The 144,179-nt window shown below is 42.6% G+C and overlaps 1 protein-coding gene across 7 annotated transcripts; it reads right to left on the bottom strand.

Moving 5' to 3' along the window:
- Window positions 1-32,143: 32,143 nt before the first annotated feature.
- On the bottom strand, window positions 32,144-117,111 carry COL6A3 (collagen type VI alpha 3 chain). Of its 7 annotated transcripts, XM_023503808.2 has the most exons (44): window positions 116,784-117,111; window positions 102,172-102,284; window positions 100,343-100,963; window positions 93,383-93,985; window positions 87,542-88,126; window positions 84,701-85,300; window positions 82,122-82,694; window positions 80,804-81,412; window positions 77,067-77,672; window positions 75,646-76,254; window positions 73,552-74,151; window positions 71,889-72,226; window positions 70,655-70,733; window positions 69,626-69,771; window positions 68,738-68,830; window positions 67,965-68,018; window positions 66,724-66,795; window positions 66,042-66,068; window positions 65,876-65,920; window positions 65,680-65,733; window positions 64,994-65,056; window positions 64,125-64,190; window positions 63,676-63,729; window positions 60,830-60,865; window positions 60,033-60,095; window positions 59,398-59,460; window positions 58,342-58,404; window positions 57,726-57,788; window positions 56,537-56,587; window positions 55,991-56,026; window positions 55,024-55,086; window positions 53,457-53,519; window positions 51,650-51,682; window positions 51,518-51,554; window positions 51,401-51,412; window positions 50,600-51,093; window positions 48,377-48,473; window positions 47,054-47,752; window positions 46,107-46,209; window positions 43,561-44,201; window positions 42,707-42,970; window positions 40,763-40,861; window positions 34,421-34,585; window positions 32,144-32,961 (listed from the first exon to the last, which is right to left on the bottom strand). In XM_023503808.2, exons 2-44 carry the CDS (start codon window positions 102,251-102,253, stop codon window positions 32,921-32,923), a joined length of 9,765 nt encoding a protein of 3,254 aa, XP_023359576.2. In that variant the 5' UTR covers window positions 102,254-102,284; window positions 116,784-117,111; the 3' UTR covers window positions 32,144-32,920. The 7 variants fall into 7 exon arrangements, with proteins under 7 accessions (XP_023359576.2, XP_031824102.1, XP_031824103.1 ...); XM_031968242.1 differs by lacking the exon at window positions 84,701-85,300; XM_031968243.1 differs by lacking the exon at window positions 100,343-100,963.
- Between the last annotated feature and the right edge of the window lie 27,068 nt (window positions 117,112-144,179).

Raw genomic sequence — 144,179 nt, 5'->3', positions numbered from 1 at the left:
CTCATAAAATAAGACATCAGCAGGGAAGTTCCGGACTTGCAAGAGCTATATGTTCTAATGGGGGTTCCCATGGAAACCATTCTGAAATAAAAGTCCAGAAATGTACTAGGGAATAGTGATTTATTAGTGAATTAGTGGCTACCAGAAGACTCCTGGGAGGAGGAGGCCTTTGAGTCAAGACTTGAAGTGATCTAAGCATTCTCAGGGTGGAGAGGAGGAGGGAGTGAATTGAGACATAGGAACAAAGCTGAGCAGAGGCATAGAAATGGGAGGTGTACACACAAATTCACATGCCATACATATGCAAGATGAACACATATGGCACATACACATACCCAACATACACAGCATTTACACCCAATGCATACACCCAGAGAAATCCCAGGGTGATCTGGGCAAACATTGCTGCTTTCTCAGCACAAGGATATTTTTCAGCCTCTGTGCTCCGACTCCATTTCAAAGGATGACAAAGAGCAGGTTTGCATGTGGTGTTCAAAAGACCTTCTCCCAGACTGACTTTAATCCCTTCTTCCGGTCAGGCTCAGTCAGTGAGTGTGGGAACACAGGTGTGAACTTCACATCCCGTGTGCTTGTTTTTGTGTATCTCACTGCTGCATTCAATGGCACTTCCCAAATCATTTCTAAGAATCAGGGCTTGTTCCATGCAGAGAAAAGATCTTAGCTCTCCTCCCATATACTAATTTTCCCGTGCCGACAACTCAGCTAATGGTGGGATCAGAACCTGAGAGCTGGATGGGGGCCTCAGCAGCCATCCAGAACAACCTCCTCATTACACTGATGAGGGACCTGGGGCCAGGGAGGTAAAAATGCCCAGCCCATGAGAACTCTGCCAGGATTGGAACTCATGATCTCTAAAAGCAGCATCTTTCCTCCTATGCTGCATTGGCCATTACTTTCCGTGACTTAAAAATCAGCATCAGATACAAAGTTTGATGGAAAATCCCCCATATCTCATGGTACAAAGGTGGGACTTTCTGGTCATTAGGTCTGTGTGGTTTCCTTTGCTCTGAGTCACTGGCCTTGGTTGGGGAGGAGGGTGTATTTTCATCACATAGTTCTATCTTTGCACAATGTGAAAATAGAGAGATGGAGAGAGAAAAGAAATGAGACAAGGACAGGGACAGAAATAGAGGGAGAGACAGAGAAACACAGACAAAGAGAGAGGCAGAGATAAGACAGAGACAGAGAGAAAAGGAAAGAGAAAAAAGAGAGGAGAGACAGAGACAGAGAAAAGAGAGGGAAGAGACAGGGACACAGTCAGAGAGCAGAGACAGAAGCAGAGACAGAGAGACAGAGACAGAGCAAAAAGAAAGGAAGAGAATATGTAGCCAATTTATAATACAGAAATTTTTCTCTTTTCCTAAAGATGTATTATCTGCCTGTTTTTTAATTAAATTTTTAAAAAGATTTAATTAGAGAGAAGAAAAAAGTGTCCCATCAAAATGTGTTTATGTTTAATGCATTTTGAATGTTATACATTTGATTCCTAAGTAGTATGAGGTCACTAATAAATTCCTGGACTTTTATTTCAGAGGGGTTTCCATGGAAACTAAATTCAAACTGAACATATAGCCCTTGCAAGTTCTGAACTTCCTGGCTAATGTCTTATTTTATGAGTTGACTTTGGAAGATGTTTCATTTCCATTAGCTTCCCCCTTTTCGAGCGTCTGACCCTTTTCTCTTCTTTTTCCTGTCCCTTTTTTCTCTCTCTCCCTCATCTCCCTCCACTCCCACTTACTTCCCACCCTCTCCTCTTTCTTCATCCTTCCCAACATTTGCTCTGTAAATCTCTCCATGTCTGGTTTTTCTCCTTCTCTCCTCCCCCTCCCTCTCTTTTCACTCTTTTTTTTTAATGCCTCCCAGATAAAAGCCGGCATCTGGTTTGGATCTCCCCTCACTGTTTAAGGGAAGCTGATGCAGCCCAGTTTTCCCCGAGCATAAATCATTACTCATCTGGCACACCCTCAAGACCAGTTGTTGGGGCTGTTTACTCAGGATGTCTACTTTTTAACAACCATTTGGATGCCCTGGTCTTTGGAATCGGCCGCCATCTTCCAATTTTTCTCCATTTCTCCGTTTTTGAAAAAAAGAAAATTTGCCTCAGATTGAAACTGGTATTTATGTGAAAGAAAAAAATCAAGAACCAAGTCATTTCAACTCAGCAAGCATTGATTAAGCACTTACTATGTGCCAAACATTTGCAAGGATCTAGGGCTATAGTGACACCAACAAAAAACCACTCCCTATTTTTTATCAATAAAACAATTAAAATATATTGATTAAGCACCTACTATGTGCCAGACATTTGCTAGAATCTAGAGATACCATGACACAAACAAAAAACAGCCCCTGTTCTTTATTCATAAAGCAATTTAAGTACATTTATAAGCACCTACTATATGCCAGATAATGACCTGGGGATATGGTGGGTAAAACAAATCCTTGCCCTCATGGGGTTTATATTTTATAAATAGAGATAGCATGTCCATATATATATACCAAGAAAAAAAATACAAGGCAAGAGAGGCAAGGGGATGAGGGGAGGGTGAGTATCTGGATGAGGGTATCTGAAGAAGCTTCGTGTAGGTGACAGTGTTTGAAATGAACTTTAAAGGAAGGAAGAGAGAGATTTTAAGAGACAGCAATAAGAAGGGAATATCTGAGGGAAAGCCAGGGCAAAAGCAGGGAGGAAGGAAATGTAATGTCATTTTAAGCTCTAATGTGAAATATCAGGAAGCTCAATGGTTTGGCTCAGGACTTGGGACTGCACATTCAGTACTGGCCTGATGGCAGTGGATCTGTGGGGGGTCCATGGGTAGTGAAGTAGCTGACCCTGAGGTAGTCAACAGAATTTAAGAGGGAAAATCCATGTAACAGAGAAGCCTCAGCACCAGATTTTCAAAACTGGACTCAGAAAGAATAATAGAGTTTGAATCTAGATCATGTGAGGGAATATAATACGTAATAAATAAGAAAGAGAAGTTGGAGTCAGATTGTGAGGAGCTTTAAATGGCAAAAACAGCACTTTGTATTTTTCTTGGTTGGTTGTTATCCTTCCTTTTGGAAGAGGACGGCGGTATTTTTTAAGAGGCAAGAGGGATCCCTTTGTGCTTGTTGAGCAGGTGAGTGATGCAATCATACTTGCACATGAGGTAAGTCCCTTTGGCAGCCATGTAAACGATGAATTACATAAAGGAAAGGGGGGAAGGCAGGGAGACCAAGTAGGAAGCTCTTCCAGTAGAGGATGAGGTGTTGAGCTAGAGTGATGATAGGATGAGGGAAGAGAAGGGGAGATGTTGCAGAGGTAGAATCCATAATTCCCAGCCTGTGGAGGGGAGATTTCAGGGAGAAAGGAGAGTCTAAAGATTTGAACCAAAATAGTAAAAAAAGAAATGGGAGATGACTGGAGACAGAAAGCCATGAGAGGAGCTCCAGGCTTTATTATTGACCTAAAACTAAAGGCCAACCACTTTTGTAAGAAAAAAAGAGACGTTCAAACCCATCCATATACCAGATATTGTCTCTCTCCTTTGCTGTTTCTGTAATAAATCCCAACGTCGCTCTATTGAGTCTATTCAAAAATGTGCAAGCAACATGCATCCAAATTTAAGAAATGCCTTTTTTGAGTCTAAGTGTATGTTATGAGTAAACTTGGGTGATGGAGCCAAGAAAACTGATTCACCAAAAGTCTGAGTCACCTCAAAAGTGGTCACAGAATTCAACCAGATATAATTATTTTTTCCCTTTGAGAGCAGAGTCTTCCTACGCAAACGCCAACCAAGAAATTGATTAATCAATGAATAGGCATTTTTAAAACACCAACTCTGTGCCAGCCACCAAGGATAGGAAGAGGAGCATAGTGAATTGATGAATTGATTAGAGAGGTAATCAACAGTGGCTCCAGAATTATAGTGGCCAGTTCTTTTATTGCCTGCTCCTAGAAACCTGAGCTGATCAAGAACAGTAAAGGCTTTCTCACTCTTACCTTGGCTATCTTTTGGGTCTCTTCTCTGGCTCTCTGTTTCTGGCTCTGTCTGTCTGTCTCTATCTCTCTCTGTCTCTTTCTGTGCTTCTATCTCTGTCTTTGTCTCTCTTTTTCTGTTTCTCTCCCTCCTTCCCCCTTCCCTCCTCCTCTTCCTCCTCTTCCTCCTCTTCCTCCTCTTCCTCCTCTTCCTCCTCCTCCTCCTCCTCCTCCTCCTCCTCCTCCTCCTCCTCCTCCTCCTCCTCCTCCTCCTCCTCCTCCTCCTCCTCCTCCTCCTCCTCCTCCTCCTCCTCCTCCTCCTCCTCCTCCTCCTCCTCCTCTTCTTCTTCTTCTTCTTCTTCTTCTTCTTCTTCTTCTTCTTCTTCTTCTTCTTCATCTTCTTTCCTTCCTTTCTTTTTAGACTTTTTTATTGGAAGCTTAAATCCTCTGTGGAATCTAAGTTCTTAAAATAATGCCAGTTGGGTTCTAGCATTTATTACTACATACTTTTATTTGTTAGGAGATGCCTACTAGAGAGAGAAGGAGGGAGGTAAGGAGGGAGAGAGGAAGGGGGAAGGAAGGAAGGAAGGGAGGGAGGGAGGGAGAGAGGGAAGGAGGGAAGGAGGGAGGGAGGGAGAGAGGGAGGGAGGGAGGGAGGGAGGAAGGGAGGAAGGAAGTTATCAGTCCAGATAGTTGCATAAAGCACTTAGAAGTTAACTTGCCCAGGGTCACACATTAAAGGCAGTACTTGAATCCAGCTCTTCCTAACTCAGAGGTTGCTTCTGGACAAGGCCTTTCCAGGAAGCTGGGATTGATGGTTTGAGGGTGATTACACTGCTTCAGCAGATTTATGAATCTGCTCCAACCAGTGACCATCACCATCAGTCATAGGATCCCAGATATGAGCCTAGAAGGGATCCCAGAAGACAACTATCTAAATCTTCTCATTTTACAGATAATGAAACTTCACCAAGAGGTATCCAAAGTCCCACATCATACCACATCTCTAGAGCTAGGAGAGATCTCAGGCTCAAATTCCTTGCTTTACAGATGAGGAAACAGAGGTTTAGAGGAAAGTATCTGATCCAGAAAAGACACAGGATTTTAGCTCTGGGCCCATAGACCCCAGATGTATCAATGGATAGATTTTAAAAGACCCATGATCTTGGATAGGAAAACAATTAGTTATTTTCACTAGTGAAATTTACATATCCTTCAGTTATTTCATGATTCTGAGAAAGGATCCATAGACTTCACCAGATGTCCTGGGATAGACCCAGAAGGAAGCCACTCGGTCAGATTCCACAGTTTAGAGGAGGAAACTGAGGCACCAAGAGATTAATTTGCCTAATGTCATACAAATAATAAGACTTAGGATTTGAACCCAAGTCCTTTGGTGCCAAATCTTTTCATGTTGCCTCTCTGAAGATATGAATAGATAGAAGGGGAAGATGCAGTTTTCTGGGAATTTGGAACCTAAATATGGAAAACACATGGCTGGGGCAGTGGCAGAAATCTCTCCTTTCAGGACTAAAAGAAAAGCACCAGGAGTTTGAACCAAGTCATATATTCCTGGCTGCCAGGGCTCGCCCTCCCTCAGTGACTAAGCCAGCCCCCTGTTCGTCTCCCAAGAATTTCTTAAAGCTATGGTGTGTACATTTCTGTTTCTAATGAACTCCATTTGAAAGCTCCTCCCTCAAAAGGGAAAAAGAGGAGAGGCGTCTAGTACAGGGGACTGGTGCCAAAATGCCCCGAGTCTTGGATGTGCTGGGTGCCCTATTCTTGGAAGAGAGATGGAGAAAAGGAGAAGAGGAAAGGGGAAAGAGAGAAAGAGAGGGGGGGCAGAGAGACAGAGAGAGAGAGAGAGGCAGAGAGACAGAGACAGAGAGAGACAGAAACAGAAACAGACATGGAGACAGAGACAGAGAGCCAGAGGGGAAAGCGGGAAAGAGAGAGATAAGGGAAAAGGGAGAAGGGAGAAGGGGAAGGGAGAAGGGAAGGAAGGGAGGAAGGAGGAAAGGAGGGAGAGAAAAAAGAAAAAGAGGAAAGAGGTACTGAGAAGGAGGAGGGAGGAAGAGAACAGAGACACAGAAAACATAGACAGAGACAAAGAGAGAAAAACAGGACAGGCAAAGAGATGGAGGTCTATAAAGACAGAAAGAATAGGGCTACCAAGGCAATGTCTGAAAGCCCTCCATAGTACTACTTCCTCATTATGACTCTGGAAGATTACAGGGTCAGAAACACAGAGGGAGAAGTCATTTTGGAGGGGAGCTAGTCCCACCCTCACACTTGACAAATGAGTTGTGTATATATTTTCTATCCCCTTGCCTTTGTAAAGTTTATATCATTCACAGAAGCCCCAGCTGAATATAAGCCCCTTAGGGGCAGAAACTACTTCCTTTTTTATCTTTCCATCCCCAGTACCTGGCACAGGGCTTGGCACATAATAGGTGGCTCTTAAAGGCTTGCTGTAGATTAGAAGTGATTAGAAGTAATGACACTCTGTTCAGAGTCAGCATAGCAAAGGGCAGAATTTTTTTGAGCTTCTCCTAGTGGGACTCTTCCAAGTATAATGATGTCCAGGCAGAAAGGCACGTAACTAAGTCCTTTTATGTACTTCCTTCCCCCATTAAATTGGAAGCTCCTTAAGGGCAGGGACTGTCTTTTTCTCATTTGTGTTTTCTGCACTTAGCACAGAGCCTGGCACACAGTAGGTGCTTAATAAAGGTTTATCGAATCCAAGCTAAAACGTCACTATGCAGCAATTCAAGATTTGCCAAGAATTTTGCGTATTTATTTGATTTGAGATTCACAATAACTTTATGAAATAGATGCTAACAGCATCATCCCCATTTTATAGGTAAAGAAATTGGGTGGAGAAAAGTTAAATGAGTTACCCAGGAGCACACAACTCATAAGTGTCTGGACCTGGATTTGAACCAGGGTTTCTCTGACTTCAAATCCGTCTCTATCCATTGTACCATCCAAAAGAATCGAGAATCAAGAAACTGGCCTAATTAAAGCCCAGAAGAAACCTATCAAAGAAAGTCCCAGGATTCCATATCAATTCTGAACCTTTTGATCTCAGGAGGGAAAAGGAAGGAGAAGACTGATTCCATTTTAAAAGAAATTTCAAAATAAAAGGTAAATGTGATTAGCCCAGTAAGTATTGGTGCTTGATGGGAGACAACTTGTTGGACCAGAGCCTAGGAGGAAGCCTTTGGTCCTGACAAATCGAATATGTTTTTATGATCAGCAAGCACGAAACACTGTGGAATCCTCTGTAATCCACACACTTCCAGCCATTAGGAAATGGTCCAGATGTGGTTCCCTCTTCAGAAGCTCTTCCTAACCTGTCCTCAATTTTTCAGGATGAATTGGAGAGTGCTCACTCTCCCACCCTCAGCAGTCAAGCTAAATTGACCACTTCTTTGTCCTCTGTCTCCCTGGCACTGAACTGTGGTGGCAAAAAGACTGCTTGCCCCATCTTCAGTGGCCAGAATGCTAAGAAAATTAAAATTTAAAATGAACACCTCATTATTTCTGTCATTACTAGCATTTATTGAAGCAAACTAAGATTGTAGAGCTCAAATAATCAGTCAATCACTAAGCCTTTGTGAAGGACCGGCCATGGGCTAGGTAAAAAGGAAACAGTCTTTTCCCTCTGGGGGCTTACATTGTGTAACATAGGGAAGCAACATAGACACAGAAACATTTCAAAAGAAGTATATAATATGTATGTATGTATATTCCCAATAGGTGTTTTCTATAGACACATACATACATGCACGCACACTGAATATAAGGAAATTTTATAAGGCACTAACACCTGGAAAGATAAGGGAAGCTACAGAGGGTCTCAGATAATGGGGAATCCTGGGCGAAGTATAAGACCCTTTAGTCTTAAGGAACTCTGCTGAAGGTCTGGTTTGGCTCCCAACACTCCTGGGGGCATCTCTGCCTTCCTGAAAAGTGAGGGGATGTGACAACCTGTGTTGTAATTAAAGCAGAGTTATACTAAAGTGGCAAGGAGACATCTGCACACAATAGCAAGTTGTTTATGTGATCCTGAATGTACGGTATATAGTTAGCACATAAACAATGTGCTATAGTTATGTAAGGGTATTAAAGTACATAAGGCCGAGAGAATTTTGAATAAATAAACTCCTGTTTTGACCATCCTTGAGAGTTCTTCTCCTTCACTCCTCATGCATTATCAGGATTTGGGCTGGTACTGAAACTCTCCAATGAAAAGATCCAGACAGGAAGGTATCACTAGGGATTCTTAGAAGTGGAGAGAGTAGCAAGTACATATAGGGATGGGGAAGAGGCAGCCTTGACTGAATATGAAGGATGCCTAATACACCAGCTTGGCTCAAGAACAGAATATATGAAAGGGAATAATGCATGTGGAAGACATTTGAGAAGGATTTTCAATGCTCAAAAGAAGAATTGAGATTTAACCCTGGGAGTAATAGGGAGCCAGGAGAATTTTATTTGGCAGAAAAGTTACATGGTTAGCCCTTTCTTTATGCAGATAATTTTCACAGCCAAGAGAAGGATAGATTGGAGTGGGGCAAACATGAGAAAGGGAGGACCAGGCAACTGATTATTGCAATGTCCTGAGTGACGGATGATAAGCACTTGCACCAGGGTCAGACTGAATGTGGGAAGAAGAGGGCAGATGTTTGATCATGTTTCACATACACAAAGTAGAGAAAGAACTCTTCACTGTTATGGGCCACTGTTATGGATTCTTACCAGGTGCTAACTCAGTGGAATTGATAAAGACAATGGTTATTTAGTTTAGCCTGGTGATTAATAGTTCTCTAGTTCAGTACATGTACTTAGTATTTAATATAGTTCTACAAGATTCACACCTACAATGATGTATTATAATAGAATATATAACAGCCAGCAGGAACCCAGAGACACATTCATTCCATCATCCATCTTTGTGGTGGCTGGAGGCTGAAGCATAAGCCTTCAGACCCAGAGAGATTCACTTCATCTCACACCAGGTCTGGCCTCCTGCACTTCCACCACTGAGACCAAGACCTGTCTGAAACGTTCTCCAGAAAGCTGGTCCAGGCCCCAGACAAGGAAACTAGATTGTGGAAATAATAAAGGATTTGGACTTTAATACCTGGCTATTCTTGTGGGATTACTGAAAAGAAGGCTGCCCCAGACCTCCAGAAAACCAACAAGAACACTACACTTCACATTTCTGAAGAGGAGATTTTACCCACAATCATTCTGTTGGAGAAAATCATTCAGGGACCAAAGTGGGGTTAGCACAGCCTCCAAGTGCTCTCACTGGCCATTCTCATAGAATGGAGACTTTAAGAGTCTCTTGACCAAGTGGAAAGACTGATAAACCCAGAATCCAAGGTCCCGAGTCTGTTAGAGTATTTACTACTTTTGTGTCTTTGGACAACTCAAGAAGCTGTCCAAGCCGTGGTTTCCTCATCGAAAAAACAAGATGGTTGGATCTAAAGATCTCTAAGCTCTCTCCCAGCTCCACTCTGTGAGCTTTTGATCCTTATCCTAGGTCACATAAATCAAGCGACAGTCAGGCTTATAACCCCATTTTTTTTGACTGACAGTGCAGTGTGGAGAGTTTTGTTGTTTTGTTTTTTACAGTGACAAACTACTATGTTAGCCATCTTGGAGCAATCGCTCCCAATATTTTATTTTTTATTTATTTTATTTACATCAACTAAGATTGATGTAAATAATTGCAAAATTAAATATAGCCCTTGAGCACATGAATCTCTGATCATGAATCACTCTTGAAAAAGCTGCTCTCTGGATAGATCCTTATCTCATTCCTCTCCCCTCCACTGATGGCAAAAGTTGGCTGGTAATTTCATGTGTTTGATCAGATTTGGCACTATTTCCTTAGCTAATATTTTGCATATCCATAAAATGTACCTTTGGGGCTCAGAAGTCATAAATGGGATTATTGATTCCATTTACATCCTAAAGGCTGCCAGAGCTGACAGGGGACTTGGAAGGATATGGCCCAATGTATAGAAGGAATAGGAAGTCATCAACATGGTGTGATATGCACACACCTGGTGAGAGCCTTTGCCAAAAAAAAAAAAAAATACTTCCCTATAACAATTCTGATAGAGATTCAAGGGAAAGACACAAGCATTGCTCCCAAGGTACTTATCCAGCTGCGATTTATTGACATCGTGAAAAACATAATAAAGATCCACGTACATACCCACAAACTCAGCACCCCATGGTCCCTGTTTGTCTTGATCCAGAGGTATCCAGATGGGAGGAGACGGTCATCTTGGCCCAGATCTGCAACCTGGGCACATTTCTTTATTCATGAGGGTAATCAATCTACTGAAGCATCCTTTAATAAGTCCCTACTCATAAGGAATCCAAAAAATAATGGGATAGCTCAATGAGTACTCTTCCTTTCTGCCTCAGGGTTATATCTTGTGGATTCACTAGATCCTCAATTGAATTCATAAGACAATGGGAATCTCAAAAAAGGTCTAAAGGAGCCTCAAAGTAGCCTCAATCTGTCTCTTCCTTTGATTGAGGACCCCCACCGACACAGCTAGTAAATGATGGAGAGAGTATCCAAGCCCAAGTGCACCATCTCTAATTAAACTCAGTGTTTTTTTCAATTCATCTAAGATGAATTAAATACTACCTGTGTGTCCGGCTCCATGCTGGGGATACAACATGATCACAGAGAAGTAGATACACAGTTAGATATAAAATGAATACATGATATCGTTGATATAGAATTAATATATGGTATCATTGTCTCCATTCTATTGATTGGAAACTGAGTCTCCAAGAGAGTTAAGTGGCTACTGGCAGTCACAGTTTGAGACAGAAGTGACTCTCTTCCTGACACAGTCCAACCCTGTGGCCACCACTGAAGGCTTCTTCCTGATCAAAGCAGGGGAAAGGTGTCGATTGTATTTTGGGTGAGTGGGATAGCCATGAGGGGAGGGAAGGGGCTCATGATGAAGGGGACCCCTTGATAGAGTATAATGAGATGATATTAGGGGCCCAGAGGCTGGGGCTGCTCCTAATTCTAATTCTAATTCATTTCTTCAGACTTTTCAGTGACCTGTCATGGTATCATCTCTGCCCCTAAGGAGCTCACAAGTCTTCTGTGATTTAACACAATGACTTTTGGCAATACCGACCCCACCAGGACCCTCCCAAGCCTTGGGGGAGACAGAAATCCCCTTCCTCTGAGATAAAGGCATTATCTCCTTTGCACCTCGGTTAAATCCAGAACCCCAAGAACCAGATGATAACCACTGGGACTCTTGACTGTGAAGCTCATGTCCATCAAATGCATCAATAACTTTAGGATTAAACTGGGCATTTGGGCAGCAACTGAGCCCCCACCCTACTTTACAGATGACAAAAGCACAAGCTTCAAGAGGTTAGGTCACAGAAGGGAGAAGTACCAGAGACTGCATTTGAATTCAGGTCCTGGGATTCTAAGTCAAGTTCTCCTCTCACTGGAAGACAGCTTTCCGCCATCAGTGTTGTCTCTTCAGGAATCTAGGCAGCCTTCCAAGCCCGTGGGACCAACTTTGGTGGGCTATCGTGTTCCAGGAGCCTTCCGTGCCAGACGCAGAGGGTGGCGCCTCTCACAGCAGAGTGAGAATGAGACTTGATGAGATGCATTAAAGCTTGGGCGCCAGTTCAAGGGTGCTGGCTGGGCATAAAAGAGATGAGCCAATCAATGAAGATCCAACCTTCCTCCAATTGTGTGCATCTGTGCACATCCTGATTGGGAAAGGTCCCAGGCTCCTCAGGGATTTGGAGGTTTTCCCAGAGAACCAGATTGGTCAATGATCCCTAAAGAAATAGATCTGGATTGTATTTTACACTGGCAATGAAACACTCCAGAGCCGGGGTCTGAAGAAATGTGAACAAGGGAAGGGAAATTCAAGGCAAAGAAGAGCACCAAGTCTCAAGTCAAGGGCAGGGAGGATACGACTGATCTCCCTCCCTAGACAAGGTCACTCAACACTTCTCCAGGAGTGATGTACTTCAGTACTGCCCACTGTATTTAGAACTAGGAGACCGGGGTTCAGATCTTGAATTAGACACCAGCTATATAACCTCAGAATCTCAGTTTCCTCATTTGTAAAAATAAGGGTAACTACTTACCTCACAGGTAAGGGAAGTAGGATTGTGTGTTTCAAATACTTTGCAGACTTTCAAGTCCTACATAAAGCTGACATCATCGTGATTATTATTCAAGTGAGAGTGGAAGAGCCAGGGAGGGAATCAGTGAAGGTCCTTAGGAGAGGCTTCCCAGGAGCTCACCATGGTCTCCATCACTCCTCCCAGTCAAGGTGTGGGACACCGAGGTTCCCTCACCTTCATCCTTATCCCACTGTTCTTGGCTTCCTTGATAGAGATGGAGAGAATCCATCTGACCTCCAGCCCAGTCTCAAACCTTCCCTCTCGATTTGAAGAGGTTCACTAGATTCAAAGGGCCTACCTCCTGTGTGTGTGTGTGTGTGTGTGTGTGTGTGTGTGTGAGTGTGTGTGTTAGTCCTCACTCTCCCTTCATGACTTTTTTTTTTAATTATAGCTTTTTATTTACAAGTTCTATGCATGGGTAATTTTACAGCATTGACAATTGCCAAACCTTTTGTTCCAATTTTCCCTGCATGACTTTTGCTGATACCTATTGTTGATTTAGAATTAGAAGAGCTTTAGAGGCCATCTAGTCTAACCTCATTTTAAAGAGCAGGAAACAGAGGGCCAGAAAGGGGCAGTGACTTCAGATCAGATTTAGAGTTGAAAAAGATCTTCATGATCATTGAGTCTAATCCTTTCATTGACAGATGAAGAAACTGAGTCCCTGAAAGGGGTCTATCAGATTTTCAGATGTAAAGTTGGATGAGATCTCATCAAATTTAACCCTTAATTTTATAGAAGAGGAAATTAAGGTCCCCAATGAGGAAGTGACTCGGCAAAAGTTAGGCTCCCCAACCCCACATCCAGAGGGCTTTCCCCTAAACACCAAGCTGCCTCCCGACAGCTGCTGCTTTTCTAACTTGTCATCCATCTTATCTTCCCTTGAACTTTATGTTATATTTAGGATGGCGTAATTTCTTTTTAATGAAAAACACTCCACATTTTTGGAAAGAGATAAAAACAAGACTTCCATCAAGATTCTCCTCTGCTGCTCACTGGGGGGGAAAGTGACCATGCACTCCAGAAGCCTCCTCCAGAGAATCCCATATTTCAGGCAGGAAGGAGAAGCACAGGGATGAAGGGGACGGGGGCTATATTCCAAGGACCAACCTCACCACGCCAGGAAGGGCTTGTCACCAGAATTGCCAGAGAGACACGGATCCGTGCTAGTCAGGGGAATTGGGAAAGTCAGTGGACAGACCCCCACTGACAAAATCAGGGAGCTTTGGAGTGGGAGATTAAGTAGGAAGCTAAGTTGGACCCGGACGTAGACACGAGTGCACAAATGCACCACACTCACTCGCACACAACTTCAAAAGCTTTAACACAACCCAACAGCTGGTTCTCTTTGAATCTAACAATCAGTTTGAATGTAATCAAACAACTTGGTGGATTAAATCGGGCCCTTCTCTCCCCAAAGCTCCCGCCATCATGTCAACATTCCCAGAGGAGGCTCACTCCCCTCTCTGCAGCCATTTTCTTCTTCCCAATGGTGAGAAAACATGATTTTTTCTCCTGAAAGGCCGGCTGCCTCGTAAAGCCATCACCAAGAGCTCCAGATATATGAGAGGCCCGAGAGTTCCCAGAGACACCCCCCTCTCTGGCTCTGCACGACCAACAGGGCAGCAACTGTTCCCCTGGATGAATCCCGGTTCATTCACACAAGATGTTCACTCCCATGTGACCAGACTTTGCCTTTGATCTCTGGAAGGCTCAAAATTTGTCTTTCATTGTTTTCATTACAGCATAACCTCAGATCGGCTGTTTAATGGGGAAAAAATTATATATTCTATATTATTAATTATTATTGATTATATTATGTATTAATTATTATTAATATACTGTTCATATATTTATTAACAATATAATATATAATGATTTCTATAATATAAATATTTATATTCATAGTATTAATTAGCTATAAATAAGTCATTTATATACTACTTTAAATTTTTCAAAACATATTATTATATTACAACTTCATGAGGTGTCATTACTATTTTCAGATGAGGAAACTGAGTCACAGAGAAGTGATGTGACTTATCCACAGTCATACCATCACGCAGCGATAAGTGTCAGCCATGGCCTTCACACCAAGGTCTCCCCTGAGCCCAGGGCTTTTTCCCTGTAATAGCTTGGAAGTGCCAAAGAAAATGGCATGACATTTCTAGTTTACCTTCATTAAAAATACATGAGAGAGATAATATTTAATTTTTATTTTTAAATACACAATTCTGCCAGGTACAACAGAGAGTAACGTGAAGGGGTTAGTCTCAGGGGTCTCTGAGGTCCCTTCCAGCTCCAGATGTAGGATCCCATGACCCTCCAAAAGCTCTTTTTTTAAACATTGATGTCACTTCCCAATCATTCACACACACTCACACTCACACACACACACTCACACAATGCACACAATACAAACATACACACACACCACAAAGAACATGTAAGTGGGCTTAAATTAGGAAGGCCCAGATTCAAGTCCTTCTTCTGACAAACACTGACTGTGGCAACCTGGGTATTTTATTCAGACTCGTGGCTCCCCAGAAAACTGTAAGATTTTATCTTGCAAAGCAAATGCTGATTATTTTTGAATGAGGCAAAAAAGGGCATAAACATTAATATAGCACCTAATATGTACCAGGTACTGAGCTAAGGACTTAAAAAGTATTATCTCATTTAATTCTCTCAGCAACCCTGCAAAGAGGTGCTATTATTATCCCATTTTACAGTGGTGGGAACTGAGGCAAACAGACATTTAATGACTGCCCAAGGTCACATGATAATTCTCTGAAGCCAGACTTGGTACTCTAGACATCTGGTTCTCTCTTCAGAGAATTTCCTGACCTGAGTGTCCTATATTAATTACAAGGGCAGCCGGGTGGCACAGTGGATAGTGTGCTGGCCTGGACTCAAGAAGACATATTCCTGAGTTCAAACCTAGCCTCAGTTACTTACTTAACTGTGTGATCTTGAGCAAGTCACTTAACCCAGTTTCCCTCAGTTTCCTTATCTGCAAAAATGAGTTAGAGAAGGAAATGGAAAATCACTCCAGTATTTTTGCCAAGAAAATCCCAAACTGGGTCATAGAGCATTGGACATGACTAGAAAAAGACTGACCAATGCTAATAATATCACAGGTCTGCCCCGTATCTAAGTCTATGAAATAAATTCAGGGCAATATCTCTTAAAGCTGAGTACGATCAAATAAATATTATCAAGTCAAACATTTTCAAGCTCTTTGTGTTAGAAACAGGAAGTCCCCACAATCACAAAGAGTTCTCCGGTGTCATGGAGAAGACAACAGGCACACAAGATACATTCAGGATAAATAGGAAGTTATCAATAGAGACAAGGTGTTAGCACTAAAGGACACTGGGAAAGGCTTCTTGTGGAAGGTGGGACTTTAGCTGAGACCTCAAGGAAACCAGGAGATGGAAATATGGAGGAGGAGCATTCTGGGAGACAGGGGGACAGCTAGTGAAAATGTAAACCAACGGAGGATATGGAGCATCTTGTCCAAGGAATAGCCAGGAGGCCGGTGTCACTGAAGAGCAGAGTATGTTGGGGGCAGGGTGTTAAATTCACTGGATTGTCTCATGAATCATTGTTTAGTTTACCCTATTTTCTATCTGCTTTCAGTCCATCTAACATACTCTGAGTCTTAACTGGATTGTCGGTGTCTTATCACATGCAGTTTGTTAGATCAGTGAAAAATCTCTTGAGCTGCTGATAACCATGGAGGAAAAAACAACTTTCACCAGGTTCTCCCACAGATGCACATCAGTCCCTCTGTTTGCTTGTCTATCTATCTGTCTGTCTGTCTGTCTGTCTATCTATCTACCTATCTATCCTAGTAATCCATCCATCCATCCATATTTCTAATTATTTATCCTGTCTACATGTCTGCCTCTCTATCCATCCTCTCTCCCCATCCATCCATTCATCCATCCATCCATCTTGTCTACATGTTTATCTCCCTTTCTCTTTTCCTCTTTCTGGCAAAGGGAGTAGGAAAGCACCTCATCCAGCCCCATGTTCCAAGGAATCATACTGAGTAAAACCAGATCTAAATCCAGATTCTTTATCTCTGGAGGAGACAGTGACGCCGGGGACCTTGCCCGGCCCTCCCCTCACTTCAATCCAATTCACTTGCGCGTCATCACACCATTTCCCGAACGAAGGACAAACAAACAAACCACAAAGCGATTCTCCACTGGAGAAATTTCCTCACTTGGTGTGAGAGGGAGATGGAGAGCAGAGTTATTCCCACCAACAGTAGGGTGAGATCTCCACGACAGCCTTGAGAGCAGCTTTGCTGTTCTTCCTAAGCTTTCTCTCCTCTGCATCCCACCTCTCACACTCCTCAAACCTGCTCAGTTACCGGACAGTGATCCCCAGTAACTTTCTGTAGCATTAGCAAACAAGGATTATATTTCCCACACGTACACTGGGAAAAATGACCTCCCCATGACTGCTAAGGGCATTCCCATTCTCCCAGTCAGTCAGGACAGCCACCAAAGCATTACCCTTGCTCCTCCTGTCTCTCCCCCCTTATCCAACCTATTGCCTAGGTCTCCAGATATCAGCTCTGGACCAACTCTTGAATACACACTCTCATTTCAGGCTTTCTTCACCTGTCACCTGGACTCTTTTTTTGTGAGGCAATTGAGGTTCAGTGACTTGCCCAGGGTCTAATAGCCAGGAAGTATTAAGTATCTGAGGCTAGATTTGAACTCAGGTCCTCCTAACTTCAGGACTGGTACTCTAGCCACTGTACTATCTATCTGCCCTACCTGGAGTCTTAATATAGCCCCATAACAGGTCCCATTTCTGCCCCAAGAAAATCACTAAGCTATGTATATAATTCTGAGCATGTCACTCTCCTCCCCAGTAAACATCCATGGCTCCCTATCACCATCATGATCAAACATGAAATGATCCATTTGGTATCGAAAGCCTTCCCTAAACTGCACCATCTGACCTTTCCAGCTTCCGGGCCCGAGGGCCACGTTGTTGCTGCCCTAACACTAGATTGTGTCTCCTCCTGCTATCTGTCTCTTGCCTTCTGCAGGAAATCTCCCAATCCTCCCAACTGCTAGTGCCCTCCGCCTTTGAGACCGCCTCCCAAACACTATGCCACTTAAATGTGTGTAGTCTGATACAGCAGACATGTATGTGTGTGCCATGTACAGGGTTCTTTGCAGGTCATCTCCTCCATTACAGGTGACCAGCTTCTTGGGAACAGAAATCTTTTTTGCCCCATTTTGTATCCCCAGGACTTAGCACAGAGCCAAGAAAAAAGGAGGCATTTAATAAATGCTCGTTGACTGACTCATGAGCCCAGATCTGGCTCCTCTACACATACTATCTGTATGACCCTTAACTTCTCATTCTCCAGGAAAGTTCTCTAAAGGCCTGAATTGCAGAGCAACACTGATCCTAACTGATAAAGAGAATTTCCCCTTGGGAAATTCGTTATCCCGGTGATTTCCCGGATCAGGATAAATGCCAATAAGATCTTTAGGCGTGGGCTAACTCACTAATATCCCTGCTAACACCTTAAAGAATGGGGGCCTAGATCAGCCTGGATCCCCTACACACTCACTGATTTGGGGCTGGCCAGGACCTGAGACTTAGGATTTAGGGCCTCTTATTTATAGAAGAAGAAACTGAGGTTCAAAGAGCTTGTGCCCTTTTCAAGGTCACACAAAGGGTTAGAGGTCAAATTCAAACCCAGCTCCTGCGGGCACACAGCCAGCAGTCTCTCCTCACCTTGATACCCAACAAAAAACATGACACTGCTGGTGACGTGTGCCCCAGGCGCATGAGTCATCTCAGTCTGAATGGAAAATAGCTGAGGCAGGCACACAGAGCAGTTTGCAAGGAGGAGGGGGCTTCTGGTCACCGCCTGAGCTGATTACAGCCGCTTTCTGTGCCAGGAAAATCCAGGGGAGGTGGGGAGCCAGGCCGGCCAGCCTCGGAGGAATGCGATTTTCCCCAGAGCGGGCCTGGGAAGGTGGATTTTTTCTCTTCCATCAGGTCCTCGAGAGCTGATTGTTGCAATTTGTAGCTTGGAATCAGGGTTTCTGGTTTTCAACAAATCACTTATAATTTACCTCTGAAGCTTTTTAATAAGCTCTGCAAGGCTGAGTTCTATTTTTGTACTCATTGGCAATGATGAAACTCTTTGTCAAGCAGTACATTTTCTTATTAAGAAAAAAAAAAGGACCCACGAAGAGGGACTTTTGCAATCAGAACAACGGTAACAAAAGACAGTATGTTTTGACACAGGACTCGAATCCAGGTTTTCCTGAATCACGGACAAATTCACTCTGACTCATGAATGAGTTTGTTCTCTTAGACTAGTGGTCCTCAAACTTTTGTTCTCAATATCTTTATCCTATTAAAAATGATTGAGGATCTGTTCAAAGAGTTTTTGTTTATGTGGTTTATAGTTATTGATATTGATCACATTAAAAATAAAAACTAATTATGAATTTGTAGACTCTCTGAAAGGATTTCAGAGATTCCCAGGATGCTCTGGACCAGACTTTGAGAACCACTGTCTTAGACAATGTAAAATAATACATTCCTTCTGGGACTACCCTTCCAAACATAGAGTTGCACTGAAAAGTTGGGATTCCCAGATAATGCTGTTGCTATTACTCTTGCGATTCTATGTATCTAATCTGAGTGCTCCTGAGCCCCCATCAGTGATTTCTCCACTAACAATCAGCCAACTAGTTAATTTGCTTTTAGAAATGTTTTTTTTTTTGCTAAGATGACATAGCAAAAAGGGTTAGTACAAAACATTTCCTCCAAAATCTAGGTTTCATCCTCTCATAAATATACATAACATTAATAAGAAAAGCAGACATAAACTTAAAATACAATGGTAGGAAGGTACACATAAAGAAAAGACAAGTGACAAAAGTGTAACATTTCTGTAATTCCTGGAGTGGGAGTCCTTTTCTCCATTTATGGAGTTATCATCAAGTTCCCCAGAGGTGCAATTCTCTTAAGATTTGCTCAGGTAGACCCCCCAAGGTCTATTCCATTCTTTAATTCTTAGTCAGAAAGTTATTTAATATTTTATTTTCTTCAATGATATATAAAAACAATCTTTAACATTCATTTTTTATTTTAAGTTCCAAATTGTTCTCCTCTCCCCCTTTATTGCAAAGACAAGGAATTTGATATAGGATATATATATATATATATATATATATATATATATACCCACACATATATGACCTATTTATATACACACATACATATATAACCTATATATATGCAATCATGTGAAATATATTTCTATATTAATCATGAGCAGAGAAAGAAAGCACAGACAAAAAAAGAAAGATAAAGTTTAAAAAGATCTGCTTAGAACTACATGATCTTCATCAGTCAACTGTCTTTGCTATTGCACATACTTTCTGTCTCCCACCTTCCTGACTTTCCATAGGCTATTCCCATACCTGGAATACACTGCCTCTTCAGCTTCACTTTTTAGAATCTCTCCTTTCCTTAAAAGCTCAGCTCAGCTATCATCAGTTACCTTAGGCCTTTACTGATGCACTCCCTTCAAGTTACTAATACCTTCACTGAAAATTTATTTATTTTGCCTAAATTTTATTACTTATTTTGCACATAATTTTATTTATATCTTCTTTATTATTATGAACTTCAAAAACTTCAAAAAAATCAATAAGCATAAATATCTCTCCATAAAAAGAGAAAAGAAATACTAAAATAGAAAGTCAGTCCTCAACATTCACATGATTTTATAAGTAATCTAATTTTCACTTTCATGTTGGTAACCACGAAGATTCATGGCTATATAGAATCGATAAAATGATGAGAGACATTATCCCCATGAAACCTGAGGATTAAATAGATAGATAGATAGATAGATAGAATAGATAGATATTATGGATATATGGAGAAAGGGATAGACACACAAGAAGGCAGATGAATGGATGGCTGTATGCTATAGATATACAGAGAGATGAATAGACAGATAAACAGAAAGACAGACAGGTAGATAGATAGATAGATATAGATACAGATATAAATATAGATATACATGTAGATATAGATATAGATGTAGATGTAGATGTAGATATAGATATAGATATTCTCTTTGTGTATGTGTGTGTATATGTACCATAGCAGTATATATTGTCTACCCCTGTAGAATGCAAATGCCTTGAGACCAGGAACTTTAGTTTTTGTCTTGGTATAAACCCAGTGCTAAGAACAGGTCCTGGCCTATATTGAATATGAAAAGAAAACTGAGATCTAGGAAGGTTCATCACTTAGCCAAAGATCCAAAGATCACTAGCTGAGAAGCCATCGGGTTGTGAGATGGGGAACTTGAAGGTAAGACAATGAGTCTATTATGTTGTTTTCTGCCTCTGGGACATCCAGCTTGACCATTTCAGTGGGTGTCTATTGATTTGGGACTGGAGCTGAGGAGAGAGATGAGGGCTAAATATATGGTTCTGAGAATCATCTCCATAAAGATGATAACTGAGCTCTGGAGAGCTAATGAGATAACGGACAAAGAGATTCTATCTGTTCAGCCTGGAGCAAATAAAGCACTTGATAAAAGGGTGCACTCACAGCTAGGCAATGGGGGAGGAGTACGTGCACTTGACAGAGATAAGGGAGAGAAGGAAAAGGTTTGGGTTTAGAAGACAGAAGGAATTCTGTTCTGTGATCCCCAGGATGAACGATGAGAGCGCAGGAGTTACCTCATTTTGTCTAGGTATCACTTGCCCCCTCAACACTTAGCACTCCCATTACTGTGCATTTATTTGGGAATATTTCAAATCAATTCATCAATATTTATTGCCTATCTGCCTCCCCCACCCTAATAGGTTATAAGCTCCTTAAAGGACAGTACTGGTTCATTTGTTTTTGTGTTCTAAGTGCCAAACACAGAAGAGATATTTAATAATTGCTTTGATTCTAGAGGCTCACTTTAGAATATTCTGAGGTTTAATCCACTGTGTTCTCCAGAGGTGGGAGCAGAGGGTTAATTTTTCCAAAGCGAGGGGCCAAAGACAACCTGACTCCAGGAATGGCTGTCCAAGTGTCTGGCAGATGCCGCTTCTCCCTTCCATTCCCAGTGACTTTCTCTAAAAAGAACCACAGCATTTGGCTTAGAGTTTGAAGAATGAACTCTGCCGAGCAGGACCATCAACACTGCCCAGCGAAGTTTAGGACAGCTTGAACAGCACAATATCCCAACAAAACCTACTGGGCTGCAGAGTTATTGTTGGTCTCCATCTTAGCCATGCTGGGGGATTATCTCCCTTTGTCTCTGTCTCTCTCTGTTTCTATCTCTCTATCTCTATGTCTCTCTGTTTCTGCCTCTCTTCTTTGTGTCTCTGTATCTCTGTTTCTCTCTGTCTCTGTGTGCCTCTGTGTGTCTCTCTATCTCTTTGTATTTGTCTCTGTCTTTGTCTTTTGTCTCCTCTGTCTCTGTTTCTTTCTCTTTGTCTCTGTGTCTCTGCCTCTCTTATCTATCTTTCTCTATCTCTTCTCTCTGTCTCTCTGTCTCTGTGAGTGTACCTCTATGGGTCTCTCTGTCTCTTTGTATCTGTCTCTGTCTCTGTCTCACTCTGTCTCTGACTCTTTCTGTTTCTCTGCCTCTCCTCAATCTGTGTGTCTCTGTTTTGGTCTCTGTTTCTATCTGTGTGTGTGGGGGGGGTGTCTGTCTGTCTCTCTATGTCTGTTTCTGTCTGTCTCTGATTCTGTATCTTTGTGTCTGTCTGTCTCTCTGTCTCTGTCATCTCTGACTCTTTGTATCTGTCTATCTCTCTGTGTCTCTCTGTCTCTGTCATCTCTGACTCTGTCTTTGTGTCTATCTCTCTGTGTCTCTGTGTCTCTGTCATCTCTGACTCTGTGTCTTTGTGTCTGTCTCTGTATCTCTGTGTCTCTGTCTCTGTCTCTGTCTCTCCATCTCTGTCTGTCTCTGTCTCTTTCTCCCCCCCTCCTCTCTCCCTGGCAGATGGACTCTCCGGCTTCCACGCTCACACGCTGGAATGCAGCCTGTGAACGGCTTCCAAGGCCCCGGCCGGATTCCTTATAAGGAATTAGCCAGCTCAGGAATACAGTTGATGGGCTGGGGCAGGAGACCAGAGGGATGGGAGCAGGGGGAGCTCCTCTCCAGCTAGATCTTGGGGGCTACAATCTCTGTAAAGAAGCGGGAGCAAAGGGGCAGAGTGTGGAGCAGGGCTCCTGGTTCAATTGCCGATGCTGAAATCTATTCTCAATTTTGACCCGGAAGCTGGCGAAGCCAGGTCCTGGCTACCTTTAAGAACCTATCTAACAGGAGGAAGATCTGGCGGGCTCCTAGCCAATAGAGGATTCATTCTATGTGGAGCCAGGAAGATGAGAGTTCAAATCTCATCCCAGACACTTGCCACAGTTATAAAGTGGAGGAAATAGTAAGTCCTGCCTCACGGGGCACTGTGCTAAGTGCTTTACAATTATCTCAATGGATCCTCTAGAGTGATCAGAACGCCTCTGTAAGATGTCTCATTTGTTTCCCATGACCCACGAACTAAGGTCAGGTGCCCTTTCGGTGAAGGCTGGGAAGCGGTGAGGGAGATGGCCAAGGAAGGAACCTAAAATGGGGGTATGGCACTTCTACCTGTGAAGCCGAGGAGTCTCTTTTCTAAATTACATTTTTAAATGCATAAAATCAAAAGTATGGGATTACAAGGAAACCGATTGCACTGAAATAAAGTTCTCAAAATCTCTTTTTTTAATTCACTGACTAGATTAAGAGTTTTGGGTCAAGTAAAGGCAGATGAGGTTTCCCCCTCACTGGTCTCCAGCTCAGGTGAGGATGAGGATGAAAGGAGGACTTACTGTGTCCTCATCAGAGCTCTTATGATATCAGCAGAAAGTGAGGAAGGCTCCTGGCACATTGGGAAGATGGCCAGTGGGAACTTGGGAGATGTTGGCAAGAGTTGCAGAGGATGCTTGGGGTAGATGGGCTGCAAGCTCCCCTAGGATCAGGGCATCTGGACTCAAACTCCTGTCCTATCTCCCTGCCCTTTGACCTTGGGCTAAGCTGTGTCCCCAGCATTCCCTGCCCTCCCCCGTGCTCTTCTCCAAAGCTCAGCAAAGGGAGAAGAGGGAGCTAGAAACCCACTCTGACTCTCCCCACAGATGTTCGAATGCCCTGGTTCCTGGGAGGAGCGACCGAGCTTGGCCCAGTTTGCCTCCTTCCAAAGCCAGGGGCAATCTGCCCCAGCCCCAGCTCTGACTGTTCTAGGACTTGGCCGGAATGGGGCCACTCAGTCAGGATGGAAAAGAGCTGGGAAAGAATGCAGTAAAAGAAGGAGGGGGAGGAACCAGGGAAAAGGGCATGAGGCTGTAGATTGGAGCTAGGAGGGACCTGCAAGACCACCCCCCCCATTTTACAGAAAGAGAAACTGAGGCCCAGAGAAGTCCTGAAAGAATACAAGAAGGAGAAGAATGGGAATAAGAAGCCAGACCCTCTTGCTCCAAATCCAGGGGTCTCTCCATTGTGCCACAGATTCATTTTTAAAACATTCTCAGTCACAGACGCCATTTTATTCAGGTGATGTAAGCAGCGTGGTCCACAGATAAAGCCCACTTCTGGAGGAGGAGCCAGGGTCCATTGGAAGTAAAAAAACAAGGATGGCCATTGTGGAATGATAGAATCTGCAATGAGCCGCAGGGGATAGTGGAAAGACGCTGAAGTTGGAACCAGGGCAGGTGGGTTCAAAGTCATACTCTGCCTGTGTGACCTTGGACAAAGCTCTTGAATGTTCTAGGCTCAGTTTGCTTAGCCGTCAAATGGGAGGATTGGGCTAAATGTCCTCCGAGGTCTCTGTCAGTTCTAACTCTCTTACCCATGAGCCTCACTCCCCAGTCCTCCAGTTTTCTAAGACCCATGAAGAAGGAAGAATTTCCCTCAATTTCATGGGTTTCCTTGGCCAAAGGATTAATCATCAAGGAGCCAACATCCATCATACCTTCTTCTCAGGCAGGGGTGTGGTCACACAAAGTGTCGACCTTTGCAAACTGCCTGGAAATATAAAATGTGACTTATTTTTCTTGGAAAAAAATAAATGGATCATTTGTCATCTTATTATTTCTCAGCCAACCCTGAGTTAGAAATAAGAAAGATACACGCACCTATGGCTGACTTCGAATCGAATGACTCAGTTTCAGGAAAAGTTTAGCCAAAATTACCCAATCTCTAGGAAAACAGCTTTTAGCCATGACCTACTTTGACCATGTCCTCAAAGATATTAAATAGGAAAAATAATAATGGCAGAAATATAATGACAATAAAGGGTGATGATGTGGGGTCAGAGAATTTGGCTTCTAATGGCTACTCTGCCTCTGTGAAAAGAGGGGTGAATCAATTGACTTTCCAGATTTCAGCTTCCTCCATAAAATGAGGTCATTGACCTAGATAGTCTCTGAGCTCCCTCCCAGAACCATGGCCCTATGACTCTGTGGGTCCCTTTCAGTTCTATCATTTGTGAATTGGGAAAGAGGTAAATTGGGTCACCTCTGAAGTCCTTTCCAGGATTAGATGTGATCCTATGTGGGACACTGGAAAAATCATGTCACTTTTCAGGATCTCAATTTCCTCAGCTGTAAAATGGGAGAATTGGATTCACCAACTTCTGGAATCCATTCTAGTTCTAATCTCATGGTGTGGTGAACAGGAGCCCACTGGAAGATACTACCCAACACTGCCCCTCAGTCAATTATCCAGCCCAATCCTCTTCTATCCCTCCCCTCATAGTCACACCCTCATCGATAGCCTTTTGGTATGGAAGGTGGATGCTCCCACAAATATTAGGATCATTAGCCCCACCTCCAATTGGTGGTTAGGATGCAGAGATGATCCTTGATCGCCAATGGATTGAATTAAATGGTTGCCAAGGTCGTTTCCTAATCTGAAATTTTGTAATTCCATGGATTATCTTCATAGGAAAACTTCCAGGGAATCGTGTCTATTGTCTAAACCAAAGGCTCCTCAATGGGATGCCGTGGTGAGGCAGCTAGTTAGTCTAATAAGGAATACAATTCTAGTCAAGCCATTCAACTTCTCTCATCTTCAATTTCTTCATCTGTCAAATGGGGATAGCAGCAACTCCTAGTCTCCACTCGTCCCCCAGGGTCTTTATGCATAAGGGTCAAATATGATAATATAAGGAAAGTGCTTTTCAAACCTAAAGGTGCTGTGTGTTAGCTATTATTGTTAATAAATAAATGCTAGTTACATTATTAATAATAATGTAGTATTATTAATCTAGCATCATTGGACCAAGATTTAGATACCCAGAGCAGAAAGAAACAAGTAGATACCAGGGGCTAAAAATACAAGCTAATTTTGGGAGCCAGAAGGTCCTGGCAGGACCCAGGCTTCTTAAGACCTAGGATGAGCCAAAGGTGTCAGTTCTAGGATCTCTTTGAGGTAGGAAATATATATAATTAGACTTCAGAGATAATTGTGAACCACATGGGAAATGGCAACACAAGAGAAAAAGCCAACAGACCCAGGACTTGGGTGAAGTATAATTCATGGCAAATGACAAGGGCTTGAGAGTGTTTTGTTAGGGATCTGTATCAGAATCCCCAGCAGAAATGGGACTAATCCCCCTCCCCATCTCTCTGTCTCTGCAGGAATTACTTGTGATGACACAGAACCTGAAGGATGAATGGGTACAGCAGAAACAGTGACTCATCAGGGAACATGGGGAGCATCAGAACACAGAATATCCTTGGTGGTGCCTCAGCTGCCTATCGGCACAGAACACAAGGGCACTGGGTCAGGGGGCAGGGTCTAGAAGTTAATCTCATAGTCCACCTAATATTCCACCAGATTTGTGGAAAAGATGTAAGAGTTTGATCTGACCACAAACTACACAGGACCCAGCTAGATAATGTGACTGCTCAAAAACAAATATCCCTTTATCTGTGTGTAGAGAAAAGCAATGTAGAAGGCAGGAAGGCAGCCCTCATGGACCCTGTGCTGTTTAGAGGCAGACGGTGGGATGTCACAGTAAGAGAAATTGGAGACTGAGGATCTAGGGTCAGATCTCACCTCTACTAATTCATCCCTGTGGCTTCAGATAAGTCTTGGACACTTCATCACTCTAGCATTCATTTTCCTTGGAAGTGAGAAAATTGCACTAAATGATATCTCAGGCTCCTCTATGATCCTATCCTAGTCACATAATTTCAGAATTGGAGTGAACTGCAATGGTCTGTCCTATTAGTATCTGCCAATAGTTATCTAACTACTTATTAAAGATTCCCAGTGAGAGGGAGCCCAATGCATCTCCAAATGGCCCTTTCTACCTTTGGATATTCCAGTTCTTTCATTAATGCTTAGGATCTTTTCCTTCTCTTATGCCTTAACTTTGCTTCTGATACTACTTTCTGAGGTCAACAAGAAAAAAACAAATATCTTTTCCATGTTACAATTTTCCAATATTTGAAGATAGCCTCCCCCCCCCAAGTCTTCTCTTCTCTAGGTTAAACATCCCAAGTTCCTTTCATCATGTAACATGAGCTTAAATGTCTTCCCTGATAACCTGGACACTATTCAGTTTAACCAACAACATTCTTGTTTTTTTTTATTAAAGCATTTTATTTACAAAACATATGCACAGGTAATTTTTCAACACTGACCCTTGCAAAACCTTCTGTTCCAAATTTTCCCCTCCTTTCCCTCACTCTCTCCTCAGATGGCTCTGAATCCATCTCATACACTAGAGGCATCAGTAACAAGGGTGAACTGAGGGCAAGAACTGCCTCAACCAGGGAACTTTAAATAAGCTTTCTCTTCTGAAAGTGGCCAGTCCCCAGTGATGACCAGTTGGAGTTTGCCAATGGAATATTGCCAGGACAAGGAAAAAACTGTTATAATTCAGAACCCAAGTCAGTAAAGGTCTTGATGCCATCCACTGTAACAAGCCAAGGCTGAGAGAAGCATCAGTTGGCACCTAGCAAAGTATGACTCTAGAGGCAATCAGTGAGTGTCTAAATATGACCCATGTCCTGCAGGTTCTTAGCGTATTAAAAAAAAAATTCAGAATTGTACGCGTTCTGAATTTGCCAGAAACTTTCTCTCATGACATTTTATCCTATTTGGGGGAGGAGAGAGATTTTCTTACTTGCTAGCCAGGCCCTGCTAGCCTCGAGAATCTGAGAACTTGCTCAAGAACTAGAGCAGGGGTAAAGAAAGGAAAAACAAAAAGATGTCGATTGCTCATTTAATACTGGCGGCTTATTCTGCAATGTCTTTACTCATGTCAAGGATACAAGATCCCCTACTCCCTGACAGTACAGTGAACAATCAGAACATTGACAGAATCACCCGGCTACAATGGAGGGATGGAGAAGCGTGAGCCAGAGAAAGTCAGCTACTGGAAAATAATTCAGAGATAAGCAACTCCTGGTTGTTACTTTGGAAAATAGTCATAGCAATGTCGAAACATAGTTCATAGCCAAAATCAGAGAAGTCAACAGATTCTCATTCTCTGTGTCTGTCTGTCTCTGTCTCTCTGTCTGTCTCTCTCTGTGTGTGTCTCTCTCTCTGTCTCTGTCTCTCTCTGTCTCTCTGTCTCTGTATGTGTGTGTGTGTCTGTCTGTCTTTCTCTCTCTCTCTCTCTCTCTCTGTCTCTCTCTATGTCTCTCTGTCTCTCCCTCTTTCTCTCTCTCTCTCTTTCTATATCTGTGGGTGTGTCCTCTCTCTTCTCTCTCTGAATTTCTGTCTCTCTCCTTCTCTCCATCTCTCTCTCTCTGTCTGTCTGTCTCTGTTTCTCTTTGTGTCTTTCTCTTTCTCTCTATTCTCTCTCTGTCTCTTTGTTTCTCTGTTTCTTTGTCTCTCTATCTCTCCATCTCTCTCTGTCTGTTTCTCTGTGTGTCTCTCTTTCTCTCTCTTCTCTATCTCTGTCTCTGTTTCTCTCTGTCTTTCTCTTTTTCTCTCTGTTTCTCTATGTCTCTCTCTGTCTCTCCATTTCTCTCTCTGTCTCTTTCTCTCTGTGTGTCTCTGTTTCTCTGTGCATGTCTCTTTCTCTGTGTGTGTGTCTATTTCTCTCTCTCTGCCTCTCTGTTTCTCTCTTTGTCTCTCTCTTTGTCTCTGCCTTTCTCTGTTTCTCTTTCTCACTTTCGGTGTCTCTGCTTCTATGTGTGTGGTGTGTGTTTCCATTCTATTCCCTTTTGGGGCAGCTCACATTATTAGAAAGCTTTTATTCACATAGAACCAAAGTTGGCATCAACCACTGTGGCTAGTGCTACCCTTTAGGGTCCAATCACACCGATCACACACAATTTCTCTTCCATGAGTCAACCTAGTGACTATTGGAGGGCAGGTGTCATGTACCCCAGAAGCTGCTCTTCTCCAGGCTGAGCTCGCCCAGTTTGGTCAGGTGATCCTTACATTTCATGCACTCAGACCCTTCACCACCCTTGTCACCCTCCTTTGATCATTTTCCAGCTTGTCCTTTCTAGATCATGGGACTCAGAACATGGTTTGATTTGAGGAATCTAAGGTTCCTCTGCTTATCTGTGGATGGGTTGCATCTACATTGGCTGAAGGAATTCCCACACTAATAGAACCATGGCTACATTACCTAATCATGGATCTTCTGGGTCATCATCATTGTCATCATCATCAAAGAGACAGACAGACAAAGAGAGACAGAGACAGAAGGGGTTTCCTCTCCACGAAGGCCTTCAAGCAGAGCCTGGACAACCACTTAGCCATAACATTATGGTGGAGTTTCTTGGAGTTACTTAATGAATTGGGTAAGGAGATTGCTAAAGTCCTTCCTAATTCTCAAAGTCCGATTCTTCAGTTGAGGGACACAGCTAGCAAAATATCCATAAGTGGGGTGAGCCTGGGTCTTCCTAACTCTGAGATGCATGGTCTGTTGGATAGAGAGATGGTTTCAGAGCTAGAAGGTCCTGAATTCAAATCCTGCCTGTGGCAGACATATATATTGGCTTTCTGACCCTGAGTAAATCAATTAATAGCTCAAGGTTCTAAACAACTCTCTAAGACTCTGGACTGTGGAGGAAGTTCCATTCTTAAGTGATAGAAAGTGTTTTCTTAGTTACAAATTCCCAATTTTAATGAAACCACAAGTATAGTCCTTTTCCTTCTTAACACCAAGTCCAGGCTTTAATTGATCATGCTATGTTGTTTTTCATATTGTTTTCAGAAATATAGAGTCTGGTTATATCCTTAGAATAAGGAAAAGAGCAGGGAAAGTAGAGGACTTGAGTTCCAATTTTCCCTCTGACACTTACTAGCTATGTGACCTCAAACAATTCCCTTCCTCTCTGGGACTCAGTTTCCTTCTCTGTAAAATGAGGCTGTAGCTGAACCTAGAAAGGCTATGTGGGATGAGACAGGATACGTGTAAGAGGGGAATAAAGCTGTGAAGGTCTCTCTCCTCAGAGCCAATGATTTGACCTGCCTTTATTCCCAAGGAGTGAGTGAGGCTGAGACAATTATCATGGTCTATCCCTACTGGACCTGCCTAGCACCTTGCCTAAGAACTGACTTGCCCATTCTTAAACTCTTTGACTCATAAATAGAGAATGGGAAGGAACCTTGGAGGCCATCTAGTCCAACCCCACCAATTTACCAGCACTGTCCAAGTAGAGAAGGTGTTCAATGGTGTCAACAGCTGTACAGAGGTCAGAATGGATGAAAGTTGAGAAAAGGCCAATGAAATTGATAACTAAGAGATTATTGGTGATTTAGGAAGGAGTAGCTTCCCTTAAATGTTGAGGTTGGGAATCAGGCTGTGAAAGGTTTGGAGGAGAATGGGAGGAGAGGAAGTAGAAGCACCAAATGTAGATTTGGCTTTTTCAAGATTTAGCAAAAAGGAGTGGAATGAAAGGGAAGAAAAAAGGCAGGATGACAGCTCTCAGGGATGAGAGAACTAGCAAGAGTTCATGTGTAGGCAGAAGGGGATGGGCCAGTAAATGGAAAGAGATTGAAGATTAGTGATGTGCCGAGAGTATGGACAATATAGTGGCGAGGTTAGAATGAAAGGGGTAAGGGGATCAAGGGCACATTTAAAGGGGGTGACTTGGCAAGGCAGAGGGTCACCTCTTCATCAGATACTGAAATAAATGAGATGGTAGAAAATGAGTCGGAGGGATGGGGAGGAAGAGGAGAGAAGATGGGGCTCATGATGAATCTATTCTTTTGTGTACATATTAGGTTCCCAGATAAACAATAAGGTCCCTGAGACCGGGGACTGTTTGTCTTTGTGATTGTAGAGCCTAGCACAGTGTATGGCACATAGTAAGTAACTAATAAATGATTGTTGATTAGCTGATCGATGTAATTGGTGATGATGAGAAAGAGACAATCACCTTTTGAGAAATGTATATTTGGAGAAGTAGGACTGCCTTAATGCATATGAGCTTCATCTTTTATAAGGGATTATTATTCCTTTCCCAGAGTTTTCCTGAGTCCCTGAAAAATATCCCAATGGCCCATATTTGGGAGGAGGGGGAGTTACAAAGTGCTTTCTCCCTTCTCCTAATAACCTTGAAAGGGTAAACCATGCAACTATTACAGAACAAGGGAAGGAGGCATGATATATACACTAGTGGAACTTCAAATGTGGGAAAGTCCTCCACCAAAGTAGAATGCCACCTGTCCATGATTTAGTCGTCCCAGGGAGTTGTCTGAAGCTCCCGTTCAGAGATTTATCCAGGGTGGTACATTCTGGTAAGTGTCAGAAAAAATGATTTGAAGTTAAATCTCCATGGCTTCAATCTCAGCTACTTTCCGTTATACCATACTAACTCTCTATCTTGCTCCAATTCAGAGCCAATATAAAACAGGCAATGTGGTAGAGTGGAACAAGGATTAACCCTGAGGGTCAAAGGATGTGGGTGGAAATATCACCTACATTTACTGTATTATACAGTGGATAGAGGCCTGGAGTTAACGAGAACTGAGTTCAAACCCAGCCTCATACACTTACTACCTAATAAAAGTCACTTCATCTCTGCCTTAGTTTCCTCATCTGTAAAATGAAGATAATGACAACACCCAGAGTTATAGTGAGGATGAAGTGGGACACAGGTTATCTTTTTCATATCATGGGGGTTAGGATCAGAATGGTCGGGAAAATCCACATAACAATTTTAGCCCTCCTTGAATATCAGAGAAGTCTGAATTTTTTCTTTTTCTTTTACTATTTATTGTTTATTTTTGTTTATGTTTATTCTTTTATTGTTTATGGCATGGTATAGATTTTGTGGATTTCTGAGATTCTAAAAATTTTCCATGTCAACTGCTGCCCTACGTGTGTCATATGTGATTTCAGCAAAACTTCCCCAAAATTCCCATTTGATTTCTTATGGTGATCCATGATATATCAAAACTATGATGGGGAAAGTCATGATGTGGAAGAGATAACCATAACTGTAAAGGATTTAGCATAAACTCTGGCCTGTGATAAACACTATATAAATGTTAGCTATTATTGCAGCTGCCATCATCACTACTGCTACTGCTGCTGCCACTACTATTTTTACATCTACTCCCTATTACTATTATTACTGCTGCTGTTTCTACTACTATTACTACTACCCCTTCTCCTATTACTACTACTGTTGTTGCTGCTGCTGCTGCTATCATTACTATTATCCCTTTCATTATTAATACTACTACCACTACCGCTACTATTCTGGACAAGTCACTTCCCTCATCTAGATCTACTTCTTCATCATGAGGGGGTTGGACTGTATGACTACTAAAGTGGTCTCCATATTGACCTCTCTGCTCTGAGTCCCTCCTATCCCATCGATTCTCATCTTCCTCCTCTTTCTGCATCATCCTCCCCCACCATCCACTCGGGGGATAAATTTGACGATACTTCAACAAAAAGAACAAGAAATCCAAGCTCAAAAAAACCTCCATTAAACTTTATTAAAAAGTTCCTTTGTGTAGATTTCCCAAAAACAAAATAAAAATTAAATTCCCTCCCTCCCCATTTTTTATTCTATAAAACCCACAACATCAGAAGAATGCCAAAAACATTCTACACCAGGACTTTAAAATCTTTAACTGAGGCGTGGGTCCCAGCAGTGCATCTGTGCAAAGACGTCTTCCATGTTTCTAGTTAGGTTAGTTCTGTTCAGAATATCGACAAAGAGCAATCAGATGGAAATATAACCCAGCAAAACTACACCAAGCTGATAGTGAGCCTATGGGGAGAAGCAGCTCCCCACACAGAGACTTCCCATCTCAAGTTAAGGAAATGATGAGCTAAGCAGGTCTGGATAACATAGCTGTAGGGAGTCAAGGAGCTTCTTGTTGGAGGTTTTACACGGCCCCCAATGAGTGGGATCCCGACCTCCACTGGGAATGAGAATTGGGCAAATTGATCATGAGCAACACTGCTGGGGGGTGTCTGTATTTCATAATGTGGAAGGGATAGGCTATAACCACCTGAAGACAAGAGCACTCAGTCCACAAACAAATTTAGCACCATATTGATAGGTCATGCAGCAAAAAAAGTTAAAAAAACAAAAAAACATTTCCTTCAAGGTTTGCTCATAAGGTAAAGCACGAAATAGAACAGTGCATGGTCTTGTCTACCCATAGCTTCTAAAAGGGCAAGTTGGGAATAGCTGAGTCCTGTGCTTCTGGAAGAGGTATGTGTCAACAGTCTGTCACGGTTAGGTTCCTATTGTTGAAATGACTCCAGGATTGATGTGTGCTGCAAAGGAGAAGGAGAAGGAAGGAAGGAAAGAAGAGTAAAAATGAGTTATTGAACAAACAGGGAAAAACATTTTCTGATTATGAAAATTAACTCTAGAAATATCTTCAATCTAATCAGGGGCAAAACTAAGATAGGGCAACAGTATTATACTTAGCGCAGAAAAATTCAAAGGGTGTAAACAGAATTTCAGTACCTACAATCTGGATTTATCACCTAGTTTGTAAGAATAACTAGTCAAAAGGTAGGCTGGTCTACTACTCCTTACCACTCCCACATAACTGAATCTATCTTTAAAATAGATTTTTTTAATTTGAGAGGGTTTTTCATGCTGCTTGTATATTTTGTCATGCATGCCCCATGGATCAAAATTCACAGTGATGGGCCAGTTGTGAGAAAAGGTCATAAGAGGCTGAATTTGATTGTCTTTTCTTTGCACTGATAATAAATCAAGGAATATGAAAAGCACAGAATTTGGCGCCAGAAGCCCTGCGTTCTAATTCCAGTTCTCTTGCTTTTGAGCTTGGTACTCCTGACACAAAGGTCCCATAGGAAGGAATCACTTCATAAATGTGTGTTGGAGGAGACTGGTTCACATTTATGTCCCCAATACTTGGCACAGGGACTTACCTATTGTCAACAGTTAATGTTTTGGTTAATTTAAGATAAAAAAATAAGTTCTCAGCTTGGGTAGGGGGTCAATTCTGAAAATATCCAGGGGAATGTTTCTTTTCATGTACATCCTCTAACCTCCCAGGTCTTTTATTTGAGTAGGGTCAAGTATGGGGAAGCAATCATAGGTACCCCCCTTCACCGGCAAACAATCAACATGCATAAATTAAACAACTACTGTATGCTCGATATCATGCTAGGTGCTAGGGAGACCAAGACAAAAAGTAAACATCCCTGGCTTTGAGGGGCTCACATGCTAGTGGGGAAAACAACTGATAAATATATGCATATACATGCACAGAATAAGTGGAATAGATAAAGAAAGTTAGGAAGGAAGAATACCAGCACCTGGGAGGATGGAGAAAGACCTCCTCTAGGAGGTGATGAGTGAGCAGAAGAGGAAGAGGTCATTTCAGACAAAGGACAAAGGGAAGGGTTTTCTGTAAAGAACCAGTTCAGCATTTAGAAAGGAGAGAAAACAAGCCTGGAAAGGGAAGTTGGGGTCCAGTTGTGTGAATGGCTTTAAAAGCCAAACAGAAGAGACTGTATTTGATCCTAAGACACCAGGGAGCCAGAGCAGATGACTGAGTGAGGAACTAGCATGTCTAGACCTCTAGAAAATGAAAGAATTCATGGGGTTCTCACTGGGGCGTTTGCTGGGACATTTCACGTGGGGGAGAGCTGCTTATAAAGCCCTGATTTTTTATTTCTTTTGCTTTGGTGATGGGTAACTTCAAGCTGGGGGGCAGCACCAGGGGTGTGGACAGCGCCTATTAGCACCACTCACCAGGCAAACAGGCCCTTTCACAGTCAGACTGAGTCTCAAAGTTGTTGCCATTGCTCCCGCAGCCACTGTACCAGAACCGGCCACAGCTCTTGGTCTCGGGATCATAGAACCACTTCAAGTTGAACTTCCGGCAGGTCCCTATTTCCTTGGGCCGCTTGCAGACATCTTGAATTCAGAAAAAAGAAAAGAGCACATTGACAACTTCTGTGTGCTGGCTACTAGGATCAAGGTCCCCCAGTTGGGGAAGAAACAAGGGAAAGGAGAAGAAGAGAGAGGAGAGGGGGAGGAGAGAGGAGGAAAGAAGAGAAAAGAGAAAGAGATTATTGAGGGGAAGAAGAGAGGGAGGGAGGAGAGGGGAAAAGGAAAGAAGAAGAGAGAGCAGAAGGAGAGGGAAGGAGAGCAGAAACAGATGTGAGGAGAAGAGAGAAGAAAAAAGTGAGGAAGAGAAAAGGAAAGGGGAGGAGATAACGAAGGGGGAGGAGAAGGAAGAAGGAGAGAGGAAGAGAAAGAAGAGAAGAGAAAAGATCGAAAAGTAAAGGGAAGGGGAGGAGAAGGGAAAAGAAAGGAGGAGAGGACAGAGAAGAAGGAAGAAACTTAAGTCCCAATCCTTCCCTCTTGCCACCTCCACAACTTCCAAGATAAAGCCCAGTCCCTCGCCTGATTCTGGATCACAGATAACACCTAGTAAATGGCTCTGAACAAGAACCAGGGTCTGGAGAAAGAGAGACTGGACCTCTGAGATGAGGGGGACTTAGCTCTCTGTGGAGCAAAGTGAAAGGAGGAATTGAGGATAAATGTTCATCAATCCAAAACTCACAAAGACTCCAAGCACACACACACACACACACACACACACACACACACCAGCACAGTGCAACTATTCTGAAGTAGGGGATATTTTTCTTTGACCAAAGAAGGCAGTTTGGCTTTCTCATCATCCCCTTTTCATGTGATCTGCTGCCTGATCAATCTTCCAGCATCCTAAATAGCTGCAGAGAAAAAATACAAAGCTCCCAATTTCTAAGGAAGGATGGAGTTTTTGCTTCTTTGTTTTTATCATTTTCCTGATAACCAAGTACTGTGAATATTTCATCCTAGATCGGGCTGCCTAGAAACACCCCAAGAGAGATGAGCACCAAGACATCTCACCAGTTGCTGGGAGACCCATCCCTGCTTGATCACCCAAAAAAGATGAGAAGAATCCAATTTTCATTTCCCAGTTACTTCCACCTCTGTCCTGCCCCTCCTCCCCAGTTAAGAAGGGATCCTTACCAGGGGACACCAAAGGGAACAACTTGTTTAATTCTCAGAAATGGACTCTAGAATTCAGGAGATACTCAGTCGGGACAGATTCATGACCCATAAATGGCCTGGGAAGTCACCCTAAAGGCCCAGTGAGAACTACAGACATGGGCTCTCCAATCTATAAGGAATATTAGACGCCATTCTGGCCAACTTGTATCCATTCAAGGGCCCCTCTATAATAGCCCTGAACAAGGTGTCATCCAATCTCTACATGATGATCTGCAATGACAGGGAGTCCCTCCCTCCAATAGCAGCCCCTTCTGGTTTTGAACATTTCTCTTTGCTTGGAAATTTTCCCTTAATCAAGCCTAAATACACCTCCTTGCAACATCTCCCTATTGTTCCTGGTTCTGCCCTCTGGAGTCAAGCAGAATACCAAGCAGTCATCCCTAAATCCTCAAAGGCAGCATTTTCCCTATAATTCATTTGGTGCTGTAGATACTGTTGTATCCTCCCTGAAATATGTCTGAATTTTCAGACATAACTCTGGGGTCACTACCAGGGTGTTCTTTGGATCAGAAAACAGTTTCCAACTCAGCATGAGGTAGACTGACTTCTCTTTCCTGCCTCTCTGGAGTCAGTGGAAACAAGAGGGAAAAAAGATAATAAAATCATCACCTTAGAAAGACTCCTCTGGCTCTTTAAGAAAATGGGTTTTTCCCCCTTTTTTCCCCCTTTTTTTATTGAAGCTTTTTATTTTCAAAACATATGCAAGGACAATTTTTCAACACTGATCCTTGTAAAACCTTGTGTTACAATTTTACCCCCTTCCTCCCACCCTCTTCCCTAGATGGCAAGTAATCCGATATATATTAAACATGATAAAAAATATATGTTAAATCCAATATACATATTTATACAATTTATCTTCCTGCACAAAAAAAAATCAGATCAAAAAGGAAAAAAATGAGAAAGAAAACAAAATTCAAGCAAACAACAATAGAGAGAGTGAGAATGCTATGTTGTGATTCACACAGTTCCCATAATCCTCTCTTGGGTGCAGATGGCTCTCTGCATCACAAGACCATTGCAACTGGCCTGAAGCATCTCATTGTTGAGAAGAGCCACGTAGAAGATGGGTTTTTTAAGTCCATCTTAAGCAACTGCCTGCGTCTGATGGATGGAACATGTGCAGTAGCCAAGGAGAAATGCCTTCCTTAAATGGAAGGGAATGGATCAAGAAGCAGGAAGGCTTCTCTGACATTGGCCCTGGTATACAAGAGGAATCCGAGTCTGGAACGAGAGCCAGAAAGGGAAAAGGCCTGTCTCTGGGCAAACCCCACTCCAGAAATTCCATCCCCGAGCTTGGAAGAGACGGAGACTGGCCGAGTCCTCTGCAGGAGACGCACAGAACTACTATGGCCTGTTGCAGCTTGAGCAGGCACAGAGCCATGTCATTGTCATGCACACCCTTCATCAAGCAGACAAAAAAGCATCAGACGTCAATAGTGACTTCTGACACCAACCAGCATTTTAAAACCATCAACATATAAGCATGCTCTTGAAGCCAGAGGTCGTCTTTCTGATGCATTTTCACTAATGGAACCACTGACAAATTTCTAAAAGTTTCAGTTGGGGAGGAGTTGCTCATTTATAGCAGCAGAGAGAATTTCCATAATGGGAATTTTCCTCTCTATGAAATCATAAATCTGTACCAAAAAATGAAAACAAATATAAATAAATGGGGATCGAGAGAGAGATTTCTGTTCAGTTTTAAAGCTCCTGAAAAAAAAAACATTTCTTTTCATTTTAAATTTTAAAAAATGGATTAAGTATTTACATAAACATTATAGAACAGAATGAGAAGACCACACATGAATCTGTGAGTCTCTATTAGGTAGCTCCTGCTTTTCTTTTTCAGTAAGGAATAAATTCAATCTGATACTTTCAGAGCTGTCCTGCTGTGCTGCACTTCCTTCTGGCTTTTATGCTGTTCTTTCTTCATGCAGAAACAACAATGAAAGCAAAGCTTTCCATTATCTTAAAACCCTGACAGAAACTGGGTTAGAATTTAAAGGATTGGGGTTCTGTTTTTGTCTCTGCTGGAAATCATGAAAAAGTCACTGCTCTGTGCCTCAGTTTCATCATCTGTAAAATGGGAGAAACAACACCCATAGCATCGGCTGCACAGGGGTATTGTGAGATCTGAGTGAAATCATCACTGTAAAGTGCATGGCCAATTTTAACATACTATGTGAATGTCATCAGACATTAATTAGAGAGATAAAACCCAGGAGATTGCTTGGCAGTCACTGCCAAAGGAGAACAAATATTTTTCCTGGAACAGAAGCAAGTACTAATGGGAATGTGAAACATTTTAGTTCCAGTGACTTTGCTCTGAGAAGGCACCAGCCCAGAGCACCAAAGTATCTTCCTTTGAGGTGATCAGGAGATTAAAAGAGAAAAAAGTCATCTGGTCACACCTTCCTAAAGGTAAAGCTTGCTGTAGAAATGCTTGTGTAGTCAAGCAACACAAATAGGAGATGCTGAAGGTGAGATCATTGGCCATCAAGAAGACTTTATTGTTGAGCTCTTTCAGCTGCTGTAGAGCAGAGAGAAGGGTAGGAGTGTTTTGGTGGGGCCAAAAGTAACACATGGCAAGTCCAAAATTTGTTGATGCCATGTATGGCAGAATGGGCTCCTCTGTGGGGTACTTACATGACACCACACATCTACTAATGCACTCAGGTTTTCTCTCAAATCTACTGGCATTCCCCCATATCAAGCCTGGGTGCAGCTCTGCCTGATGCAATCAAGGAACCACTTAATCTGATTGTCCTGGGACTGGGTGCCCATGTCAAAATCCAACAGAGAGGGAGCTGTCCAATCTGAACTTCAAAAAGCACAAACATTAACATTTAGGCAAAAAAAAAAAAAAAATAAGTGTGGAGAGGAGCTGAGGAAATGACCAAAGGAAAGCTCATTAGTTGGGAGTTTTCACCATTTTAACAGTGCTATTTTGTAAACAGCAATTTAAGGTGCAAAGTAGAGAGGAAATGGCTGACTGAGACTAGAGTTACCAAGCAAAGAATTCCAGGTTTTTCTGCAAAGTTCCCCAGTGGACAAATACAGAATATCTCTCTAAAGTCCTCCTCATTCTTCTATAAAAAAAAACTAGCATTATCAACTTTGAAAATTTAATTTAACCTGCAATCATTTTAAATCTCAAAGTAGATAGAATGTCTCTGTTGACTGTATATGGTTTTCCCCAAATAGATTGTAAGCTCCTTGAAGGCAGGAACTGTTTGACTGGATTTTTTTCCCTTTGTGTTCACAGCACTTAGATCAGTGGTTAGCACGTTATAGCATTTAATACATACTTGTAAATTTCATTCATTTTTTAAAAGTTAAATGTATTTATTTTGATTTCAAGAGTCCCAAAAACATTTTCCAAAGAGAAGTTCCCCAAAGCAGGCTTCCTTAGGGAGTAAATGGGTGTTTTACTTTGTGGGAGGAGAAAAGAAAAAAATCCTGGAAATGGTTGATTTGGTCAACCAAAGTACATTAAGGACATTTGTGGATCTAGAGCTGAAAGGGCAACATAAGCCCCCATTTTACAGGAGAGAAAACTAAAGCCCAGAGAGGTGAAATGGTCTAAGGTTATACAGGGTCAGAGGTAGTAGCAAAGCCAGCATTCAGGCCCCCAACTCCCAGGTCACTACCCTTTCCCCCTCACCTTACCCCCTAACCTTACCTTACCTAGCCCAATTAGCTACTTTTTAGCTTTTTCTAAAAGGTCACAGGGGAAAAGATTCCATTATTAAACTTACAAATTCGTCCTAATTTTGGTCCTTCTGACTCATCATGAAAAGAAAAGGAAGATTAAAGAAACAAAGCCAGAACCTCATTTAAAGATTTCATTGTTTATATTCATGTAAAACTATTTATATTTTCTTGATCCTTCTGGTCATACATCCCAAAACTCCCTAGTTAATGCTGAGATTATTTTCTCTTAATGACTCATGGATGCTAGAATGAGGAAGGAGTTCTCCTGCCCTATCGAAAAAGGGACAGCATCGTGTGGGAGGATCCAGGCTTGATTCAGAGAGTTGGAGAAGCCTGGAGTGACATCCAGCCTTGGCCACTGAGCTAGGTGACATTTAGAAAGTGACCCCATCGCTCTGGACTTTGGTGAACTCATCTACAACATAAGAAGGAAGACGTGGGCTCAACGATCTCTAAAGTTCTGATTAGCCCCGAATGGGTAATTTTAAGACAGGTGCTGAGGCTCTCCTGGTAGTTGGGAGGTATGTTTGCCAGAGGATATTGGTATTCGTGGAGTGCTTTGTTTTCCTGGGCAGTTAAGGGGTGCCATATTGCATAAAGCCTGAGGTCTGGAGTCAAGAAAGTTTATCTTCCTGAATTCAGATCTAACTTCAGACACTTAGTATTTGTTTGACCCTGGGCACATCACTTCACCCTTTTTGCCTCAGTTTCCTTATCTGTCAAATGAGTTTAAAAATGGAAATGGCAAATCTCTCCAGCATCTTTGCCAAGAAAACTCCAAATGGGGTCACAGAGAGTTGGGCAAAACTTGGACACAACTGAAATGACTGAATAACAATAAAAGTACCTCAGTGTTATCTAAAAATACCAAATAGCTGATTCTAGTATCACTGTGCCTGGTACACATACACACACACACACACACACACACACACACACACACACACACACATACATCTTTTGAGTATCCTCAGACTAAAAGTAAATTTCTTTTCCAACTCAAATCTTTGAGAAAATTGTTTTCCTAGGACCACAGGATCCTTTTCCTTTGTAATTTCCTTTTGGGTCCTTCATAACTGAAGAGAATCTTCAGGACATGGGTCCTGGAAAACCAGGTCTCACTGTTTTGTAGGAATACCCGGGATCAAGTCCCAATTCACTTCGTAGCACCACGAGGTAACTCCCTAAGTCCGATTCAAGTTATAGATAGCTTTTCATTGGAGAAGAGAATATCCACACTGGAAATTCCCCAAGCTCTTGAAAATAAAGATCTGAACTCCAAACCACTACCTATCACATAGAGCAACTCACCTGCTTCTGTCCCTTTCCATGGCTCAGAATTCACCATGAGGTTTACTGTGGCGCTCGAAGCAGTCTTGGGAGGCTGAGGTGGTGGAGACTGGATTTTCTCTATAGGAACAAAATAAGTTTTGCTATTAGAGGAGCAGGATGTTTTAGCCTTTTGAGGAATATCAACACTTCTTATCTCTTGCAGAAGGGAATTTTTCAGGCTTAATAATGTTTACTAAACAGAGTGGAAAATAAACATTGAAATGGGATTAAGGCAATTCTATAAACAAAAAACCACTTAATGCTTAGCACATAGTTGGTGCTTAATAAATACTGATTGATTGTTCTCTAAACTCATTATTCCACCCCTTGATTATGTCATTAAACCAACAAACCAAGGCAACCTTTAACCACCTAGTTTTTCTATGCACCATGTTTCAACATCTTCTCAGAAATATTTTATTCAATTCAATAAGCCTTTGTTAGGCCCCTACTGTGTGCCAGGCTCTCTGCTGGGCACTGGGAGTCTGAAGACAAAAATTCTTTCAAGACTCTTGTATTGTATTGGGGAGACAGAAGCAAAATCTGTCCAGGGACAGTGAGCATACTGAAGTAGAACATTGGGAGAATGGACCACTGGGCTGGCCAAAAATGACTAAAATTATGTTTTTATAATCAGTTGATTCATTTCATTACAAATCATGCTAAAGATCTCTCTGTTCCTTTATTTGCACAAGAAGAAAATAGGCTTAAAAATATTTTCAACATGACAATGAACTGAATACAAGGATATCTTTTCCATTTGAGTTTCATTAATATTGTGAAATCCCAATACTAACGCAGTCATGTGACAGCATCCAATTACAACAGGGAATTCAGCAAGTCCAGCTCCTCTAAAGTTTCTATTGAATGTAAAATAAATTCTGAGGCAGCTGGATGGTTCAGTGGGTAGAGTGCCAGGCCCGGAGTCAGGAAAACTCATTTTTGTGATTTCAAATCTGGCCTGTATGTGGGGTTCCTCCTTGAAGGCAGGAACTGTCTTAAGGCAGACACTTAATAGCTGGGCAAACCTGGGCAAGTCACTTAACACTGTTTGCCTCAGTTTCCTCATCTGTAAAAAGAGTTAGAGAAGGAAATGACAAAACATTCCATGTCCCTGCCAAGAAAACCTCAGATGGAATCACAAAGAATAAGACATTATTGGAAAACAAATGAACAGCAATAAGAAAAATAATTCTGCATAATCTATATGTATATGTGTGTATGTATAATTCAAATAATATCCTGAATTCTATTTATGTTTTATATTTGGGTCAGTGTCCATTAAAAGACATAGATCAGGAAGCTCCCACCAATGTGTTTCTTTTACCAGCAAACCAGGGTCCCTATTAATTCAGAGCAAAAGAAACTAAACAGGCCAGCAAGGCAAGTGGCAAGAAAGGTTTTCTCCCTATATACAGGATGCATTGCTGCAAATGTTATTCCTCTGATGGGGAAGAGGGGAACTTGCACAAGGAAAATGCAAGAGCACAGCAAAGTATAAATATAAAGAACATAGACACAGAACCATAAAAGCTCAAAATTGGAAGAGAGTTCCAAGGTTCATAGTTCAGAGAGTTAGAAGGAACCTGAGAGGTCATCTGGACCGACACCCCCTTGTACAGAAGAGCTTTTGTAGGTGAAGGGTGGACAGCTAAAAAGTCAACATGTCCATGGAGTTTAATCCAAACTTGAACCAGAATTCCCTATTTATGACATGTTATAGGTGATCAAACAGACATTGTCAGAGATCCCAGTATTCCCCAAAACAGCTCATGTCATTTTTAGGCATTTTGTTAGTATTTTAAATACAAGATGAAGAAGCAAGAGGGATTACTTTGCCTACATCGGCCACTCTATGGTTTTATTTGAGATATGGGAATTTTTTTTTTAATTTTTTTTCCTTAAGACAACAAGGAGACTCACTTGTGGTGAATGTTCCCTCATAGGTCGCTTTGACCTGGGATTTCAGGTAGCTCACGATGGCCACATGGTACGTCTGCCCGGCAACAAGACCTCCGATGATCCGTTCGGGCACCGTAAGGTTCTGTTTCAGGACAACGGAGCGGTCGTGCGTGGAGGTGATGGTGAGGTCATAAATATAAGGATTGGGTTGGTCAGGATTCACCCATCGAAGCTTGGCACTGTTCTCAGTGATCTCGGAGACCTGCACTTCTCTGGAAGTCTTAACTAAAATTAAAAATAAAAAAACAAAGTCACGTAAGGCAACGTGCTAGAGCTGAGAAGATAGAGAGAGCTGAGAAAATACTACAGCTAAATCCTACTGAGGATACTTAGTATTTGTCTGGTTTTGGTCAAATCACTTCATCTCTTAAGGCTCAGTTTCCCCCCCTGTAGAATCATACAATCAGATTAGATGACTGGAAAATCCAGCTCCAAATCTGTGATTAAATAATTTATCTGTTGCTCAGGTTCCTCGTCTGCAAAATAAAGTGCTCACCACCCGTGACTCTGTGATCTGTCTCTGAGGGGGGCTAAGGACGCCAAATAGGGAGGCTGAGAGCACTGGTCTCCACTTTATTTCCAAGAGAAAAAAACCATCTCTTTGGGTTTTCTTCCCCACTTATATCAGGAATCATCAAGTCCCAAAGGGCTGACCCGCAAGCCTGCACTGCACCTTCCCCTAAAAACACTTCTGAGGATGGCCCGACAGCCCATCGCTGGCAAAGGAAGCAAGAAGTCCGAGAAGTCGGCAAGGTTCCTGCGGGCTCTCCCTGGCACTGAGTGCAGGGAGCCCGGCGGAGTGGCTACGTACGTACCTGCTGGCTTCGGGGACAGTGGCTTCGTGGCCTGGGGTTTCGTGGTGAGTGGTTTCGTAGTCACAGGCTTCGTAGCCACTAACTTAGTGGCCACTGGCTTTGAAGCAGCTGGCTTTGAGGCGAGTGGCCTAGCTACCGTGGCTGGGTTTGCGGGGGCCTGCTTTGCAGGGGCTGGATTGGCAGCAACAGGGTTGACAGGGGCCTGCTTAACAGGAGCTGGATTGACAGGGGCCTGCTTAACAGGGACTGCATTAGCAGCAACAGGGTTGACAGGGGCTTGCTTAACAGGAGCTGGATTGACAGGGGCCTGCTTTGCAGGGGCTGGATTGACAGGGGCCTGCTTTGCAGGGGCTGGATTGACAGGGGCCTGCTTTGCAGGGGCTGGATTGACAGGGGCCTGCTTTGCAGCAACTGGATTAGTGGCAGCTGGATTTGCAGGGACCTGCTTTACAGGAGCCATATGAGCAGCCGATGGATTTTCAGGGGCCTGCTTTACAGAAGGCACATGAGCAGCAACTGGATTTGCAGGGACCAGTTTTGCAGAAGCCTGCTTTACAGAAGAGAGAGGTGCTGAAGTCGTGAGTTTTGTGGTAGTCACGGGCTTGGGTGTAGAAATGGAAGTCGCATTGTGAGGAACGTGTCTGGAAAAACAAAGGCAGCATTAGCTCTCTCCAGAGTGTTTCTCTTTCCAATTAGTTCAATAAACACCGATGACATTTGTCCTGTGTTCCAAGGACAGTGACAGGTCTGGGAGTCCTTCCCTTCAGGGAGTTTGCAGTTCAGTAGATTGTTTCCCCAACAATAACACCAACATTTACATAGAGCTCCAAGGTTTGCAAAATTCTAAGTCATCTAGTTAACAAGCATCTATAAAGCACCTACTATATACCAGGTCGAGGCAGGTGCTGGGAATGCAAAGAAACACAAAAACTCACTTCTCTTAAGGAGCTCATAACAGCCTAATGGGAGAAACAACAGGTAATAAAACTTTGGGAGCTGAGTGCTGTTAGAGGAGACAGGAGAAAGACAGAGAAATGACCCCCTGTCACTGGGGCAGTCTCTAACTCTGGAAAACACTTTGTAAAATTCTGCATCTTCTTATGTGTCTATTCTCTGGGAGACTGTAAGCAATCTAAAGGCAGAGATTGTTTCTTGTGACAAAGAATCCAAGAGATCTCAGTTCAAATCTCACCTCTGACACCAGCTAGTTGGGTGGCTCTAGGAAAATCACTTCAACTCTCTAGACCTCAGTTTCCTCACCTCTCCAATGGGGAAGCTGGACTAAATGGAGCCTTTAGCTCTAAAGCATTCCCCGTATCCAATAGGTGCTTAATAAATGTTTGTGGTATTGAATTTAATTCTTTAAAGTTTCTTCTATTAGATCTCCCTGCCACCCAATCCCAGGCCTAGAAGAATAAAAAAAAATACACATTCATTTGTCTGGGAAGATTGAGATAAAAGTCGTCCCTAGAGCCTCCATCTTGCCATTTGTAGAAGGAAACAGCCTTCCAGAAGACTGTGCCCAATGAGACTCTGGCTCTGCTGTGGCGGCTTTGTACAATCACTTGTCACTGTTATAACTGCCCCTCCTCCTATTCCTTTGCCCCAGACCTCAAGGCAGGAAATAAGCTCTCTGTGGTTGAACCTTGAGACTTTGCCAATGCCCACATGGGCATTAAGAGTCTGATAAACCACCACTGCCTTCTTGGGCACAGCATAATACCTTGGCTTGTACAAGGCAAGCATGGCCTTATGTTTAGCCTACAAGAGCTCTTTAACTATTCCTAATATTGTTTTGTAATTTCACTGAGGGTAGGCATGAGAATGGAAGCTCCCAGTATGGAAAATCCCTCAACTGTTGCATAGCAGCATCTAGCCTATAAAATTTTTTATCTGAGAATTTTTACATGATATTGCAATACGATTAGTTCAGAAGAAAAGATCAAAAGGATCATCTCAGAGAAACATTGGGGAGATTTCTCTAAACTGATACAGAGTAAAGAGAGCAGAACCAGGAAAACAATTTATACAATAACAATTTTATAAATACAAGCAACTTGGGATAACTTCATAATTCTGGCCAATGCAATGGCCAACCATGACTCCAGACGACTCATGATAAAACCTGCTGCTGCCCACCTCCTAAAGGCAGGAGCATGAACTTAAGTTGAAGAACGAGATATATTTTTGGACATGGCCAATGGGGGAATTTGTTTTCTTAAGTGGACACATTTGTTACAAGGGTTTGTTCATTTTTTTTGTTTTTTCTTTCCAATGGAGAGAAAATAAATGATTATTATTTAGGGAAATTTTTTTTTAATTCCCTAAAGCTCCAATAGGCCAAGTGCCCTATCCATAGTCATAAGTCCTGAAAGTATCAGGAAAGGCTTGAACTCATGTCCCCCTATCTTGAAGGCTGCCCACTAAACCATTAAGTAGATTAAGTATAAAATGAACAACTTTAAAAACAAAGGATCCATTTTGATCTTGCTTTTCCCCAACTTTCCCCACCAAGAAAGGGTTCCTGGAGAAGAAAGATAACTTACATTTGCTTTTGGCCAAACTTAATAGGATTCTTGGCTGGCTGATCCCCCTGGAACCAATCACATTGTTTCCTTACATCTGGAGACAAGTAAAATGCATTTTCACCTATGCAGGGGGAAAAAACAGAAAAGGTAAGGTTGTTGTTTTTTTTTAATTAATGAAATAATCCATTAGATACAAGTACAAATTCACATGAGCCTCGAGTCAAGGATGGATGCTAAGAGCATATTCCGTGAATGCTACGAGAACACCCTGTGAGCATACACACTCTGTCCTGGGTTTGAGGGGTCAGTGACACTTTCTTAGAGTTACCAGGGAGCTAAAACTTCTTGTGTCACTTTGCCCTATCGGCAAGTGAAGACATTCCTGATTTTTAGACAGAGGGGAAATATATTCAACATGGAAGATTAGCAGAACCTAAAGGCAGTGGAATGGCCAGGATTTCAGATTTCAGAAAGCTGCCCCGCAGGCAGGCTCTCTCTTAAAGAGAAGAAACCCACCCTCCCACATCCGCCAAGCTGATATTCCTGAAATATTAATCTGACCCTCCTACCCAAAGCTGAAAACACCAGTGGCTCCCCTCTGGAGCCAACCCAAATAAAACTGCCTTCTTCCCTGCTATAATGGAGAGGGCATTGAGTCTGAGGTCAGGGAATTTAGGCTCACAACCGTGCTCTGCTTTTTCCTCTCTGTGTGAGTTTGGTCATCCCTTAACCTCTCTAGCCTAGTTTCTGCCTTTGTAAAACAGGAGGATAGCTGAATGACCATCTGAAAATCTATGATTTTTATGACTCATAGCATTTATTAAGCACTTTCTGTGTGCCAGGCACAGTACTAAGTGTTGGGGCTATAAACAAAGAACAAGAAGCAGCCTTTTCCCTGAAGACACTCATCACATCTCTTCTCTTCTCCACTTTGCTCTCCCCAAGTTCCTTCAAAAGGCACTCACTGTTGACGAAGGAGGGCAGCAGCCTTGCGAAGCGTAACAGCGGCTCTTCGTTCAGCTCCGTGGGTTTGTCGGCCAGTTTGAAGAAGACGTCGTTGGGCTCGCTGGCGAAGCTGTAGACATCCTTGACGTTGACCTTCCGGCCGATGCCCAGAATGACAAAGAAGTACCCTTTGCACTTGGCCTGGACGATGATTCTCTGGAGGTCGTCGAGTTCATCCTTCCTCAGCTCGCCTGTGACCATGAGAACCATGATCTTCAGGTCCCGGGGATTGGGGGCACTTTCGAAGACGCTTTCGATGGCATACTCAATGGCACTGCCCAGGGCTCTGGTTCCGGGCATCAGGGTCATGCGGTTGCTGAGGAAGTCCACCAGTTTGTCCTTGGAGCCATAATCAGTTAGGGAGACTTCCACCCGGGCAGGGGGGATGCTGGTGTTGGTCTCGTGCTCCCAGGGTGCATGCTGGAGGACAGCGACCCGGGTGAGGTGCTGGGACATCTTGGGATCGGGACTGATGTCCAACTGCTTGACCATGTAGGTGATGTACTTCTTCATCTCACTGAAGACAAACGGGGTAGTGGTCTCTGAACTCTCCAAGATGAAGGCCATGTCAATGTCCACATCGCTGCCCGCGGCTCGCCTGTCCCGGAAGGCGGGCCGAGAGCTGCCAAATCCACACGATGGGTCAGGATTACATATATCTAGAGAAACACAGAGATCGATTCTTGTCCTTAGAAGGAAGGCTGTTCTGATCAGGATATAATGGAAACATCTCCACATCACACTGTCCTATTTATGTCCAGTGTCCACTCCCAGACTACCACAAATATCTAACAATAACGAGAGGGAACAAAGACACTAACAATACCTTCCCCCCTCACACATATTGTGATAATCACAAGGTACTTTAGACTCCTATGTCCTGTGAATCAGCATAAATGAGTCATAAGTTATCATTCTGGACCCCACCACCAATCAGAGCTTCCTGGAGGACACCTCAACCCAAAAAAAGACCTTTCCTGGGCTATCTCAGGCAATTATTTCTAAAATTATTTCCTGTTTACCCTGGATACATCTTATATGTCCATAGTTATTTACATATCATCTTCCCCATTAGACTGTGACTGTTCCAGGGAGGGGACAGTGGGCTTGTCTTTTTTATATCCCAAGAGCCCAGCACAATGCTGCCTGACATATAAGGGAATTATTTTACAAATGTCTGTTGACTGGTTGACAGTTCCCCTCCCCCCCCCCCGGATTCAATTTGATCAACCCCATGGAGAAGCAGAATGAATCTTTACAATAAGGTACCAATAAGGCCTTACCCAAGCACACATGGCAAGTCAACACGTTCTTCAAGAACTCATTGAGGTTCCTTGCAGAGGGGAGAACCAGAGCATGTCCCACAGCTGTGTTGTTGATCTGAATTAGACAAAAGGAGACAGTTTTGAAAGAGGAAGGAAAATACATCAAGTGTGAATATGTGTGTGTGTATAGAACACAGTGTGAATTGTGTCTCTTAAGTCAAACAATTTATCTCTAGATTGAAGCACTGCTCCCCCTTCCTTTCTACCCCAAGTCTGAAATAACATTATCACCAAAAATAAGAATTGAATTCATCGTCCTTGCCCTGGGACTGGCCATTTCTGCATCAGCATCAGCATCATTTCTATAGTACTTATTATGTGCCAGGAATTATACTAAGCACTTTATAATTATTTTATCATTTAATCCTCACAATGATCCTGTAAGAGAGGTGTTCTTATTATCTCCATTTACAGATTAAGAAACTGAGGCAAACAGAGATTAACTGATTTGCTTGGGATGAGACAGCTAGTAAGTGCCAAAATTGAACTTGAGTTTTCCTGCCTCCAAACCCAATGCTTTACCCACTGCACCACCAAGATTTCCCAGTGACCCAGCAGTCTTGCCTAAATTCATAATATTCTGACCATCCTTCTTTATCAACTAACCAATAGTTACAAATGCCCCCAAGTAGTTATAGACCAAGTGACAGAAAAAAAGAATCAGGGCAACATGCTCCCTCCTCCTCCTTCCCCCAAATGATCCATTAAGGTCAAGCCTTCGAGATGACTTATCTGGATCTAAGAGCTCCAGAGACTAGTCAGCACTAGGTCAGGTGAGCATGAAAGTAGCATTCCTGGCCTTATCCAACATGTATAATCACCAACTAGCCTCCAATGCCTGTGTCCTTCCATGGGACACCAAACTTGGAGTCACAAAGACCCAAATTCAAATCCTGCCTCAGAAAGTTTCTAGCTAATCTTTAGTCTTTCTGGGTCTCAGTTTTATCATCTGCAAAATGAGAGAAAGAAGACCTAATGGTCTCTAAAGTCCCTTTCATCTTTAAATTTATGTTCTTATAAAAAGTGTCAACATCCTTTAAAGTTCAGGACCCTGAGACCAAATCCCAGTTACTCAGCCCTAGTTATAGCTCTGGTAGATAAAATATCGGTGAGCATCACTCCAACTCTAGTAACATGGAAGCTGCTTGAAGACAGGCACTATTTTATTATGGGGTTTTTTGGTATCCCCAGTACCCCACGCACAGTAGGTATTTAATTAAAGTTCATTGGATTGAATTGAATTCAACTCACAAAATCATACAGTTGAGAAAGTACCTTGGAAATGAGCTAATGAAATCCTGGTTCATAGAGGATGGGAGAAGGCAAGGAGATATAGAAGTACATAATTATATACATAGCGATAGCTACTATTATTGTAGCTAAGAGGAAGATGAGAAGGAAGAGGCGTGTGATATAGACAAGTCCCTTAGCCTCTCAATGCCCCAGATCCCTCTCTAAAATCCTAGGATGCAGAGCGCATGACAACCTATGGCAGAAGAGGGAGTTTCCTCCCTGGAAATCCCCTACACTGATGATTTAACATTTCCAATCCTCCCCCAATATCACATTTGGATCCCAAAGGAAGAAATTTGGACTGTTTAACTCTTCTTCCCCTCCTAATGCATTATAAACAGCATTGGAAACCAAAAGCAGGAGAAGAGATGCTCATTTGGTGTTTTATCTCCCAGAGCAAAAGCCAGAACTGAGAAACCGGGCCAGAACCAAGTGAGCTGAAATTTAGAGGGCACTGATAAAATTCGCCCTTATGTGGTAGAAGCAAAAGAGCTTAATTTCTAGTTAACCAGAGCAATTACTTAAAGTAGGAAGCTACCATGTGGAATGCTTTCCCAAAACTTCAACCTATCGGGAGCCTTCCTTGACCAAATCTCACCCCTTCCTCCTTGAGACAACAGCTTGCTCAGCCCCTCAGAGTAGCCATGGTAGGACAGTATCAGAGGGACTCTGTCTGCCTTACTTCAACTGTGTTGATTTGGGGGCTCCCTTCCAAGTCTATGACTAACGATTGTAAGACTTGCCTCATTCTGGGTTTTTCTCACGGACCAGCTCTGTGACCCTGGCTAGACCCTCATGACCCCCCGTTGAAGGGGACAGCATTCCTGGGATTCGGCACCCACAGGCAGGAAGATGACGTGGCCCTCCTCCCCCCAGCCTCGCACAGACCTGCAGAGCATTGATGAGGGTCCTATCCTCCCTGCTGGTCAGGAACAAGGGTGTGATTCCCGCATCGGACAGCTTGAGCACGGCCTCATTGAGCTGAGGGGAGGCTCGGACGACACCGTTGCTGAAGAAGACAGCCACCTTCCTCATGAGGAAGCCGCTGCGAGCCCTCTTGAAGGTGTTCCTGGCCACGAAGGACATGGCGGTTTCCAAGCTGCGTTCCTTGGACGTCAAGGGCACCTGCAGGTTCTTGATGCGCTCCAGCAGCAGGGATTTCCTCTTGGAGTCGGGGAATCGGATCTCCGTGGTTACTTCATTGTTGTAGGTCACCACCGCCACTCGGGCCCCTCGAGGACAATTGCTCTCTGCTATGGTCAAGTCTCCCACAATCCTCAGGAGGGCATCCTTCATCCGGCTGAAATTATCTTGGCTCACCCCTTGAGAGGTGTCTAAAGCGAAGGCGAGTTCTGTTGGGAAAACTGGGCATTCCAGGGGCCCTGCCGAAAAGAAACAAATATTTTCGATACCAGTAATTTTTTGACTGCTGGAAATAGTGAAATGTAAGGAGAGATCCCATCTCCATAGTATAGAAAAGTTTACAGAAATCTTTTTTTAAATCAACCTTAGAAAGTTGGGAAGAGAAGAGTAAGAAATCCTATTTTATAGATGAAGTAACTGATACTCAGAAAGGTCAGGCAGACTGCCCAGCATCACAGAGCTAGCAAATGGCAGAGCCAAGATTTGAAACGTCGGCCTCCCGCTCCACCGCTGGGGGAGAAAGGCGACCCATTGAAAAGTACTCACCATAACAGCAAGCTGAAAAGGAAAAGGAAAACAGTTAGAAAGATATTTCTAGAACCAGATTCCTAATTGTTCAAGGTAATCGGTGGGGGAGGGAGAGAGTGGAGATTGAGTACTTACGGCATGAATCTTTGATGCTCTGAATCAGGGCACATTGCTTTAAAAGAAAACACAAACATAAATGAGTAACATGTATAAATTGGAGAAATCCTGATGAACAATATTCTAAATTTTAATTTATGTTTAGTTTACCTCCACTGATTCTCCTCTGTTGCCTTTATCACCCTGTAAAAGGCAAGGAAGAAAAGGTTAGCAATTATGGCCCATTTCCCAGGATCATTACTTAAGTTTAATAAAGAAATATATCTTATTTTTCACTCCCACATTCACATTTTTTAAGTCTTTGACCTCCAGAAAAATCACTGAAGAAATGAAGGAGCCAAGTTATATTTTTATTATAAGTCCTTCATTAACTAATGAGTAAAAGAGCTGGGATTTATTTCCAAGTGTTCTTACCACTAGAGTATATGGCCTCCCTCTGTCTGTCTCTATTTCTGTCTCTGTCTGTCTTTGTCTCTGCGTGTCTCTTTCTGCCTCCCCATCTTTCTGTCTCTCTCTCTCCTTCCCTCTCATTCTCTCTATCTCTCCCTTTTTCTCCTCCACATCTCCCTCCTTCTCTCTCTTTTAGCCCAACCCCTTCATTTTACAAATAAAAAAATGGGGCTCAGAGACAGAGTGACCTGCCCAAAGTCACAGAGGCAAATAAGCAGAATCAAAAGTCAAGTCAAACCCACATTCTCCATCCCATAGAAGAACCCAAAAGCAGAACTGGAAAACTTTCTGGGACCCCAGAAGATCACCCGAACCTTCTCGGCTGCCTCTCCACAGGTGACAGTCCATGACGGCCAGATGTCTCATTAATCTATTCCCTAAGATCTCCAGGGACAGAGACTCCATGGAACATCCCCAGTTCTCTCATAATGTGGTTTTGTCACAGATGGTAAAGAAGTTTGTCAAGAACAGCCCTTGACTGGCAACTTTGGGGCTGGGAGTTGGACGAGGGCAGTTAAAGAGAGAAAAAGAATCTGGGAGACTTGGGGTGTGCCAGGGAGAAAAGGCAGGAACATCCAGAAGACAGTCTATCAAAAGGAGGAAAACTGGGGGGAAAGAGGCTGCCATATTTAGTGATTAGGAGGCCATTAATAACCTTGTAAGAATAGCTTCAGTCAAGGGGTGGGCACAGACGCCAGCTGGCAAGGAACAAGCACGGGAGGTCAAAAGTAAGTGGAAGCATCAAGTACAGACTTTCAGGAACTTTAGCAGGGAAGGACACAGAAGAGATGGAATGGCAGATGATCAAAAGAAGACTTTTTATAGAGATTCAGTAAGTAAGTTTTGGGGGGGCTTTTTAGAATGGAAATATGGGAAGGAGCTAGTGGAGAATGAGGAACTGAAATGACTACTAGACAATAATAAGTGTTGGATCAATGAATGAATGAGTGAGTGAATGAAGAAATAAATGAATGAATAAATGAATGAATAACTTCTGAACCAATCATCCTGGGGAAGAAAGTGAAAAGAATGGGATCAAGAGCTCAAGTGTAAGATGAGCAAAATGCTGAAGCAGAACACTGGGTCCAAACCTCAGCCCTGCTCCTTAGTACTTGTTTGAATAGAGGCAAGTCATGATAAAATAATTATCTCTGACCCTTAAATGGTGCCTTGATATTTCCCAAACATTTTACATCTATTACGTCCTTTGGGCCTCTCTGGGCTTCAGGCTACTTATTTGTAAAGTGGAAGAATTAGGTTAGATTACTTCTCTAAATTCCACCATAAAAACAAATTCAATTTTTTTCATTGTTCCAAGCCTTTCATTTCAGCAGACGAATAATAGGTGAGATGGATTTTATCCCTTTCCTCTGCAACATCCAAGAAGTGAAGCTGGAAGAAGGTGCAAATCCTCCATGTGAAGGAGGGAACTGGATACCAGAAGATTTTCAGTGACTACTAGCAGATCAAAAAGGAGGCTAGATTGAGAGGTTGTAGGAGTACTCACGGATGGTCCTGGGTATCCTGGGTCTCCCTTCTGTCCAAGAACTCCAGGTGGTCCTGAATTTCCCTGTGGAACAGCAAAGCAAATTTAGTTCTAATTCCTTGGGGCAGAGTTCTCAAAACCACAAAGAGCTCTAAGGCTTTTTGGATTAATCTGCTCTTTACCCAGGTTTAGGCTCAAAGGAATAATTGGGTGGATCTGTATTCTCTGGCATTGAGTTCAATAGAAAGTACATGTAATCTGGCCAAACACCTTTCTCTGTGCAACTATAAATATACATCTGGAAGAAACTCCAAAGATGGACAAGGAGCTGGGTCTGCTGTCAGAAAAGCTCACCTATTTTTTTTTGTTCTGTGTAGCCAGAATAGAACTATTCTCCTAGCAATGCCTTAGCTAATTTATATTATTATTTTTATATTATATTTATATTTATAAACTCTTTGAAAGCAGGATCTATCGTACTCTTTCTCTGTATTCCAAGCAAAGCATCCACTTAATAAATACTCGATCAGTTGATTGACTGATTAGCTTCAAGTCAAATATTGCCACAATTTCAGAAGAATCAAAAGTCTAAGCCCAAAAAGCAATGGGAAAAAATAGAAGTAGAGGAATCAGTAGGTTATCTGGGGCCCATGGTCTGGAGTGAATATGTAGTCTGACTATACCAGAGTCGCTGGAGAAAAGGCTATCCTTAAGACAGAGAACTGGATATGAGGTTAGAACACAGGGTATTTATTGAGGGTAAGCAACCATTCCAATTTTTTTAAATCCACCCTTCTGCCAAGTAGTTTGGTCTAGCAGTCTATATTAATGAAATTAATTAGGCAAATGTCCAATAGTTCATTTCTCTTTATTCTGCCTAACCCAATAACCTAAAAAAATAAGTTTTTGTTAACGACCTCTGACTTTGAGCTATCTCACAATCCGAACTGTGGGGGTCAGGTTAAAGAAGTATGGCAAAAATTTTACCTCCAGCAAGATCATGGGCTCATTGGTCAAGTAGAGAAGTCACACAGGTTGATGAGTAAGGAAAGCACCACATATGCATTCCCAATGTGCCCAGAACCACCCTGGAAACACTCACCAGATGTCTGGTGCTGAGCTAAGCTGCCAACTAATGCACTGAACCAGTTGGGCCAACTCCAAGTCTGAGAACTTTTAACAACTCCATGTTTCTAATTATTGTGTCTCCAAAGCTGGGAAGGGTTCTCTGGCACTAACCCTTAATAAAAATCATTTAGCAGAATAGGGAATAATGTTATTTTTTTCAGAATGTAAAGGAATAGAATATAACAGGCCTTGGGATGAAAAAGGTCTTTTTGTTTTTCATTTCTATTTCATGCCTAAAAGAATGAGCTGGAAATAATTAATGTGGTGCTTTGGAGTTGAAATTTATCCATAGGACCATAGACTCATAAATGTAGAGCTGTAAGAAACCTCAGAGACTAACTAGTTCAGTCTCCTCATTCTACTGAGGTCTGAAAAGGCCAAGTGGATCCACAGTCCACGATGACCTGCTTAGACAAAGGAATTCATTGGTTGAGTGGATGATACTAGGAGTAGGACTTACCCGACGGCCTCTGCTTCCTTTAGGTCCTGGTCCTCCATCCACACCTCGGTCACCAGGAGCACCCTAGGAAAAAAGTGAAGGAATACTTGAGTTTAGTTTTGAAATAAGAAGGTCTATGTTGAAGTCAAGGAGGCTGGATCTCCCCTCTTCCCACTGAATTCAGTGGACTAATGAGGGTAGATGGGTATGTGTTTTATAATGAGTAAGCCAAATTAGTTGTTTAATAGAATTCCAGAATACAAAAGTCTCTAGAAGGTCACTGAGGTACAATCATCTACTTCATTCAGAAATCTCTGACAGAAGATAACATAGTCCCTGTTTGAACACTACTTCCAATGACAGGGAACTTACTCCCTTACAAGTCCAATAATTTCAGTTGGTTATAGCTCTAATTGTTAAAAAGTTCTTTCCTCTGGGATCAAACAGGAAACTTCATCTTCCTCCTCTTCCACAGAATAGTCTTCTGGAAACCTAATACTTCTATCATGGCCCCTGAGTGTTTCTTGAGTTTCTTCTATCTCGTCCTATGTTTCTAGACCCTTCAGCATCCTTAGTTGTCTTTACCTTCCTAGGATCACTTAGATGCATTCCAACTTGTAATTCTCTAGATCAGGGCAGAACAGAACAATGGAACTCTCACCTCCATTCTGGAACATTGCCTCTCAGTACAAGCAAAGTACAACCACATTAGTTTTTCACAGCTGTAATGTCACAATGTTGAGTCATGGTGATTTTGCAGTTCAATACCAACTCTTTCCCTCACAAACTAATGGTGCTTAGCCATGTCTCCCTCATCCTGTACTTGTGAAATTGCTTGCTTGAATCCAACAGTAAATCTTTACATTGATTGAGAGAAATGTCCCTTGTTGTAGAATTATACAGACACAGATTTAGAGCAGTTGATTAGCAATATCATTTATGTGTGATCGTGCCATACTGATATATCAATACCAAAAATTCTATCTACCTTTGGTCCTGGATATCCAGGGAATCCACGTTCTCCCTAAAAAAAATGAAAAAAAGAAAGAAAAGAAAAGATTCAATCAAGAGTCTGCTGCTATTTAAATGTGTACATATTCAAATTTATTTCTATAAAATCTATATGTATATATATTTATTTGTATATGTACATAAAATAAAGGACAATGTTGCTTTATATTGTTCTACTTAAAGAATTTGTTGAACATTCACATTGTTATTCTATTAATAAACCTAAGCTTTACAAGTATTTATTAATAACAAACATAATAATCATAATGTAACAAGTTTGGGAATAAGATAACTAGAGTTACCTTACATTTCTATGGCATTTTACCATCCACAATACTCATTCACAGTCATTCTCTCATTCAATTGCATTCATTATGAATATGATATGCAAGGTAGACTTGACAACTCACAGATTCCCTTCTCCTCTATCTAGCATACATCAATAAGCTGAGATGATCCCACCTCAATGAATGAACTAAATTTTAATAAATGTTCAACCATTGTTTATTAGGGAAGTACTTGCCTTTTTGCCTTTCTGTCCCTCAAGGCCTATGCCATCTCGACCATCATCTCCCTGGGAAAAGAAAAGACAGCATTATCATCAGTTGGATAGCTAGTGGAGCAATCCTGGTGCTTGTTAGAGCAGGCAAAGGAGGAGAGGGAAACACTTCCCAAAGAATCCTATCATGTTGAGGGTTTTGAAAGGATCAGTACCATCCTTCTGCTAAAGAAAGGTAAGAAAAAGCCATTTTAGGACATGGTGAGTTGAAAGGGATCCATTTGTCAAACTGGAAGCACACACTCAACATTGGCTTATGCCATTCATAATAGATAAAGAGGAATGAAGAATAAGAACTCCAGCATAGCAAGGACTGTCCTTTAGCTTTCTTTGTATCTGCAGTATCTAATATAGTGTCTGGCATAAGGTAGGTACTTAATAAATGCCTAGCATACAGTAGGTACTTAATTATTGAAGAGTGTCAAGTGTGAAAAAATTATTTCTTCTATCAAACCAAGATATGCTCCTTTACAGCCTTCACAATTGATTGTTAAAGCATACACTGTAAGACAGAAGACCTAGCTACCAAAAATTTCTTAAAAGCTCCCTATACTGGGTACTTCAAACTACAAGAGGCTTTGGGGGTTACCCAGTACAACTAGCTGAGGTTGAATTTTTATAGTCAATTCAAAACTGCAGGAAAGATCTCCTTCAATTTCTTGCTATAATTGGGTACCATAACATTCTCTGTTCTTAGGGTTTTGTAAAAACCTATTCCTTCTGTAGCTATTCCTTTATTAATGGGAACATAGCCAGAATGAACTCCAAATTCATAATTCTATCCATTCCACCATCCTGCCCTCTGAGAAGACTTGCCAATACCTTAGAGACTCTTGTGTTTGATCTCGTGGATGGTTATTTAGACAGTGAGTTTCAAGACTTGGTTCATGAACATCATCATTAAACATCACTATTCAAACAGATAAACTATTATCTCAGGAAAGGACATTTTAACCCAAAGTTCTTGAACTCAATGATTTCAAATGGACACCCAAAGAGATAGACAAAGCCTAAAGTGGAATTCATCTCTATTCCTCCCTCAAGAAACAGTGTTGGCTCAAGAAAGAGTCTTCAGAAGGTAAGACCCATCTTTTTTCTTATCCAGAGTGAAACCATGAAAAGTTCTGGGAACCAAGTTCATTCTCAAACTTACCATCTCTCCCCGAGGTCCACGTGGTCCATTACCTCCCTTTGGACCAGGCTCTCCAGGCTCACCCTAGGAAAAGAAGCGATCTTAGAAAAATCATTCTAGCTTCAAATTGTACATAAAATTCCCTCCCTGATGCTGAGTGAATGGAGTTGATTAAAGTTGGAATGGATTAGGTTGAGTTGGGTTGGGATGGGTTGAGTTGAGATAAATTGGGTTAGAATGAAGTGAATTCAACTGAACTCAATTTCTGTAGAAGCTTCAGCTTATAAGAGCCAGAGCTGGGACACAAAACTGGCTTGTCTATTTCTCCAAACAGGGTTCTTTCCAAGATGCTTTCTACCCCTACTGTAATGGAAAGGGAAGCCTGTGTCAATTTATCTATAGTTTAATGAAGTGGAAATTGGGCAGTAGAAATGAGAGCTCCCTGCCTTAGGCTTCCTTTGGGAGTAGCCGTGGCTCTCTGGCCTGAGAGAGTGTCTCTGAAAGGATCAGAAGCCTATTCTTAGTTACTTCAGGTAGCTTGGGAGTCAGAAAAACTAACAAATGAGGGTCTTGTAAGCCTGAGTTTTCATCTAGGAGTCAGCCTATGTTAAGGGGATTTTGGTCTCTGAAGACATACCTTGGATCCCAGGGGACCAGGTCGGCCACGATCACCAGGAACTCCAGGGTTTCCACCACCTCCCTAGAGGAAGAAGAAGAAGGATTAGCCTACAAATTAGTCCAAGTTTTACTACAGACATTCCCAGAAATTCCCAAATGTATCCCACTTGTTCCTCCTCAACTTTGTTATTTGCTTTGTTATCCCTTTGTTAAGGCTTTGCCTTATCCCTCAAGTCTGATGACTTTCCCATAAATATTTATGAATGCATGAAGCCATCTCTGCCCCTTCCACAACTTCTCCCACTCTCCTGATGCCAATGGCATGGTCCATGATAGATCCTGCCTTCTGTGGCAGCTGATTGGGACATAGCACCTGCTTCGTGCAATTATACCCTCAGGGACTGATCAGCAGGTACAGCTATTAAACATCTACCGTGTCTACCACACAATGTCAAAGTACCTCGGAGAGATGCAAAGTGGAACAAAGGCACTGCCCCTACTCGATGGAATGGGCTTAATTTAAAGATATGAAATGGAAATTCCAAACTAGAAACCACCCGTCTTTGTTTGGGGGAAGCTCTCCTAAGCCGATATTTGTCAGTAAGTATTTTAGGACTGGACTAGAACCTCAAAGCCATGATTTTACACATACCCATACCCATGGAGGTATGCCCAAGGCCATACAGGCAATAAGTTTCAGAGGCTTTAACTCTAGTGCTCTCACCACCGTGACACTACCCTGACTCTTTCATGTTTGGTTTCACCTCCAGAATTCTCTTCTATTCCATTCATATAATAACAAATTATTTGTTCAGCGTTTGTCATCCATGGAAGAACTCCCCATCCCTGGTGTGTATCAGATTATCGGAGGGAAAAAAAAAGAAAATCTGAGATGGGGCTTCAACACTGGCCGCCATAAATGGAAGGCTAAATGTTCGTCTGCTGCCTTTATAACCTGCTCTCCCCCTGCCCACCTTCGATGGAGAGAGAAAAAATAGAAAAGAAAGAAGAAGAGAAAAAATGAGAAAGGGGTAAAGCAAGAGAAAGAGTGAGTGAGAAAGGGAAGAATATTTACCCTTGGTCCAGGAATGCCTTGTTCACCTATTAAGCCTGGGGGACCGGTTGGACCAGCTGGACCCTATGGACAGAAGAGATCAGCGTAAGGGATGTGAATAAAGGGAGCATTTAGGAAAGATCCTCAGGCAGGAGAACAGTCCAAAACAATTAAGGCAATAATAATTCATAATTTAGATAGATCTCAGGGTTTGCAAAGCCTTTAGGAACAAGAGACTCAGTGAAATTAGTAAGACAAACATTATTCCAAATTATTACATGAGTCCAATGATTACAAATTAGAAAACTAAGATTGAAAGAGAGAAATCACAAGCCTAGGTTATGCACAAGAGCTGGAAGGGGCCCCAGAAGCCCTCCAGTCCAACCCCCTAATTTGACAGGTAAGGGGGGAATGACTTGCTAGTCATGAGTCAGAGGCCAGGTTCCCACCCAGTTCTCTCCTGGGTTGGATTCCTTATCTAGCACTCTTGGCAGGACTCCACACTGGGTACGATCACTCCACTGAGACCAGCAAAGTGACAGAAATATCAGCAAAAGCCCCAAGAATGCTCAACCACTCGAGAAAGTCAAGGCAAGTAATTAAAAAGACATTTGTCCCCTGAGAAGGAAGCCAGGATCTCCCTGACATTGACCCACCTGTGGCCCTCTTGTTCCTGGTTCTCCTGAAACTCCTGCTGGCCCTGGGCCTCCTTTGTTACCCTTAAAAACAAGAGAGAATAGAGGTCGTACAGAGCCGGGTTCAAAGTCAAGCCTTGTAATTGTCCATTTTCCTTCACTGCCATCATGTCCAGTTCCCACAGACAAACCCAAGGGAAACCAAGGCTGGGAGAGGGATCCTCCAAGCTTTCCCTGCCCAGAGCTTTCCCTACCCAGAGCTCAATGCCTCCAAAGTAAAAGCCTTCCTAGAATAACTGGCCAAAAATGGCATCCCCCTGTGGCGAAGGGCTTCTCTGAGCTAACATGGCCAGACCTTGGGCCACAGACATGCTGGAAACATCCCCAGCCAGAGCATGTCCTGGCTGAGCCTCCACATGCAGGCCCGGAGGAAGCTTTGGTGTGGACTGGGCTCTAAACCAGTGGCTAAAATAAACCAACAAAGCAGCAGCTCATGGGGAGCATCACAGACTTAAAGCAACGACTCGGTTCCCATCTGGCTTCTTCGCCCGGGGCGTCCCCACTACCCTGGTACTGGCTCAGGGCAGGAGTGGTCACCAGCTTGACTAAGAACTTGGTTTTTATATCACCTCCATTTCTATGTCCCTTCCATGTTCTTCCCTGAGAACTCCTCCCAGAGAAGCCAAATAACAAAGTACCGGATTGGAGCAGAGCTCTTCTCAAGCTGCCCTGGGAGGGGCAGGGCATGTGGACAATGTCAAAACCCTCAAACATACGGGTGCTGGTGGGAAAATGAGGGAACACAGAAAAGCGCTCACCTTCGCTCCCGGAGGGCCTCGACGTCCAGGACCGCCCTGTGTGAACAAGAAACCACCATGGAGTGAGCGGAAAAAAGAGCTGCTTCTAAGGCATTCGTCATTCATTAACTCATGAGGTAATTTATGCAAAGCACAGAGTAAATCTTAGATAAATAAATGTTAGCTGTGTGTCTCTGCAAATCGGGCACCTTTCTCTGCCTCAGTTTCCCTCTCTGTGAAATGGGATAATCACAGCACCTCTCCTGCAGGTTTGTTGCAAGAATCCAATGAGATAATACATGTAAAACTTCAAGTGTTTTATAAATACTAATCTGTTATTATTATTACTATTATTATTACTATAACTGTTTTATTATTCAACAGATCTTTATTATGTGCCTACTGTCTACAGCTCTGGACCAGCACCAGAGCTTGACCAAATACAGACTCTGCTTCTCTGCCACCTGACCCTTCTGGAGGAAGGTCCATCGCTGCCCATGGCTGCCAAGTCTTTAGGAGGTTCTCAAGCCTGCCAAATTAAACAATTCCCCAACCTCGGCTCCTTTTTCTCCCCCTCATTTCCAAAGGCACTCCCCCTCCCCTACAGCCTCCCACTCTGGCCCAGCTCCTTCACAGTGAGGAGCAAGTGAGACGTGAGCCTGCTCTCAAACGGGGGTGCCCACTGTGCCAGGCCTCTGGGCCAAAGGTAACACCTACGCAGTGAGAGCATGGAGGATAAGGCAGCTTTGAGAGCAGAAAGCGAACCCAACAGAGCCTCGTTCTTCATGCTCTGGCCAGACTCTGTGCAGAGACCCCTGGCCCCGGGAACGGGTCACCCCCAAGATGGGTGCTGGAAACAGCTGGAACAAGAGCCCCATGACCACCATGCCCAGATCCCCCAGACCCACCAAGAGCAAGAAACCAAGTCTGGAACTGGGATCTCCAAGTTCTCCATGCCCTGGGATCTCAAAAGGGTACTTTGCCCTTATAGAAATAGGAGGAGCAAAAACAGCTGCCCAAGGGGAGGATCATGAAGACCACCTGCCCCTCTAAGAAAGCATAAGCAGCATTAGAACCCACATCTCGTGAGCATTTTAAGGTTTGCCAAGAGCTTAATGTCCATGATCTCATGTGATCCAAACCAGTGAGGGTGGGACTGTTCTTATCTCCATTTTACAAATGAGGAAACTGAGTCTGAGAGAAGTGAGTGATTTGCTTAAGTCACACAGTCCCCAAGAGTCTGAAATGGAATTTGAACCCAAGTCCTCCTGATGCTAAGCCCAGCCCTCCCTACGTCCATTAGGCCATAATATGTTCCATTTATCTGACTGGACTGCATCCATCTTTGGACATCCTCATCCTCTCCTTTAGTTTTTGAGGAGCCATAAGCAAGGTGGGGGACTTATTAATAACACAGGGTCCTACTTCACCAGTTTCCTGCCTCAGTTACACATGAGTCCTTAGGGGCAGTGTGAGTGGCTGTGGATCAGGGCTAAAATCAGTCATTTTGGGGTCCGAGTCAAGTAGCATAAAATGATTCCTCAAACAGAACAAGCCTGGGATAAGTGGAAGGCAGAATCACTGGGACAATGCGGGGCGGCCTCTGGGAGGAGGCAGACAAAACAGAGCTCAGAGGTAACTGAATTAGTTCCTACATGACTGTCAGGAAAGTACTGTCAAAAATCTAAATTGGACAAATTTTTAAGTTGCATAACCTTTTAGAATCCTTTTGCCCTCTAAGTTCCAATGCCCTGATACAAAGCTCCAGTGATTTAAGCCTAGTTATGGTTTTCCCCAAATGTGAAAATTGGAAGGATCTTAGTTTTATTCATACACTTAAAGAATCTTCACTCTAACATTCCTGACAAATAGTCCTGCAGTCTCTGTTGAAGACCTTCGAGAACTCCCAAGGATCAGGATAAATGTGAATATCCCCCTCCCCACTACAAGCACAAAACCTTTGTCCTGGCTTCCTTATACATGGCATTTCCAAAACACCCATTGACCTCCAGAGAATTATGAATCCTTGATATATTTAAGCCACTTTCCATGGGAACTATGTGTGGGGCCATTCGTGCACTAAGGGTTTTTAAAATATCGCTTTTCACAGTTATTTGCTTATTTATGAATTCAGAGACCAAAAAAAAATTGAGGAACCTTGAAGTGCTGTTTGATTGTAGGCAGAATGTGACTCTCACCTCAGTAATTCACTCTGCACAGTCTAACTTCATAGATGCTGGTGTTTAGGGTTTGACCAATCTTTCCTCTCTTTGTCATTACACTGTAGGACCAGCCTTAATGTGTATTGGGAGCAATCTTTGAGGCTACAGGGTTTCTGACACATCCACTTAGCTCACTATTTGCTCTCTTCTGAGCAATAACCTTCTCTAATGATCTTCTACTTCCTTGTTTTCATGCCTTTAAGAGGACCAAGCATCCCATGATCCATCAATGCTACTCTTCCATATGTGCTCCCAACTATTGTTCCCATTCTTGGGAGGTTCCTGAATTCTATGAGCCTTTTAATGACCGCCAGAGTCCACTCTGCACCTCAGACTCTCAAGGAGGTGTCTCTGGAGCTGAGAATTTGAAGGCTTTATCCAGTTACACACAACAACTGTATATCAGAGAAAGGAATTGAATATTAGGGTCTTCCCGACTCTACTACCACAATTCCTCTCGTATTTAATCGGTAGCAAAGAATCATGGGAAAGCCATCCCATGTGAACTTGAGGGTAGCAAGAACATGGGGAGCAAAGTTTTTAGGGTGAAATAGGGCTTCAAGAATTCTCTTCTTGCCAGGAGCAGAGAGGTGTCCAGTGAACACCAAATGTCCATCACTGGGCAAAAAAATGAAATATACTCACATCTTTCCCAAGTCCTCCAGGACCACCCGCTCTCCCATCAAGTCCAGGTACTCCCTAGAGCAAAGAAAAGACAGAGAGAAGACTCCCATTGGTAGAAAGAAGAAAACTGAGTTTCTTAGAAAATTACATGAAATGGATTTGTGGGCATGAATGTGTATAATGTATGTATACAAATTCACACGCATTTCATAGTTGCATCTTATAAACTCATTTCACTCATTAAGATGAGAATCTTATCTCTTAGAATAAACAAGGGTTTTCTTTTAACAACATTGACTCCCACGTCATTGTGGAAGTGGTTGGGGCCCATGATAGATCCTCTACAGGGCTAGCTTTCATTGAGTTCAGAGAAAGCACTTCTTCCTAGTTTTACCCTAGCTGCCTAGTTCAGCTGCTCAGTTTTTCTTCCTTTGGTCATTAGAACAGTAAATGATTAAATAATACTTTACCATTGGGCCAATTTCACCCTTCTCTCCTCTGGGTCCTTGTTGTTGATTGTCCTTTCCTATTTCACCCTGAAAACAACAACAACAATGAGAAAATGTGGTATAACAGTATTAGAATTACCCCAATTAATTAATGGCTGGACCACATGACCAATGTTGGATTGTTGCTGAATGAACAGGATGGGAATTTTAAAGGGTGGGCAGATATGACTTCTTGGAGGGAGAAAACTTTCAAATCACCTCAACCCACAACGGCCCACCAAAACCATGGCATCCGATTTATTCTGGGGTTGCCCAGAAGCTCCATGGCACCAAACCTAAAGTCATTCACAGACTGCCAACAGCAGGGTTTCTCTCATAATGAAGAAGATGCTACAAGCTACTACAAAATGAGCATATCCTCCATCATTGCAGTATCGTGGCCCACTCCAGGGTCAGTTATAATGGGAGATAGTGAGTCAGCCTAAAATGGAATTAATCTGGTAATTTCTTTATTGAGTTGAAATGCCACACAAGAAAACGAACCAATGGAGAGCAAGAAACCCATTCAGGACAAACCCTTCCTTCCAGTGGCAATGTTCTAAAGTGAGAGAGGAATAAGTCGGCCTCTCTATGGTGCAAAGGCAAATTTCTGCAAAGGGGTGACTGGGTTCTTTTTAGCCAAACATTTCTTGCTATTTCAATTAGGGAATGATTTCATTTCCTTCCCAGTCTTTCTCACAGCCCCCCCCGCCCCGCCCTTGATTTGGCACTGAACAAATAATCAAATGAGATCATCTTTGCAAAGTCAGTGCTTAGCACATAATAGGTGCTATATAAATTTTATTCTCTTCCCCTTCCTCTTGAACAATTCAATAGAGAATTCTCTTTACCGGATCACCACGAATTCCCATGTCTCCTCTCTCTCCTTTCTCTCCTTTAGGACCTCTGTCTCCCTAAGATAAAAACACAATAAGACAAAAACACAATGAAGCTCATAAATGTTTCCAAAACCAGTACCCCATTCTTAGAGTGATGGGATTCAGCTTAGAAATGGCAATGATACACAGGCAAACAATCAAAAAGTTACCATTTTATCAGCAAACAGAATCACAAACTCCTAGAACTGGATGGGACCAGTGATACCATCTAGTCCATTGTGTACATGACCAAAAATTGCCTCCCCAACATTACCAAATGGTCAGCCAATCTTTGTTGGAAAGGGCTCCTGTGATGGGCAATCCCTTGCTGCCACATTTGGACAGCTCCAATCACTAAGAAAATTTTCTTGACATTGAGCCTAAATATATTTCTTTGAAGCTTCTATCCGAGGTGCCTAGTTGTTCTCCCCAGGGCACAATTGGCATTTTTGCTTTTAGAGAGCTTAACAGAATCCAGTTATGCTCTTGAGAACCAAACAGCACAAAGCTAATCCTTTCTCCATGAGACAATCCTATCCAACAAGGGAACGGCTCTGGCCCTGCTGCTAGAATACATTCTTTTGATAATAGATCAAAATAAAAATTCCTTGTAAGAAAAACTATTGTATTTAGCAACAGTAGAAAAAAAAATGACCTACCCGTCTGCCAGCACTTCCTCTCTCTCCAGAAGAACCTGGCAATCCTTTGTCTCCCTGAAAAATAAGTTTTTGGAAAATGTCATAAAGGGTCTCTTTTCTACAACCTTGATCAAAGAAGTGTGATCAATGATTTTGAAAGTCAAAGTGGTTTTTTTTATTATTATTTTAAAGTACAAATAGTTTTGAAAGCTCTTACTTCTTCACCATTTAGTCCATCCAGCCCTATCTCTCCCAATTCACCCTAGGAAAGAAAACATAAAGGAGAATCATATATAGAGATAGGCAAATGAATCCATTAATCTAAAATAAAATTCAAAGACAACAATTTTTAAAAATTGAAAGACAACAATTTTTTAAAATACCTTTTCTCCTGGGAATCCCCGGGAACCCTAAAAAATAAAGCAAACATAAATTAGTAATCCTTCAACATATGCCATTTTTCAAATACACAGAATGGTGACTCACATATAGGCAGTAATAAGAACTAACTAGAGGATACCCTGAGTGGATTAATGGAAAGAGCACCAGATTTAGATTTCAACCACATGTCTGATGTTTATTGGCTGTCTACCTGGCAAATCACAGCCTCAACTTTCTCATTCATGAAATAAGAATAATACTATTTTCACTACATAATTAAAAGACCATGTAAAGTGTTCTACAGACCTAGAAATCCTATCTATGTGCTAGAATGATTGATGATGATGATTATGATGATGATGATGATGATGATGATAAATGTGAGTGATTAATAAACTACATTCTGATTTCGAGGCTATGGTATTTTTAAAATTATGAAAAGGTTTTCTTTTCCCTACCAAATTTAAACTGTAATTGCTCCAAAGAGGTACTAGCTCATTTAACTAATTCACAGAAAGCTTCTCAAATCTTCCTTCCTCTTTACAAGAAATGAATTTTTCCTCCCCTAAATTCTCATAAACAAAAATATTCTCCTTCCTCCAAATGCTGATAAAATCACTTTTCTGGCCTATAGTTGTTCTTCACATTACCCAGACCTCACTCAATCATCCATTCACAAGATACCTTTGTTCCTCTCTGGCCTGGGCATCCTTGGAAACCTTGAGTACCATTCACACCAGGAGGTCCACGTTCACCCTTTGGAAAAAAGAAGAAATATGTGTTGGTTAGACTATCTTCCTCATTTATTTATAACTGCTTATGGGTTGGATAGAAATCTTTTGCATTTTTTCCAAGTTAAATAAAAATGTGACTGATATTCTGTGCTTTGTTAGCCCAAGTACTTGCATAGGAGCTGAAGGCTCCTTTCCTTTTAAGTTGAGATCTAAGCATGAACCACAGTCTCTCAGCTCTGGGTGGAGACATAAGCCTAAGACAAATATTTAGTGACAATCCAAGACTGAACTTGCTCCATGGGAATGTATAGTTCAGGACCACAAGTAATACCAAATGGGATTTGTATGCAAAGTGCTTTGCAACTAGCCTTTAAAAATAGTATATAAGGATCAGTTATTATTATTATCATCATGTTACCATACCATGATTTTTCTAATAGTAATCTTCATAGTCAATACAATATATCTCAACTCAACAAATTTTTATTAAAAACTTCCTTTAAGAATGCACCAAGTGACTGGTTTTAAACCAGTTGAACACTATGTGCCAAGCACTGTGCTAAGATGCACATGTGTTATAATCAAGGCACTGGGCCAGTTATTGGGAACACAAAAATAAAAAGTCACAGTCTCTGCCCTCAAGGAATTGACAGTCTCCTCTTAGTTACCAAGTCTATTTCACTGGGTCAAGAACGTCTTATCTTAGAAATGTTATATGAAGTGCATATGAGTGAAGAACATCTGAATGCTGTGCTTTATTTTGCTTTACAAAGGCTGCTGTGATCTGAACAACAATGTCAAGATTAGAGTGAGGAAAACTATAAGGGATTACAAAGCAGCACACATTTTCAGAAAGAAGAGCTGATTTAATCTATGGAAATATGTATAGAGGAATTTCACATGTTTAACATATATGGGATCACTTGCCAAATGAAGAGGGGATTGGGGAAAGGGAGGGAAAAAATTAGAACACAGGATTTTGTAGGGGGGAATGTTGAAAATTATCTATGTATATATTTTGAAAATAAAGAGCTTTAATTAAACAAAGAAGAGATGATCTAGGTTTAATTTGATAGATGGATGGATAGATATATATAGATATAGGAATATATATCTTACTCCTGAACCACAAGATGTTAGGGAGGGAGCAAGATGGAAAGAGGAATGTAAAATAAAAAAAATGTTACTTACTGGTCCACCTTCATCCCCAGGATAACCTCGATAGCCATCTTCTCCAGGCATACCCTAAAAAGCAAGGATATGTGTTCACTCATAGAATACTTTGCCATCAAAGTTTCCACTATCAATTCCAATTCCCCAGTGATTCTCCTGAATTTCAGGGAATATCATTAATTCTGTGAGCATGACTTCAGATTTCCTTCTACATGTATGTTTGTTTTTCCAGACATTGAATGGATCAGAGTTGTTCTTTCTACTGTTAAGGCTACTAATGCTAATACTATTAATACTTTTTGGCTATTAATGCTACTAATATTTCTATCACTAAACTCCCCATGCCAGATATCCTGATGCTTAGGAGCTAGTCTCAGAAGGGCACAAAATGAAGCATAGGAAGGTTTCACCTTTTTGCTCCTGAGCCTACTAATAGTGCAAATAAATGAATGGGACTTAAGACATCAACCAATGGGAATATGCTTGTGTTTAGTTAAGAGAAGCTGGTAAGCAACTGTGTTTTCTGTTGCTGTTATTGAAAAGAGTCAGCATATATTAAAGGAAAAGGCAACTTGGTGAGATTTTTGGTCCCATCCCATCTCCACCCATGACCTTTAATCAACTCAGTCTTGGCAATATCTCATTGTCCTCTGCTGTGAAATGGGAACAGTTTACTCACTCCTCCTTAATCCTGGGCTAAACGATAAGAAAAATTCTGCTCAAATATGCTGATGTAATGTTTCTAAAATTTAATTTCAGTTTTCTGAAATAAATCAAATCTCAGATGCTACCTTTGGCCCAAGACTGCCCAGAGGTCCTCGGTCTCCTCTCTGTCCAGAACATTTGCAGGGCACACCACAGCATGCTCTCTCAGCAATGCTATCCTGTGGAAATGAAAGAGAGCAGTGAGAGACAGCCCAAGCCAAGGAAAAAAAACATAGATAATTCCCCAAACCTCCCTGCTGCTTACTCCACTCTCTTTCTAAGAGGAATAGGACTTTCAGGTGGGAGTTGGGAAAAACTGTGTACATCTGGGTCAGATGGAAAGGTACATGTGTTTCAATGGTAAATTAAGGCGAAGTGAGTGGCTTAATAATTCTTAGTACTACTACATCACCATAACCAGTTTCAATGCTATACAAACACATGAATTCACAGGTCCTTTCTCAAAGAAGGATCCCACCTTTCCCACTTATTAGCTGTATTCCATGAGTCAATCATTTGTCCTCTCGGAACTCATTTTCTGGTTCTATAAATTGTAGAGGAAGGGATCAGATTAGATATCCTCTGAGGTCCCTTCCAAAGTTATGATGCTTTGATCTTGTACCCTGGGTTCAAATCTAGGCTCTGTCACCTATATCTAGGTGATCTTGGGCAAGTTCTCCTATTCCAATAATGAACTGAAGATGGGTTCAGTCATCAAAAGGAATGGAGGGCTGTGATTTCAACACACACAACTGTGGAGAGCCTGTTCCCTTTTTTTCTGGCTCTTGTCCCATCCATAGTGCCATTTTGGGATCCACCAATAGCTACAATACCAAGACAAGCTTCAAGCAGATAACCTACCATTGCGCCATCTGTGTTAAATGCTTCCATCTCCAACTCAGATCACTGACACTTGCAAACCAAACACTGTTTCTCCCAAATTCATCCATTGAGTAAAAATAATCCAGACTTACAAGTTGTTCTGCCAGCTCATAGTCCAGATCCATCAAATTCACTGTCAAGGGCCGATTGTAAGTGAAGCCACGACCAAACTCCAGCTGCATCACATTGTCATAGTTGGCAACTCGTTCAAGACCAATGAAGATCAGGGCCTTCACACCTGGGGGGAGAAAATGGGAAACAGGATCATGAGAATGAACATTTGAGAAAAGGCTTTGGCCACAAATGATAGAATGGGTTCATAGGAGCTCAGATCATAAGAATTCATAGTAGTTCACAGGAAGTTCAAACCTAGACCAATCTCCCTCCCATTTTACAGAGGAAAAAACTAATACCCAGCAGGTTAAATGGCTGACACAAGATCACCCAGACAATATATAGCAGAGGTGAGATTGGAACCCATCTCCTCTTAATCAAAAGCTTCTACCATTCCAAACTACTTCCCCTTAATACTCCTAAGAAGTGTCAGGGAATCACTGCCATATGTAGTAAGAGTTAGTTGTGACTAACATCCTGTAACTTCTTCATAGAGAAGGCAAAGGAATGAGTAAAGACATGAATCTGGACATTGGGACCCTTCCCTCTGACACTCTAACAACCTCAGAGGTGGAAGGGACCCCCATGGAAAGGTCCAACAACTAGGGAATCCCCCTAATTTTACAGGTGTAGAAAACAAGACTCCTCTCTGGAAACCTGCTATGGCTAGGTAGCCTCTGCTCAAAGACCTCCATTTGGAAGAGCCCATGCTATTCTCAGGGAACTCTCCTTCTAAGGTCAAACCTAAATTGATGGGCTTCTAAATTTTTATCCACACAGAACATGTTTAATCCTTTCCCCTTCTCTTCATTCAAGTCAAATGGGATTGCTAGCTAACCCCTCCCACATGACAAACCATTTCCTACCATTTCCCCTCCATGCTTTTGTATCAGTGGTCTCTCATGCCAGAGAACCCTTTGGATACTTAAAGATGGTGATCGTGTTTCCAAGTTTAGGTTTTCTTCCACCATTATCCAAATCTATTTTTAGCAAACTATTATACTTGCCTTCTTCTTGCAATTCAGCAGATGCTTTTTGTAAGTCAGCCAGGCTGCCATCTACCCCATCAGTAAAATGAATAACCACCTTGGAAAAAAGAAAATGGGGAAATGTCAAGCCTCCCAGAATTCTCAACAAAAGGGGATCTTCAGGTCAATTTACAAACGTGCCTGCAGAGCACAGCACTGAACAATTCCAATAATAGAAACTGATCACCCATTTCTTTTAAAAGGGAGAAAACTTCATTTATACGTATCATGAGCTTATAGTAAGGAAACAGACATGCCTCATGTGCTCTTTTATGGTTCATTTATGAAATCAAAATCAAACTTTAAAAAAAAGGGAGGACACAAATGGATTGGAGTAAGTTGATAATTCATTGCAGAAACTAGAATCTCCTCCCCTCCCTATAACCCACAACAAGGAATGTGACAAACAGTCCAAGCCCTGGCTTAGCTCACTACCAGAGTACTTGGGAGTCTTTCCTTTGAGATCTAGCATCCTCCTAAGCATAGCAGGATTTGAACCCTAACTCTCTGAGTCCAGAACCCAAGCTGTTGCCCCATTGCTTACAGCAGGTACAGCACTAAGTGGAGTCAGAGAACCTGGCTGCAAATCCCATCTCTGTGGCTTAATAGTCACATGGGAAAGTCATCTCCTTTGCTGGCTCAGTTTCCTCATCTGGGAAATCTAGCATTTAGATGGCCCCTGAGACCAGCTCTCGGTCTGAAAGTGTCTGGAGTCAGGGAGACCCAACTTCATAGTTCAAATCCAGCCTCAGACACTTGCTAACTGAATGACTCCGGGCAAGAAAATGGCAAACCCCTCCAGAAACTCTGCCAAGAAAACCCCAAATGGAATAATGAAGAGTCAGACATAACTGAAAAATGATTAAACAATACAAAGGTGCATGCATTCTTCTGAAGTCAAAGATCATTATATAGGTTTTCAGAGGGACCCTCCTTCAAGAACCTCCTGCCCATTCCCCAAGGTATTTGAGGATCCTGAGAAAGAAGGGGATTTTACAAACTTTCTCATCATTACAGAGGAAGAAACTGAAACCCAGGGGTGTGGGAAGAGTGACTTCCTTAAGATCACACAGGTAGTGACAAAGCCAGATCCGAACTCGGTTCCTGCGACTCCAAATCCAGGCCCCTCCTCACTACATGGCATTGCCTCTCATCTCCATTCCCACTGTGCACGGACATCTCTGAAAGGATGGAAAGCCACGCTCGTTCTTACCTTCACACTGCCCGGCGAGGAGCTCCTGAATTTATTCTGATACGCTTTCAGTGTATCCGCCGTCAAAAGGTAAGGGTGCTGATTGCGCATGGTCTGGAACTTCTCAAACAGGTCAGGCTGGTACTCGGAGAAGTCGAAGCCTTCCACAGGGCCCGAAGGGGTGTAGGCCACAGCTGCCACCCGCACGGTGGGCTCCTGGCTGCCCGTGCAGCTGATCCGCTGGAGCTGGGTGATGCGGTTCAGGACAGCATCCACCTTGGATTCCAAGCCCCTCTGGGACACAAACACGTTCTGGTCTCGGGAGCCGTCGAAGCCAAGAATCACATCCAGGCTGCACTCTGGGAACCAAAAGCCATGTCAAGCTGGGTGAACTCACGGCAAGACTGATCTCCAGCAAGAAGCCCAAGGACTCTGGCAAGCCACCATTTTGGTAGGGAAGTGCCCAAATCCAAGGGGATGCCATGGTTTCATTGGCATGAGGGAAACTCCCAACAAGACAAACCTTCTCTAGGCACAGACAAATTAAATGACTTAGCCAGAGTCACAGAGCCAGTATGAGCCAGACAGTGAGTCTTAAGCCACATCTTCCGGTCTCTGAGCCCAGGTTCTGTCTCCTATACTGCACTGCTTCTAATCATCAATGAAATAAAAGAGGGAGAAATAAAGTGGGGGGGGCGGTTTCCTGTAGCCAGTGTCTCTGGGTTCTGGGGAGAGAGAGGGGAGAAGGGAAATTGTGTTGGGGTGGGGGAAATTACTTATGGCAAGCATTGGCCACCAGGGTACCAAGTCTAACATATTATGAAACCATATTGGCCGATATTAATTATAATCTAAATGGCGTCTTTTGGATCTGAGTCCTAGACTCATATTTCAGTTAAACAGAACCTAAAGAGACAAATCAGCCTAATTATGGCTGTGTACACTTTCTCTCTCTCTGGAGAGAGAGAGAGAGAGAGAGAGAGAGAGAGAGAGAGAGAGAGAGATTGAGAGATCCTGGGAAATTAAAAATTAAGGGAAAGGAACCTACTCTTGAATGACAAGAGAAGTTAGAACTATTTTATACTTATGTTATCTTTTTCAATCAAATGTAAGCTTCTTGAGTTCAGGGATGGGGGTTTCTTTGTCTTTGTCCCAATGCCTAGCATAGTTCCTAGCACATAGTAGGTGCTTAGTTAAGGTCTGGTGATAGATTGATTGTATGCATGTTATCTTGCCCCCACTAAATGGCAAGCTTTTTGAGAGCATGGACTTTTTTTTACATCCCCAGTGTCTAGCACATACTAGGTACTTAATAAAAGCTGGTTGTTTCGATTGTTCTATTCCCATGAAAACAAAAGTCAAGTCATAGTTCAAGCCAGGTTACCAGCATGGTATTTAACACCATAAATGACGTTAAGATAGAGCAAGTGAAAATCACACTGGATAGCCAAGGAACCTTTGGAAGGAATCTGCTTACATCTTTAGGGATGGGAGTGATTAACTCATTTGCCACTTTCTAAGGAAACTGGGAGGGACCAGAGAACCATCTAGGACAATTCCCAGAACAAAGAAATTTGTCCAAAGTCATACAAGAAATTGAGCTGGAATTGGACCCCAGATCCAAATTTGGATGACTCCAATTCCAAAACTCTTCCCATAATCTCATGCACATAATAATCAGTACCTCTGGAGACATCTGGCATGCCGGGACAGAGAGTCTCATGCATCGCGTCATGCAGAGTTTCCAGCACTTGCTCGCTCAATTCTGACAGTTCCTGGACGTTGCTCACTCTGAAAGCTATGGCACTGTTGGAAGCGATCCTTGACACTTCCCTCAAGTCAATGTTCTTCACTCCAACAGCAAACACCTTGACACCTTTCTGGGACAGGGCCCGGGTAGCTTCCTCAGTATCTTCCACAGAGCTTCCTCCGGTGATCACAAAGGCGATCTGAGGGATCCGCTGGTCAATCCTACTGCCAGCCTCGGACACGAAGTGGTTCTTCCTGAGGTGCTCAAGGCCCACAAAGGTGTTGGCTTCCCTCCCACCTTTGTAGACAACTTTGTTAATGGCGTCAATGATCTCTTCTTTGGTGGAGTAGTCCTTGAGGAAGAATTCATCAGTGGGGTCTGAGTTGTATTGGACCAAGCCCACCTGGATGGAGTCTCCACCTTCATAAATGGTGTCCACTATCCCCGAGACAAAACGGAGAACTTCTTGGAAGTTATCTCTTTTGAAGTTGATGGAGCCATCCAACAGGAAGACAATGTCGGCTTTCTTTGCCACTGAAGTAATACAAAACCAGAAAATGAATCTATTATTATTCCCACAGTAAAAAGAAGCAAAATGGTAGAAAAACTCATTGAAAGTCCACAGTGCATTGTAAAATATGCATGTTCATCATAAATATTAAAAGGAACCTATAAAAAGGGAAACGATGTCTCCCTCTCCAATAAAAGGAACCCTTGTGTTAAGTTGTGGTTCCTGTATTTAATAGTAAATGGGGCTGTATTTTGTTTCCACTGGGGTTTGGGGTTTTGCTTGGTTTGGGGACTAGCCCTAAAATTTCATTGGCCTAGAGAACTCCCAAAAGACATTGCCTCTTCACTATGCAGATCAGCCCCTACTCTGCAACTTACAGGGGACATCAAGAGATTAAGTTACTTGCCCAGACATCTAGGACCCTGACCCTAATAACCATTCTATTTCAGGATTTTAAGCCAGGTTTTACTGAGTTTAAGGACAACTCTATCCTTAACACCATGATATCTTTAATTAGAGTAATTAAAAATGGAATATGATGGAAACTTCAGCCAAACAAGCTTCCTGGAGTACTTGGGAATAAAAATGAGGGAAGTGAAGTCTGGGAACAGGAAGGGGTTGAAAATAGCTCCAGAAATAAGAGGATTCACCACCACCACCACCAACACACACACACACACACACACACACACACACACACACACATACACAAACACCTAAGAATCTTAATGGGATAAGAGTGATCCAGACCAGGACAATCACTTTGGAACCAAAAAGGATCTTCAAAGTTAATCTAGTTCAATCCCTTCATTTCAAAATTGGGAAAACTAAGGCCTGGACAAGGAAAGTGATTTGCCCAAGATCATACAGCTAGGGTGTGCAAAGCTGGGATTCAAGCAAAATCTTTTCCACTTCTACTCCTATGGTTAAATTTTATCAAGAGATATTTTCTGAGTGTGCCCACTGGAAATTCCTAATTCATGGTTATGTAAGACTTAACTGAAAGCAACAGAGAAAGACAGTGACTTGACAGGACTATGTTGTTCTCTGTGTATTTCTTCCCATGGATTTTTATTCCTGTTTCCTATAATCTAATCTCATTTTCAGGGACATCTCTAAGATAAGAAGAAAAACTAAAAGAGATAGCTGTCATCCGCGGGAGGCTATAGGACACAGGAAGGGAGAAGGAGCAGTCTGTCCTAGTTTTCAAGAGAATATACACTCCTCAAGGGAAGAGCCTTTCATTTTTGGTATTATATACCCTATGTCTAGCAGTGTATCTGGCTTGTAAATGATGCTTAACAAATAAATGTTTTCCCAGACTGTTTCAGGGTAAATACATTATCTGAGCTCATCCTGGTTCTGATTTTAGGAAGAATATTGTCCTGAGAAAGGCAATTTTGGAATTATCTAGGGAATACACATGACCACGAATAACAAAGAGTGTAACAAAAAGTATCAGTAATCTGTTCAAATACAGTAACACAATCTGTAGGCAGAGATAGTAATGTATTTACCTGGGGTTGAAGGAGGAAATGGACCTGGAGGTGTTGGAGTCACTCCGGAGGGTCCAAATGAATTTATGACTTGGTTTTCAATATTTCGAAGGTCCCTAAAGTCTCTGACGGTGAAGACAAGCCTCTCATTATTAGTGATTGTCTTCAGCTCAGTTCTGTCAACATTTCGGGCGCCCACTCCTACGCTGACAATCCCGGCTGAGCCAATCACTCTAGAAGATCTAGAGACGTCATCCTGGGATTTTCCTCCAAGAAACAGGACAAGGTGCTGAGGAACCCCATCTTCTATTCTGCTTCCGGCTGACTTCACAAAAAAGTTTTTGGCCACAAAATCCAAAGCCTTGCCAGTGTTCAGTGGGGAACCCCCGCGGAACCTCAGGCGCCGAATGGCATCCAATACAGAAGCTTGGGATTTATGAGTCTTCAAGTAGAACTCTGGGAAGACATCATTGCTAAACTGCAGCACCCCAATCCTAACTCTGTTGGGGCCAATATTGAGCTTCCGAACGATGTTGCTGATGAAATCTCTAATGTGGGCAAGTCCTTCCTGCCTGACGTTGTCAGAAGAGTCAATGAGGAAGATGATGTCAGCGGCATCACTTCCTACAACTAGGGAAAGAAGGAAAACAAGAAAAATGAGTATATCTCTCTTGAATAGCCAACCAGACCCCCCCAATGGTCTTTGAATGTTGGGTTCACTTCCTTGGGATTCTAGGCAGAGGGATCAGGACTAGATCTGGGACTTCATGGATATTGGAACCTGCCAAGAGAAGAAATGCCTTCTTCTAAAGCAAGATAGCACCTTCTCCACAAAGTATATTCTTAGGGAGCTGCCTGGGGCACATAGCCAGAATGTGTCAGAAGTGAGATTTAAAGAGGGAATCTTCTGGCTGCAAGGCAGTCTCCCTCATCACTATACTACACTGTCTCTTTGGCTCTCTTGGAGGACTTTAACTATAAATCACCTTCAAAAAGAGAAATCCTGCCTTCAGGAGACACCAGGGGGTTCAACTGAAGTCATGAACTATTTTTAAATTTTGAACTTAAAGCATATTTCTTCTTTGTTACCACCACCCTTCCCCCAAACAAGGCTCTCAAATGCTCAATTTCTTTTATAGAAACCTTGGGTAGTAGGTATCTGTCTTATTCCTATTCTACAGAGAAGGAAACCAAAGCTTAAAAAATAACCAGAATATTACTGCATAGATTCCTTTTATCAATCACAGAGCTGGAAGAAGAAGGCTCTCAGAGAATCTCTAAATTTAAAAGTGAGTAAACTAAGAACAAGGGAGGTGAAAATATTGCCAATGTAAAGATTTGAACCCAGTCATCTGAGTCCCCAAGGCCTCACTGCCCCTTTCCCTATCATTCATCTACATTCTGTCTAGTGCCTGTTTCAATCTCTCCCAGAAGCATCTCACCTGAGGGTCGGTACTGTGTTCGAGACAGGATGTTCTCTATCTGGTCTGAGGTCAAAGTGGTAATGGGGTTCAGGAGCTTCTGTTCCAGGCTTGGCAGCTCTCTAAAGGTGCTCACTGAAAACACGTACTCGGGACTCAGCGCAATCTTGATCAATTCCTCAGGATCGGCATCCCGGCTCACAGTGAAAGGGGCCACACCCGACTGCTTAATCTGCAGAGCAGAGTCATCCACCTCATCATCGGAATTCCCAGAAGAGACCAGCACGAGAAACTGAGGCACTCCCTCTTCGATGCGGCTCCCCAGGGGCCTCCGGAAGATGTTCTTGGACACGTAGTCCAGTGCACTGCCCACGTTGATCTGCCGGCCACCTTTGGGACGCAGCCTCCGCACTGCATTCTGCACTTCATCTTTGCTGGTGTAGGCGTTCAGCAAAAACTCAACCCTGGGATCCTCACTGAACTGGATCACAGCCACTCGGGTGGTGTCAAAACCCACATCCAATTCCTCAATGAGACTCTCGATCAAGGCACGAATGTAAGAGAACTCTTGCACAGTTTTTTGGGAACCATCAATGAGAAAGACCACATCCCTCTTGCTGCCGACCCCTGAAAAATGCAAGGGTCAGAACGTCAGAATCTAGAACTGAAAGGGACCTTAGAGATCATCTAGCCCATGGAGAGGTTCTAAGGCCCTTGTTCAAGGTTGAAGGGGATACAGCTTCTAGGAGAGCTATAGCAGTGATTCTGAGGACCTCTGGCCTTCCAGTGCTATTGTTCTTACAAATTATCTGTCAATGATTCTCAAATCTTCTGGCCTTAGGATAGTCCTACAAACACTGCTGACTGTCAGATAATCTGCTGGTCAGGAATAATGAAGTTCCTGAGACAATAGTGAAAAGACCACCCCTCAGACCTACCTGTAAGCCCTAAAATTAATAAATAAGTAACACAAAGCTCTGGTCTCTCCAACTTTGTCCTATAAATTTATTTTCTTTCTCCTGGTTCTTTGCTCAATCCTTAGCTTGCATCAATTGGTGTTAAAATTACAAAAACTTTGTCCTTTGACTTAGAGATAGGTTTAAGCCTGCAAATTCTTTTGAGACACCTTATGACATGGGTCTGTGAACCCAACCTTTTGGGGTCTCCTTTTGAATCTCAATAAGGTCACATAAGATGTAAATGGCAGAACTAGAATAGGAAGCCTCTGGCTCCAGATCCTGCATTGCTTTCTTCCCCATAAAAACAAAAAGACATCTTTGTCCAAGCCACTGGTCTTATTTGAAGTGACAACTAATCCTACAATCTCCCATGATCACCAAACAAATAAGGTGATCCATCCTCTGAATTTGACAACAGAGTTTGAACTAAATTAAATATTGCCCTAAATAAATGATCTTGAAGACTAGTATTGGGGAAATCTTTCATTCTATAGAAACCCTTATGGGATAGTGACCTCCTGGTGGTTTCACAAACAAAACACATTGTCCCTTAATTCTGGGCAATTTCTTTGGCACTCTCCAATGCCAGGAATTCCTTGTCTGCTCTGATTCCTGACCTCCCTGACTTCCTTTAAATCACAACTAAAATTCCTTCTTCAACAGGAAGCCTTCCTCTCTTAATTCAAGAGCCTTCCTTTTGCTAATTACTTCCTATTTAGCCTGTCTATAACTTGTGTTCAGTTGTTCGCATGTTGTCTCACCCTTTAGATTGTGAGCTCTTTGGGGGCAGGAAACTACTTGGTTTTGTTTCTTTTTGTAGCCCCAGTACTCAGGGCTATGGACCTAGTAGATGCTTAATCAATGTTGATTGATTGATTGATTTGTAACAGAATGTGACCTCTCTCCTTAAAAAGCATTAGAAATGGTCCCCAGCATTTCTCCAATATCTTCAATATTCATCAGACACATTTTCTTTTTCCACATGCTCAGAGATCAGTTATTTATACTAAAATCTCAGGGATTCCATTATGAAAAAAAAGGGCTAAGGTTAAGAGAGACGAAACCACAGGAAATGCCCAAGACATGCAGCTTTTTTTTTGGGGGGGGGGTGTTCTGAGACAGTTCACTCCAGTTAAGTGACTTGCCCAGGGTGACACAGCTAGGAAGTCTTAAGTGTCTGAGGCAGATTTGAACTCAGGTCCTCCTGACTTAGAAGCTGGTGCTGTATCCACTGCACCATCTAGCTACCCCACAGCTTTTATTTTTTTTTACCTCTGTCCCAACCAAATTAATACAAGACCAGGGATGAACTGTCAGTGCATAAAATCTGAAAACTCTCAGCTCTCCACTGGGTAGAAACATTTGTTTTGCACTTTGAAATGTCAAGCACATTGAACCACAGGTGATCAGGAGGGGCAAAGAGCCCAGATGGAGAAGAGGGAATGGGAATAAGCTGCAGCCCAAAAACTTCCAGGGGGCAACATGGTACAATGGAAAAAATGCTGAGGTGGGATCCAAGGAAGTCACTTAATCTCTCACTCTTCAAGATAACAGTTCTCCAATTTTTTCATGTGAGGACTCTGTTTTTACAAATTACTATGAGTTTTTGTTTATGTGTGTTCTGTTTTCAATATTTATCATATTAGTAATTAAAACTGATAAATTTTATTAATTCATTTAAATTCGCAATTGGTCTTTTTCAGTCACATCTGACTCTTTGTGACCCTATTTGGGGTTTTCTTAGCAAAGATAGTAGAATGGAGTTTATTCAAGCTCATTCTATCAATGAGGAAGTTGACATAAATGGGGTTAAGTGACTTGCCCAGGGTCACATAGTAAGTAAGCATTTGAGGTCAGATTTGAACTCCTGACACTCTAATCACTAAAGTTAGGGTTAGAAACAAATTTAGAGTGGGAATTTATCTATTATGTGTAAACATAAATGACTTTTTATAAATATATATTTTTCCCAAACAAAAATAGCCAGGTTTTTTTTAATGTATTTTGCTGATATATTTTATGTATGGCTTCATAGATCAATAAATATTAAAGGCCTAATTTTTCCAGACTCAATGCTAAGCACTGGATTCTCCCATCAGCTTCTGCATCCAATTTCTTGAATATGTTGTTTTAACTGAAGCATATAAAGAACATCTGCCCTAACAGATATGTAGTTGGGAAAGGGAAGGGAATTTTAAAAGGCAATTTAGTAATAATGTTATTATGAAAATAATTTTGACCTCTCAGACTAACCCTAAAAGGTTTTGGAGACACCCAGGGATGGTCCACAGACCACCCTTTGAGAAGAAATGCTTCACTAAGATCATAATTTACAGAAAAAGCGCCTATCGGCTGCCATCAGTGGAGAGTGTTTCTTATACTGATGAACTCATAATTCTATAACAGCCCCCAACTCTATAATATATATATATATATATATATATATATATATATATATATCTTGTGTTTTCATAGTTATTTGCATGGTGTTTTCCCCAGTAGACTAAGTACATTAAAGGTAGGGAGTATCTTTTGCTTTCTTTGTAATCCCAATGTTTAGCACAATTCTAGCACATAATAGGTTTTTAATAAATGCCTGACTGACCATCTAATTGAGCTTGAAATTCATTGAAAGTTTGGAATTGTTGCTTCATTGCAAGCTCCAGAATTCTCAAGGACCCATCACTTCTGATATTGAACAAAAGCACTTCTCATCCCATATCACATAGGAAAGGTGGCCTAAAGGTCATTTCTATCTTGAATCTAGCCATGGCCAAACTAAATGAATGGGAAACCTACCTGTTGGTCCCACGGTCAGGATAGGCGTTATCTTCTCCAGTTCTTCCCGGGTGAGAAGAGTCACTTTGTCGGAGATGACCTGCTGCACAGAACTGAGCTGTTGGAAGGTGGGGATGACCACGGCAAAGTCGGGGGTGTAAGAGATGGTACGCATCTCTGTGTCATCGTCTTGGCCAATCCGGATGCCAAAGGGGACTGCGCCGCTCCTCTTCAGAATCACCGAGGGAGCTCGGATATCATCCCGGGACCTGCTTGCACTGAGAACGATCAAGAACTGGGGGACACCTTCGGAGATCCTGCTCCCTGCTGATTCCACAAGGATGTTCCTCATGACAAATTCCAGAGCAGAGCCAGTGTTGAGGGATGAGCCGCCAAGCAGGGAGAGCCGGCGGATGGCATTGACCACCGCCTGCTGATCTGAGTATGTGTTCAGGTAGAATTCAGGCCGGGCTCGCTCACTGTACTGCACTACGGCCACCCTGACCCGGTCGGAGCCCACATCCAGGCTCTCTACTACTCTCTGAATGAAGTCTTTCAATAAAGAGAAGCCACTTCTGACTCCCTCGGAGCCATCGATCAGAAACACAACATCTTTCTTCTCACCTGGACCTAAAGGAAGAAGCCAAACCAATGATCCAATGCTCCTGTCTTTCACTAGTCACAGTCTCTTGGAAGCAATTCCAGAGACTTGAGGGGAAGGATGGAAGAGAGAAATTGTTTCATTAGTCATCAATATAACCCTTGCAGATGAGGAAAATAGGATTCTAAATCTTGCTTAAGATCAGTGGAGTAGTAAAAAAGCAAGGGCAAGATTTGAACCCAATTCTCTGAGACCAAATTATAAGATCACAGACTCAGAGCTAGAAGAGACTTTGAACTCATCTACTCCAGTCCTCTCCTGTTGACAAGGAAATCAAGATCCCTGATATTTAAATGTTCACCTAATCCAAGGTCATACAACTGTTAGAGACATTCTGTTCTTCTAGCTCTAAATCCAACAGATTTAGTGAGATCGTAAAGATTATATATTCACACTCATTTTAGAAATGAGGGAACAGATCATTGAAATAATTTGCCCGCAATCCCACAGCGCCAAAATCAGGATTTGGCTCCCAACCCAGTTTCTACCTACCTCCCCATTTAATAGGTGGGAAACTGAAACAGTCATAGATATAATTCAATAGCAAAAACAAAATCATACCACTATGTAACCCATGGTTGACTTCTTCAGCAATGTCCCCATTAAGTTACAATCAAATCTCCCCACTGACCAATATCCTAGAAAACTAGCCAGAAAAGTAGCTATGTCCAAGCATACCTTGTGGTGGTTCCCCATTCTGCACAGTTTTTAAGAGATTCACAATCTGTGGCTGAAGTTCTCCAATCTTGGGCAGAGACTCAACACTCAGGATAAATGCAGGGGAGAGTACAATCCTTTCTAGTTCAGCAGCATCTGCATTCTTGGCTTGGAAAATGAACGGGATAATGCCTACTTGTCTCAGGTTCTGGGCTGGCACGTCCACACGATCAGTTGACCTTCCAGCAGCCAGAAGGACGAGGAACTGAGGCACCCCTTCCTCGATTCTACTTCCAGCTGACTTCACAAAAAGTTCTCTCTGTGCCAAGTCCAGTGCATAGCCCATATTGAGGGGTTTGCCTGTCTTAATCTTCATCCGTTTTACTACATTCAAGATCTCTCCCTTATTCTGGTGTTCAGAAAAACGAGACTCAATTTTGACATTGTCACTGTATTGGGCTACTGCTATCCGAGTACCATCAGGTTTCACATCCAGCTCATCAATAATCTTGTAGAGAAAATCCCGAACTGCAGGGAACTGACCAACAAGGTTGGCTGAGCCATCGAAGAGGAACAGAATGTCCCGCTTGTTTTCTAAAATAAAGGTAAAGGGAAACAAAATCAGCAAAGCAGACACCAGTGATTGCAGCTGGTTGAATTTCAATCTAGAGCTACAGGGACTTGCTAATAGGATTCACCAAGTATGGGAGAAGATAGCTATACCAGCAGCCAAAAAGAATGAAAATCCATTGTCGCTAAAATTTCAAGTTCTACTATGTTCATCTGGGAATAGAAAGAAGAAAAGATGAATATATTTGCTTCTCAAAAAAATAAAAAAAAAAGTTCCATAATATACTGTATCTTATAAAATGCCATTGGCAGCAAGGTAATAAAATAATGTATGAAACAATTAACAATGTTCTTATCACAATTATGCTTTTTTAAGTAGGAGATTGATCTCCTAAGACAAAGGGCACTATGATTTGGTGAATATGGATGGCAAGAAATATACTACCATTTATTCAGTTGGAATTAATGATCATTTCACTCAATTTGAGATTATGGTAGAGGGTCCAAAGAGTGACCAACAGCACACTCTTTCTCACTGTCATACTATTCACCTACTCTATCATTGTCCAAAAATTTAATTCTTCTTAAACTCCCTTTAAAATGGTGCAAAGAACTATTGGTGAGAAGCATTTATGGCTCCGACTACAAAGGATGACTCAATTTCACTCCATCCCATTCAAACAGATCCTGGGAAGTGTTCTGATGGTAAGAACCAATGATTTCATGGTGATCATTAGTCAGCAGTGGTGTCCCCAAGAAGCCTTCTGAGCCCCATTACCATAAGCAATCTATTAGTATTCGAAGCAAGGTAGAAACCATGCTCGAATCTCAATCTACTTTCTCTCCAAATTTGTCTTTGCCATCCTAGATATTTTGTTAAACATCAGAAAAATGGTCCAAGGTAAATTTCCTTTGGTAGAATAGAAACTCCTCAAGGGAAGGATTTTGTTTTTGTCTTTAGCTCTCCCAGGACTTAGCTCAGAGTAAGCATTTAGACTAACTAGCCTCAGACGCACTATTCAGCCCTGGAGTAGCTGTACGGTCTGGCAAATTTAATCTCAGGTGTAAAAAGATATCAGGTGTAAATGTAGGTTGGGATCAGCTGTCCAGAATGCAGGAAATTGTCTCAGCCAGTTCAGTCCTCACTGATGTTCACACCAGCAAAAGTTGCAAATGCCCAAGGAGATAATTTGGACCAGATTTAAGATCAAACAGACCAAGTATCATATCAACTCATTATGTTGTCAGGACACATCCAGCCAACTCAATTTCTTTATATAATGAGGGAACTGGAGTAGATGGTCTCTGGTCCCTTCTTGCCTTAAACTTACAATTCTATGACCTCTCTGGGCTTCTATTTCCTCATTTGCATAATGAGGGAGTTGGTCAAGATGACCTGTGAGGAAATTTAAGTCTCCGATACCAAAAATTCCTGTCTGCTTAATGAACCAAGCACATTGGGTTTTTTTGTAACATGGTAACAGAACTCAGAAGGGCAATGACACTTTTCAATTTGGAGGGTCACCAAAGCCAATATGATCCCAGAATTTATTTTTTTCTATTTTTAAAGTTAAATTTTAAAATATTCTGGTGAAAAAGAGACATGGTATGAGCAAAAACCTAATAAAGTACCAGAGTCATATGCAGTCTGAAATGGAACTGAGCTACAAGGAGCTCCTTCAAATTCAGTATTAGAATTTAAACCCTCTGAGGGCAGTAATGATCTCAGTGTAGTCTTTGTAAATTTGTACCATGTTTGGCCCATGGTGAGCACTTAGTAAATTGTTTTTAATTCATTTTTAATTTACTTATCTTTTCCTTCAAGAACACCTGTAGAAGTGCCAAAGCATGCTGGTATAGTATCTCCACCATCCAATTAAAAAAAAAAAAAAAGAAGTCAACCCCAGGGAATCTCCATCCCTCCTAAGGGTCACAACAAGGTAGGGAAAAGTATTGACCTACTACCTCCCAGTTTGTTCTATAATGGAGTGAGAAGATAGAGAGTTGGGATGAAGAAAAATGAACATTACCTGTTGGGGCAAGTGGAACTTCTTCCACACCACCACTAACATACGTGGTTAGGGGCTGAATCAATTGCTGTGGCAAGGCTGGTAGGGAATTGAAATCATCCATAAGATAGACCAGGCTGGGATTAAATGCAATCTGCTCGAGCTCGGCCTTGTTAGCCTGGCTAGCACCCACACAAAAGGTCAGGACTCCAGCTCGGGCTAAAGCATTGGAAGCTTGCAAGTAAGAATCCCCCGACTGCCCAGCAGCAAGCAGGAGGAGGAGCTGAGGGACGTTCTCATGAATCCGGCTCCCGCCGGCTTCCGTGAAATGATTGGAGCGCACAAAGTCAAGCGCTGAGCCAATGTTCAGAGTGGACCCCCCTTTGAGTTGCAGCTGCCTCAGGCGAGCAAGCAAGTCTGCTTTGGATTGGTATGTGTCTAGGGAGAATTCAGTTTCAGGAGTGTCGCTAAATTGAACTAAACCAACCCGGATATTGTCATAGCCCACATCAAGGCTGTTCACTAAGTTCATTACAAAGTCGCGCACATAAGGGAAGTTGGTGTTTCCCACGTTGAATGATCCATCCAAAAGAAAGATGATATCCCTTTTGTTTACAGGAACTGCAGTGAAGCACAGAAAACAAAGTGATTTACTCAGAGACAGATAACACACTACGGGAGACTGGACCATGTGTGCATCCCGCGCAGACACACGGGGGGACAACATGGGAACATCAAGACCAAGAGAAACACACGATGAGGCTAAGCGTGCCCGGGGAGTCAAATATGGCAGATGGCTCTGCATATTTCTTTTCGACTACTGCTACTGGTGAAGCATGTTGCTGGTAAAGGGGAAGAAACTGAATGGAGCTCACAAAACACGGGAGTGAACGATCCCAAGGTGGAGTGGCTAGCATCAGAAATCATCACGAGACAGGTGAAAGCCCAACCCGGTGACCCGAGAACAAATCCACACACCAGATGCCCTTGCTCTTGTCACAGTTAGATCCTATTCAGGAAGGTGGCTAAAATAGGTTGGAGCTGTTCCTTTAATGCCTGACTGGGGCCATCCATCTGTGCCTTTATTGTTTTTCGTGAAAAAGTTCTGGGGGTTATTAGTAGATTACAAGCTCATGATGAGCCTGTGGTAGATTATGGCAGATAAAGAAGGCTCATGCAATCTTAGGCTGTTTTGAGGGCTGTAATGTCCAGGATTAGAGAAGTAGTGACCCTACTTTGAGTCTATTGGTTTAAGAAGGGTGCTGATAAGTTGAAAGGTAACTAGAATGGGAGAAGAACTAAGGACTGTTATGTAAGGATTGGCTGAAGGATTTGGAGAAGACAATGTGAAGGTCTTTCCTAAAGCAAAAGGATCAACCTGATCTGTGCATCAGATGAAAAACTGAGGGTTTATAATGTCAATGGGAACTTTCTGTGCCATTGAAATGACAAGTCTAATCTTTATTCCTGTCCCAGATCTACTTCATTTTGGGTCTTTTTTTTCTCTTGGCAAATTGTCTTTAGGTGAGCCAAGGGGATGAAAGGTTTTGCCAGACAACAGAGGCAAGAATTGGTGATAATGATATATAAATGCCCATGGCAAGGGGCAAGGATGAAATAACAGGGAAACAACGGTCCATATCTTGTCTCCTTTCCTCCCTGGAGTCTTATGTTCTAATGGAGAAATTTTGTCAGCATTCCCTGGTGATTTCTTTATTCCTTGAAAATCACAGAGCCACATTTTAGTTTGGTTTTGTGGCATATGAAATATGTGCTTGAGGCAATATTCAAATGGAATGTATTAAAAAGGTTTGTATGTTAATAAAGACAGTTAATCTTTTTTAAAATACTGCTTATAATACATGACTGAGGTCATAAATAGATTTAGAACTGGGAAGGACTTTAGAAGCCTTGAAGTCCAACCTCCTCCTCTAGGTCATTTTACAATCCAAGAGGTTGGGACTTGTGCAAGATCACATAGCCAGGAAGTAACTGGGAAGGGATTTTAATTCAGCTACTCTTCAAGTTCCATTCACTACACTATCCTGCTTCTCATTGTAGGGAAAAGTGACCTTGGGTACTTCAGAATTTACTCTGTTAAGCAAATAAATGTTTAACAAATTTCAGGATATCGATGCTATGTGTCACATCATTCTTGACCGTTCACCTCATCTGCCATCACTGTGACCTTAGCAGCTAATTAACCTTTTGGTTCAACTTTGAGAATCAAAGAAATGCAAAATGTAAAAAAGTGTTATAATCGGTTTCATTAACTTTGGCATGGGGTGGTTGTAAATTTGAAACACAGAAAGACAACTAAGCCTTAAGATGGTGGGGCATCTAGGGACACCAAGTGATTTTAAGGCTTGACATGCAGTCATGCAAGAGAGAAGGAGGAGACAGTGACTTGGAGAAGCTGATTAGGGTGAGAAGTGGTGGTTCCGTGATATTCATCTTCATTAAGGACGGTTAAGTGGATCGAATCCATTCAGGTTACGTGTTCCCGAGCAAGATTCGCAGGAAATCATTCGTGAACTCAAACTTGAACTTTCCCATTCTATCCTTGTTGAGCTCTCATTTTATTTGGAGAATTTGAAGAGGATGGAGTTCAATCCTCAGGCACTCCTCCTTCCTACCCAGAGGCCCATTTAAAATGTAACCATTACAGACTGACTTTTAACCATCCAAGAGTCAGACTTCTCAACCCCAAATAAAAAGGGAGCCCAAGATTAATCGCCATCTCGTGTTATTTTTTAAGCACTAGTCTGTTCTGTATTCTATTTAGAACAAAGAGGCCAAATTCTTTTTTGTCTCCAAGATCTCACTTTAAAACTACTACTCTACTAATGGTATGAAACATACCTTGGGTGGTTCCAGAAAGAGTTCTTAATGGTGCCAGCAAACTAGGGAGAATGGCTTGCAGAGTTCCAGTTCGGAATTCTGGAGGGACGAACACCAAGGAGGAATCAAAGGCAACTTCTTCCAGCTCCGTTCTGTCTGCCATTGGGCTCCCAATGGAAAAGGCCATGATACCACTTCTCTTCAGTTCCTGGGCCGGCTGGCTGATGTCATCTAAGGACTTACCTCCCGTGATCAACACAAGGAGTTTGGGGACTCCTTCTGCAGCCCGATAACCAACAGAACTATTGAAGAAGTTGTTCCTGATATGGTCAAGTGCAGCACCCGTGTAGAGCACTGAGCCATTAAGGGGCCTCAACTTCCGAACAGCACTGAGGACATCCCTTCTAGTTTGGAAGTCCTTAAAATAAAACTCTGGCTTAACAGTGTGTGCGTATTGGGCCACGGCCACTTGAATCAGATCCGGTCCAATTTCCAGCCTCTGGATGATTTTGAAAATGAAGTCACGGATGGCATTGAAGTTGGCTGGTCCCCGTGTAGTTGTGCCATCTAACAGGAAGACTATATCTCTCTTGTTGACTTCAATGACTGCAGGCAGTAATATTATATAGTAAGTGGACAGACTCAAAAACCCACATTCAATTTGATTCTCTAAAAACCTAGAAAGATAGTGAAGATGCTACAATATTTCTTTGACTGATTTAATGCTAAGATATCCAGTTGGGAGTTCTCTGGGATATATATGCTTCTGGGATATATAACCATACCCATTCCTAAAGAATCATAATTGGTAACAGTTAGATCAGCTAAGTAAAAGCAAATTAGGTTTGATCAACTGCCTGAGGATCTCACCACAGAATTCAATGAGCTTTTCTTTGCTCCCCAAATATACCCCTTGATATACAACCCTGAGAACAGGAATCACTAGAAACTCAAAAGAAAAACATGGAATTAATCTAGGCCCAGCTGTGCCCCTCTGATTGACACAGGGCCACAAGACCCCCTACATCAAGTGGAATTAAGGTAAAGTTCTTTACAAAGGCTTTCGCAGCTTCACTTTTCAGAAAATAAAATATGCTTTTAAGTCACTTTGAGAAATAAACAAAAATGGAAGATAACGATTATAAGGAAAAATTATACAAAAGCCAAATAAATAAGACCACAGAAGTCGCTTTATCAAAGTATCTTCTATTGTAGGAGTGTGGAAACCAAAATCACAGACTACAAAGTGGAAAGGACAAAAACAGAAGAGCAAAAGACATTATAACCAGGATTAACAATTCTTCCTTTTTCCTTTTTGGGGAAATAACAGCAGACCATCTGTAGAACCACATCACAACATCAAAAGGAATAGAAAAACTCAATGCATCTTAGAGGTCCAGTTAAATTTTCTAGGAACCAAATGCATATAAAAGAATATTGGATGGAGAGCAAAAGAAGCAAAATAGAAGTGATATCCTCATGTATATTACAAGCCATCTGGACTGAAAAAAGCACCAGAGGAGCAGTGTGGAATCAGTCACAACCCTGATATAGGTGCATGGCATCGTAATGATGGGGGATTTAAATGTTCTGAACAACTGGTAGAGTTGTTCCAATAAGGAACAGCTAATTATGCCTTGACTTATCATAATAATGATTTCATCCTTCAACAAGTGAAGGGACAAACAAAGATAATTTCATTCTGTTTCTGATTCTTGCTAATAAAGAAAAACCAGTTGCTGGGAGTGGGGGTTGAAAATAATAGGAAGTTTTGCAGAAGTCATTGTTATATTCTAAGATTTGTGAGAGAGGAGTCAATAGCTGAAAGAGGAGTCAATAGCCTGCTATGCACCCTAGAATCGAGGAAAACATATTTCAAAGGGTTTAGTGAAAAAAGAAGTCAAATCCTATGGGCTAAAATCCTAAGGGAAATACTATTCCAGGAAGGATAAGATCTCAAGAATAAAATTCCAAAAACATCAAGAGGATGATGTAGATTCATAGGGAATTCAAAAACTAAAAAGAATTAAATGAAATATACAGAACATGGAAGCAAAAAGGAGCAACAGAACACAAAAATAAAGACATCATGATGCTTTGAGAAAATGGGCTAAAGCTCAGAATTAACTGTGGCTAGAAAGCAAGTATCGGGACAATATAAAGGTATTTTCTTGGTTTTAAGGATCTCCTCTGTTGTCTTTAGCTCTGGTAGAAAAGCAGGAGGATAACACCACTCCTGGGGATGGATGATAAGGGAGTCAAGGCAGAAATGTTCAAGTTTAATTTCACATCTCTTTTCCCTGGTAAGGAGAATTGAACTAAAAAGAATAGAATAAAACTGGCTAATGAATAGTAGATGCCGAGGATAAGGGAGGAAAAAGAAAGTGAGTTCATAGAGACAGATCTTGATCTGTTGGCCCATGTAGGCAGAAGTAGGGACAATAAGTTGAAGTTACAAAGAGACATATCTGGACTGAAAAAAATTTTAACATCAGAGATTTGGAGGAAAGGAGATAGCAAGAATCATAGAGCCAGAAGGCACCTCAGACACCATCTAATTCAACCCTTTCACTCTACAGATGAGAAAAACAGAGCTCCTGTAACCTTGAGTGGTTTGTCCAAGGTGACATAAGGAATAAACCTCAAAGGTAGAATATAAACACAAATCCTTAGACTTCAGGACCTGTGCCTCTCCAACAGGAGAATGAATATGGGAGAAGAGAAGGAATATGGGATCACAAACTCAAGGTACCTCAAAACTGAAGAGATTCATAGATTTAGACCTGGAAAGGACCTTAGAGGCCATCTAGTACAATGCCTTCATTTTCTAGGTGAGGAAACTGAGTCAAAGAGGATCTACTCAAGGTCACAGAAGCAGTAAGTGGTAGAAGCAGGATTTGAACCAGATTCTCTGATTGTTATGCTTTTCCAGGTCATTGAGTCCAGTTGTCCAAAGACTAATATAAATGAAAAAAAAAAGAAAGTTTCTGGATAAAAATGTAAGAGACTGTGTGACTTAACACTGAAGACCACAAGAGTGTTTGGCATACTGACACACACACTCATACTTACATACACACACACATGCACTCATGAACACACATATGTGCACATACACACATATGTGACTAGACTCACATACCCATGCACTGTGTGTACCCACTCACCTGTGCATGCATGCATGCACACATACACGTATGCACACACCCATAAAAATTAGAAATACTCATATGAGACAGCATAGCTTCTTTCCTACTTGACATTCAAAAGAAAAACTCCTAGGGAACTGTACTTCTATTTGAAAACCATATTGGTTGTGATCCATTTGGCTACATGCCTTGCCCAGCTGTGAGTCAGCAAGCCCTGTAACTTCCTGTTAGCAACTCCAGGAGTCGTTTTCAAACATCAGCATGGAGGGCTCATGCCGAACATCAAAGGCCAACTGATCCAACTCTGCCCACGACATGGCTCCCCTCCACCACCACTCATTCAGCCTCTGCTTGAAGACCTCTTAAAGTGGATATTTCACATAGGGACAGCTCTAGTGATTAGGAAGCTCCCCCTATCCCAAACTTCAACCCAACTCTACCACTTCCTCCAAGGCACTTTGTTCTGCCCACTGGGCCATAAGGAATAAGATTAGCCCATTCCTCAAAGAGTCCTTCAAATGCTTGCAGACAGCTCCCATGGCCCTCTTGACTTGACTTCTCCAGATTAAAACATCCCCAACCCCTTTGGCATTGGTTCTCATTCGACATCATCTCACGGTCCCTGGTCATCCTCCTCTGGACACTCCCCAACCCGCTAAATGTTGTCTGGTCAGAGCAGATGGGTCAATGGGATCATTGTCATTCACATCCCATGAAAAGTCTTGTGAAAACCCAGGGATCTGATGCCAAGTTCTCTGAATTCAATCCTAATGCTCTTTATTTAATATCTCTGGTTTTTCATTAGGAATTGTCATTAGCAATCAATTATCATGTTGGATTATTCCACAGTGATTCCCTCAAGGCCTATAATGGTATGAGGAGTCATTTGTCCCAACAAGAAAGATCCCAGGATTCAGGACTTGAGAAGATTCTTGGTCTAATTTGAGCTGCCTTTCTTCCTCTTGACTAATCATCATGGCGTCCATTCACTGGAATTTCTCATTACTATTCATGGGACTGCCCAAAGTTGATTTCTCCTCAACCCAGTCATATCTTTCAGTATTACTTATGTATTGTTCTAGATCTTCTCATGGAGACAGTTTTCAGAGCTATCTCAAATTTATTATATTCAGCACAAGCTGACTGAAGTCCCTCCCTCAGTGCCAGGGATCATTGCTAAGAATATTTTACATTGCTAAAATATTTTACATTACAATATAATTATTTAATTAAGCAAAGAAATCATGAGAAACATAAACACAATAAAATTTAACACATACTCATTGATATTAATTACTTCTTTTCTCTACTTTCTAATAAAAATATAACCTGGAGAAGTGAAAATTTATTGTCTCTTCCATTTAGAAAGTGAACTTTTTGAAAAAAGGGACTGACTCAATTTTTCTAGTTGTCTGTCTTGTGATTAGCACACTACTTGGCCCATATTAAGTACTTAATGGGTACTTTTTCATTCTTTCAAAAGTGGAACGGACTACCTGAGAAGATGAGTTCCCCATCACTGGAGGTCTTCATGGTAATTTAGAATCCAATTAAGACAGGATTCTAATTTGGGTAAGGATTGGATAAATCGTCTCTAGGTCTTTTTCTGCTAACATTCCAATTTTTTTCATGGAAGGAAAGTCTGTGTGCACTGGAAAGGACTTTGTCTCTCCAGTAAAACCAATATTTTCTGGACAAGTTATTTAAGATGTTTTGGGTTACTTCCTTTTACTTTGCAAAACCTACTTTCATTGATAATGCAAACATAAACTCCTGCCTAATCCATTTACATAATTTTCCAATTAGGAAAACATTGCTTGTGTTGACCATCCTGCCTGTCATAAGTGCAGCAAGAGAGGGACTATTTGAAAAAAAGTGATTTAAATCTACATTTAAATTAATAATTGTAAAATATGAAAATAAAGTTGGTCATTCCCATTTTGCACCAATGCCATAATACCTAGAGGATATAATCTTATTTTTTTCTTTAATTTCAATTTATAATACAAAGGAATAGTCTCTTTGTGCTACAAGAAATCTTGAGACCATCTTGTTCAGCCACTCACTTTTCAGGTGTGAACACTGAAGTAGACCACAGCACCACAACCAAATGGTAGGAAGTCCACACTGGCCAAAAAATCAAGAGGGAGCCATACAAGAAAGGCTAGGCAGTTATGCCTCCCAGAAGTTCTGATGCTAAAGAAATTGTTTTTGTCTTTCAAAGCCCTGTTTTAAAAGAAGAATTTGGGACGTCTTACCTTACAAAGGCACTCAGATGTCAAAAATCCCACAGTGAAGTGAGCTATTTAATGTAATTCATCTGTCCTCCACTTTGACAAACAACTAATTCTTTACAGTCAGGCCCAATCTTTCAGTTTCAAGTTTTAGATTTCAGTTTCAAGGATAAATATTTTCAAGGTTTCTTATCATTTTTTCTACTTTCACTAATCATGGTTGGTAGAACTAGTCTAGAAAGGTCTCTTGACAATCATTCATAAAAGCCAACCATTAACAAATAAAGTTTTCTTGATCTGAAGCTATATAGTATCACACTGAACTCCAAAAATTCTAGATATCATCCCATGACACTGAGGGGCTATGTTGACTTACAACTTTTCCATGGGGGAATCTGTTCTATTACTGGCTTTACTTCCAACTTAAAGATAACCCATAAAAGCCATTCATTCAGTGATGTCCAGAGAGGTATACATACCTTGGGTGACAATCGTTGGGGGCTGCAACACAATTGTTCTTTGGGCCACTCCAACAATGTAGGGCAGTAAGTATTCTCGTAAGTCGCCAAGGCTACGAAATTCCGGGGTGGTAAACACGAAATTTTCATCGGTAGCAATGTTCTGGAGCTCTGCCCTGTCGGCACCCTGAGCCCCAAGGCCAAATGAAAATATACTAGCTTGCTTCAAGGCTACCACCCCATCTCTAATATCATCACTAGACTGTGAGCCACTGATGAGCACTAACACCTGTGGGACCCCTTCCTCCACTCTGCTGCCTCCTCCCTGGGTGAAGTGGTTCTCCACCACAAAGTCCAGGGCAGCCCCCACATTCGTCTCCTCACCACCAATGATCCTAAGAGCCTTCACCGCATCCAGAATATCAGCTTTTGTGGAGTAGCTATTCAAATAGAAGGCAGTTCTGGGCTCATTGCTATACTGCACTACCCCAACTTGGATCTGCCGAGCTCCAATGGAAAGTCTCTCAAGGAAATTTACAAGGAAATCTCGAATGGCTGCAAAATGGACACTTCCAGTCTTGTCTGATCCATCAATAAGGAAAATAAGGTCAGCAGATTCTTGTGCTTTAAAAGAGAGAAATGCAAAATGTGAAAGCGTTAAAAATGAGTGATTTCATGCAGTCACATAGCATTCTGACATGTTTCTTTGGAAACCAATAAGAAACACGGACATGGAAAAAACACACCACACGTTGAATGAGAAATGTGCAAATCTCCTTTAGTTCTGCATTCTGGTTGGATAAGAGGCACCTGGTCAAACTCTGTTTTAGTAAGACTTTCATTTCTGACTTTATTTTGGTCAGAAATTCCCATAGTTAGTAGTGCTAAATATTTCTGGAGACTTCTGCCATGTATTTTTAGAAGTTAATTTGAAATGGAATCTGCATAGTGTTAACCAATAGAGAGCACATCTCTGGTACATGGTAGGCATTTAATAAATGCTCATCAGTTGGTTGGCAGAAAGGGAAAGCAACCAAAATAAAAATATGGCGTATGGTCCAAGAATGTATTAAGGGAAAAAACAATAAGACAGTCCGGCAAATTTTCCATTTTCAATCATGAAGACTGATTGCAGCCCAAGTTTCTGACTGTGAGATGATGCTCCCTGATTTGCAGATTCATCAGCTTTTACCCAGGACATCACATAGTAGATATCTTTGACATGTTGTGCTTTGTCCTTACTGAGAAAGTTAATTTAATTTTTTAAATGGTAAAATGCACCAAATTCACCTTTATGAATATTATAGGAGAGAAACTAAAGCAGTGAAATGAAGACCAAATATCTTAAGATTTAGGATTCAGCTTAATTTGGCTTGTTGACTGCCATGATGGGTCCTCACATTCAAGCCAATTGCAAGCCTTGGATTTCTTAGAGATTTTAACACAATTCTTGCCTCTATCCAGTCATGTAATGCAGAACAATGTTAAACAGGGTGATATGAAACCAGTCATGACATAATTATCCAACCTTATTCATTTTTAGGGACAACCCTAATTTGATCACATGGTGAGGTGATACCCCTATAATAAAATCTGATATAGTAGTTAGCAATTGCTGACTAATTATGGGAATGGAGAAATCACTACCAAGGTATCTACTCTTCTAAGAATAATGTACAAGTAGCTTCCATTCCATTATTAGAAATGGAAGTCACTGGAAATCATCAAAGTTAGAATAGCGCTGTTAAAATCTACAAAATATGATGAATTTATTCAAAGATTCTCCAGAAAGAATCATGGCTACATTAATATGGAATTTCTAGATTAAATAGAAAGTCAATTTATTTATTTCAACTGACCATAAAGGGATACTAATCACACACATGCACACACACACATACACACATACTGTATACAGATACACATAAACACATCATATAGAATTTTGATGTAATTTCAGGAATATTGCTTCATACTTTTTAAAAATATGGAAAATAAATAAGGGTTCTTTCTCATTATATTTAAATATGGAGATACTAATGGTAAATCAATCCTTTCTAATTTTAAAATCTTACTATTTGCTTGACAATTATAGGATGATCTTATGAAAACTCCTTCTGGAAGTTGGGGACTAAATGCTCTAAAAATCTTCTTTTCTTTACCCTATAATATACACAATATGTGTTCATTCATTATGGCTACAGACTAGAACTTGAACTAATATCCATTTGGGCCTAGAACTATGAGTCAACAGGGCAGGATGGATAGAGGTTTGACCTTAGAATCACTAAGACCCAGGTTCAAGTTCTGCCAGACTTACTAACTATATGAGCACGGGAAAATCACTTAATCTTGAACTGCCCTCAATCAAGTCTGTAAGACTATAAATTCCCAATCTTCATTAGTGATGGGAGTATCCATACCAAGAGATCCCTCTAATGATAATACCACAGGTCTCAACCAATAACCATTTACAAAATTACCCTCCAATTTTTAAAAATAGCTTAAAATGACATTAAACCAATTCAGATCTTTAGCCCTGTTAGCAAATCCATTCATTGGGATGCAGATGGTAGTCCTATTGCTAAAGGTAGTAAAAAAAAAAATCTTAAGCTTTCCTGAAAGTTATCCCTCTGAAAAAAAGGAATTTTAGTATCTGGTAGAGACAAGACCCATTGGAATTGTCGCTACAAGATCTGAGACCCAAGCTTAAGCAAATAAGTGAATACATTACACAAAGGAAGGGTTAGGATACTCATCTTTCAGAGAAAGTCTACTAAAGATGATAAAAATATGGGTTGATGTGTGGTATATAGGTAAATCATATAAATCTTATACAGCTACAAATCCCTTCATAAGCAAATGTATTTCTGTAACTTCTCAATAAATCTCAACAAAGCCTGATTTATGGAGACAAAGGTCAATGTTACCATGCTTTCAAGTGTTCACCATGAACCTTTAGGATTTTGAGATCTGGGGACAGAAGACCTATCTTAAACTCTTGCTCTGCTGTTTCTTCCAAGGTTGACCATGGACAGGTCCTTGCATCTCTTAAGCTGCTTCAGCTCTACCATAAGAATGACCTAGATGTCCTCCAAAGTCCAGTCTTCCATCTCTCAATCATTCAGTCCAACCACACAACATCACATGCTCTCATTAGGAACACACTTTCAGGTAAAAAATTTTAAGTGAAAGGTACCCTTAGGGAAATTTCTTGAACTCATACATTTGTTCATTCTTTAAGAACAAATATACTAAGCCTTCCTAAATTGGGGCAGATCCTAGGGAAATGTTGGATAATTTGTCATCACCGTCAAAACCATAGTACTCACATATACAATGATGGAACATGGGCTAGAAAACAACTCAGCATGCTGGTTAGGCAAGGGAGCCAGAGTGTCCCAGGAACCCTAGCTAGCTCACGATCCTTAACCAGAGGGAAGGCGAATGGGACTCCAGAAGGACAATGGGACTCCAGAAGGACTTTGTTCTCTCAAAAAGTCCAGGGGGAAAATGGGGCCTTTTTCTCCTTTCTTGGCTCCCGGTTTATAATGTCCATGGCATTTTAAAGTGAAAGGGTTACAGTCAAGCTTCATGGAATCATTAACCACCAAGGAGTTAATGCTTTCCTGGTATCCCAGATTGGCACCTTTTTTTTACATCCATAGCACAAATAATTCTCTTATTTAAAAAGTAAAGAAACATTTATGTTTTCTGTGCAAAACACACAATTGTTAATGCAAAGTTTCTTTGTCATGAAAAGCAAAGGGAGAAAAAACAGCAAACCCATTTTTAAATGAGAAGTGTGCTTTAGCAAGCAATACTCTTTTGGTATAAAGAACATTTCATGGGGGTTTTTTTGTTTGTTTTAAGGCAGATCATCCTAGCAGGAATTGGGGCAGTTAGAGTCTACTCTGGAGCAAATTGAGGACAGTAGACAATATAGAGACTGAATAACTAATACATAATAAACCAGAAGAGTGACAGAGGGGAGGAGGTTAAAATGACTAAATCACCAGATTCTTGTCCTATTGAATAACCTTTTAAAAACATTTAAAATGAAGCAACGTGACAATTTAAAACCATGGAGCATGCAGTGAGAAGTGGTGACTCAGTGGATGTCCAAAGCAAGGTTAATTAGAAGAGAAACAACAGAGAGGCTGAATGAACATGGGTGATGCTTGTGCTTCAGCTTGCTTAGAAGGCAGAGATGTTTTCCTGGGCATAAAAACAAAGGTTTCATTGTCAGAAGTCAGGTCTGTGCAGACAGAACTGACAAACACTCCCTTTGGAAACTATTGGGTGGCCGAAGCCTTTTATGCATTTCTAAATACAACCTGATCAACTTTTTTTTCTTTAATTTGGCAAAATGGAGTCAACCAAAGTCTCCCCATTTCCCTATAGATGCCCTTCTTGGATGTTCTGATTCACTTTGTCACTTTCTGCATTGGGGCACTTTAAGGAAGATTTCAGATAGTTGGGTGATAAATACTGAGAGGAAGCAGTTAATGTCTCCTGCTTCTGGATAATGAACATTCATCACTCAGACACTTTTATTTCTCCTGACATTTAGACAGTGATGAAATCTATGCTATACTGGGTTTGGAAGGAAGTCTACACTCCCTTGCAAACACTACCACCGAGGACTGGCAAAATAACCACAGAAGATGCTATTACTATTCATACTAATTAATGATTCCCTTGACCATGCTAATAAGCTCCATGTAGTCATCCCCACTGTAGAGAAGGAGCCTGCCCAAAAATTGCAGATTGCATCAAAAGCTCCAGTTAAATGAGGTTCCAACCTTCCCTCTTACAGTCATCACTCCTAGTTCAGTCCTAAAGATCCAATGAACCACTCAACTCTGCGCCACAATGGTGCCCACATGGGCACAAATTCCTCCTAATGTCTAGCCTTAGCATCTAGGGAAGGGGAAGAAAGAGAAAAGAGGAGCGCCATTTATTCGGGCCACCTCGAAGCCCCAGGTCCTTTCCCTCACCTCTTACAATCTCTGCCCTTCTTCCATCCAAAAAGCTGCCCTTTCCTTGTCAGCCTCACCCCTTCTCAGTCTTGCTCATTTATGCCAAGCCCAAACCTACTTGGCTCTATTTGTATCTGAAGTTTTTCAATCTTCCCTCACCCACAAGGAAAGTAGAAATGCCTAATTAGGGCAGAGCCATGGCACTTCCAGCCTAGAGCTGCCTGTCTCTCAAGAAAAGGATCTCCCAGAAGATGGCACCATGGCTCATAAGATCGTGATCTAAAGCTGGAACTCCACAAGTCTCCCCCTTCATTCTAGAGAGAAGGAAATTGAGACTGTGAATGACTTGGGTAAGTTCACACAGGAAGCACATGTTGGGTTTAGGATTTGAATCCAGCACCTCTATCTCTAAAGCCCAAGCTCTTTCCCCTGCACCACACTGCTCCTTGGTTCAAAGATAAGGGATACAAGTATAATGCCCCAAGTGGGTTTGGTATGATACAGTGGAACACTACTCGTGCTTGGGGTTCAGGGTATGAGGGAGGCAGTGGTTAGCTTAATTAAGAAAGTACTTTGACAAGTGGGATGTTTTTTTTAATTCAGCAAATATTTACTGAAGACCAATTCAATACAATTTAGCTGGACAGATCTGTGTGTGCATGTGTGTCTGTGCATATACTGTTTATCTGTGTCTATGTGTGTTTCTGTGTGTGTGTGTGTGTGTGTGTGTGTGTGGTACCACAACCACTGTAGGGGCCTCCCTACAAATAGTTCTAATTCTTAGGCATCCCAGACCCTGAATTATATATATATATATATTCTTAGTGTGAAGTCAAAAAAGACCCCAAGAATAATGGTGGAAGCCTGTCTAGACCTAGGAGTTGGGGACCCAGATCCTAGTCAAGGCTTTTCCACACCCTTGAGCACAGAGTCCACCTCTTTGGACCCCAGTAGCAGCAACTGAAATGAGGCAGCCAAGGGACTGATTTCCAAGGGGCCTTGAAGTGGGTTGGGGGCTTTTACAATTTAGGATAAAGAAGGGTGGGCTTCCCCAGGCTGATGGCTCTCCTTTAGGCAGGAAACTTTCTTGGAAGTGAAAGGGATCTGCACACTCAGAAGAAGCTAAATGACAAAAGTCAGAAGAAAAGAATTGTTTTATTAACTCTTCTTGGTCATTTTTTTAATGGGGGACAGGGAGGGAAGGAGCTGAAATTTCTTTCTTCAGTAGAAATGCCCCAGTGCAAACTTTCAAGGGCAAAGTTGATGAATAGAATACTTAAATTAGAGTCAGGAAGATTCCCGTCTCAAATCTTGTCTCAGACCCTTATTAGCTGTGTGAGTCTAATCAAGTCATTTCACCTCTCTTTCCTTATCTGCTAAAATGACATTGCCATACTTCATGGCCATGAAGGTCCCTTCCAGCTCTAAATTTATGCTCTTCAGTCACTTAACCCTCTGAGATTCAATCTCCTCATCTGACAAATGAGACATTTAAACTCAATGGCCTCTGAGATCTTACAGCTTTAACTCTACAGCTCAGGCTAATCTAGTTTTCTCCCAGTGTTCTTGGCCTTTGAGAAGAAACTGCTGGAAAATGCTTAGAACCTTTGTTTTTAAACCTGTGAAGATTCATCATCTGTCCCCCTAGGTCAGAGGTTCTTAACCCAGGGTCCACAAATATAAGGGGGTTTTAATGTTTTAACAACAATTTCAATATGATTCATTTCCTTTGTAATTCTACAGATTTTCTTTTCTGTATTTAAAATTCATTATTCTGAGAGGGACCATGGGCTTCTACAGACTATAAAAAAGGTTAAGAACCCCTGCTCTAGGTCAAGTTTCTTCCATGGAGCAGGGCCAATCACGGCTGGCAGGACCTTGGTGCCAGCCAGAAAGCTCAACCCAGCTGTGGCTTTAATGCTAGAAGCTGCCGCCAAACTTAACGCCAAGCAAAGGGAGCAAGGCGCGGATACAGCTTGGTGCTGGGAGCATTCGTTACCTGTGATGTCTTTGGGTATCTCTGGAGCCCCAGCAATGTCCCCAACCATGGAGGAATGGACACAGGCCACTAAGTTGCCTACTATGTCATGGAGGGCAGTAAAATTCTCTAGGTTGAAAACATGCAAATCAAGGGGTTCACTGGCCATCTCCTGCAGCTCGCCTTCCTCTGCATCTTGCACACCAATGGCAAACACGTCCACGGCGGCAGCAGATTTAAGCTCTGCCGAAGGCCCGGCCACATCATCCTGGGATCGTCCATCGGTTAATACTATGATAACCTGGGGGACACCATCGCTCGCTCGGCTCCCGGCAGCCGGAGTCAAATGGTTCCGTATCACGTACTGTAAGCCTTTGCCAGTCTTGCTGTCTCCCCCCAGGTAAGTCATGTTCGAAATATGGGACAGGACCTCTTGGTTAGTACTGTACGTATTTAGCAGGAACTCAGTATGTGGGTTTCCATTGAACTGGACCAGAGCAAAACGAAAATCATTTCCTCCCACAGCTAAAGTTTCTATAACATCATAGAGAAACTCCCGAACTAGTTGGAAATGTTCTTTGCCAATGCTCCAAGAGGAATCCACTAGAAATATTATATCTGCAGCGGCACTCATTTTGACAGCTTTAAAAAAAGACATTTTTGTGAAGTTAATTTCTACCCATCCAAACTCTCCATCATCTGCCTTGAGCTCTACTACACCATGGCTGAATGACTAATATTTCTGTTACAAGATGTGCAGGAGGAAAAGGGAGACCATAAGATTTTACGATCTATGCTATGCCATGGCTGCATGACTAATATTTCTGTTACAACATGTACGGGAGGAAAAGGGAGACCATCTTTTAATGGTCCAGCATCAAGCCTTACTTACCCACCAAAACAAAGATCCCATAGTCATGGCGGACAGGCCATTTCACACAGACAACTTCCTTTGATGGTTACCCAAGTTCCTTGTGCAAAATGGGTCCCGGACTAGCCATAAGCATACAGAATGAAAAGAAATGTTTCCTATCTTCCTAAAATTCTTTGTCACCATGTGGTGATTTTGCCAGGTAATGTCACCTCAAAGATTTATCTCAGACATGGAGTCCAACCTGTAAGGCTCTCTGAACACAGATAACCAGCAGTCCTGTGTTCATGTGATTTATCAGTCAAACCTACTCAATCATACCTTGATAGGAAAGCAACAATGAGAACTCATTCAGCAAAGATAATAATGCCATCGTTCTATGGGATTCGAATTATTTCATGGAACTTTCGAGCGTGTGTACTTCTTTTCTCTCTGGGACATTGGATATGCCAGTTGGCATCATGGGAAGGGGACAAGACGACACATTCACAAGTCTTAGTGAGGAGGCCAGCCCCCAAGTTAAAAGAGATTTGCTGAGAGACCAGAGTAGGTGGACTCTCCAGAGAGGAGCAATCCTTTGGACCGGACTGGGAAAGGCAGCCACCAGATAGGCCCAGTCTCACTGGACTTCTACCCCAGGTGCCAATGAGCATTTCCACTCTAAGGAAAAGAAGTACAGACCTTCAAAGGTTCATTTCCCTGGTGAGCTCATCAAATTGATCTGGAGTAAGGGAGAAGATGCCCCTGATCAATCCTTGTGCTCATTTCCTTATGTTCACAAAGAAAAATCCCATTTCCTGAGTAGAGAAATAGTATCTAAATGAAAGGAACAACCTGTAAATAATGGTTTTTCAAGCAGCTCATGCAGCCTTCACTTTGGCCAAAACAGTTACAGAAGCTTCTAAATAAGAGTGGACAAACCCTCATGCAGCTTGTTCTGAAATAACAAAATATTAAATCGGGAACTCCCAGGTCTTACCCTCTTGAGCATCAGTCACCCTGGAACCTGAGAGTAAAAGGCAGAATATTGCCACTAAGGGCAAATGTCGATGCTTCCTCATTTTGTTTTCGTCAAAGCACCAGCTATTGGACCTGAGGAGAAAGATGGAAAACATATCGGTCAATTTCCATTCCTTTTCCTGCCATCTTAGAATTATGGTTCCCATTCTGGCTTTGTTCTTCAGGCCTTCTTTTACTGCCAAGGCAATGCTATGACCCAGGGAACTAAAAGGGCATGTCACAGATCCAGAAGAAGGTACTCTGATATATTTCACAATGTTTCTATGACTGATGGTTATCCATCGCTTTAGCAGACTATACATGTTCCAAGGGAAATTTGGATCCATTCACTCATCTGGTCCTCACAGCAACACCATGACGTAGGTGTTATTATTCCCATTTTCTACATGAGAAGACTGAGGCCCAGGAAAGCTAAGTGACTTACCCAAAATAAGAGCATCTATAACTATATAGGGACCTCAGAGGTGCAGTAGACCACTGCCTTCAATTTACAGATGAAAAAAATAGAGGGTAATGGTGGTAAAGTGACTCAGCTTTATATATATATATATATATATATATATATATATATATATATATATATATATATATATATATAGCTGCCAGTGATGAAAGTGGTAAAAGGAGGAGAAGGAGGAAGAGGAAGAAGAGGAGGAAGAGGAGGAGGAGGAGGAGTGGAATAATAGAAGGGTTGTTTATTCTTCATTCTTGAGGAGGACCAGGACATCAAAGAGGTGGCGTACATGGCAGAAGGGGAGTAGGAGTGGTGGTGGTAATGGTGGTAGTGATGATAGAAGTAGTAGTAGTACTAGTAGTACTAGTAGTACTAGTAGTACTAGTAGTAGTAGTAGTAGTGAAGCAAGGTGGTATGGTGGATAAACAAAAAAAAAATCTCAGCATTATGTACCTTTTAGGAGTTTATGGTCTGCTGTGAGTACAGCATCATCCAGGAGCAAAGCTTTGTATCTGGAATTTGAGGTCCAAGATTCAAATCTTGGTTCTGCCACTTCCCCCATATGACTTTGAACAAGTCCATTCCCCTTTAATGATATCAGTTTCTTTTTTTGTAAAAAAAAAAAAATTCCAGCTGTGAATCTATAATCTGTGATCCAATCTATGACCCAATAAGAATTAAGGATTATGTGAATAGCATCATTTAAAAATGTATTTCTCCATTTCCTCACCAAACTAGAAATATATTAATTATACATGCATTGAGCGTGGTCTTTAACTTGGATTAGCTAGGCTCTCAGGAAGAAGGAATCAGGCAAAGAACAGCTTCATTTGCAACAACTGATTCCCACCTTCTCCAGTTTCCCAATTGCAGTCTCCTCAGCTAAGTTTTTGAATCGCTTAGATGAACAGCTCAAGGGATCAATTTCCATTTGAGCACTTAGGGTCTGGGACATTGGAAATTCCTGCTCCCAGGAGAAGGCAGAAGACTTCCTCTCAATGGGCAATTTATAGTCAAGGAGACAGAGAATGATTGCTGCCCTAGGGTTCAGATCCATTCTCCCACAAAGCACCTGTCCTTTATTCAGTGGTTTTAGATGGCCCCAATACTTGTCTCCACAGAGTCAGAGAATTTGACACCTGGATGGGACCTTGGGAATCATCTTGGACAACATAGTAGACCAAGCTCAGGAAGACCTGGATTCAAATCCAGCTTCAGACACTTGCTAGCCGTATGACCCTGGTCAAGTTACTTTATATCTTTCAGCCTCAGTTTCCTCATCTGTAAAATGTGAATAATCACAGCACCTCTTGTTGAGATCAAATGAAATAATGTGAACTCCTTGAGGGTGGACAATGTTTCCCATTTGTCCTCTTATACCCAGTGTCTAAATGCTTGTTAAACTCATCTGGGTTGATTAATGTGTTAAAAGGGCTTTGCCCACCATCAAGCACTATAAAAATGTCAACTCTTATTCATTTCTCTACATGAGGAAAGTGATACTTAGAGAAGTGATACTGATGTATAACATTTACATCATGTTTTATAGTTGACAAAGTGATTTATATACATTATCTCATTTTGTCTCCATAATAGCAGTAGCAAAGTAGAATATATAAAGTAAGTTCTATGGTACCATTTTGTTCACTCGAAACTGAAGCACAAGTTGTGACATCACTCTTCTAGACAATATATCGGCTCTTCTTCCTAACTCCTGTCTTCCACAAATTTGACATGGCATGGCATTTTGATACCTCTATCCAAATCATATAAAAAGGGAGACCAGGACAGGACCAAGGACAGATCCTTAGGGTATTCCACTAGAGACAATTGGGAAGCAAAGATCTTACTTAGCCTGGGTGGTTTCAGGGCAGTCTGTGAAATTGGATCTTTATTTTCACTAACTTCTCATTGAAATTTAACATTTACTTTCATTATAACATTTTAAAGAAATAGTTCTTATGTCCAAAGGAATATCAAACTGTTCATACCCTTTGATCCAGCAGTATCTCTACTAGGTCTGTATCCCAAAGAGATCATAAAATAGAGGAACTGACCCATACTTGCAAAAACATGAGCTCCATCAGGACACGAACCAGAGTTGTATCTTATTAAAAATTTTTATTTCTACTAATGTCTAGGATCATCTTCTGCATGCAGAAGGTGCTTGTTAAATGCTGATTTAACACATGAATGAATAAATATTTTTCTAAAGTAGGGAGAAAAGAAAAAAGTCACAAATCACAATTTCAGTAAAAAGAAGAAGGAAAGAGAAATGAGGACTAAACTTATAAGAGTCAAAGTAGGAATGAATAAAATGGAGACTATGCCATAGGCACAGGCATAAGGAACACTTTGTGAAAACTTCCTGTCACCAAATCATACATTTAGGATGAAAATGAAACTTAGAAGTTATCTATTCTAACACCTACATTTTTATAGAGGAAAAAATTGAAGCCCAGATAGGCAAAATTATTTTGTCACACAGCTAGCTAGTCAGTGACAGATCTGGAATTCAAATCCAGGTCTTCCCACACCAACTCAACCCACGTCATGCTTTCCCCATACTACATTGCCTCCCAAATTCCTTAAAAGGGAGAGCACAATCTAAGTTGAGCTTCAAAGAAGAATAGCATACCAGTGTGACTTTTTCTGGGAATAGTCCCAATAGTAAAGAGGGGAACTCTGCCATAATGCTGCTAATTGACCAATCATCCAAACTGCTCATTCTTTTCAGAAACAGAATAGCCAAAGCAATAACACAAGGCTGTGAAATGAGAGGTCACAATATATCCCTCAGTTTCCTCTAAAACAATATGAGATACAGATGGATTAAAAACCAACACTCTATGGAGGGAGTCTTCATCTTAAGACAATTCAAATTAGAGCCATTTTCCTCTGACTAGAAGCAAAACAGAATCTGGGATAAGAAGAGGTAACAGAGAACTGTGAATTCTGACTAAGGAATGACTATGGCGTATAGGCGTAGGGGCATCTCGGGGAAGCAGGGAGGCCCCATGGGCTATCTCAAAAACAATTCTATGTAGGGAAGAGCTATTAGGACTTTGACTCCAGCAGCCAATAACACAGGGTTAAAGGTGGTTAACCTGGAATTGTTACCATAGTCATCACTGAAACCAACAGAAATTATGGAAAGTGGCAGCCTAAAATAACAGAGAGAACATCACATTTAACATCAGAGGGCTCACTCTGCTATTTACCTGGGTGAACTTGGACAAGGCAATTCCATTCTAGACCTCAGTTTCCCCATCTATAAAATGAGACAGTTGTACTCATTGGTTTCTCTTGTGCTTTCTAGCTCTAAACCTAAGATGCTAAGGAACACACACTATATAACAATGAAGTAGCCAAAGGAATAAAATTTAAAATGTAGCCATGACAAAACCATGGTTCAGGGGAGTTCAGAATGTAAGAAATGCTCCCTAGTCTTGATGGCTGTTTTAGGACTTGACATCTTCTTACTCTCTCATTTTTGGCCTTAAGTAAGATATCACTGCTTAATACTTTGAAAGCACATTAGCATATTGAAATTAATTCAAACAATACTTAACCTAAGGAGGAAAAAAGGCAATATTCAGAAATTCATTGTTAAGGGCCCTTAGACAGGAGAGGAGGGGATCTTAGGCAGTTAACTCAGATAGAAAAAGAATTAGATATACTCACTCTAAGATATTTTCTTCATATTTTCACTGGGAAAATTTTTGAGGCTATAATTATAATAATTTTATAAAATATTGAAAGGTTGTCAGTTCCATTTAGATAGGTAGGTAGGTAGGGTAGGTAGGTAGGTAGGTAGGTAGATAGATAGATAGATAGATGGATGGATAGATAGATAGATAGATGGATGGATGGATGGATAGATGGATAGATGGATAAATGGATGGATGGATGGATGGATGGATGTGTCTATATCTGTATATCTGTGTATCTATGTGTGTATGTATGTGCATGTGTGTGTGTGTGTGTGTGTGTGTGTGTGTATGCATGCATGCCAGACCTGGATGGAAGAAAATACAATGCAGAAAAATGCAGAAAACTTGCACTCAAGTTATTCAAGGCCATCTGCAAAGAATGTTGTGTTAATGATTCCCAGAAGTAGTCTCAGAAACTATAAAAATGAAGTGAGGGAGGGGATAAGACCTTCCACTACTTTTCTACAAATGTCATTGGCTGGATGAACAGTCATTTGGTGTTAGATCAGCCAAAGATGAAACCATCTTTGGTTTGGTGGGCGGTTTGGTGATCCAAGTCAAGAAAACTCGTCTCCAAGAGTTCAAACTGAGGGTGAAAGAGGGGAAGTGACTTACCCACCTCGAGAGTGTCTAAGGATGGATTTGAACTCATCTTTTTGACCCCAAACCCAGAGTTCTATTCACCATGTCCACCAAGGAGCTATATGTCATATATGTAAATCATTTCACACACTTTAAAGCACAAAATAATGTCTGCTACTACTAATTAAATCTAGCTAAAAGGGGAATCAAGGCACTCCAAGTGATGATGTGCATGGATTCTAACACTGTCTCTTCTACTGTCTATATGTGTGCCACTGGATGAGCCTTTTCTCTTCTCTGAGCCTCAGTTTCCCTATGTGTAAGATTACAGTACAATGAAAAGAAAAAGGATGATCTCTGGAGTCTGAGTTCAAATCTTGCTTCAGACTCTCAATATCCTGGGCAAGTCCCATCACCATCCTGGGCCAATTAAATAAGAAGGTGAGACTAAATGGCTTCTAAACCATTTCTTGTGCTTTCTCCGTAGATCAGCCATCTCCTTAGCCTTTCTTTCCCAGATGCAATTGAGGCAGAGAATCCCCTGGGAGAGTACGGCTGGATGGGAAACTGGGGTTTTCTCTACTACTACAGGAGAAAGGTGCCTAATTTATACTTAGAGAATTTATTTGACTTTCATGCTGGAACCCTTCAGCTTTTTTCTAAAAGGGAATTTTCTGCAGAGAGTTGGCAGACAATCTTTCTGGGGGAGCCTGCCCTGTGCCGGGCACAGTGAACCTCAATCCCATTCCACTTTTGAGTTTCTACTCAAAAATAATAATAATAATAAAGCCCTATTTCATGGGAATGGTTTTCTCTGCGAGTGACGCATCCACCTGATCAAGACTCGGGAGTTTGGGGAACTGACACTCTAACAATTCGTGCCAGGGTGCCCTTGGCTTCCTAGATTTGCGTTCCTTGTTGGGTGGGGGTTGGGGTAGGTATACTAGATTTGGGACCACCAGGATCCCATGTGCTGGAGTCTACATTGGGAAAGTGGGGCCGGGGAGCTGGCACGGGATCCAGCAAAACCATTCAGCAAACAAGACTGAGTCAAGAGCATCTTCAGAGTGAGAATAAAGCAAGGAAATGTGGAGACTTTCCGAATCCTCCACCTGTTCCCCCCTACGGACAGAGACACCACCAGCGCCTCCCCTCCAAAGTCTTCTTTCAAGACCCCAGACTCGTGGGCCCCCAATCTGTGAGGAAGCCACCCAGTCCATCCTAGACCTAAGCAAACATCCCCAGCAGGGCTCATCCACCCTGCAAGATGTCTCAGCTCAGGGTGTCCCTCCCTCTCCAAGGTGCCCGAGCCACATGGGACCCTCTGCACCTATCCCTTGGGGCCTCTGAAGGCCTGCTCTAAATTTGTATTTCAAGCTCATACAAGGATGTCCCACAAGAGCCCAGACTTCATCCCAGGGAAGCTGATCCCCACAGACCCTAAGAAGCCATCAGTCCACCTGATGACATAGCCTTCCCCTAGTGAGAGGCCAGGTCAGGGAAGCTTTGTCCTTACAATCTCCACCACCCCACCCCGCCCCGCAGTTTGGCCATCCCAGTCCACCCCCTGCTCTCTGCCTCCATCCCCCTCAATCTTCCCCCAGTTTGGCCATCCCAGTCCACCCCCTCCTCCTTGCCCCTCAGTCTCTCATAATCTCCCTCAATTTTGGCCATCCCAGTCAGCCCCCGCTCCCCACCCCCAATCCAGTCACAACTTTCCATCCCGAAGCTGTAAAAACACCTGGAACAAAGGTGATCAAAGCGTCCTTGAATCATAAGAAGAAAAATTCTGCACATTTTTCGGTTCTCTTGGCCTCGTGGAGAATAAGAGGGAAATGCTGCTTTTAATTAATTTCAATTAACGTCAGCTCAGGCTCCTGCTTCAGGCTCAGAAAGCTGATCGTTCACTTTCTATTCCACTGCAAAGCCTGCCAAGGGAACTACTTAACATCCCTAAGGAGTTAGAGAGTATTATGTATCACTTCCATTCTACAGAAAGGTAAACCAAGGCTTAGCAAGGCTAAATGACTTCAGATTGGAGAACTAGAGCTGGAGGAGAAATCAGAGGATATATAGTTGACGATCCCCTTCTCAGGAGGAAACAGGTTCAGCAAGGAGGAATTAATTATCCAAGGTGGTGAAGTAGATAGAGACCCTCAGGAAGACTGGAGCTCAAGAATTACTAGCTGTGTGACCAAGTGCAAGTCTGTCTCAGTTTACTCTTCTGTAAAATGGGAATGTTAACAACACCTACTACCCCTATGAGGATCCAATAAGATCATATTTGTAAAGCTTTTGACAAACTGTAAAGTGTCAGATAAATGCCAGGCTATTCCAAGCCACCATCATCCCCTAAGTGTGGCCACTGTAAAAGTCTTCTTTCTCCTGCTAGGTCTCAGAGAGAGACCTGGGCCATCTTCAGACCCACTTCAGTCATTTCTGGTTGTGAAATGCTCAGCCTCACAATGAAATCTCATGTTCCAGCATCTGAGGAAGTCAAATGTCTGTGAGAAATGGGCCAGTTCTGGGACTCCCAAGCCTTCCCTGCAGGGGGTTGGAGCAGGGGGCTGGAGGGTCAACAATAGCTCCTCCACCTCAAACATTTCCCTTCTGTCACCCACCATGGCATCAGATGGAACAAAAGCTCACGTCACTGTCACTGTTGGCAGCCCCCATTCCTACCTCTACTCCCCCCTAAAAAAGAGACTAACAGTTCACCTGAAGCAGAAAAAGAGCAGCATAGTTTAAGGTGAACAGGCTCTGGAGTCAGTTCCCTGAATTCAAATCCCATACTCACTGGTATAAGTCTAGGAAAGGCACTTTAACCTCCTGGAAACTCAGTTTCCTCTTCTGAAATATGAGATTACATTAGATGCTCCCTTATGTCCCTTCCAACTCTGAATCTAATAAATGGCCAAAATCTTTTCCTATTTTCCCTTTTTTCCTTCAACTAAGTAACTACCTTCTTGCTTAAAAAAAAAAGAGTTGACAATCACAACCTACGTTTGATCAACATGAGCTTTTTTAAGCTTTTTTAAGGTTTATAAAGCATATTCCATAGGTTTTGTTTCCAGATTTTGCAGAACCCGTTCCTCAAGAGGACAATATGTAAGCCCCATTTTACAGATGTGCAAACTGTAGACAAGTAATTTGTCCAACATCAGTTATGGAAAAGGGAAGGGAGGAACAAGGGAAGGGAAGGAGGAAGGAAGGGAGAGAGAAAGGAAAGAAGGAAGGAAGGAAGGAAGGAAGGAAGGAAGGAAGGAAGGAAGGAAGGAAGGAAGGAAGGAAGGAAGGAAGGAAGGAAGGAAGGAAAGAAGGGCAACTCTTAGGAGGTAGGTACTATTATTTTTATCCTCAGTTGAGGAAACTGAGGCAGACAGAGATTAAGTGTTTCACTGAGAGTTATATAACTAGTAAGTATCTAAGACTGCATCTGAATTTAGCCCTAGGTAGGTGCCTAGAGAATGGTGGAGGTGGGAACAGGTAGGATGCTGTTGACAGAATAAGAGAAGGTGGAAAAATGGCAGACAGGAGCCAAGACCACAGGACTCTAGATGTGGGGTTGGAAGCTCCTTGAAGCTCCCCTTGCCTAACTCCCTCAATTCACATATGAGGAAACTGAGGCAGAAGCAGTGGCAGAAGACATTCAAACTTGAGTCCTTTGAACTCAGCCTCAGCCCCACTTCCAGGACACTCCCTGAGCCACATCACACCTATGAATTCGGGTCACGTGCTTATGGAGATGTTCAACGGGCACTTGGAAATACGGGACCGAAGACTGGGGAGAGGCGAGCGGTGGATGTACAGCTTTGGGAATCGCCCACATGAGCTCCTTAAGAATAGGGATTGGTGGAGCAGGGTAGGACCTTAGTTCAAACTCAAACACAGACACAGACACTAGTTGTGTGACCCTGGGCAAGTCACTCAACTCCAATTGTATCATGAAAAAAGAGAGAAGGAAGCGTTTTGCTTCTAACCTTGTGTGCCTGGCACATAGGAGGCACTGAAATGCTCGTTGTTGGTGGATTTGTGGCACAGCAATGATGCTTAAAGCCAGAAACGCGGAGAGATGGGCAGAGCCAGGGAGGAGCGGAGTGTCCGGCCCCATCCCAAAGGCAGCCTGGCCCCAAAGCTACAGAAAATGGGCCGGTCTTTTCTTAGCCTTGTAAGAGAAGCGGAATCCCCACTAATCCGTCCCCAGACGCCCTCCAAGTAACTGCTGAGCCTTTGCCTCTGTGACTTTACTCAAATTCCGTAAAGTCAATACGGGCACTGTGGAAATCCATGGAACAGCCCAGACCCAGACTTGGATTTGTTCCAGGGCTGGGGGGGGGGGGCTTGGGCTCAGACAGAGAGAGGGGGAACCCGACCCTGGCTGGAAGCAAAAGGAGCAGGGTGCCCTCTAGAGGATATGCACCTAGAGAGCAACGGTCCTGCCAGTACCTCCGGGACCCCCACTTCCCCTCCCTTCCAAGCAGTCAGGGAGGTGGCCAAGCGTTTGGGAGTTACTTCTTTCCCCTTTGGGGGGCGGGGGAAGAGAATCTTCCTAAGCAGCAGGACACTTCCAAAAACTGGACCAGCAGAAGACACAAAGAATATCAGATTTAGAGCTAGAAGGAGCCTCGGATAGCATTTAGAATAACCTCATTTTACAGAGGGAGAAACTGAGGCCTAGAGTTTGGCCAAGGTCACACAGCGAAGAAGGGATAGAATTAGAATTTTCACCCAAATCCAAAGCTGGCTCCACTACATTATACTGTCTACCCAGAGCCTCCCCCCTTTCCCCATTCTGAGAAAGAAAGAAAGAAAGAAAGAAAGAAAGGAAAGGAAAGGAAAGGAAAAAGGAAAGGAAAAAGGAAAGGAAAAAGGAAAGGAAAAAGGAAAGGAAAAAGGAAAGGAAAGGAAAGGAAGAAAAAAAAAATTCCCTTCCTTTAAAACAGAGAAAATGAAGCCAGGAGGAGAGGATGAAAGAAATAAGCTCTTTATGCTTCTCCACAGCCATGGGGGGAGGGGGGAGGACAGGGGGAAGGGGGGAGAGACATTCTGGACCTTCTTACATGAAAACCGGTCACTTTCGTTCCTTGAGCGGGGACACTACTGGGGCAAGTCTGGGTGGTTTTAAATTATGCCCTGAGCCTGGAACTGTTTATATAATAGTAAAGTCTTTCACTGACTCTGCCTTCAAGCAGTGTTGGGGGAGGGGAGAACTTTTCCTAGGGGAAAAACTGAGAGCAGTGACGGAATGTATATGTACACACACACACTCACACGCACACTCACACACATACATGCTCACACACACTCACACACACACAATCTCACACACACATACACTCACCCACATACACACTCACATACATGCTCACACACACACGCTCACACACACACACGCTCACACAGTCACACACACACAATCTCACACACACACATACACTCACACACACGCTCACACACACTCATACACACACAATCTCACACACACACACATACACTCATACACACATGCTCTCACACACACACACACCACACGCTCACACACAATCACATGTGCTCATGCTCACACACACATTCACACACACTCACACACACACACACACACACACAGCCCTCTGTTCCCATCTGCCCCATTCAAAAGGTTCACAGGGGCTGGAATGGCTGGCCCATATATTGACAACTTCTCACTCTCCCTAGAAAGGCTGGGGCACAAAGAATCCCTGGCTAGACTCTTGGCTAAAATGGGACTGCCTGGGCGGGAAGCTGATGCAACCAAACTCCAGGCACAGGCGGAGGGGGCGGGGGACAAAGGGGGGGGGGGCCTTTTTAAGACAAAATGTGGAATCTCACACGCAGGATGCCATGAAAACCAACGCAGAAAGTTCCAGCCTTCCCTGGCTGCCGCAAGGCTCTGAGCAGAGGCTGAACTCTGTGGAAGGGAGATACACACAGAGACAGAGACACAGAGAAAATGGATGGAGAAAGAGAGAGAGAGAGAGAGAGAGAGAGAGAGAGAGAGATGGAGACAGATAGATAAATGGATGGATGGATGGATGGGTGGATGGATAGATAGATAGATAGCCCCTTAAAAAAAAAAAGAACCAGAGGATCCCAGCTCTGGAGCCTGAAGGGACCTTGGAGGTCATTTTGCAGAAAAGAAAACTGAGACCCAGGGAAGGCTCCAAAGTGATCCAGACAACAAGTCAGAGCCAGGATTTAAACCCAGGCTCTCTACCTTCCAGTCCGGTGCTGTGGCCAAGTAAAAAAGCGGGGAACCTGCCCATTCATCCCAAGGCTGAGCTCAGTGTCTCTGTGCAGAGGAAGTCAGTCCACTGAACACATGCAAGTGAAGAGCCCCAGAGGCCATCTAGCCCAACCCAGCCCTGCCCCAGATTTGGGGAGAAGGGGACAATCCCTGCAACCAGAGGCCATTTAGCCTTTGCTTGAAGGCTTCTGAGAGGGTGCGCCGCTGCCTCCTGGGAACCCCCCCCCTCCCCAGAGCAGCTCCAAGTGTTGAGGCTTTTCTGGACACCAAGCCTGAAACAGATTCTGCAACTGCCTAACTGCTTTGGGACCAGGAGTCCCTCTGCTGGCAAGGACTTAGCCCTTGGAACAGCAAAGGGCTGCGACTCCTCCCTGTCCGAGATGATCGCTGGATCATAGGGCTGAAGCTGGAAGGGACAGCAGTCCCATTTACAAAGGAGAAAATTGAGGCCCAGGGAGGCGCAGGGATTTGCCTGTGGCAAGTTAGAGAGTGAGCTCACAAATCTTATCAGTGTTTAGGACATAATAAGCCTAGTGCATTTAGACCCCTTGTGTTAACTCTAAAACCAGCATTTTTTAAAAACTAATCTAGACTGCCTCTAACCCTCTTCTATAAATCTCTCTCTCTCTCTCTCTCTCTCTCTCTCTCCCCCTTATTTTCTTAGTCTTTACTTTTCCTTTACTCATGACCAGTCGACAGCCTACAAGAAGAAGAAATTACTAGCCATGGATCTATGCCTAAAAAAATACACACTTTTTCCTTCATGCCTACTTTACATAAGCAGCCCACCCAACCCAAGCAGCCCCCCATCTTATGCAGGCTTTCCTAGGCTTTGTTCATTCAAAGTTGATGGATTAGGAGAGAGAATGAGTTAGTCATGGGCCCAACCCTGAGCAAATACAGTGTCCCTCTGTCCTTCTTCCATATTCCCACCCCAACCCACCCACCACTACCTCCTCTTACACTCTTTCCTCGTCATTGTCCATGCCCAGTTGGCGGGCTGAGGTATGGCCCACACCCTGAACCTTAAGCATTCATTCACTCCATCATGGTGAATGGAGGCAGTGGGAGGGCATTGCCCCTGTCACCAAGAGTCCTGGATTTCAGTACAAAAGGATGATCATGTGATAAGTAATCCATTTCAATGAGCTTCCCACTGATGCCATGTGATTTGTCCATGAACCCCCTGACAAGTTCTGTCACTTGATCAATCAGAAAGTATTTACTAAGCACCTACTAAGTGCCAGACACTGTGCTAAGAACATGGGCATAGGAAGCGAGGATAGTCCCTCCTTTTAAGGAGGTTACATTACATCCACGAAGGCAACATATGAGAATGTACAAAATGGATAAAAGTCAATTGGGTGGAACAAAAGCAGGGATACATCTTTATTGTTTGGAACTCAGAAAATGAAAATTCATTTTCATACCCGTATAAGCCAGGGATTATGAGGAGTGTTCAATTTCTAAGAAATAAGTTTACATCAGACATTTCAAAAGACATTGAGGGGAGAAGGAAATTATCTGCTGTTTTGGCTTCTCTGTGTTACTGTTTCCTCCATTTCAACAGTGGTGAGCACATTGGTCCAAGGGAGACCCACAATCTGGCTCCTGTCCCTGTCACTAACCAGCTGGATCCCCTTGCAGACAACCCCCCCTTTCTGGGCCCCACATCCCCCATCTGTGAATTGAGGAACCCAGAGCAGCTCCAACATTCTCTCATTCGGATCCTGTGGCTTCTCCCCCATCAATGAACATTTGCCAGAGCACCCCTTCCCCTAAGGATGTGGCATTCTCCTGTCTGCAAAGTCATGGAGAGACTAAAACCTGTTTCAGTGAAGGGTATGGCCATGCTACTCATGGGATAAATTTGGCTCTAGAACCATCTATTCCTAACCCCCCATTTTAGAGAGAGGGAAACTGAGGTACAGAGAGGTCATAGGATCATAAACTCAGAGCCAGAAGGAATAGCAAAGATCATCTGAGTCCAATTCATTCATTTTACTGATGAAGAATCGGTTGCTTTAGACAGAACATGTTTTGCCCCAAATTAAGCAGGTAATGGCTAAAAGCGTATTTTGATTTTTTTTTAATTTGCACTGTATACTTGCTTGTGGCACCCCAGGAGTGTCTAAACCTGGCTAATGTGGAACAATTGGAAAATCTGAGCCCACTTCTTCCCAATCCGATGCTGCTGCTCTGCCCTGCCCTGTCCTAAGGCAATAGATTTTTTTTTTTTAAGAGCATCAAGTTGACTGGGATCTAAGCTTAGCACCCATCCCAATAACTCTCCCCATAGGTAGCTCCTCCACACCAGGGAGGCTGGAAGGCAGCTGCCTCCAGAAGTAATCTGTACCCTCCACAGAGGCGCCTTACTGAGAGGGGAGCAAAGCCCCGCCCAGCCCCTACCCCAATTGTTTGCAGGCGCCAGCCCTGCCTGACCACACCCTGGTGGAGAAAGGCTCTCCTAGAACTCCCTGACTTGCCATGGGCATGGGACCCGCACACACCAGGAGCCGGAATCTGCAGGAATCCAAGCCTCCCTGATGGAGAGCCCAGAGACCAAACTCCTTCTTCCTCCCCAGTCCCAGGTGACAAGTTTCACCCCAAACCTGAGGCATCCAGGTTAATCCTCGCCAAAGACATACCCTTGGGCGGTACTCTCAGGGCCCCCCCGTACCCACCGGGACCTGTTGTGCCAGACAAAGACTCCTTCTTTTGGCTTGATTTGGTCTAGTTTGGCTCTGAGTGTGAACTATAAGCTCGTACCAAGTTTCGGTAGGGCACTAAATGGGCTCATTCTGGCCCATGCCATACTGCAATTTTGGTGTGAAAAAAAGGCACCAGAAGGTTTTGTTTGAGCCAGAAGGCTCTTGATAAAACCCTCTCATCTTAAAAAAAGAAATTAATAAGTAATAATAATAATCAATGCTTAGCATTTATAGAAAGAGCTAACGGTGGCAAAGTGTCCCACACCCGTCACTTCATTTGGTCTTACAGATGATCACCGGGCCATAAGATTATTGAGGAAGAGCTAAGAGGGTCCTTTGGTCCATCTGCCTTTTCAGAGGAGAAAACCGAGGCCCCAGAAGGCAAGTAAGTGCCTTGTTCTCCAGATCCCAGAGAATAAGTGGCAGAGCTGGAATTTGAATCCAAGTTTTCCAACTCCCAAATGAGCGCTCCCGTGGGTCCGCCAGAAGCGACTTGGGGCTCGCATTAGTCACCCTGCCATCCTCGGTATTTTAACATAGGCTGATCACAGGGATGATTGTTTTTAATTTCTAAAAATCAACTAAAGGGTGAATAGGAAAGGACTTGCCTCAGACTTTTTGCAAACCCGAGAAGCCAGCAGGGGAAGGAATTCTTTGGGGAAGCCCTGGACAGAAACACAAATATTTCCAAAGAAATCAAGAAAAGATCCTACCCTCGGAGCTTCCATCACAAATCAAAGTCAGGGGAGGAAAGGGCCAGCGCTGCCGGGGCTGCTCAGCCGGAGCTCCTCCGGTTTCAAGCAATTCCTTGAGCCCAGTCTGGAAAGTAGGGAAGGAAACATAACTTACCCTGAGCAAATCTGCAGAATTGTGTATCGGACCTCTGTGTTGGATTATGTCTGCTCCTGCTTCATCCTTTGCCTCCCTCTGGGGCTGAGTGTCCTTTCTTGAGGCTGCTTTTCTACCCGAGGAGCAGGGTGGGAGGAGATGTGGGGTGCAGCCTATGGAGGGGAGACTGAGCCCTCTGCACTGCTGGCTTCCAGGAGGGCTGTGGCCGTGGTGAGCTCAACTGCCTTCAGTAGGAGGCTCCAGCTGCAACTGGATGCTCTCCAGTGATACAGCGGAGGACTCTTTGCCTCCTTCTCCTCCTCCTCCTCCTCTTTCTTCTCCTCCTCCTCCTCCTCCTCCTCCTCTCTTTTTCTCCTCCTCCTCCTCCTCCTCCCTCCTTTTCCCCCTCGCTGCACGACTGACCCAAACTCTAAATGAAAACCAGACTCCTGCTTTGTTGCCTCTGGCCCCCGTTGCAGGCTGATGTCACACTTTGAGTCCTGCCTTCATCCCACCAAGCCTATAGCCAGACCCTGCACCCCCAGATGGCAAGGACCTCAGTTCTACATGTGCTCGTCACCTTTCGGGCAGGGCCCTAAAGAGGAGAGAGCAGGAATTCTTGGACTCTCCTCGAGTAGCCATGGTTTTCCCTGTGCTATTTTCCAACATCACTGAAAGAAGAAAACAGGAAATGCAGCCTCCCCCCACTGGGACCCCACCCTCAGTTTTCTTCTTGAAGTCTGGACTCAAGGCTTCTCTCAATCACTGGTCAGTTAAAATTTATTTTCCAAAAAATCAGCAGTCACAACTAGCGAGGTTTTCCATTCTGCCAAATTCTATTTCTTATTGAGGAAGGGAGGAGAGATTAGAAGCCCAGAAGCCTGGGGGAACTGGAAGAAATCATCGGGCTCCCGGTCCTACCTGAGAATCACCCGTCCCGGTAGCATCCCTAAGACAGAACTGCCGAAGTGCTAGTCGAAACCCTACCATGACGGGACATCCACTGCCTCCCAAAACAACCCATCTTACTTTGGGACACCTCTGAGCATTGGGAAGTTTCCATTTCTATAAAGGTTTCTTTCTCTGTCTTTCTGTGTGTGTGTGTCTGTCTCTGTGCATGTATCTCTGTCTCTATCTGTCTGCTGTCTCTTTCTCTCTATGTCTGGGTGTGTGTCTGTCTCTCTTTCTCTGTCTCTCTCTGACTCTCTCTGTCTCTTTCTTTCGCTCCCCCTCTCTCCCTCCTCTCTCCCTCCTAACATCCCAACATCCCCCCTGATTCTGCCTTCTGAGTGCAAGCTGATTAAAGCTAATCCTGTTCCCCAAAACATGCCTTGAAACACCTGAATACAGATAATCTGCACCTTCCCTCAACCAAAGCTCCTTTGGTGCCCTCCCCCAACTACTGACCCTCCCCTGAACATGGTCCAGCTTCTCAACGCCCTTTCAAAGGTGGCCCCAGAACAGAACCCAACACTCTTAAGTGTGATCTGAGGGGCTCAGGGGGCAGGGGAACAGCCTTGTGGGTCTTGAGTTCAAGGCTGCCTTCATATAGTCTATTATCTCTAAATATTTCCATCGGAATGTGATTCCTGCCATGAAGCAAGGGATTCTGGGTTCGTTGCTTCATTTGTTCTGCCTCTCTTCGTATCCCTGGTCTCGCCATTGCACTTGGCACATAGTAAGCATTTTAATAAGTGGATGTTGATTGAATAAAAATAAACTATGTCACCAGAGTCCACAATTTCACTTGCAACCCTCTGACTAAAATGTTCTTATCTGTCGATGATTGTTAAAATCAAAAGAAAGTGATTGTTTTCTAAAAAATCAAGTTTTTCCCAAAGTACCAAAAATTTCTAGACCAATAGTCTAGCGCCGTCCTAAAGACCTGGCCTCCATAAGGATCCCACAGTCACTGACTTAGAGCTGAAAGGGACCAAAAAGGTTCTCCAATTTAAGGCCCTCATTTTACAGATGAGGAAACTGAGGCTCAGAGAAATGAAGTCACTCGCTCATGGCCACATAGCTAAGAAGTGCCTGAGGCAGGATTTGGACAAGGGTCCAGACTCAAACCCCAAAGATGTGTGCAGCTCACAAAAGGGATGGATCACTTGTTGGGGGTGAAGGGGAACTCTGGGAGCTTTATATGTGAGAGGCCCCCCTCTTTCCAAGAGGACATGTATCCATTAGGCACCTGAGAAGGAGAGAGATTTGGGCTGGAGAGCAACAGGGCGGGATCCCCAGGACTCATACCTTGAACCTGAGTCATGAGGCCTTAGGAACACATGGGCGGCAGCTGGGTACAGCATGCCCCTGGCCAAGTGAAGGGCGGGAGGCCGGAGTCCCACCTCATGGGCAGCTGGGAAGGTGGGCAGGAGAATGAGTCTTATTGTAAAAGGTACTGACTTGTCATCCCTTGACGGGGCTGGGGCAGAGGAGCCAACACTTGGGAGGCTGGCCGTTTGCTTCCTTCTGGGGACTTTGCCTGGAATCCAGGCTGGCTCTTTCTACGGTGGCTGCGGCCTGGGGTTCTTCTCTGAGGTTTACCACAAGGGTGGCCAACTAAAAACAGGAGGAGTAGACTTTGCTGGGGAGTTAGGTGAGTTCAAATCCCACCTGGTACACAAACTCCACTGACACATGCTGTTTTATAAATAATAATAATAATAATCGATCCAAAGACTCAATCTTGGAAAGATTTCTGAATTTGTCTCTGAACTTCATCTCTCTATAAGTCAAGAAACATTTATTAAATACCTACTGCATACCAGGCACTTCTGGGTGCTAGTGAGACAAAGACACAAAGTTCCTGCTCGCAAGGAGTTTATATTCTTTTAAGACATGTTGTCGTTCAGCTGTTTTGTTTTGTTTCTTCATTCATCCATTTCTCCGTGATCCCATTTGGGGTTTTCTTGGCAAAGATACTAGAATAATCTGCTTTTTCCTTCTACGATTCATTTTATAATTAAGGAAGTTGAGGAAAATAGCATTCAATGACTTGCCCACACAGCTAGTAAGTGACTGAGGCCAAATTTGAACTGAGTGTTCCTGACTCCAGACCAACACTCTGTCCACTGGGTGCCCTCTTTATATCGATAGATAAATAAACACAATATTAAAATCCAATCCCAGTAAACTCCATCTGCATCCAGAAAAAGAACTGTGGAGACTGAATGTAAATTGTATGTTCACTTCTTTTGTTTTTTTTTTCTCCCATGATTGTAAAGAGCAGGAACTCTGAAAATATAATATATATATATAAAATATATTGAAAGTAAATACAATGTCATATCATCGTGGGTAAGGGGAGGACAACAATATCTGAGGGAGGGTATCAGGAGAAAACTACTGTAGGAGATGGAGCTTGAATGGAGTTGCTGGGATTGTAAGAAGTAAAGGCAAGGAGAGGATTCTAAGTGTGGAAAGCCTGAACAAAGGTACAGACATGGAGGTGTTGAGCAAGGGACAGCTAGAAAGACAGTGTGGCTTGACAGCAAGGTGTGGGGAAAAACAACTTAGGTGGAGACAAATTGGGAAGGGCTTTAAATGCTGAACAGAGGAGACTTGCATCAGCCCAGACACCACAGGGTCTTGGTTTACTGGGTGGATCCTCACACACGGCCCATCGGCGATCCACACTCCAAACCTCTGGGGACGGTAGGATCTCCCAGGGCTTGTGTGCTCTTGACAAAACCTTGAAGAACCCAGATTCACCCATAGGCCACAAGGAGGCATCAGAGAAGAGCATTAGTGGAGGAACATTAAGCAATGTTACTAAATCCAATGTTTAAAAAAAAAAAAAAAAAAAAGATAGATTTTTTTTTATTTCACTTTAATAATATAGTATTTTTCCAATTACATGTAAATATGGCTTTCGATATTGATTTTTATAAAATTATGAGTTCCATCTTTTCTTGAAGATTTACAATTTAGAGAAAATATATTTTAAAAAGCTTTCAGCCCCAACTGGTTCTTCCCTTACCCCAGACTTTCTCCCACTTGCCCTCCTACTGTCTTGTTTGTACCCAGTTGCTTACATAGTGTCTTCCCCATTACTTGGGAGCCCTTTGAAAGCTCTTGAGCCTTGTTTTGTTTCCCCAAAACTTAGCATGATAATAAATTTTATTAATAATATAATGATATTATATAATATATTATAATAATATTATATCATTATATATTATATATTATATTATTAATATATTAATAATTGTATTATGTAATTATAATTATATTATTATATATTATATTATAATATAACAATAAATATAATAATAATAATGCTTGCTAATTAATAATAAATGCTTGCTAATTGATTTTCAAGAGGCTGACATCCATGAAGTTGGAAAATGAAAGAAGTAGCTAGATCAAAGTTTTCCCATAACTCTTCCATGATCTGACACCAACCTAACAAGCTTTTGCCATAAATGTTTCCTACCAAAGGCCTTCCTGAATAAACTTTTTAAAGGGATCCAGGTGAATTCTACCCAAACTTAGCAACAGGGGTTCCTGGACTTGAGAACCAGAATAGACTTTGGAGAGCATTTAGCCCAACCCCTTCTTTTTACAGATGAGGAAGTTGGAGTCCCCAGAGACAAAGGGATTTGCGGAGTTCAAGCAGCAAAAATCAGAGATTCAAACCCAAGTCTTTCCATCTGGCAGCAACATGTAGTGGAAAGAGGATTAACCTTGGAATTAAGAATCTCCAAACTCAAGTCTCATCTCTGACACACACTAGCTGTGAGATGATTGGCAAATCCTTTAACTCCTCTGTGTGTCCCCAGGAAATTCTCTTGCTTATCTATATCAGGGAATTCCTCACTGGGAGTTTCCCCACCCTGATGACATTGTAAAATTGGTTTCTTTTTTTCCCCCAAAAGTGGGATAGCTCAAAGTCACAGAATGCAAAGACAGGAATCCAAATTCAACTTACCAAGCAAGATTTTGAAGAACGAAGCTCTACTTTCTTTAACAATCAGGCTATTTGACCACAATATGGCCTTAATTTCATTGAGCCCAGAATATTATAAAACTTCCTTCAGTGAAACCCAAGGAAATAGAAACAAGACTGATCTAACCATCCACACTGGAAAAACAAAATGGATGGAAAACACATAGTACCCAAATTATCCTATATAGTTACATGAGCAGAGTATTGAAGGAAATGAGCCATTTTTCTGTCTTAGGTAGGTACAATAACAAATGAAGTACGCATAGGAGACAGAGATGAGGCAAGTATGTAGATATTGTTTTCCACAATAGAATGTAAACATATTGAAGGAAGGATCATATGTCATAGGTCTACAGCTGAAAAGACCTCAGGAACCAACATCTTGACTAACCCTACACCTTTATTTTATATTAGAGGAAACTAAAGTCCAAGGAAATTGAGAGGTTTGCCCAAGATTAAAAAGCTAATGAAGTAAGATGTGAACCCCAGTTTTCTAATTTCAGTCAGTGTTCTTTCCACTAAATTACACTGCTTCTCATTTTGGGCCTTGTATTCTCCTGATACTTGGAATATAGTAGGTACTGAGTAAATGCTGAATGAATGAATGAGATTGTATTTAAGATCCATAAGATCTGGAGATGGAAGGAATTTTAGAGATCATGAGGTCTGACCCCCTCATTTTCTACAAAAAGAACTTGATGTTCAGACAAGGAAAGTGCTTTGCTTACGTGGGGAATGAGGTGCTTTCAGTCATCTCAAACTTCTTACTGAAATACCAACATTTTCCATGTAATTCTATAGAGCTGCCACGCCTGCAATGTGGCAATTTTGTAATAACCGGCAATATTTGCACCTGGGCAGAATGACAGCATTCTGGCCTTATCTGAGGCAGAAAAGATGCATCCCTTGGGATGAAGTGACCACCACAGGAGCAGAGGCGAATGGTGCTGAAGAATGGCACTGTTGGTGCCTTCTAAATTTCCTGCCCTGGGGCAAAGCTCTGGTGCTCTCCCTTTAATTCTGTGAAATAAGAAACTCTTAGAAGAATAAAAATTGTAGGTGACCCCAAAATTCTATGGAAAAAATGTAGCATCTCTATCAACAGACTACATATGCTATCAACAGTGACTTTATTTAACAAAAAGCATCAGAAAAGTTATTACTGAGGGTTAAAAAAGGAAGTGAAAATGAGAGGCAACAGATGGTCAATGCTCAAGGTACTCTGCTTCCCTGAAGAGCCCAAAGGAAAGAGAGAACTTTCGGACTATCTGAAAGACCTTCCACAAGGGATTTCTGACAGAGACCTATACAGGATAGAAGACGTAGTTGGTTTGTTCATTATACCCATGGAGGGTCCACCCAAACCAACAAGATCATGGATCCAACAATATGTCACCTATTGTTTAAAAAATGCTCCTCATCTTTGCATTTCTTGCTTACTATGGAATTAATTCTGATACAAAAGTCTCAGAGAGGAGGTTTCTACCATGGATCTCATTCAGTCACTGAAGGCTCTGCTACTTTTCTGCAGGGAGAGGCAGGGAGAGAAAAGGACCTGGGAAAACTCTGGGAAGGAAAAATCAATCTTATTTAATTTTATTGACTGTGGAATGCCCTTGGATATAAATCTAGGGGTGCGATAGGGGCAGAGCTGACAGAATGCAGTTTCTATTTTATCTTTAAGTCTTTCATTTTGGGGAAAATCCCATTCCATTTTGTGATTCCCATTTCTTGAACCTTACAGTTCCTGGTGGGGCAGTTTGGCATTGACCAGAGTAGAGTTAGCATGAACTTCTCCAAGGGATTTCTGAGGGAGAACCTTCCAGGATAGGAGGTGTAGCTGGGCTGCTAATTGTACACATGGAGGGTCCATTCAAACCAAGATCATGGATCCAACATGTCACCTCTTGCTATTTTTAAAAATCAGGGGCAGCTAGGTGGTACAGTGAATAGAGTACCAGTCCTGAAGTCAGGAGGACCTGAGTTCAAATCTGGCCTCAGACACTAATACTTCCTAGCTGTGTGATCCTGGGCAAGTCACTTAATCCGAACTGCCTCAGCAAAAAAAAATGAGTTAAAGAAATGTTACTTCTCTGAAACTTCAAAGAACGCTACCTCTCTGGACCATGTGCAGCTAATGGATTTGAAAGGTGTTGGGCTGACTTCTGAAAGCAGCCAAAAGACTTCCTTTGATTTATTTGGATCCAGTCTCTTTGATCCAAACACCACTTGGCATCAGGATAAACAAAACACATGACAAAAGTTTCTGTCCAGAAGATAATGATGCTTGGACTACGTGATTATCAGCGTTCATTTTTTGCTTCAAAAAAGAAGTTTCCAATTGTTCCCAAAACATTCTGGATGCTTCTTTTGTGAGTCTAGCTTTGTTTTCAGATTGCTTGTCTTTGGGGCCCTGAAACACAAAGCCAGTTGCTATTTGGTCTGCGGTGTATCTGTCCAGTCCTAAATATCAGAGTCACATAATGAAAGATTCTTCGGAATCACAAATTGCAGAATCTCAGAAATCACCAAATCAAAGACTGTCAAAACTGCAGATTCTCCAAAGCAGAAAATCTCAGAATCCAGAATTATTTGTTTCTCAGAACCTATGAAGCTTCTTGTTGTTGTCCAATCACTTCAGTCACGTCCGACTCTTGGTGACCACATTTGGGGTTTTCTTGGCAAAAATGCTGGAGGGGTTCGCCATTTCCTTCTCCAGAACCTTGTAAGGTAGACAGTATTATTATACACATCTCACAGTTGAGGAAACTAAGGCTCAGAAAAGTCAGCCGATTCAGCCAGGGCCTGCTAATAAGTAAGTTTTTGCAAACACAGGTCTTCTTGACACCAAGACCAGAATCCTTCCTATGATACCAGATTGCCAGATTATTTGCAAAATATTGTGCCTTGTAGGACACAGAATAAATTTGAGTCAGAAGGGTTGAGCTTGAATCTTGCCTAAGACATTGACTAGCTTTGTGTTCATGGACAAGTCAATTCTGAACCTCAGTTTCCTCAATTCTGAACTTATGAAATGGGAATGACCATACTGGCAAAATGGCGACTAGCAATGGTTTTCCAGGTACCAGCAAGAAGAGACTTAGAACAATAATAAGACCCCATTGTGGATAAAGATCTTGAGATGCCATATCATGGAGAAAAGATAGGGAGATAACAAATCCTGAGGACTTTGGCCATGAGTGAGACATACTTTGAGTATGACATCAGGGAGGAGAAACGACTATCTTATAGCTTCCTATTTTAACTAACTACTCACCCACAATAGAAACTACTATTAGTTTCTACATTATAAGAGAGTTAAAGGCTATCAGCTTCCTCTAAAATCCAAGACCCTGGGATGATACCCCAGGCCTTCCACCCTAGTTACACATCTGCAGACCTGACTCCCCAATCTCCATATTTGTCTGTGATTTGCCAATTTCAAAGTATTTTAGAAATGTGGATTGTTATCTAAAGACATTTTTTAAAATACAACACTTATTTCTCAGTAAAATTATTTCACTGCTTGTAGTCAGCATGTCTGCCTTGGGGCCCCCTTGTGGCAAAGATGGCAACCTCAGTTGGAGGCACCCAGTCCATGGCAGAGCTCAGCATCTGTGAGGAAGGTCTCTAATGAGGTAATTGCCCCGACATCCTTAGCAAAATGAAAATCATATCTTACATTGAGGTAACTTCTCACTCCGCTTCCAAGTTTCATATATTTGACTTTCTTGCAGCCTTGCAATTCTGATATCATGATCCCCATTTTATAGATGGGCAAACAGAGGTTCAAACAGCCAGGAGGTAGCCCGGTTGAAATTTGAACCTGGGTATTTTGGCTTCAAATATAATGTTCTTCTCACTTCCATATTAGCTCATATTCCATGGGCCGTGGGCCATTACGCTCTTTCTATAGCCTGGCAAAGGCTTTAAGGTACCCCAAGCACACATACCTCTAAATATTAGTCCCAAGAGCCCATTTACAATCCACTTACAGCCCAGATTTAGACGTTACCATTCCCAACCTAGACTGTAGCTAGTGCTCACATGCATTCAGATCTGCACTAATTAAGGTTATAATTATGTAAAGTACGGTAAATGGTCCCAGTCACCTGGAAACATGCAAATTCAAACAATGAGACCATTTCACATTTTTCATTACTTAAATTAATTCATCCCTCTCTGAATCATAATAACCTGCCTCCTTGGTCTCCCTGCCTCAGAACCTCTTTCCTGTCTAATCTACTCTCCACTCAGTTCTCTTCCCTAAGAGCAGATCTACCCTCATCATTCCCCTATAAACTTCAGTGGCTCCCTATTACTGCCAGGATCAAAAATAAATGCTTCTGCTAACTTTTAAAGCTCTTCACAGCCTGAGTCTTTCCCACCTTTTCCGCCTTCCTATATGCAACATACACCATAATTGAGCATTTCCTACTTCCTTGGCTCTTTCTCAAGTATCACCCTTTCTCAGTCTCCTGACTCTTGACCCTATTATCCCAGCAGATAGGACAAGCAGAGGTTAAGGCTTCAGGACTGATGTGGAGGTTTCTGGAGACAAAGACAATGGAGCCTTATCCTGCCATTCTAATGATGAGGCTTTAAAAGTGGTCTTTAATTACATCTGTAAGTCAAAGAACTTGTTAGAGACTAGAGTCCCCAAAAAGAGTTAAAATGTTTGCTCTAAATATATGATTTTCATTCCTTCCAAGTGAGCTGCCATATGTAAGTAAGCTCCAGAGTATTGTTTTGGGGAGGAAGCGAGCCAAGAAAGAATCTGGAGCACTGTTTATTTTGGTCTCAAAGTCACCTTAATTCCACCAGATTTGCCTCCCATGGGCCTGATTTTGTCAATGAAAGCATCCAGTTGTGGAATGGGAAGTTTGGGGGAGATGGACCCCAGAGGACAAAGAGCTGAACAAAAAGCAGGGTCTGCAGCTTCCGGCCTGAAAATTTCCATCTAAGGCAAATCCATGGATTGGAAAATGGTGGGGCTCTTAGCACATGGCCAGGCTCTCTCCTGTCCACAAATCAGGATATTTTCTAGTTCTATGGAACTTTTTAAGTTCTCCAAGAGCTTTCCTAATGACATCTCTTAGAGGGTGGGCTAACTTTGAAGGCCTCATTTTACAAAGGGAAGATTAAGCTCACAGAGGTCAGGAGCCTACACTGCCTAGGTCATAGAATACCTCATTTTACATATGGGGAATCTGAGGCTCAAAGATGTTTGAATCCTAGATTTAGAGCTGAGAGAGACCTTCCAACCTTATCCAACCTCCTCCCCCGCCACATTTTGCAGATGGAAAAACTGAATCTCAGAGAGAAATAAGATGATTTTCCAAGGTTGTACAGCCAGAAATTAGCCACATCGGGTCTCCTGACCACAAATCTAGAGCTCTTTGCACTAAACCATAGGGTATCAGCTCTAATTGACCTGAGTCAGCTTCCTTATTCCCAATTTGGGATTTCAACAGGTTAAGGAACTCCTGATATAGAACATTCCCAGCCCCTATTGTTGTAGCATGGAATGATGGGCTAGGCAAAGGCAGGGGAGGAGAAGGAACCCTGAGTGGGTGGATAGCAAACAGGACAGACTGACTGCTTTGCTTTTAGACCCTTCTTTAGTCTCGGTGTGAGGTGCATTTTTGCTGCATGTGCATGCATATGTGTCTTGCATGTGTGCATGTGTGTGCATTGTGTTGCTGTGTTCGTGTGCACACATGTGTGCATGCATGATTGTGCACACTGTGTGTGTGTCGCCATCAGGATGCACTGTCCACCCTCATTCATTTTTCCTCCTCTAACTGTAGTTAGTGCCTCTATTCCCTTCTTCCAGCTGAGATGGTTTTCCCCGTTATTTCAGAAAAGCCTCTCCCCTTTTCCCTCTATCTGGCAAGCATCTCCATCGTGGGCAAATAGATGGCACTACCAGCCAGGACTTGGAATAAGACCATTTTCAAGAAGTTTCCTCAGCTCCTCTCAGCATCCCTTTCCCTCAGGAGCCCCTTTTTCCATAAGGCTAAGATAAGCAGCAAAGGCAAACATAAAGGAAGGAATCGCTCACTACAACAAGGATTCCCAACCTGGAGGCTCAGAACTTCCTTGTTAATATTTTTGTTGCAATTTTAATGTGATTTTCCTTTGTAGTCTCCTTGGATTTTGTGCCTTTAAAACATGATTTTGAGAAGGGTCCATAGACTTTCCAGACTGCCAAAGGGATGATAAATACCAGAGTTTAAGGACCCTCTGGAGCTAAAATCAAAGAAGAATATAAGGAATAAGCCCAGATGGGCCCCATGCTCTTCCTTTGATGTTTATCTGCATGTGGAGGGGGGTGGGTAGGGAGTAGAGTTCATATTAAGGGTCTATTGCCTGAAGGCCTCACTATTTCCCTTCCACATGACTGATAACCCCTTTTCAGGGTCCTTTCCTGGATCATTTTCCATCTTCTGGTCCCTTCTTGTTAGTATTTCCTAAGGCTCTGTCCTGGACCCTTTTCTGTTCTCTCTCTTCTAAGAAAGTTATCATTTCTATACAGATGATTCCCACCCTATGGATCCGTTCCTGGTATCTCTCCTGAACTCCAATTCCACATCACCAACTACTATTGGACATTTCCCAAGGATGTCTTGTAGATTTCTCAAACCCAATATGTCCCAAACAGAACTCATTTTCTTTACCTCTAAATTCACCCATAAATTCTCCATAACTTCCCTATTGCTGTCCAGGGCCCAGTCCTCCTTCCTGTCCCCCAAGTCTGCAACTCTGCCGTCAGTCTGAAACTCTACACCATCTCTCATTCTCTCACCACCAGGTGCCTCTCTGAGTCACTCCCATCCGGTTCTTAGGGGATGTGATCATACAGATAGAAAAGAGCAGAAAAGAGAATCTGAACTTAGGTCACTGGACCAAGACCCCATGATAATCTCTAGAGTATTTTTTGTTCATCTTTGGGGGTATTAGGAGATAAATGCCAGGGCATTAAAAAAAAATCCTAGGATTGCTCCAGGCTAGAGTCGCCTTTTACAAAACCCGAAAATGAGGGCATTAGACTAGAAAATTCTCATAAGAGCTCTTCCAGATAAAATCCAACGATCTGTGATAAATGGCCTAAGAAATGCAAATTCTTCCCTGCTGAACTGTGGGGAAAAAAAACTAAAGAACACACGGAGCTTTTGATTTTGTCATCCTGGTGCCTTCCTGTAAACCCATTAAAACATTCAAGCACTCCAGAACTGTGATGTAGTAAAAGGACCCTTTTCCTTTGAGTTCTCCCTTCTTTCCATGACCTACTGGCCACCAGTCAAGAACTCATTTGAGGCTCTCTGTTCGTGGAGGCTGCTTCACTCATGTTCTCAATGAGTCACTTGGAATGACCCATCCAACATGAATCCGTGCTGCTCACTCCATGATTGGGGCAAAACGTGTGCTGTTAAAATAACATCTCAAATTCCGACGAAATCCACCACCAACGTTCGAAGCCATCCTTCTGAGCCAATGGAAGGATCCGTGCACGTCTGCCTCCCGGGCCCTACCCCGCCCTTCAAAGGTTTGCTTAAGACTCATCTCCTCCACAAAGACTTTCCACGCTGACCACTACTGGTTCCCGTTATTCCTTTCCCTCTGGGAATTTCCATTTCATCTCACTTCACACCAATGTCCTGAACAGTCAGAATTTAGATGCTCACTTTATGGGGCCGTATTCATGAATAATTGTATAAGTTCAGACACTTAATGAGTAATGGGAGCATGGCTTCTTCTGAAGGAAAAAGGAGAGAAGAGAATGGATGGAACTTTAGAAATGCAATCCATCCAAAAGAAGGCGATCAGATTGTCAAAGAGACTGAAAACTAGGAGTAATGAAGAGCAGTGGAAAGGAAAGGAGGATGTTTAGTTTGGAGAAGATAAGTCTCGGAGAGACATGACAGTTGTCTCTCAGGATTGGGAGATCTAGCAGGAGGAAAAGGATTGCCACTTGTTCTGACAGAACTTCCTTAACATTAGTGCCTTCCTTCTGACACTACCCCCAATGTATCTCATCCGTAGCTTATTGTACATTGTCTCCCCATTGCACTGGAAGCTCCTTAAGGTCAGGGGCGATTTTGCCTTTCTTTCTATCTCCAGCACTTAGCACTGGTAGCTTTCCTTGACGTGGCCCCAGAAGGCAGAACCAGTAGCCATGGGAAGAAGTCAATAAAGGGTAGATTACACTTGTTGAGACAAACTTCCCACAATAAGAGCTAAATGAGAGGGGATGGGGTTGCCATGGGAGAGAGCTCCATCTTAGAGAGATTCAAGCAGAGGTGGGATGACCTCGGGGAGCCACAGATCTGCAGTGGGAGAGACCCTAAGAGAACATATCATCCCATCTGCCCAAAGAGGTCCATCCCCTGCTGCTGACCAACTTAAAATCCCAGCTAGGATCCTACTTTCTACACCTTACTCAGGAAGCTGTCCCTCTGTGGATCATCTCTACTTTAGGCAATGTATGGCAAGTTTGTTCACACTTGTTTGCCTGCTGCAAGTAGTTCCCACTCATTTGGAACAGGAATTATCTTTTACCTTTCTTCATGCCCCCAAGGTTTAGCAGTCTCTGGCACACAGTAAGTGCTTAATATGTGTTTTCTTACTGACTTGATTCAAGGAGAGTATATTCTGCACAAGAGAGCAATATGTGCACAAATAAGTAAATAAAAAATAATTACAATCATTCAGCAAGTACTTATTATGATCCTGCTCTGTGCCTAACACTGTGCTAGGCACTGGACATATAAAAGCAAAAAAATTTCAAACAGTTCCTGTTCTCAAGAAACCCACATTCTATTGGGAGAAATAAAGTAATGGGGGAGATGGGAGAAGGTCCTTCACAGAGAGGCTGCACCCAAGCTGGGTCCTGAAGAAAGAGAAAGATTTGAATAATGGAGATGAGGAAGAAATGAGATCTGCCCCAGAGGAAGAGGGTTTGTGGAAATGACCAGGAGGACAGGCCATAGGAGATCTGGACTGCCTGGAGAATCCACAAGCATAAGCCCAGTGCAACAGGGTTGGAAAGAGGAAGATGGAGCCAGACTGGGAGAGGCCTGAACCCTCTCTGTCTCTGTCTCTCCCTGTCTCTCTCTCTCTTTCTGTCTCTCTGTTTCTCCCAGTCTTTCTGTCTCTCTCTGTCTCTCTCTCTGTCTCTGTCTGTCTTTCTCAGTCTTCTGTCTCTGTGTCTGTGTCTGTCTCTCTCTCTCTCTCTCTCTCTCTCTCTCTCTCTCTCTCTCTCTGTATGTGTCTCTCCCTTCTCTCTCAATCTCTCTCCCTCTTCACTTTGTCTCTACCTCTATATTCCTCTATCTCTCTGTCTATTTCTCTCCCTTCTCTCTCTGTCTCTTTTGTCTCTGTCTCTGTCTCTCTCCCTCTTTCTCTCACTCTTCCCTTTTCCCCATTTTCTTCACATACACACACATTATGATGCATTGCTTACATTACTTCTCAAATTGTGATTCTCTCTCCCTTTCTGTCTCTGTTTCTGTCTGTCTCTGGGTATGTCTCTGTCTGTCATTCTCTGTCTCTCTGTCTTTCTCTTTGTGTGTGTATGTCTCTGTCTCAGCTTCTCTCTATCTCTATTTATCTCACTGTTGCTCATTCTCTGTCTCTTGGACTGTCTCTGTATATATATATATATATATATATATATATATATATGTCTTGGAGTGTGTGACTCTCTCTGTTTCTTACTGTTTCTCTCTCTATCTTCCTCTCTCTCTTTTTTTTCTCCTTCTCTCCCTTTCTCTCTCCCTCCCTCCTTCCCTCTCTCTCCCTCCCTGACTCTCTGTCTCTCTCTTTCTCTTTCTTTCTGTCTCTCTCTCTGTCTCTCTGTCTCTCTCTCTCTCACACACACACACACACATACAGACGTGACTCTCCTCTACAGAACACTTGCCTCTTTCTGCTGGAATAAGGAAGGTTTCAGAGGGAAAAAAGTGGGGGCGGGGTGGTTCAAACTGCAGAAGCTGGAAGCCTGGGCCGCCAGCCGGGAGCTGCACTAGACCCTGGAAGAAGGGCCAGGATGTAGGAGAAGAGGAAGGCGGGAAGTCAGGGTGTGGCCCCTGGGGCTGGGCCCAGCCGGGAGGCTCCCGGCCCTCCCGCCTGCCCAGGGAGGCGCTGATGTGTTACTCACAGTGGACGAGGCAGTGCCCGGCTGCCAGGGGCTATTTATAACCCGGGAGGCCAAAGAGACCCTTTCAGGCCCGCCGGCCGGCCGGCACCACACATGCTTCTGCTGGCGAAATGAATGAATGAAGCATTTAAGCAGGAAAGAGTTAGCAAGGCCTGTTCTCCCCGAGCTGTTTTATAAGCAAAGTGGAAATCTTTTCCACTGGCTCCTGCGGCCAGCCGCTGGAAAGATTTGTCAATAGTAACCGTTGCTAGGTCATCCTTCCTCCTGCTTCTCTCCTCTAGTCAAACCCCCGGCCCCCACCCCCCCACCCCCACCCCCCCACCCACCACCCAAAGGATGGGCTGCGGCTAAAAATACACAGGCAGCCCGCCCTCGCGCCCACCCTGGGGAGCGGAGAAAAGCCGGCCTTGTCTGCCCTGCACCAAGCACCAACCTCAGAGGTCTCCGGCCGAGCTTAGCATCCCCACCCCCTGGGGACAGCCCTGAGCAACGGCAGCCTGTCCTGGCCGAGGTCGGGAGCCCTCACGAGAGGCAAAGGATTCGGGAGTCGGCCGGTCACCGTGACATGAGGTGATAGAGCCGAAGCACCTCGGGAGCTCTGTATGATAGAAGGGGAAACTGAGGCAAACTGAAGTGGAGGGACTTGGCTGGGATCACACCGTTAGTAGTCATATGGCTCCGAGCCAATGCCACAGATGATTTGGCTCCGTCTGAAAAACTCCACCTAAAAACTCCCACCCTCATCAATCGCCAGACGTTCAGGGCAGGCTCCTCGGTGCCCAACCCTTTGCTAGGCCATGGGGTTACAGAGACCAAAATAAACCAGCGGCCCCGGGCACGCTCCCAGCTGCGCCACCTTGGGCAAATAACTGAACCCTGTCCCACGTTCCTCGTCTGTAAAAGGGAGGTGATTATAGCATCTGCTCCCCTTTCAATGTGAAGGTAAAGAGACACAGTACAGGTAAGGCATTGGTGGCCCTTAAAGGGCTCTGTAAATGCTAGCTACCATTCTCATTATCACCATCATCCCCATCCTCCTCCTCATCATCAAACAAATCATCCCCATCCTCCTCATCATCATCTTCATCATTATCATCATCCTTATCCTCATCTTCATCCCCATCGAACAAATCATTTCCATCCTCCTCATCACCATCTTCATCATTATCATCATCCTTATCCTCATCCTCCTCATTATCAAATCATCTTCCTCCTCCTCCTCATTATCATTTACTTCATTGTCATCATCCTTAATCTCATCATCCTCTTCCTCCTCCTCCTCATTACATCACAATCATCCTCATCATCACCCTCCTCCTCATCATCATCCTCATCATTGTTCCTCTTATTATTTCCCAGTCGGGGAGGGCTATCCCAAAGAGGCAGAGGAAACTCCCACCGTTAGCCCACACTAGCGGAAGAGCTGAGGTTTCCAGAGGATAAAGCCAAGGTGAAGGGACTTCTGGGGCCCTCCAGATCAATACTCACATTTTACAGATCGGTCAATCTGTCAGTCAGTTAACAAGCGCTTATTATGTGCCAGACACTGTGCCAAAGCATGTGAGTGCAAAATGAGGAAACCGAGGTCCAGAGAGGCTCATGGAACTAGAGTGGTCTTCCGAGGCCATCTGAGCCAATCCCTTCATTTTAGAGATGAGAAAACTGAAGTACACAGAGGTAAAGAAAATTGACCAAAATCACGGGATTTGAATCCCTCCCCTTCACTTTGCCGTAGCATGCTGCTTCCCCCATTGAGGATTCCCTCTATGACAGAGGCCGTCCACAAAGAAGATCCCATCTTTCAACCAATCTCTTATCCAGATTGAAATCTGGTGGAAATGTTTTAGGGGCAGGTAGGTAGCACAGAGCATAGAGTTCCAGGATTGTAATAAAACCTGAGTTCAAATCCAACTTCAGTTATTTATTAGCTGTAGAATACTGGATAAGTCACCATTGCCTGCCTCAGTTTCCTCATCTGTAAAATGGGAAAAATAAGAGCACCTACCTCCCTCGGTTATTGTTAGGATCAAATAAGAAACCATTCCTTTCTCCCAGCCTCAGTTTCCTCATCTCTAAAATGAGGGGGTTGGTCTACATGGCCTCTGGAGCCCCTCCCAGCTCTAGAGCTATGAAGCATTACAGGGGGTGCATCCTCTGGACTCCCAAAGGATCATGGCCCACTCCATCTTTCTCAATAGGTCTAGAGGGCCAACTGTGGGCCTGGGATAGCTCCTGCCACAAGTCCATGAACCTCTTCCTGACCACCCTCCTCATCAAGTAGCACCTCCTCCCCTCCCTTCCCCCAAAATATTCTGGGTTGTTGCTCCTGCAGTAGAATGGACTCTCTCTGAGGGCAGGCGAGCTTTTGCTTTTATCTCTGTATCTCCAGCACTGAGTAGGTGAAGGAGAGAGAGCAGCCTCAAAGTGTAGACGATCCAACACCTGCCACATTGGCCACGGAACACTAAGCAAACCACCTTCTCAGGGACAACAAGGCAGAGAAGATAGAGATCTGCCTCAGTACAAAGACTTTCCTCACCTGGGAGTTCCCTTTGCCAAGGAAATCACAGGTCCCATCCCTCTCCCCTACTCAGGCGTGGGCACAGTGCTTGGCACATAGTAGGCACTTGGCAAACAGCTGCTGATTAATTGTTGCTCTCCCGAATGGTTCTCTGATCTCTTTCAGCACAAAATGGCGGCCCACCTCGCTGATCTGTGGAATCCGGCAGGAAGGGGGCCTTTCCTCGAGTTATTTTGGCAAAACTGCAAATTGTTTTCTGTCCCGACCCAGCATTCCCTGACCTCCAAGGACAAGAAAGCAATTAAAACCGCAGGAAATGCTTTCTCCACATCATGTGAGATCGGAGCATGATTTATTGTTTCCAGAAGCACGAAAACATCACAGGGCCCGTCCCAGAGGGCCTCAGAGGCCAGTTAGGTCGATCCTCTCAAAATGCAGAGAGGGAAACTGAGGGCCAGAGACAGTGTTGGTGGTCACACAGCCAGAAAGGAGGGATCTCCGGCATCCTCTAAGCCCTCATATTACCAGTGGGGAAACTGAGGCCCAGAGAGTCACAGTGATTCTCTCGAGGTCTCCTAGGGAACAAGAGAACCACTTGTGCCTTCATCTGTAAAGTGATGTCTGTGTAAAAGACATGGCCAAGGTCACACAGAAAGTAAGTGGCAGGAAGGGACCTCAGATGCCTTCAAGTCCAGATGAGGAAACCAAGGTCCAGAAAGAGCCATGATGGAAACCCTTGATCACTGACCCCAAATCTTACACATTTTCTATTGACATATGAATGAACAAATGAAAAATTATTTAATTACTTCTTCTGTGCCAAGCACTGTGCCAAACACTGGGAATACAAAGGGAGGGGGAGACAATTGCTTCTCTCACGGAGCTTACATGCTAATCGGGAGGGACAGTACATGACAAAAGTTCATCTGCGGGACAGATGATCCAGATGTTTCTCCTCCTGTAGCCCCAAACACTCAGGCTCTTGAAGGCACCAACTCCATTTGCTGTTCCGCATCCTTGGACACATCCTCCTGCCCAAACAGCTGGTGCCCTCCCAAGCCCCTAGCTACTCTCTCTCTGCACAGAGACACCATCCGCTATGGTGGAAGTTGGACCCACGGCTCCAGGAAGTAGCCAAGAAAACCGAAAGAACTTTCACCGATGTCTATGGTACCCGCAGACAATGGTCACCATTCTGAGGCAAGCAAGAGGCTGCAGTGGGCTGACGTGTAAAATGGGTGTGCCCCAGAACATACAGAAACTGGCCGGCATCCTCCAAGGCCATCAAAAGTGCCATGAATTTGCTCCATTCATGGCACACTGACCACAGAAGGAAGAAAAGGCCCAACCTCTGAGACTTGGCCTTCCAGGCTCCTTCCACGTAAATCCCCTCTGCAATCTAGCTGCACTGCTCCTCCCATGTCAGTCCATCTCCCACCTCCATGACTTTGGCTGTGCCCTACGATGGCCAGGTTTCCCTGGATTCCCTGGCTCCCTTCAAGACTCGACACAAATCCACCTTTTCCACCTCCTCCCTCCAATAAATGCCTCCCCATCTGAGACTACAACTTGTATATATCTTGCATGTAAATCATTGTCTGTCTGCTGTTTCCCCTGTTAAACCAAGAGCTTCCCGAGAATAGGCCCGAATTGCCTTTCTTCATCTCTCCACCACATAACACAGTGCTAGGAATGTAGGAAGTGCTTAATAAATGCTTATTAGCTGACTGAGTCACTGTCTCAGACCAGAGCAGAGGTGAACTCTCATCAGGGATACGTAAAAGTTCTGGACACTTGGAAGTGGTGGAAAGACTCTTGGCAGAGTCTTTGGAGGAAACAGGAGCATGTGGGCATAGTCTATTTTCAGAAAGATACGTTATTCCAATATAAAATGGAATTCTCATAGTCGATGGAAATAGCATTTTCATATGAAGGGCCTCTGGAAATAAGCATTTGAACAGACATTGCTGACACAGTTAGTTCTTGTGCTGTTTGACTCTAATTCAACTAATAAATGAAGCAAAGAGATTTGGGCCATTATGTCACGAAAGGCTTCAGTCTAGGGCTGGCCTAGGAAGGTACACTGTGCACTACTATTCTGTATTAGGATTGCCCAGAATAGGAACACATCTACTCTAGCCCCTTCATTTTAAAAAGGGGGGAGGGGGAGAACTGAGGTACAGAGTGACTTGTACATGAATAGATCTATGATCTTCATGACGTTTCTAATCACAAGTTAATATAAAATTTTTTTTAAAAGATGTTCTCTCTAATGACAAAGAAATAGATTTGGAGCAGGATAAGTAGGGGAAAAGATAAAGAATAAAGTATATTTGTGTATGTGTGTGTATAGTATGTGTAGGTATGTATATATAGTATACATGTATATATATATATGATGTATGTATTACAATATATGCATATTATGTAGAGAGATGGAGACAAAATGTCCCAAGTACTTCTTCAAAACTAGAAGGCACAGGAAGTTCCAAATAATGCAGGGAGTTCCCCACATTAAAAAAAGCATAAGCCAATAAAAAGTTAAGGCAACATTAGCAGGGCAGGTATGGCATAGTGGTAATCATGCTGGATTTGGCAATAAAGGACCTCAGTCCAAACACTACCACTTCCCAAGTCTGCAGTCTTGGGTAAGGTAGCTAAAAGGCACAACAGAAAGAAAGAGCAATGGGTCTAGAGATGGAAAAACCTGAGTTCAAATCCAGCCTCAGATACTTACCATCCAATTAAGTCACTTAACCATTCTCAACTTCAGTTGGCTCATCTGTAACATGAGGATAACAAGAGCTCTTGCTGTGGGTCTCCCATACCTGCTCATCATTGCCTCCTAGCTTCTGTCAGAAGCCCTTCCCAGTGCTCCTCAACCTTAGTGCTTTCCCTCTGAGATTGTCCCCATACTCCCTTTATCCTGTATTCATCTTGTTTGTATGTAGTTGTTTCCATGCTGACTCTCCCGTTAGGTTGTGAGATTCTTGAATACAGGGACTATCTTTTACCTTCCTTGGCATCTCTAGCACCTAGTAAATAGTAGGTGCTTAATAAATGTTTGTTGATCTGACTACCTCACAGGATCGTGAGGATCAAATGAAATAATATACATAAGTACTTTGTAAAACTTAAGGTATTATCTAAATGCTATCTGTCATTATTCTTTAAGTGGTGGAAGAGTGTACCATGTAACTTGGGGGTCCTCTGTTCTTCTATGAAATGAAGGCATTGGATGAGACAGACTCTGAGATCTCAAATATTATTATCCCCTAGAGTGGCAATTGGGTTTGGAGTAGGAAGACCTAGGTTCAAATCCCAACTTTGCCATTTGCTATTTGTGTTACCTTGGCCAAGTCACCTAGTCCCTCTGAAGCTGTTTCCTCATCTTGAAAACGAGACCGAGGACCATGTTTTCATTGCCTTTATGTTGCCATAGTTTAACATGTTAAGCATTTAATAAATAATATTTGTTGTAGACTATTGGGATAGTCTAAAAGTCTCCCTTGGTCAAACACACATTGTTTCTCTAATAATGTTGTGACCAATACCCATCATCAAGTCAGAAAGCTCCCTGCGGATACTGGTAACCCTGCTTTTGTGGAGCTCACAAGACCCCCGTAGTGAGGCTGTCCATCCCACACTATGGTCTCAGGGGAACCATGTTTTCCTGGTATTCTTGGATGCCAAGCGAGGGAGGCGGTAACAAAAGATCTTACATTACAGCTGTCATAGATCGAACTAAAAAGAAATTACAAAAAGAGTCCCATCCTAAATATATCAGCCTGCAAAGGCTTTCTCAGGCCACTTTAACTCAACCAGATTTAAAGCAACCAAAGAATTAAGTATTCATTGCAAGACTTTTATGACTTTGAAAGGAAAATGACATATGGACACCAGATCTGAATTCAAAGAGCAACGTAAGAAGGAGCATCCACTTGTGTGATCTGGGAACCATAGTCCAATTTCATTCTCTTCAAAAGATGGGAAAGAACAAATATCACCACGTATCCACCCTGGATAGGCTGTATCTCTACCTAAGGTCACAGAATGGAAGAAAACTAAACAATTTTATTGAGCAAAACCCAGCTTCTCTTGGTACCTCCTTCCTTGTCTCACCCTATCTTTCCATCCACCCTTTGGGTCTGCATTACAGATGTTTCTCCAGATACTTCCTAAGTCCCCACTGATTTTGCAAATGCTTCCTCAAAATTATCATTTGGCTACCATCTTTTCCAGCAACAGAAAATCCCGGTTTCCCTCTGGGGTTTGGCAATGCTGACCTCTCAGGATGATCTTTTAATCCATAGCTTTCTTTATAGTCATTTTCCCAGATAGTCTCTATTTTTCCACATAATTCACTTGGGGATCTCTATTTGTGAGTCATTTCTCTCTTTTTATTACTTCTTATTCCTGATAAAGTGACTTAATGCCATATTGCACACTGAATATCCAACCTTCTTATTCTAGGAAAACTTTGGGTCTCCTTACTTGGCTCCCAGAGCATCGAGGCAAAATAAAGAAAAACCCTGCTACACTCATAGTCAGAAAGACCCTGAGCTCAGGTTCTATCTCTGACCCTGGCGACATTGGGAAAATCATAACATTTCTACATCTGAGACAACTTTCCACCAGTCAATCCACAAGCATCTGTTAAGGTTCTGCTACAGGCCAAGCATTCTACTAATCACTGGGAATACAAGGATAATAATAAAACATGGTCCTTATCTTCAAAGATCTAGGAATCAGCTGGAACTCGTCATTTCTCCAAATTGATCCAGGGAGGTTTTTTCACGGAGCATAAGCTCCACCGATGCAATCATACACATTTGAAAACTCCCATCAGAATCATACTGGAGTTTTCTGAGATTATGGCTACAGAGCTGGAAAGGATCTTAGAGATCATCACTTCCAATGCTTACAAGTACAAGGCAGGAACTATTTCTTAATTTGTCTTTGCACTCAAGTACCTAACAAGGAGTGAATTGACATGCCCCATTCAGGAACAATTACAGCAGCAGGATTGATTTGATCCCTATTCTTGTTTACAGAACTGGAAGAGGAAAAGATAAGAGAGCTGGCGAGACAAAGGAGATGGATGGGGAAAATATGGATCAAGAACAGGGAGTGAAGTAAAGTATGGCTGAAACAATGGTCTTTTTCTTTTTTTTTTTTTCTTGAAACTGTGGTCCAATAGAGGTGGTCACAAGTCAAGAGAGCAAAGAAAAAGAAAGAACAGTTGGAGCATTGAGACAAAAGGAATGAAGCTGGCAAAGAATGCTAAGGATGGGGGGGAGAGGCTTGGGAAATCTTTTTAATGATAAGGGGGGAGAGAGGGAAAGATGATCAAAGGGAAAGTAAGACTGCCACCATCTTTGGAACACAGAATTATGATATCAGATGACAGAGAGAAGGCTGTTGCCTTCCACTGTCATTGTGTAATTGCTTCCCTGCCAAGGCAATGTTCTTTGGAATAGGAATCAAAAGTATAAACAAGTAATGACGACAAGGGGGTTAATGTCTCATTTCCCAGTTACTTTCATCCCCACCCGCTCCTCACCCCCCACCCCGCACAAAGAATATGGCTTAAATCAAGACATCGGCTTATGTATTACTGAGGCTATCATCCAATGGGATCAAAGAAAAGAGCAAAGGACTCACAGGCACAAAAATATTCATAGCAGTTCTTTCTGTGATGCCAAAGAATTGGCAACTAAAGGGATGTCCATCAGTGGGAGAATAGCTGAGTGTATGGAGATAAATATGATAGACTACCATTGCTGTAAGAAGTAATGAAGAGGATGGTTTCAGAGCAACTGAGGAAGACATATATGAACTGAGATACAGAGTAAAGTGAGCAGAACCAGAGGAGCAACTTTTATGGACAGTGTTGCAAAGAGGAACAACTTTGAAAGACTTAAGAATTCTGTTCTGCAGAATGACCAACCACAATTCCAGAGAACTGATGATGAAGCAAGCTTTGTTATCTTTATTTTCAGTCATTTGAATTGTGTTCAACTTTCCATAATCCCCCTTGGAGTTTTCTTGGCAAAGATACTGAAATGTTCTTTTCATTTTATGTATGAGGAAACTGAGGTAAAAAAAAAAAGCTGAAGAAATTGAGATAGAGTTAAGTGACTCGACCAGCATCACACAGTTAGCAAGTGTATGAAGCCAAATTTGATTTCAGGAAGATGAGTCTTCCTGACTCCAGGGCAGCCACTCTATTCATTGTACCACCTAATGCCTTAATTCATGAATTTCCTAATTGTTCTTTCCTACAACGACCATTTTTGTTCTGTTAGCCTGCTATAGGTCTAGCCTTAGATTCTCAACCCACAACAGACAGGAATTAAGTAAATGACACTCAGAAAACTGCAAACAATTGATATGAAAGAATGCTCCAAACTGCTAATGAAAGAAATGTCTATCAAAACCACTGCAAGGTCCCCTTTAATAAGGTCAAGTTAGCAAGAATGATAAGTGGAGGAGGGGGGAGTCCATATTAGAGTCATGTGGGAAAACAGGCACATAACTGCATTGTTGGCGGAGTCAGAAAGTGTTCCAAGAATTCTGGAAAGTCATTTGGGATTGCATAAGAAAAGTCATTCAATTATTTGGATACCATTTAACCCAGTAGTCCTTCTCCTGGGCATAAGCCCCCAGTGAGATCAATGACAAGAAGTAGGGACCTGTATTTTTTAATTCTATTTTTTGTTTTCTGTTTTTCCTCCATATTTGTGATGGAAAAAACAAAACCTAGAAGCAAAGTGAGTACTGATCACTTGGGAAATGGCTGGGAAATTGTGTTACACCAATGTAACAAAGTATCGTTGCACTGTAACAAAGTACAGTTTCACTGTAACAGAGTAGCATTGTACTGTAACAAGGCATAGTTGCACTGTGACAAAGTATCCTTGCACTGTGACAAAGTATCCTTGCACTGTAACAAAGTATCGTTGCACTGTGACAAAGTATCATTGTACTGTAACAAGGTATCATCACACTGTGACAAAGCATCGCTGCATTGTAACAAAGTATCGTTGCACTGTAACAAAGTATCGTTGCACTGCGACAAAGTATCGTTGCGCTGTGACAAAAATATCATTGTGCTGTGACAAAGTATCATTGCACTGTAACAGAGTATCATTGCAATGTGACAAAATATAATTGCGCTGTGACAAATGACAAATATGAGAGAATCAGAAAAACTTGGCGGACTTTGCATCAGCTGATACAAAGTAGCGGAAATGGTAACTAAGAGGAAGATCCAACACCACGGCTCTGGAGATGTAAACAATGATGACCTCAAAAGCAGTCAGATAAAAAGCAGTCAAACACTGACAGACTAAGGTGCTGGACCATCCCTCTGCTGGGGAAACTGAGAAACACTTTCTTCCTTTCTGAAGACAGAGAGGGCCCACGGATGTGCAGTCAGAGGACCCCTGTTTTTGATTCGCTTTGCTTAACTATTTTGGGGGCCAGAAGAAGCCTAAGGTGAGAGTAAAGGGAAATTCACTGTTCTTTCTACAGAGTCCCCAAAAGAGAGACATGAGTTTCTCCCAAGCCCTGTCTGTTAATAAGTGAAGAAGGCCAAGATGGCAAGGAGCTACCCAGTGAGCCTGAAGGCCCCTCCGGCTGGAAGCCCACTCAGCACCACAGAAAAGCCTTTTATCATTTCTTTCTTTCTTTCCAAAGAGTTTTTGCACTTCAGTTTTTGGAATCCCTACCATCGCCTAGTCTGAACTGTGCATGAGACGATAGGAAGAAAGGGCAAGTAGAAAGAGATGAGCTCTACTTCTTAGAACTCTTTTTTTTTGGGGGGGGGGGTCGAGGAGGGATTTTTGGATGAAATTTTTCTTTGTTCATCGAATTTACTGCTCTCTTCCCTTCTTGATCTGCCAGACCAGTGGTAAGTTACCATAAGTCCTGAAAGCAAATACAGCTTAAATAAAAGCAGCCCACTCAGAAATGTAACTAGGAAGGGGTGGCAGGGGATGTGACCCAGGGCACCCTCAGCCTCAGTACTCCTTCAGCAGGTCTCAAAAAGAAGCTAGATCAGGGATCAGAGGAGCTGTGTTTGAACCCTGGCTCTATCACTTTCTGTCTGTGTGATTTTGGCCAAGTCATTGATGAGTTTTTAGCCTCATTTTCCTCCAGTAATACTGAGATATTGGACAAGATGACTCTTAAAAACTCTTATAGCTCTAAACCTGTGATCATATGATCTTAGCAACTTGGGGGGAGGGGCACAGGGGATGGTGTATGTGTGTGTGAGTGTGTGCATGTATGTGCATGTATGTGAGTGTGTGCACATGTGTGTGCATTGTGAGGTTTGTGTTTCATGTGTGTATTATATATGTGAATGGGTGTATTTGTGCATTCTGTGAGTATGCATGTGCATGTGTGTGCATGTATGAGTGTGTCTACTTGTGTGTGCATTGTGTGTGGACATGTGTGTTTCACATCTTTGCATGTGGTGTGTATGTTTGTGCATGTGTGTGAGCATGCATGTGTGCATTGTGAGTGCACGTTTGTGAGTGTGCATGTGTGTGCTTGTGTGTGTGTGTGAGTTTGTACCCCATGTACACAGGTGTGTGAGTGTGTGTGCATATACATGTGTGTGCATATATGTGAGTACATGTATTTGTGCATATGAGTGTGTGCATATGCATTTAACAAGACCTATAGACCAGTGAGTTCACTGGTAACATTTCCAGGAAGGAAACTACCTGCAGCAGCACAAATTGGCACCTTCTTCTCCCTTCTGGACTTGGAGCTGGGCTTCTTAACTTGAGAACAACAAACTTTTTTAAAAATCTATTTTGAGAACCGTCCTTCAATGCGATTCCTTTCCTTTGTAACACCACAAAGCTAGTGTCCCCAAAAAGCACTTGGATCGATTATGAAGCGTTTGTGGAACACCTTTATTTTATGCTTTTAAAAGCCTTCCTCTTCAGTAGGATTGTAAGTTGACCCGATCACCAAAGGGAAGCACAGCACCAAGAAGGTTAAAAAGTCTCCTTTTAAACGATACTATAAGAGGAGCCATTCTGATGGAAGTGGCCGTCTCTGGCAGTGAGAGGATCCGATTCAGTTCCAATTGAACGACGATGAACAGAAGCAGCTACACCCAGAGAAAGAACTCTGGGAAATGAGTGTGCCCTGCTTGCATTTTTGTTTTTCATCCCAGGCTATTTTTACCTTCTGAATCCGATTTTTCTTGTACAACAAGAGAACTGTACAGATCTGCACACATATATTGCATTTAAGATATACTTTAACATGTTTAACATGGATGAGACTCCCTGCCATCTAGGGGAAGGGGTGGAGGGAAAGAGGGGAAAAGTTGGAACAGAAGCGATTGCAAGGATCAATGTTGAAAAATTACCCATGAATATGTCCTGTCACTAAAAAGCTATAATAAAAAAAAAAAGGAAAAAAGTCTCCTTTTAGAAGTTTCTCTAGGACAATGAGAAATGAAGTGACTTACCCAGGATCTCTCAGTCAGTGTCAGAAATGGGTCCTATTTAGTATCTAGTTAGCAAGTATAATTAGGTCAAATCAGAAGCTGCCAGCAGACTTCCTTCTTACCCCAATCCAGCGACCTCTGTCCCAGCTCAGGCCCATTTCCTGAACATCGCCCCCACCACTGTTTTGTCGATGAAGCAAAATGAATTTCTCTTAACAAACTGACTTGAAGCAGCCTTCTTTGCTGAGTGGTAAGCACCCCAGACTTACTGTTCTCCCTTCTGACCAATCAGACGGTGCATCGGCTCAAGC

The sequence above is a fragment of the Sarcophilus harrisii genome, chromosome 4 (genome assembly GCF_902635505.1).
Source record: "Sarcophilus harrisii chromosome 4, mSarHar1.11, whole genome shotgun sequence".
Lineage (NCBI taxonomy): Eukaryota > Metazoa > Chordata > Mammalia > Dasyuromorphia > Dasyuridae > Sarcophilus > Sarcophilus harrisii.
The sequence above is the reverse complement of the archived record's forward strand: the minus strand, read 5'-3'. Positions and strand labels throughout refer to the sequence as shown.

Bases quoted from the DNA above. Each gene is read 5' to 3' on its own strand.
- COL6A3 (XM_023503808.2), bottom strand. From the start codon at position 102,253: ATGAGGAAGCATCGACATTTGCCCTTAGTGGCAATATTCTGCCTTTTA. The intron at 69,772-70,654 runs GCAAGTATAATA...TTCTCCCCCCAG, and splicing joins TGCTGAATTGCAAGAAGAAG to GTGTGAAGGCCCTGATCTTC. The intron at 57,789-58,341 runs GTATGTCTTCAG...TTCTTTTCCTAG, and splicing joins CTGGTCCCCTGGGATCCAAG to GGTGAGCCTGGAGAGCCTGG.